The sequence below is a fragment of the Muscardinus avellanarius genome (assembly GCF_963383645.1).
Source record: "Muscardinus avellanarius genome assembly, chromosome: 3".
In the NCBI taxonomy this organism is placed as follows: domain Eukaryota; kingdom Metazoa; phylum Chordata; class Mammalia; order Rodentia; family Gliridae; genus Muscardinus; species Muscardinus avellanarius.
The window spans coordinates 36,401,012-36,542,171 of record NC_137788.1 but is presented as its reverse complement, the minus strand read 5'-3'; the positions used below and the strand labels follow the sequence as shown (position 1 = coordinate 36,542,171).

General features: G+C 48.1%; 6 protein-coding genes across 8 annotated transcripts; 3 read left to right on the top strand and 3 right to left on the bottom strand.

Annotated features, from left to right (window-relative positions):
• Positions 1-29,344: 29,344 nt before the first annotated feature.
• HYI (hydroxypyruvate isomerase (putative)) lies at positions 29,345-31,985 on the top strand (the record flags this gene model as incomplete). 2 transcript variants are annotated; one of them, XM_080692111.1, is made up of 8 exons in its annotated part: positions 29,345-29,543; positions 29,743-29,854; positions 30,897-31,011; positions 31,166-31,244; positions 31,331-31,380; positions 31,481-31,550; positions 31,670-31,804; positions 31,912-31,985. In XM_080692111.1, the coding sequence occupies 8 exons, from the start codon at positions 29,345-29,347 to the stop codon at positions 31,983-31,985; spliced, it is 834 nt and encodes a 277-aa protein (XP_080548237.1). The 2 variants fall into 2 exon arrangements, with proteins under 2 accessions (XP_080548237.1, XP_080548236.1); XM_080692110.1 differs by having other exon boundaries at positions 29,743-29,898; positions 30,872-31,011.
• Positions 31,986-32,748: 763 nt separating this feature from the next.
• On the bottom strand, positions 32,749-84,149 carry SZT2 (SZT2 subunit of KICSTOR complex; the record flags this gene model as incomplete). The annotated part of the gene is made up of 72 exons (XM_080690929.1): positions 84,120-84,149; positions 75,402-75,527; positions 74,565-74,738; positions 74,096-74,266; positions 68,176-68,307; positions 66,972-67,113; positions 65,942-66,048; positions 62,240-62,450; positions 61,869-62,039; positions 60,972-61,206; positions 60,677-60,806; positions 59,824-59,966; positions 59,487-59,639; positions 59,227-59,341; positions 58,795-59,012; positions 58,496-58,711; positions 58,063-58,141; positions 57,726-57,820; positions 57,274-57,442; positions 56,986-57,100; positions 56,762-56,875; positions 56,382-56,552; positions 56,146-56,240; positions 55,564-55,687; positions 55,292-55,456; positions 54,777-54,981; positions 54,455-54,570; positions 54,101-54,347; positions 53,111-53,252; positions 52,874-52,966; positions 52,642-52,720; positions 52,245-52,538; positions 51,943-52,084; positions 51,672-51,779; positions 51,521-51,584; positions 51,109-51,294; positions 50,591-50,758; positions 50,432-50,510; positions 50,225-50,296; positions 49,633-49,834; positions 48,917-49,016; positions 48,089-48,218; positions 45,811-45,963; positions 45,634-45,736; positions 45,439-45,544; positions 45,239-45,350; positions 44,657-44,775; positions 44,380-44,544; positions 44,086-44,170; positions 43,760-43,924; positions 43,483-43,650; positions 42,977-43,110; positions 42,395-42,561; positions 42,175-42,272; positions 41,958-42,090; positions 41,639-41,769; positions 41,424-41,524; positions 41,167-41,343; positions 40,232-40,499; positions 40,051-40,130; positions 39,839-39,964; positions 39,535-39,734; positions 39,114-39,204; positions 38,815-38,895; positions 38,662-38,736; positions 35,721-35,934; positions 35,293-35,446; positions 35,054-35,176; positions 34,560-34,965; positions 34,314-34,430; positions 33,039-33,107; positions 32,749-32,892 (listed from the first exon to the last, which is right to left on the bottom strand). Exons 1-72 carry the CDS (start codon positions 84,144-84,146, stop codon positions 32,749-32,751), a joined length of 10,290 nt encoding a protein of 3,429 aa, XP_080547055.1. The 5' UTR covers positions 84,147-84,149.
• Positions 84,150-85,274: 1,125 nt separating this feature from the next.
• On the top strand, positions 85,275-90,253 carry MED8 (mediator complex subunit 8; the record flags this gene model as incomplete). Its single annotated transcript, XM_080691398.1, has 7 exons — positions 85,275-85,278; positions 85,864-86,008; positions 86,667-86,811; positions 87,561-87,701; positions 87,892-87,973; positions 88,905-89,153; positions 90,189-90,253. The coding sequence occupies 7 exons, from the start codon at positions 85,275-85,277 to the stop codon at positions 90,251-90,253; spliced, it is 831 nt and encodes a 276-aa protein (XP_080547524.1).
• A 14,968-nt stretch (positions 90,254-105,221) lies between these two features.
• ELOVL1 (ELOVL fatty acid elongase 1) lies at positions 105,222-109,380 on the top strand (the record flags this gene model as incomplete). 2 transcript variants are annotated; one of them, XM_080693120.1, is made up of 8 exons in its annotated part: positions 105,222-105,312; positions 107,739-107,798; positions 107,977-108,167; positions 108,338-108,418; positions 108,532-108,588; positions 108,665-108,770; positions 108,857-108,993; positions 109,159-109,380. In XM_080693120.1, the coding sequence occupies 8 exons, from the start codon at positions 105,222-105,224 to the stop codon at positions 109,378-109,380; spliced, it is 945 nt and encodes a 314-aa protein (XP_080549246.1). The 2 variants fall into 2 exon arrangements, with proteins under 2 accessions (XP_080549246.1, XP_080549247.1); XM_080693121.1 differs by lacking the exons at positions 105,222-105,312; positions 108,338-108,418 and having other exon boundaries at positions 107,753-107,798.
• A 702-nt stretch (positions 109,381-110,082) lies between these two features.
• On the bottom strand, positions 110,083-114,045 carry CDC20 (cell division cycle 20; the record flags this gene model as incomplete). The annotated part of the gene is made up of 10 exons (XM_080691171.1): positions 113,862-114,045; positions 113,607-113,755; positions 113,428-113,524; positions 113,148-113,276; positions 112,851-113,047; positions 112,660-112,754; positions 112,292-112,520; positions 112,028-112,153; positions 110,587-110,704; positions 110,083-110,261 (listed from the first exon to the last, which is right to left on the bottom strand). Exons 1-10 carry the CDS (start codon positions 114,040-114,042, stop codon positions 110,083-110,085), a joined length of 1,500 nt encoding a protein of 499 aa, XP_080547297.1. The 5' UTR covers positions 114,043-114,045.
• A 5,651-nt stretch (positions 114,046-119,696) lies between these two features.
• Positions 119,697-136,845, bottom strand: MPL (MPL proto-oncogene, thrombopoietin receptor; the record flags this gene model as incomplete). Its single annotated transcript, XM_080693346.1, is given in 13 exon segments — positions 119,697-119,951; positions 120,110-120,197; positions 122,397-122,493; positions 122,571-122,730; positions 125,078-125,220; positions 125,619-125,803; positions 132,648-132,774; positions 134,365-134,527; positions 134,895-134,911; positions 134,914-135,192; positions 136,019-136,197; positions 136,493-136,625; positions 136,767-136,845. Coding segments are annotated over 13 exon segments (1,905 nt in total).
• Positions 136,846-141,160: the final 4,315 nt, after the last annotated feature.

The window sequence follows — 141,160 nt, the reverse complement described above, 5'->3', positions numbered from 1 at the left end:
GGAGTGTAGCTGGAGGTAGAATGTCCCTGGGTTCAAGCCCCAGTAGCAAAATAAAGAAATAAATAAATGTAAGAAATAATCATTCATGAGTAAGCAATAGTAATCCTTTTGTGATGGCTATCATCTGTGGTTCCTGCGGTTGATTGCATCAATGTCGTTTGTCTGGTGGAATACTACATAACAGTGTGCTATCGCTTGTCTCTTCCAAACTTCGTGTTCAGTGATGTCACACAGGTAGCTTGAAATGAGCCACAGTGAGAGTCGTTACGGCAGAAGTCAGCAAATGCTACCAATCAGGAGCCGACTTACTGTTTGGTTGTTTGTGTAGGCCCCCAAGAAAATGATGGGGGAAAGAAGCGTTGCTAAGGAAGATTAAACTTAAAAGTGTGCTGCGTCTATAAGCCATTATTCTGTGAATAGCACAAAAATATTCTCTCGGTATTTGAAAACTGTTATCTAGTTCAGTAAAGATGTCCGTTTTAAGGTAAACGGTAATATTAACCAACGTTCATGGCAGACCTCCGCTTGGGGAGCTGGTGGTAAACTCTTACTAAGACACCACTGTGAAAAAGTGTGTGTGTGTGTGTGTGTGTGTGTGTGTGTGTGTGTGTATAGTAGGACAAAATGAAAACATAAATAAAGCCACACTTAGGTACAACAGAGTCAAACTGATAAAAACTAAAGACAGAAAATCTCTTTTAAATGACCAGAAAGGGAAGAAATATGTTGCTTTTACAGAGGCAACATTAAGACTTACAACCACCTCTCCAACAAAGAACTATGGATCCCGCTAGACAATCAAATACCTGCCAATCTAGACAAGTTTAAACATGCCTCTAAAATTAAATTAGAGCTGGTGTGGTGGCACACACGTGTAATCCCAGAACTTGGGAGGCTAAGACAGGAGGATAGCAGGTTCAAAGCCAGCCTTGACAACTTAGTGAGGCCTTCTGCAACTTAGTGAGACCCTGTTTCCAAAAAAGAAACAAAATCAGGCTGAGGGTTTAGCTCAGAGGTAGAATACCTCTGGGTTTAATCCTTAGGGCCACAAAAAAATTAATTAAAGTGAAATAAAGGGAAAGTTTTGTGTGTGTGCTTGAGATTGAACCTAGGAATGTTCTACCTCTGAACTATACTACCCCCAGTCTTAAGCCTCCCAAGTACTGGGATTACAGGTGTGCACCATCAGGCCCATCTTAAAGAATGATTTTTAACAATAACAACAACAACCCAACATCCCAACATCATCAGCCAGGTGTGGTGGCACACGCTTGTGATTATAATCAAGCAATTATATTTTTATTGTTTTTACTGGGGATTGAACCCAGGGGACATTCTACCTCTGAGCTATACCCATAGCCCCATTTGTTTTTTATTTTGAAACAAAGTCTTACTTGAATAGAGTCTCACTAAGTTCCCAAGATTGCCCTTGAACCTGCCATCTTCCTCTCTCAGCCTCCCAAGTACTGAAATTACAGGGATACTCCATCACACCTGGCTTGTAATTTTAAAATATAATTTAACTTGGAATAATTTTTTTTGTGTGTTGTACTGAGGCTTGAACTCAGGGGCATTCTATCTCTGAGCTACATCCCCATTTAATTTAATTTTTTTTTAAATTTTGAAACAAGGCCCTGCCAAATTGCTGAGGCTGGTCTTGAACCTGTGATCCTCCTGTCTTAGCATTCCAAGTACTGGGATTACAGGCTTGTGCCACCATTCCTGGCTCAACTTGGAATAATTTTAGATTTATAGAAAAGTTGAGAAGAAGGCCAGGTGTGCATTTGTAATCCCAGTACTTGAGAGGCTGAGACAGAAGGATCATGGTTCTTGGCCAGCCTCAGCTACTTAGTAAGGCCTTCCACAACCCAGTGAGACCCTGATTCAAAATAAAGAATAAAAAATAGGGCTGGGAGTGTAGCGTGGAGGTAGAATGCCCCTGGGTTTCATCCCCAGTACCACAATAAAATAAAACAAAGAATAAAGAATAGGGCTGGGGGTGTAGCGTGGAGGTAGAATGCCCTGGGTTCCATTCCTAGTACTGCAAAAAAAAATAAAAGAAGGAAAGAAAAGTGGAGAAGATACTAATAGAGTGTTCCCATGTGCCCTACATTTAGTTTTTTTTTTAAATCATTATCTTAAGTTTTATGACATCTCTGTTACAATTTAATGAGCCAATATTGACACAACATTATTAACTAAAGTCCATATCTTGTGTTTCTTTGATTTTCATCTAATATACTTTCTGTCCAGGATTCTAAGACACCATTTTACATTTACCTGCCATGTCTGCTTACACTGCTATTAGCTGTGACAGTTTCTTAAACTTGCCTTGATTTTTGTCCTTGACAGTTCTTGGGAAGACTGGTTGCATAGAACGCCCCTCACTGGGATTTGTCTGATATTTCCGCTCATGATTAGGCTGAGGTTATCTGTTTTCGAGGGGAAGATCATAATGGTAAAGTGCCACTTTTATCCCAGTGTATAAAGCGGTGCACGCGGGCAGCGCGACCTCTCGCCGTTGGTGTTAACCTTGGTCTGCCGAGTTGGATTTTGTCAGGATTCTCCACTGTAAAATTATTCTTGCTGGCTGCGGTGGCACACACCTGCAAGCCAAATACTTAAGGGACTGAGACAGGAGGATTTTAGTTTTAAAGACAGTCTCAGCAACTCAGTGAGACACTGTTTTGAAATTAAAAAAAAAAAAAGTAGATACTGGTTCAATCTCCAGTTCCCCCCAAATTTTATTTTTCTTCCCCATACTGTACTCTTTGGAAGGAAGTTACTATGTCTAGTAAGGAAGAGAGAATTATGCTTCACCTCTTTGAGGGCAGAGTAGCTACATAAATTATTTGGAGTTGGTGTGCAAAGCACATTTTTCCTTTCCTAGTTATTAATATTTTTTAGTCTTTTTATTTTTTGATTAATTAATTAATTTGTGGTACTGGGGGTGGAACCCAGGGGCTTTTCTACCTCTGGGCTATACTTCCAGACCTATTTTATATTTTATTTGGAAACAGGGTCTCACTGAGTTGCTGAGAGCCTCACTAAGTAGCTGAGGCTGGCTTCGAACCCGTGCGATCCTCCTGTCTCAGCCTCCCAAGCGCGGGGATTACAAGCATGTGCCACCACGCCCGGCTGTCTTATTAATATTTTTAGTCATTCACTTCTATCTGTATGGACTTCTGCATATTTATTTTATACTTTGGGTTATAATCTAGTATTGTTTCACTTTTTTTTTATTTTTGCAGTACTGGGGATTGAACCCAAGGGTATTCTACCTCCAAGCTAAATCCCAGCCCTATTTTTTAAAATTATTTATTTATTTTTTTGGTGTGTGTGGTACTGGGAATGGAATCCAGGGGCATTCTACCTCCAAGCTGCATTCCCAGCCCTATTTTTTATTTTTTATTTTGAAACAAATCTCACTAAGTTGCAGGAGACCTCACTAAGTAGTAGCTGAGGCTGTCCGAATACCGTGATCCTCCTGTCTCAGCCTCCCAAATGCTGGGATTACAAGTGTGTGCCACCATGCCCAGCTATTCTTTATCTTTGAAACAGGGTCTAAGTAAGTGGCTAAGGCCAGCCTCGAACTTGCGATCCTCCTGTCTCAGCCTCCCAAGTACAGGGATCACAAGTGTGTGCTACCACGCCTGCTTTTACTTACTCTTTTGCTCAAGTTTTTCCAACCTTGGCCACTGGGAGCTCTTTCACTTGACTTCTGTATCCTTTTGACATACCCTATCATTTTTTAAACACATCCTAAGCTTATAGAACTACAGGATAATTCAGGACTCATCTTGTGTATTTTCTGTCCCAATTTACTCATCAATTTCTCCATGGATGCTTGTGTGTGAGTGTGTGTGTGTGTGAGTGTGTGCGTGTGTGTGTGTGTGATACTGGGGATTGAACCCAAGGGCATTCTACCTCTGAGCTACACCTCCAGCACTATTTTTAATTCTTTATTTTGAAACAGGGTCTAAGCTGCTGAGAGCCTCACTAAGTAGCTGAGGCTGTCCTGGAATTTGTGATCCTCCTGTCTCAGCCTCCCAAATACTAGGATTAGAAGTCTGTGCTATAGCCATCTTTTTTTTTTTTTTTTTTTGTGGTACTGGGGGTGGAACCCAGAAGCTTTCTACCTCTGGGCTATACTCCCAGACCTATTTTTATATTTTATTTGGAAATGGGGTCTCGCCAAGTTGCTGAGAGCCTCACTAAGTAGCTGAGGCTGATTTTCGAGACGGTGCGATCCTCCTGTTTCAGCCTCCCAAGTGCAGGGATTACAAGCGTGCACCACCACGCCTGCCTAACTCAGCCATCTTTTTTGAGAATGGCATTGGGTCTGGGTGCTGACTGTGCCCTTTGCTAGTAGAGTGTCATGTCTTCTAGACTCTCCCACCTGACAGAGTAAGGAAGCCTGAGTACACTAGCATAGGTACACACACATCTATGTGCGTGTGTATAATATCACATATATGTATGTATGGTATATCTTTGTGTGTAACCATCTGTGTTTATAACAGCCATCAAGTTAATAGAAAAGGATGCAAAACTAGAAGATTATGGAGGAAAAAATGGAATAGTAAATCATAATTAGTTTCAACAAGCAAGTACAGAGAAATAAAAAAAAATGTAGGTGAGACAAGCAGGAAAAGAAACAAAGACCATGAGCAAGATGTTATACGTGAACGCAAAGAAAAATAAGCAGCCATGTGCGGGAACACACGGTTGTAAGCCCAGTGCTTGGGAAGTGGAGACTTGGAGACTCCTCTGTAGCTTAGAGACCCTGTTTCCAAATAAAAAAATAAAGTAGGGCTGAGGATGTAGCTTGGGGGTAACACGCTCCTGGGTTCCATCCCAGTACCAAAAGAAAAAAAAAAAAAAAAAAAAAAAAAAAAAATATATATATATATATATATATATATATATATATATATATAGGACTGGGGTTGGAGTTGGAAGATAGAATGCCCCTAGTTTCAAGCCCTGGTAACACACACACACACACACACAAAGAAATTAGTAAGAAAAAAAAAAAAAAGCAGTGTGTTAGAAAAAACGAGGGGGACAGTGAACACTCCAGATCCTCTCTTGCTCTCCTCCATCTCTCCCCTTCCCCAGGTGAGGCACCCACGTGCATGGGACTGAGGCTTTGATTCAGCAGCAAGTCCCGAGAGAGAGAGAGAGAGAGAGAGAGAGAGAGAGAGAGAGAGAGGAGAGAGCCGCCTTCCAGGCCCACATGGGCTGACTGTGTCATCTGACCGGAAGTCATTGCTACTTTCCAATGGTTCCACCGTACAGAAGTTTCTTTCTGCGCTCTAGAAAATCATTCCCTTTCTTCCTCCCTTCAGGCACGGGGGCATTACTAATTTTGTGGTTATTAGTTCTGGATCACTACATTATCCCTTGTGGGTCCCCTCTACCCTATCCAATTTTTCATAAATAGTGCCTGCATAAAGCCTTCCTTGAGCTGTCTGAATTTTAGTGTACCATCTGTTCCCTATTTGAACTTGGACTGATAGCGTGGTTGTGGAATCAGAAAATAATCCCTCAAAATGGGATTCTGGAATTCAGTAGTTCATTCATGTTTTTGAGGAACACAGCGATAGAATTAGGAAACGGGCCGTCGCGGGCGTGGAGCGACCCACTCCTCACCCAGGCCACGGATGTGGGAGTGTGAAGAGCGCGGGGAAGGGCCGGGCCTCAAGACGTCGCATGGCTCTGGCCCGAACCTGCTACAGCAACAACAGCGCGTCTAGAACAACAGAACCAACTGGATTCTCTTTACCCCCCTAAAAAGTTTACATAGGAGAAAAAAGAGGAAACAAAAGCTATGGACTACAATCAGAAAGACAAATGGAAAACTAGGCGCCATCCCGGTGCCGCCTTTTTCCAGTAATTGCGGGTAAGTATGGCCAGGAACCGTGCCCAGGGGCTGAGGTGAGGGCTGTGGATTTGCAGCACCAACTAAGTGCTTAACCACTCTAAGGACTTAACCACTGGAGGACTGGGACACTAAGCTCTAAGGCATTGGAAGGAGGTAAATGATGCCCCAGAAGCCGGGTGTGGCGGTGCACACTTGTAATCCCAGCATTCGGGAGGCTGAGACAGGAGGATCGCGGTTCGCCGACAGCCTCAGCTACTTAGTGAGGCCCGTGCAACTCAGTGAGAACCAGTTTCAAAATAAAAAATAAAAAATAGGGCAGGGGCTGTAGCTCGGAGGTCAAATGCCCCTGGGTTCCATCCCCAGACCCGCAAAAAAAAAAAAAAAAAAAAAAAAAAAAAGATGCCCCAGAAACGACATGATGGGGCTCAGAGCTTTGAGCCTCCATATTCCTCTCAATTCCTGACTCTGGCAGGTGCTCCCTCCTCTGCATATATAACAGCCTTATAGTAATTGTGCCCAGGGCAGTTGCCTCACCAGCTGAGGCTAAGTCGCCCTCAGGTTAGGTCTTCTCCCCTTTTTATCATCACTCTCAGGCCCATAACAAGGACCTGAAGAAGCAGAAAGACTGCTCCAGAGGACATGAACATTGGGCTTAAAAAGTTCCAAAACCACTGGGTATGGCGGAGCACACCTATCATCCCAGTTTGAGGCCTTAGCGATATAGTGAGACTCCCAGCAACCTAGTGAGACCCTGTTCAAAACAAAAAAATAACAAAAGGGCTGGGGTATAGCTCAGTGGTACAATGTTCCTGGGTCCATTCCTAATAGCACCAAAAGAAAAAGAAAAAAGAAAAAAAAATTTCAAAACCTTTCCAAGATGCATAGTGAAGAACTAGGGAGCTGGGTGTGGTGGTGCACACTGGTAATCACAGTACTTGGGAGGCTGAGACAGGAGGATTGCAAGTTCACGGCCAGCCTCAGCTGCTTAGTGGGGCCCTCTACAACTAAGTGAGAAATAAAGAATAAAATAAGGACTGGGGATGGAACTTGTAGATAGAAGGTCCCTGGGTTCAATCCCCAGAACTGCAAAAAAAAAAAAAAAAAAAAAAAAATTGAAGGAAGATGGTGGGTATGGTGGTCCACACTTGTAATCTTAGTACTTGGTTTTTTGTGTTTTTTTTGTTTTTTTTTTGGTGGTACTGGGGGTGGAACCCAGGGACTTTTCTACCTCTGGGCTAACTTCCAGACCTATTTTATACTTTATTTGGAAACAGGGTCTCACTAAGTAGCTGAGGCTGGCTTTGAACCTGCGTGATCTTTCTGTCTCAGCCTCCCAAGTGCGGGGATTACAAGCGTGCGCCACCACGCCCAGCCTAATCAGTATTTGGGAGGCTGAGAAAGGAGGATTGTAGGTTTGAGGTTGTTTTCAGCAACTTAGGCTATCAGCAACTCTCAAAATAAAATAGGGCTAGGAGCCGGACATGGTGGCACACGCTTGTAATCCCAGTATTTGGGGGGGCTGAGACAGGAGGATGCCAACCTCAGAAACTTAGTGAGACCCTGTTTTCAAATAAAATATAAAAGAGGTCTGGGAGTATATCCCAGAGGTAGAAAGTCCCTTGGCTCCACCCCCAGTACCAAAAAAAAGAAAAAACAAAGGATAGAGGTGCATCTCAGCAATAAGGTGTACCTGGTTTCAATCACAGAAAAAGAAAAAGAAAAAATCCAGGGAAAGTGTGTGGGATGAATGATAGGATGTTACACAGGTGGTTTTCTACATGTGATCCCTGGACCAGTAGCGTTAGCATCACCTGGGCCTTGTTGGAAGTATCAGTTCTTGGGCCTCACCTCAGATGTATAAAATCTTAAACTCAGGGAATGGGGTCCAGAGGTCTGTATTTTTTTTTTTTTTTTTTTTTTTTGTGGTACTGGGGGTGGAGCCCAGAGGCTTTCTACCTCCAGGCTATACTCCAGACCTTTTTTATTTTTATTTGGAAACAGTGTCTCACTGAGTTGCTGAGAGCCTCACTAAGTAGCTGAGGCTGGCTTCGAACCGTGCGATCCTCCTGTCTCAGCCTCCCAAGCGCGGGGATTACAAGTATGTGCCACCACACCCAGCCAGAAGTCTGTATTTTAATAGGCTCTTTAGGTGTTCCTGATTACTACTAAAGTTTGAGAACCACAGACAAAACATTGTTTTCTCCTTTCCCTAAATCTTCAGAAGCCTCCTATAGCACTGCGACTGAAAGCCGCCAGCTCAGACCAAAAACAGTGGCATCACCTAGAAAATGTCGAATCTTGGGCCTTGGGCCCCACCCCCAGACTTACTGAAACAGGTTCTGCATTTTCATAAATTTGGGGTTGAGCCAGGCATGGTGGTGCATGCCTGTAATCCCAGTGCTTGGGAGGCTGAAACAGGAGGAGCCTAGGTTCAAGGACAGCCTCAGCAGTGTGGTTAGACTCTCAGCTATTTAAAAGGTTTGTTTTTTTTTTTTTTTTTTTTTTTTTCTTTTTGGACTGGGGATTGAACCCAGGGCAGTGCACTTGCCAGGCAAGTGCTTTGCCACTGAGCTACATCCCAGCCCGACTCTCAGCTATTTAGTGAGACTCTGTTTCAAAACAAAAAATAAAAAGGACTGGGATTTAACTCAGAGGCAGAACATCCCTGGGATCAATTCGTAGTACCAACACCAAACAAAAAAACAAGCCAGGCATGGTGGTACACTCTTGCAATCTCAGTACTTGGGAAGCTGACACAGGAAGATGGCAGGTGTGAGGCCCTCTGCAACATGGTGAGAACATGTTTCCAAATAAATAAATAAATAAATTAAATGGGGCTGGGAGTGTAGCTTGGAGGTAGAAGGCCCCAGGAGTTCAATCCCCAGTACCGCAAAACAACGATGGCAACAAAATAAAAATAAAAAAACTGTCAGGTGATGTGCATGACCATTGAAGTTGGAGACGTCCTGTTCTACTGGGTGTTTCTCAAGCCTCACCTTGTATGAGTATTACCACCCTCTGACGCCCCTGCACAGCGCAGACTTGACCACCTCTCCCTAACCACAGCCCTCACCAGGCTCGGAGGCCCCCTCACTCTTAGTGAGATTCTTGAAGAGCTCTAGGGAGATTCCTCCATAGGCTGGAGATCGTGCAAAGGAACTGTGTTCTTTTATCTCAAAGGGAGTCCTGGGAAAGAGGCGAGGCAGGTTTGCTTGACTGGCAGAGATGAGGTAGGCCCTGGGACCATTAGCCACAGTCACAAGCAGTGTTTTGATGTTCAGGGAATCGTGGCAAGGATTTCTAAAAATGGAATATGAGGACACCCTGTGAATGTGCTGCTTGGCAAAGGCGGATGAAGAATTCTTGGTTTCTGGGTAGGAACTGGAGGGAGATTTCATGGCATTTTATCCAATTTTCAGACCTAAGTCAGTTCATAGACTCAAAGGCCCTGCACCAGGAATGCCCCCCCCCACGAGGCCACAGAGCTACACTGTGCCTTCCCAGAATGCCCTGCACCATGTACCAGAGTGAACTGCATCATGGGAGGGAGACAATAGACCTCCTCCAGGGGAACAGACAGGGGAGCTGGGAACTCACTCTTCTCCCAGAAGAAAAGATCACGGTTCCAATGAACAGACATATAAGAAGCTCTTTTTCCTGTCTGGGGCGATGAGGCCTGATTGCCAGGGAAAATTGTGTTGCTGCTGCGTAACGGAGGCACGGCAGACTATATTGAAGACACCCCTCAGTCCTCTCTTGCTATAATATCCTGGTCAGTGGAAAACGGACAGGCCAGTAACGTAAAGACCACTGAAGACGCGGGCACTGTGGCGCATCCTTGTAATCCCAGTACTTGGGAGGCTGACAGGAGGATCATGGATTTGAGGACAGTCTCAGCAAGTAGTGAGACTTGCAGCAACCTACTGAGATGCTGTTTCAAAACAAAAAAATTAAAAAGGCTGAGGGGTGTAGTTTGGAGTAGAATACCCCTGGGTTCAATCCCCGGGAGCATGAAGGCTCAGATCCTATGAGAATAAAAGTTCAGATCATGCCATCAGGTAAAGAAAACCACCCCGCTGACGTGCTGGGTGAGGACAAACGGAAGCTGAGTGGGCGATGGAAGAGGCTGCGGTAATTGCTAATTTAGGCCCCATTGTCAGCTACCAAAATGGGAACTGGGAAACTGTGTTTTATGCTACCTTACTGTGTAGTCCCTGCACACAGTACCATCGTCTAGAAGTGTAAAGCAACACCCGTTTATGAGCTCACGGTTTTGTAGGTCAGAAGTCCAGGCATGGCTCAGAAGCATCAGGGGTTGGACAGGTTACGTTCCCATCCGGAGCCAGAGTCCTCTTCCACGTCACACGATTGAGCTTGAATTCAGTTCCTGGTGGCTAGAACACAGGGCTTCCCATTTCTTTGCTGGTTATAAGCCAGGGACTGTTTTCAGTTCCTGGAAGCCACCCACATTCTTCACTACATGAGCCTCGCCCAACTGACTTGGGTCCTTAATTACCTGGGTAAAATCCTTTCATAGAAGCCTCATGACTAGGGTCTGATGGAGAAGGTATAGGTCCTCCAGGGGGTAGAAATTTTAAGAGTCAGCCAGCAAGTTCTACCCACCACACCTCTTCTCACTGTTACCCAATTTCTTATTCAAAGAACTAGTAGTTCTGTTTTGTTTTGCGGTACTGGGGACTGAACCCAGGGGCATACTACCTCCGAGCCCCAGCCCCAGCCCCTTATCTTAAAACAGACTCTCACTGAGTTGCAAGGGTCTCACTAAGTAGCTGAGGCTGGCGGAGAACTCCGATCCACCTGCGTCAGCCTCCCAGATGCTGGGATTACAAGCGTGCGCCACCACGCCTGGCAGTAGTTCTAAGTTTCAGGAGAGGTTGTGTCAGGTTGAGATGCCTAAAGGAACTGTAGGCCGTGGGTCTTGTGCATCCCCTTTGATGAAGATACCAACTTTCCACCCAGAGGAAGGGCAAACGTGTAAGGAGGGCAGAAGTAAGTCAGATCTGTTCTGTTTGTGACTCCAGATCTCTTTTCCTCTTCTCTTTCTGCCTAAGTAGCTGGGTCTGTGTTGACTACATCAGTGGTTCTCTTGACCTTTAGCTCTACTTGTTTTATCTAAAAGGGAGCCTAGTAGGAGATTGCAGGAGGTCAGAGTATTTATTTATTTATTTATTTTGATGGTACTGGGGATGGAACCCAGGGCCCTTCTACCTCTGGGCTACACTCCCAGACCTATTGTATATGTTTTATTTGGAAACAGGGTCTCTTAAGCCAGCAGAGGCCGGCAGAGTATTTATTTTTTATCTTTACTTTTTTGTGGTACTGGGAATTGAACTCAGAGACATTCTGCCTCTGAGCTGTAACTGCAGCCCGTTTTATTTTTTATTTTGAAACAAGGTCTCACTAGATCGATGAGAGTCTCACTACTTGTTGAGGCTGTCCTCGAACCCTCAATCCTCCTATCTCAGCCTCCCAAGTACTGGGATTACAAGGCGTACATCACCACTCCTAGCTCAGGGGACTTATTCTAAAGCTTCTTCCTTGTAGGATTGCCTCCAGCTGTCTGTCCTCCACCTGAAGGCTTCTGCTCCTCCTCCTCCACAGCTGTCCCTTCGAGGCTCTCTCCTTCTGGATTTCAAGTCCTTTCACCCTTCTAAGTCTCAGAGGCCCAGGTTGCTGCAGCATCCCACATCGCTCCCTTCCCCTGCTCGCATCTTCACAAATAGTCCCTTATTAAATCTCCTGAATTATCCTAATTTGAATGTGCCATCTGTTTTCTGTTTGGATTCTGACTGATACAAGAACCTATTAAGAGACAGACACAGGAGTGTGGCAGATGGAGATACAAATATTACTTTTATTACCATCAAAACTGATACTGGACAATATGGTGTAGGTCTGCCTGGCAAGCAAGTTTGCTAATCTGTGATCCCAGAGGTCAGCCCTGTGAGGGTGTGCCCCTGAGAAACCTGCAGGCAGGAGGAGCCCAGCAGGGTGTGTGCTTTTTCAGGAAGAAAGAAGAGGGAGCACGGAAGCAAAGCATATGTGAGGTCCTCCAAAACCTAGCCAGACCCTGTTTCAAAATAAAGTATAAAAGCTGGGCGTGGTGGCGCACGCTTGTCATCCCAGCATTCGGGAGGCTGAGACGGAAAGATCGCAGTTCGTGGACAGCCTCAGCTACTTAGTGAGGCCCTCTGCAACTCAGTGAGACCCGGTTTCAAAATAAAGAATAAAAAATAGGGCAGGGGGTGTAGCTCGGAGGTCAAATGCCCCTGGGTTCCATCCCCAGACCCGCAAAAAAAAAAAAAAAAAAAAAAAATAGTATAAAATAGGAGCCAGGCGTGGTGCCGCATGCTTGTAATCTCAGCATTTGGGAGGCTGAGACTAGAGGATTGCGGTTGGCAGCCAGCCTCAGCTACTTAGTGAGGCCCTCTGCAACTCAGTGAGACCCTGTTTCAAAAAAATAAAGAATAAAAAAATAGGGCAGGGGGTGTAGCTTGGAGGTCAAATGCCCCTGGGTTCCATCCCCAGACCCGCAAAATAAAATAAAATAAAATAAAATAAAATAAAATAAAATAAAATAAAATAGGGCTGGGGCTGTTGGGGTAAATGAGGCAAAGAAAACACGGCCCAACAGCAGGGAACAGGATTTATTTAGGAGTAAAACCTGGAAGGAGGCATCTGACCAAAGAGCCCATGAGAGTCAGAAAGCCTGCCTCCTTGCAGGCTAGGGGATTTTTCTGGAGCAAGGAAGGGTGTTTAGGGGAGTAGTCATGTCAGCTGCTGGTTTGTGTACTAGTGGCCAGGTCACCTCGGGGCAGGGCAATGGTCTGATGCTTTTCTTTTTCTGTTGCTTTGTTTTCAGTCCTCCTCTGGCATGACCTTATGGCCAGATCTCATAGTCAGACCTTACAGTGCCCACAGGGGCTGTAGCTCAAAGATAGAATGAATGCCCCTGGCTTCAATCTCCAATACCCCCCCCCGCCAATGAAAGCCAAGCATTTCAGTTCACTTTCTTCCTTTCCTTTCCATGCTGGGGATTGAACCTAGGTATATTCTACCTCCAAGATGCACTCATAGCCCTTTTTATTTTGAAATAGGATCTCGCCACGTTGCCAAAGGTCTTACTAAGTTGCTGGCCTCGAATTTATGACCCTCTTGTCTCAGCCTCCCAAGTACTAGGGTTACAGATGTGTGCCACACATAGCACAGCCCATTTCTGAAGTCCCCAGGCAAATGAATCAGCCCCTAGTCCCAGGGTAAGACCTAGAAGCTGGGGCGAGAGGCCCATTCATTAGTCCACTACTGATTGTGTTTCTTTGCTCAAGTTTTTAAACTCAGTCTGACCCAGTTTTTTAATCTATAACATAAAGATAGGAGCCGGGCATGGTGGCATATACTTGTAACCCCAGTACTTGGGGGGCTGAGGCAGGAGCATCCGGGTTTGTAGCCAGCCTCAGCTACTTAGTGAGGCCCTCTGCAACTTAGTGAGACCCTGTTTCAAAATAAAGAGTAAAAGAATCAGACTGGTGATGTAGGTCAGAGGTAGAATGCCTCTGGGTTCAATCCCCAGCACCACACACACACAAAAGGACTGGGTATGTAGTTAGTGGTCAAGCACCCCCGAGTTTGATCCCCAACACTGGGGGGAACATTGATGGCCAATAAACGCTTGGAAAAATGAAGAGGTCAACTTCAGTAATAATCAAGAACTGGATTTTTTTTTTTTTTTTGGTGGTACTGGGGATGGAACCCAGGGGCCTTCTACTTCTGGGCTATACTCCCAGACCTATTTTATATTTTATTTGGAAACAGGGTCTCTTAAGCCTGCTGAGGCTGGCTTTGAACCTGAGTGATCCTCCGGTCTCAGCCTCCCAAGTGCAGGGATTACAAGCGTGCGCCACCACGCCCTTCTAAGAACTGGATTTAATTTTTTTTTTTTTTAGATTGTAAAAAGTTTTAAAGACTGATGTTATCTGCTGCTGAAGATGTAAAGAAACAGGCACTCTAAGCTGTTGGCAGGGAAGCAAATTGGTAAAGCCGAAGGGCAATTTAGCAGTGGATTAGAACTTCAAATTGTGTATATGCTTTGATCCAGCAAGTCCACTTTGGGAATCCTTACTAGAGAATATTAATATTTGTGCACAAAAGGTTATATACAAGTATGTTTATTGTTTTTTTATTTTCTATTTTTTTGGTGGTACTGGGGTTCCTGGAAGCCCTTCTACCTCAGGGCTACACTCCCAGACCTATTTTATATTTTATTTGGAGACAGGGTCTCTTAAGCCAGCTGAGGCTGGCTTCGAACCTGCGCGATCCTCCTGTCTCAGCCTCCCAAGTGCGGGGATTACAAGCGTGCGCCACCACGCCCGGCTTGTTTATTGTTTTTTTTTAATAGTAAAGATTTGAAAGCAATCTTGTCCATCCATAGGCTAGTAATAAAATCTTCATAATTTAGAAAAGTACATCTAAAGAACAGTCAAAGGGAGAGTGAATTTTATAGATTTCTTTTTTACAGGAATACTTCATACACACACACACACACACACACACACACATATATATATATATATATAATCACTAAGTGGAAAAATAAATTGCAAAAATATATACACAACACCATGAATAGTATCCATGGGTATAAAAATTAAACCTGAGATGGATAGAATTCTGTAATCAGAGTTACTGAAATTTTTCAAAATTACCAACATAAGCTGGAGCACACCTGTTAACCCAGTACTTAGGAGGCTGAGATAGGAGGGTTGTAGGTTTGAGGACAGCCTCAGCAAGTCATTAGACTCTCATTAACCTAGTGAGACCCTGTTTCAAAATTTCAAAATAACACACACACACACACACACACACACACACACACACACACACACACACACACACAGGTTTGCAGCCAGCCTCAGCTACTTAGTGAGGCCCTCCTAGTGAGATACTGTTTCAAAATAAAGAATAAAAACTAGGGTTGCAGGTGTAGCTTGGAGGTAGAATGCCCCTGGGTTCAATCTCCAGTACCACACACACACACACACACAAAAGAATCTAAAGTTGCCAGGCATGGTAATGCATGCCTACAACACCAGTACTTGGGAGGCTGAGGCAAGGAGGATCATGGGTTCCAGGCCAGCCTCAGCAAATTAGCAAGGCCTTCAGCAATTTAGTGACACCCTGTTTTTAAATAAAAAATAAATGATGAGGCTGGAGGTGTATCTCAGAGGTAGTGTGGCCCTGGGTTCAATCCCCAGCACCACAAAACCAAACAAACAAGCAAAAAAAAAAAAAAAAAAAAACCTTCAAGTTTGCATGTGAATCAGTGTGCAATTAGTTAACATTCCATTAGACCCCAGGAGCCTTTGTTACTAGGCATGCATGTGTAAGAGAGGAGCGTGAGAAGGGCTTCAGGATGTGTTCCAACCACTCAGCAATAGAACAGAGTCTAACGATTAAGGGCCAGTTGTAGGAATCTTCTCTTAAGGATGAAAGTGTATAACATGGAATAGCAAATCTTGTTATATTCTCCCAAAAATATGAATGCCAGCTCATGCAAGCATAAATTTTGTAAAGTGATTCAAAGCTGTTTTGTGTAATGATGTTATAAGTCAACGTACTGTGTATGAGAGAGATTATTCTGATTAAATGTGCTGACATTTTAGAGTCCTAAGGTACATGTACCACGGATATTCCTGTATGAGTCCTTGATATGATAGAAATCCATGAAAGAAAAATTTTATTCGAGACCTCATTTCCTTTTTGACACTATTTCAAGCTGTCATGAATCCATGTAATGTAGACTATGACTGGCAAAATGGGGGAAGGTAGGAAAGCTAAGTTCCAAAGAATTAGAAATGCAGGATCAGTGGCTCAAAAATAATAGAGTGACACTTGAATGTTGATGTTCTTAGATCTAGGCAGCTGTAACTAAACACATGGTTGGGTGTGAAAATATATAGCAAGATGTATGGAATCATATTTGAGCACACTTCTAAAAAGTGATAAAAGACTAGTAGCGCAAATACGAAAATGAAAGAGAAATGAAGATCTTGTCTAGAGGAAGATGGGAACTAGCTTGGTGAAGAGGGGGTGAACTAAAAACATTAGGGCGATCTCTTGACTCTGAAAGAGTAAGTTTACTTCTTGGAGACTGAAATCCCTAAATTGCTGTCAAATAACTCAGCTTATCCCTACAAGTTATATGAAATTACAGAAACCCATGAAATAATATAAGTATCTAACCCTAGTGCTCCAAGATGTAGGGTTTTGTTTGTTTTGTACTGGGGATTGAATCCAGGGGCATTCTACGTCTGGCTTCATCACCCTCAGCCCTTTTCATTTTTTGTTTTGCAACAGGGTCTCACTAGGTTGCTGAGAGTCTCACTAAGTTACTGAGGCTGGCCTCAAACCTGTGACCTTCCTGTCTTAGCCTTCCAAGTATTGGAATTACAGGCATATGCCTCCATGCCTAGTTGATTCAAATCTTTAAACTACTTTTTACCAAGAGAACCAAGTATTTACTGAAATGTATTCAATATTGGATCTTGGGATGAGAAAAATAAATTAGCACATCTTGATTTTGGAAAGAGTTGAGATGAAGCAGGAAGCCAGCCTGGTGATTAGCTCCTAGAGGCTTTAGTGCTGAACAGAATGCCTCTCAGCTTTTCTTTGCCACTTCTCTCTGTAGTAGCTTTACTTTCCCAGACCGACAGGTGCCCTGAGTATAGGCCTATCAGGAAGGAGAAAAGAGGAAACAAATGTTGGATAGGCAGCCTGCAATGTCTGCAACAGGCATTATGGTTGGTCCAGCTTGGGTCAGGTGGCCAATCATTGACCAATCACTGTGGTTGGACACCAGAATCCTGTAAGATGGCAGCACCCATTCATACCTTAAGATATCAAGTGATAAGCCGGGCGTGGTGGCCCACGCTTGTAATCCCAGCATTGGGAAGACTGAGACCAGAGGATCGTGGTACACGGACAGCCTCAGCTACTTAGTGAGTCACGCCGTGACTTAGTGAGAACCTGTTTCAAAATAAAGAATAAGAAAATAGGGCAGCAGGTATAGCTTGGAGATTGAATGCTCCTGGGTTCCATCCCCAGACCAGCAAAAAAAAAAAAAAAAAAAAAAAAAAGAAGAGTGATGAATGTGATATATAGTAGTTTCCCCAAACAAGGGAACTGTTCCCAGAAAAAGAAAGAGATCCTCTATTAGTTATCTACTGCTACTAACAAATTGCCTCAAACCCAGTGGGTTAAAATAGCAAATATTTACTACCAGAGAGTTTCTGTGGATCAGGAAGCCAGGTGTAGTTTACCTGGGTGTCTGACTCAAGGTCTCTCACAAGGCTGTTGGCCGGGGTGCAGTCATTCTGGGCTCAGCTGAGGGAGGGTCTGCTTCTCTTCTAAGGATATGCATGTGGCCGCTGGCAGGCCTTGGGTCCTTGCTAGCTCTTGGCCAGTGTGTCAGTCATCTTGGGTTGTGCTGTAGTTTGTGTGTGTTGGGGGGGTGGGGTTGCTGGGTTTATTGAACCAGGACCATTCTATCTCTAAGCTTCATCCCCATCCCTATTTTTTATTCTTAATTTTGAAATAGGGTTTCACTAAGTTTTGGAGTGCCTCACTAAGTAGCAGCTGAGGCTGGCCACGAACCTGGATCCTCTGCCAGGCTCTGTGGTTTGGATCTTCAGTATCTCCCCCACCCCGAGGTCTTTGAGATAAAGGCATTTCCTCCTATAGGACCAGCCTGGTCCTATTAGGAGGAAAGAGAAAGAGGGAGGGAGGGAGAGGGAAGAGGAGGGATAATGCATGCCTGTGAGTGTGCATGCCCTGATCTTTCTTTCTTTCTTTCTTTTTTATTTATTTATTTATTATTATTATTTTATTTTATTTTATTTTATTTTATTTTATTTTATTTTTTTTTGCGGTACTGGGGATGGAACCCAGGGGCATTCCACCTCCAAGTTACATCCCCAGTACTATTTTCTTTTCTTTCTTTCTTTCTTTCTTTCTTTCTTTCTTTCTTTCTTTCTTTCTTTCTTTGTCTCTTTCTCTCTCTCTTCTTTCTTTCTATTTTTTTGGTGGTACTGGGGTTTCTGGAAACCCTTCTACCTCCGGGCTACACTCCCAGACCTATTTTTTATATTTTTATTTGGAAACAGGGTCTCTTAAGCCAGCAAGGCTGGCTTCAAACCTGCGCGATCCTCCTGTCTCCACCTCCCAAGGCAGGGATTACAAGTGTGCGCCACCACACCCAGCTATTCTTTATTTTTTAAAGTTTTTTTTTTTTTTTTTTTTAAACTAGGGATTGAACCCAGAGCTCCACACTTACAAAGCAGGCACTTTGCTACTGAGCTACATCTCGGCCTCTTATTCTTTATTTTGAAACAGGGTCTCACTGAGTTGCAAAGGGCCTCACTAAGTAACTAAGGCTACCTGCAAATTGCGATCCTCCTGTCTCAGTCTCAGCCTCCTGAATGCTGGGATAACAAGCGTGCACCACCACACCTGGCTCTCTTCCTTTTTTAAAAGGATGCTAATATCAATTATGGAGTCCTACCCTCATAGTTTTGAAACCGCTGTGTCTCCTCTTTATAGTTCTTGTACAGTGGATTTTTTTTTTCATTTAACAAATATTTATGGGGCACAGGGAGACAAAGTCCCTGGCCTCACAGAATTTACATTCCAGTGGGACACTCAGACAAAAAGCAAATCAGTAAGTAGAACCACGTAACATAACAGAACGATGAATACAACAGTGTGAGGTGGGTGTGTGGTGCACACCTGTAATCCCAGGGCGTGGGAGGCTCAGACAGGAGGATCCAAGGTTCAAGGGCAGCCTCGGCTATGTAGCTGAGACCCTATTTCAAAACAAAAACATAAGCCGGATGTGGTGTGGCATGCTTATAATCTTAGTACTTGGGAGATTGAGACAGAAGGATCATAGTTTCGAGGACAGCCTTAGCAAGTAGTGAAACTCTCATCAACCTAGAGACAGACTCCCTCTCTCTCTCTCTCTCTCTCTCTCTCTCTCTCTCTCTCTCTCTCTCTCTTTTTTTTTTGGTGGTACTGGGGTCCCTGGAAGCCCTTCTACCTCCGGGCTACACTCCCAGATCTATTTTTTTTACATTTTTTTAAACATCAAGGCATGTAAAGCATAGTTTATTAAATCTTTTTTTATTCTAGTTTTTTTATTTTTTTTATTGGTGTACTGTATTCATACATCACAATGGGATAAAAAAAAAAAAACTTTTGTAGACATACATGCACACATCGCCCAGTTAGCCCCTACCCGATCCCCACCCCGTTCCCTCCCCATCCCTCCTTCCCATGCTTGGCTTAGTGGTTGACATCTAGTATTATAGCAATTTATCCAAAATTAAAAATGATAATCTCACATAACAGTTTCATTTGTCTGATACCAAGCTTTTGATGACTTAACAATAACATTTCAATATTTCTTTTTGCTTTCTTTCTTACCAGAGAATATTTTTTTCTTTTTTTTTTAGGTGAAACTATCATACATTTATTTATTTATTTTTCAGAAAAAATCTATCCTAATATGGAATATGGACTCTAGATACCCAAAACGATTTCGAAAAAGAACAAAGCTAGAAGATGTATATTTTCTGATTTCAAACCATATAAAGCTACAATAATTGAAACAGTGTAGTACTGTTATAAAGGCAGATATATAAACCATTGGAGTTAAATAAAAGCCTAGAGATAAATTCCTCCATATATTGTCAAGTTATTTTTGACAAGGTTTACATGAACATTTGGTGGAGGAAATAATAATCCTTTAACTAAATATTGTTGAAAAATAATAATTACATGAAAAAGAATAAAATTGGACCCTTACCTAACACCATATACAAACATTAACTCAAAATAGATAAAAGACCTAAATATAAATCTTAAGACTATAAACTTTCAGAAGAAAATCTGGGTCATAAAACCTCAAAGCATTGAAATTGGCAGTAATTTCTTAGATATGATTTCAATGGCACAGACAACAGAAGGGTAAACAAACTCCCTAAAAAATAAAAAATATTGTATATCCAAAGACAATGTAAACAGAATTAAAATTTACTGATAGAATGGGATAAAATATTTCCAAATGCTATATCTGAAGGTATATTAATATTCCAACTAGAAATCCTAAAAATTAGCAACAATAAAAGCAAACAATACAATTTAGAGATAGGTAAAAGACTAACATAAATAATGAATCTCCACAGATTACCAATCTTGGTTGTCTGTTGGATGGAAAATCTTGTTTCTCTGGTTCTGGTGTATGTTACCTAATTCTTCTTTGTAGTTAATCTCTTTGAGTATTTTCTCTAGCGCTGGTTTTGAAGACATAAATTCCTTCAGTTTCTGTTTGTCATGGAAGCTTCTAATTTCCCCATCTAATTTGATAGAAAGTTTTGCTGGGTAGGAAATTTTTGGCTGGAAGTTGTTTTCTTTCAGAGTTTGGAATATGTTACTCCAAGCCCTTCTGGCTCTCATGACTTGGTTTGGGAAGTCTGGAGTGATTCTAGTTGGTTTGCCTCTGAATGTCACTTGGCCCTTTATTTTTGTTGCCTTTAAGATTCTCTGCTTGGCTTCCACATTGGTCATTTTGACAATTATGTGGCGTGGGAATCCTCTTCTCCGATCCTGTCTAAAGGGAGTTCTATAAGTTTCCTGGACCTGTATATCGACCTCTTGCTCTATGTTTGGAAAATTTTCTGCTATTACTTCCTTGAAGATATTGTTGATCCCTTTGGTTTCATCTTCTTTTCCCTCCTCTATTCCAATTATTCTTAGGTTAGCTCTCTCTCTCTTTTTTTTTTTTTTTTTTTTTTTTTGGTGGTACTGGGGGTGGAACCCAGAGGCTTTCTACCTCCGGGCTATACTCCCAGACCTTTTTTATATTTTATTTGGAAATAGGGTCTCACTAAGTTGCTGAGAGCCTCACTAAGTAGCTGAGGCTGGCTTCGAACCTGTGCGATCCTCCTGTCTCAGCCTCCCAAGCGCAGGGATTACAAGCGTGCGCCACCACGCCCGGCAGGTTAGCGCTCTTAAAATGGGCCCATATTTCTTCAATGTCAGATTCCTGCTGTCGGATTTTTTTTTTCTAAATTAGAAACTATGCATTCATTTTTTGAATGATCATCTTCTAGGAGCGAGATTCTATTCTCCATGTGGTCTAATCGGTTGTTTGTACTTTGAATTGAGGCCTTTACTTCATTAATTGCATCCTTTATCTCTCTTTGGCTTTCTCTGAATTCTTTTCGAAACACTTCTATTATTTCTACAGTTATTTTCTTGATTTGATCTTCTAGAAATCTCTGAATTTCTATTTTATCAGGTTCTGATGTTGTGGGGTTGTGGGCATTCATTGCTCCATTGTTATTCCTCTTTCCCATGATTTCGGAAGTTTGTGCCTTCTCTGGGTTCTTCCCTGGGTCACAACGACTTCACTTAAGGTGCTCTGGATCTCGAGTCTGTGGTATCTCAGTCACCATTACTCCTTTACTGGGTTGTATCGCAGAGTCTCAGACCCTGGGAGTCAATCGAGGCTGCTTTAGACCATAGGGGGTGCCAGGTTGGGCGTTCTCCTATGGTGTGATATCTCTGCCACCGCCACTCCCCCACTGGGTCAAGTCCCTGGGAGTGCAGTACTGGGATTTCTCCTCTAGGGGCCACAATTTTACTCACTGTTGTTGAGTGTGCTGATGGAGCTGTAGTGGACTTGGTGAATTCGCTGCTGCTGCTGCTGCCAGTGGCAATATGGCGCCACTGCCATGCCCTCAGCCGTGAGGCTGGCGTATTTCTTCTCTGGTTTTGAGCTCCGCTCTGAGTCCCTGAAGCATGTGCTGAGCCCAGCCCCTGGGAGCTTTAGATGCTTCCTGTGCTGAAAAATCTGCCGAATCCCGCCCGGCTGTTCCACAGCGGCTCACCTTGATTCGCTGTCCGCCGCTCCTCTCTGGAGCCTGGTGGGCTGTTGGGTGTGTTGGTCTAGTGTCGTCCGGTGAACTTGCTGCTGCCGCTGGCAGTAAGGCGCTGCTGCCACGTGCTCGGGCGTGAGGCGGGCGTATCTCCTCTGTGGCTCTGAGCTCCGTTCTGAGTCCCCCTCCTCTCTGGAGCCTGGTGCTGCAAGGGAAGATGGTGCCCGCCGCTCTGCACCGCGGCTCCAGCCACAGCACTGCGGTCTGGTTTCTTTCTGGTGTCTCGTTTTTCCAGCCCTCTTTTTCTCTGTCCCTTGTAATTACATTTTTTGTTTCTCTGCTGATGGTGTTTTCTGGCTATGAAAGGTGCTGATTTTGTGGTAATAGAGATTGGTTGTTAGCGGGGCTCGTAAGTCCCGCTTTTCTCCATCGCCATCTTCCCGGAAGTCACCTGAACAGTGGATTTCAATGAATGAAGCCTAAGGATTAGCAAAAGGTATAGAAACATAAAAGTTTATTATAATTCAGGGAAAGACAGAAAACAAAGCAGCTCTCTGTTTCTGTGGGCTGATGGAGCCCTGATTCCCTGGAGCCCCCAGTACCTCACCCTCCTGTTTGCCCCCCAGCCTCACAGAAGGCTGAAGATGGCCTCTTTCTTCCCTCTTCCCAGGTCCCCTGCCCTGGCTCAGTCTCACCTAAACCCAATCGCCTCTCAAAGGTCCCACTTAGGAATATCACCACATTGAAGATTAGGACTCCAATATATAAATTTTGTGTTTGGGGGCACTTAGCCCATAATAACTAGAGACATCAGGTCCTTAACACATAGGTTTTTTTCATAGGGCATCGCAACAGGGCAGCTGTTTTCTGTAGAGCAGGTGAGTGAAAGAAGAGAAGGTACCGCAGACAGGAGCCACAGCCTTTTTATAGGCTATGATGTCATCTCTGAGGTGACATCATAACACTTTTGCCCTATCCTCGTTGTTGGAAATGCGTCACATATTCAAGGAAAGAAGCCTATCCAGGGACCTGAATGCCAGGAGGCAGGGATCACTGGGGACAGCTTAGTAGGCTGCCTCCTACAGGCCTGAGCAATAACGCAATAAAACATCACGAGATTGAGCAGTAACAATCTAAAAAGCAGTATAGTCCAAATTATGCATACAAATAATATAAACAAGCTGAGACTGTAGAAAAACTTTGAGATTATCATGTACCATAGTGAGAATGATAGCATAGAGTGTTAACAGGTGGTCATGGAATGCATATGGAAGGCTTTACGTGTGTATATGTGTGTGTGTGTGTGTGTGTGTGTGTGTGTGTATGTGTGTGTGTGAATGTGTGTGTTACTCAGGATTGAACCTAGGGGTGTCTACCTTTGAGCTATACCCTCGGTCAACCTGTCTGCTGCCTGCCTCCCTTCCTTTCTTTTTCTTTCTTTCTTTGCATTTAATCCAGGGGTGTTCTACCTCTGAGGTACATTCCTAGCCCTTTATTTATTTTTTGGTAGTAGTGGGGGTTTAATCCAGGGACATTCTACCTTTGAGCTACACCCCTAGCTCTATTTTTTTATTCTTTGTTTTGAAACAAGATCTTACTAAGTTGCAGAGAGTCTCACTAAGTAGCCGAGGCTGGCTGCAAACTTGCAATCCTCCTGTCTTAGCCTCCCAAGTACTGGGATTACAAGCATGCACCACCATGCCCAGCTTATTTTTATTTTGAAATAAGATCTTGCTAAATTGTGGAGGACCTCACCAAATTGTTGAGGCTGGCTGTGAACCTGTGATCCTTCCGCCTCAGCCTTCCAAGTACTGGGATTGCAAGTGTGTACCACCACACCTGGCCCATATTATTTTTCAATTTTTTGGTGGTACTGGGGTTCCTGGAAACCCTTCTACCTCTGGGCTATACTCCCAGACCTATTTTATACTTGTTTAAAATTTGGAAACAGGGTCTCTTAAGCCAGCGTAGCTGGCTTCCAACCTGAGCGATCCTCCTGTCCCAGCCTCCCAAGTGCGGGGATTACAAGCGTGCGCCACCACGCTCGGCATTTTTCAAGTTTGAAACAGGATCTCACTAAGTTGCAGACGGTCTTGCTAAGTTGCTAGGGATGATTATGAATCTACAATCCTCCTGTTTTAGCCCCTCAAGTACTGGGATTACAGGCTTGTGCCACCATACCCAGATCATTTTATCTTTATTAAATATGAAACCGATAGATAAAATGATATCTATGAAACATATGTAAGCTATAAGAAAGAGTGATAAAATTAACATACACGGCTATACCACCCTGTATGAGAGAAGGGATGACAATGGCTTTTAAGGTCTTCAATGCCACCGTACCCCCCCCCCCAGACATCACCATTATACTGAATTTTGTAATCATTACTCAAAGTTCTTCATTGTTTTAACACAGATGTTTCTATCCCTATACAGGATATCATTTGGCTTTTCCTGTCTTGACTTTATATAAATGGAATCAGACTGTACGTGTTTCTTTCAAGATTATGTTTCTGAGATTTATCCATTGCTGCCTCACCCTGATGTTTTCAAATTAAACCAAACGTCACTAAACTCTTCATATATTGCTCACGTAACCACAGAAAACTCAAACTGATCACTTGAGCTACCAGCTTTCTCTTCACGTTTCTAAACAGAACTGTTTGACTACACGACAACATATCTATGTGTCTCGATGGACACTGGGGTTAGTTCTGGCCTTTTGCTACACAAACAGTACTGCTGTGAACATCAGTGACCTTGTTTCTGGCACACTCCGCCAGGGTTTCTTCAGGGAATACACCTGGAAAGGGAATTGTTGGCTTAAAGGCATATGAACTGTTGGATCAAAGACATATCCGCCGTGAGAGATCATGCCAAATTGTTTTCCAGACTGGTTTCAGTGATTTACATCCCTTCAACAGTGAGTAAATGTTCCAGTTGTCCCAGATCCCATCCAATATTTGATACTGTCTGACTTTTTTATTTTTGCCAATCTGGAAGGTATCAAATGGAATTTCATGGAGGTTTCGATTTGCATTTCTCGCATGAATTGTAATATGTTTTTCCACATTGGAAAGTGCTATGAGATTCTGAATGCCATACTCAAGTTGAGCTATTATCCATGTAACTATTTACAGATTGTTGCTACCTTAACTAAACATCGCACTGGTTTAAATTCTTTGGTTAAAAATTAAATGCAGGCCGGGCGTGGTGGCGCACGCTTGTAATCCCCGCACTTGGGAGGCCGAGACTGGAGGATCGTGCAGGTTCAAAGCCAGCCTCAGCTACTTAGTGAGGCTCTCAGCAACTTAGACCCTGTTTCCAAATAAAATATAAAATAGGTCTGGGAGTGTAGCCCGGAGGTAGAAAGCCTATGGGTTCCACCCCTAGTACCACCAAAAAAAAAAAAAAAAAAAAAAAAATGCAGCCGGGCATGGTGGGACATGCCTGTAATCCCAGGATTTGGGAGGCTGAGACAGAAAGATTGCAGGTTTGAGGATAACCTAAGCAAGGTGGCAAGACTCTCAGTAATCTAGTGAGACTCTATTTCAAAACAAAACAAAACAAAAGGGCTTTTGTGAGCCGGGCCTGGTAGCGCACTTTTGTAATCCCAGTACTTGAGAGAGGCTCTTGAGATAGGAAGATCTCAGGTTTGAAGCCAGCCTCAGCAACTTATTGAGGCTCTCTGGGACTTAGTGAGACTATGTTTCAAAATAAAAAATAAAATAGGGGGTGTAGCTCAGAGCTAGAATGCTCCTAGGTTCCACCCCTAAATCTCTACTACCAAAACAAAAACAAAGACAAAAAGCTGGGGTGTAGCTTGGAGGTAGAATGCTCCTGGGTTCAATTCCCAGTAAACCTCCCCTCCACCACCACATATTAAATGCAAAGAAATGAGGCTTGTATGTGTGCTGCAAAATGGTGTAAGGTATAAATAATCAAATGGTGAATAAAGAAAATAATTTTCAGGCTGGGGTGGGGGTGTGTAGATAATTGGTAGAGCACACAGTGTGTACAATGCCTTGGGTACAATTCGGAGCACCAATAAAATAAAATAAAAAGAAGTGAAAAAGAAAATAATTTTCATGGATGTTGTATTCTTTCTTTTTTGTGGTACCGGGGATAGAATCCCACAGACATTCTACCTCCTAACTACATTTCCAGTCTGATTTTATTATTGTTATTTTGCAACGGGGTCTCATACTAAGTTGCAGAGGACCTTACTATGTCACAGAGGCTGGCTGCGAACCTGGGATCCTCCTGTCTCAGCCTCCCAAGTACTGGGATTACTAGCATGCACCACCATACCCAGCTAGATGTTGTATTTATTCATATATATATACATATATATGCATATTATGTTATATATGTATATTATGTGAAGATGTTTTAAGAGAGTTAAGAGGAAAAGGAGTCATGTATGTCCAAGCACTAGTTTATATACCATCTCTGCTGCCCTAATGATGGAGGACATGGAAGGAGCCTGAGGAACGAAAGGTTCCGAAAGAGTTAAGGCAGTTTGACGAAAGGTCAAGCTTTCCGAGACGCTGGGTGACTTCTGGTCTTTCCGGAATTTCTCACCCCCAACCCACCAGTGAGAGCGGTGAGAGCGGGAACTAGCTGCATTCATGTTCTTAATAATCTTTAACCAGGCCTCTTTGTTTCTTCTTGTTTTTAATTTTCCCTCGATGATTGTATTCTGCAAGCATATGATGTATGTTCTTTATTAATCATTCTGTATTGTGTTTAAGATTGTACTTTGATGTTTTTCTTTCTTTTAAAGTTGTGGTTTTGGTGTAGGGAAAAAAAGGTATAAAAACTTAGTTCTAGAGAATAAAGTTGTCAGTTGCCCATCAGGCAATTGTCCGTGTTTTCATTTCAGGGCAGCTGCTCATCAGGCAGCTGTTCGTGTGCCTGCATTTCAGGTCTCTCCCTCCCAAGTCCCGGAGAAGAATCTCCATACCCTAAGGGGTACATAAGGAAAAGAAGTGTGGACCATTGTGGGTTGACCACATTTTTCCTGACTCAGAGCCCAGGAGATGGTGGTCTTATTAAGGTCTTAAGCAGAATGTGTGTCCTCGGGGATTTACAGTGGAGTGTTGATAAAAGAGCCACTCCCCTTAGATGTCACTCTGGGTTGTCAGCTTTGGATTGTGAACTTGTTTGAGTGGGACTGATTCAAATGCTAAACTTAATGAGGTCACATCTGGATTGGACTCTCCCCAAGAAACACATTCCAGGACAACCCAAAGGTCCAGGTATAAAGACAGGTGCCAATGGACAAGGAATCAAGTGATCAGCATCAGCTGGTGGCAGTCTGTCCTTGAAGAGAGCGGCCGTGCCAAGTGCTTAGAGTCACTGTGGGGTGACCCTGGGCCCCAGGTGTCTGAGTGGCCTGGCTTGGGGTGGGGCAGAGCAGTGACAGAACAACCCGTGGCTGCCGGGTGATGGTGTGTTTTCAGCTTCTGCCCACGTTAGCACAGAAAATAGAGCAGGATGACTTCCCATGAGTTACTGGAGTATAAGTGTGTGCGTGTGTGTGTGTGTGTGTGTGTGTGTGTGTGTGTGTGTGTATGTGTTATTGGGGACTGAACCCAAGTACACTCTACCTCCAAGCTACATCCTCAGTCCCATTTTATTTTTTATTTTGAGACAGGGTCTCACTTAAATTGCTGAAGCTGCCTTTGAACTTGTGATCCTCCTGTCTCAGCCTCCCAAGTACTAGGATTATAGGAGTGCACCACCACACCTGACTTAAATTTAGTGTGTGTGTGTGTGTGTGTGTGTGTGTGTGTGTGTGTGTGTTACTGGGGATGGAGCCTAGGGGCCTTCTACCTCCAGGCTATACTCCCAGACCTATTTTATATTTGGAAACAGGGTCTAAGTTGCTGAGAGCCTCATTAAGTAGCTGAGGCTGGCTTTAAACCTGCGTGATCCTCCTGTCTCAGCCTCCCAAGTACTGAGATTACAAGCCTGCGCTACCATGCCTGGCTAAATTTACATTTTTGAAAAGCAATTTAGCTGGGCTAGAGATGTAACTCAGTAACAAAGCACTTGCCTAACATGCATAAGGATCTGGGTTCAAGCCTCAGCACTATATAGAAATAAATGCGTAAGAAAAAAAAAAAAACAACCCCATAAAACTGTGAAAAGCAATTTAGCACAACCATTGAGGACATATTCCAATTTTTTGGCCATGTGATCCTGTAAAGGTCTGTCCAATCAATTGGGTTATTGAACATGAAAGTAAATTCACTTAAATTATCTCTAGAAACATTAGGAAGTTATACAGGGCTGGCCATGGTGACATACACCTGGCATACACCTTTAATCCCGGTTCTTGGGAGGCTGAGGCAGGAGGATCACAGAGTTGAAGCCAGCTTTAGCAATTTAGCAAGGCTCTCAGCAACCTTGTGAGACCCTGTTTCCAAATAAAAAAATAAAATAGGGCTGGGGGTGTAGTTTGGAGGTAGAATGCCCCTGAGTTCAATCCTCTAGCAAAACACAGAAACACACACACACACACACACACACACACACACACACACACACACACACACACGATGATGGGGGAACTGAGGAGAGTGGAAACAGTCCAGCTTAGGAAGTTGCAGGCCTCGGAATGGTTTTGGGTCTGGGCTGCCTGGGACAGCGGGGCTGGGGTCTTCTCCTCACAAGACAGTTACCCTGCTCTCTGCTCTAGCTTCTCTTTGCCATCAACTCTTGTTTATTTAGTTTCTACAGCCCCTGTCATCTTGCAAGATCACCTAACTTGACTCAGTACTTCTGTTTGTACTTTTGATGGGAGAATCTGACTAGCCATATTATCTTTCTGAACCATTTAAGCATGAGGCCTTTGGTCAGTGTCTGGATTGGCGGCCCTTAAATTGTCAGCTGAGGGCGCAGACAGCCAATAGCTGCTCAGCGCAGTGACCAGCGGCGGGGCAGTTCTCTTATAAAGAACGTACAGTAGGATAGACGAACACTGTGATGGACATCTCTAAAAAGGTATCCAAGAAATAGGTGCAGAGATGGGGACCGAGGGGTTTGTTAAAGCTCTCACTGCGCGAGCAGCGGCTATCAGCCCGGCGGGTAATTCCGGGCCACCCGAGCAGCTGCTGCAGGGACTGAAGAGCCCGGGAATGTCACAAAATAGTACGTGAAAGAGGTTATAAAACTATATGATCAGAGCTTTCTAAGAAAAAAAATCGCACATTTATTTCTTAATCTGTAAGGGAAAGTTAACAGGGTAGGGGTGATAACCAGTGGTACGAAAGTTCTTATTTGGTCCTAGCTTTCAAACGTTCCTGAAAGAACAGATCTCCTCTGCCCCACCCGGCCCGCTGGCTCCACCCTGCCCTCCCCTCTTCCTGGAATAAAGGTCCTTTTCTGCACTGTCGCAAGTTTTACAACACTTTTCCAATCGCAAGTGGAGGCGGAGCCTGGCGCCGCCCCGCGTGGCCTTGCGGTAGCTCGGACTCCGGCCGGGCCCGGCAGCATGGCTCCGCTGCGCTTCTCCGCCAATCTGTCCTGGCTGTTCCCCGAGCTCCCCGGCCTCCCCGCGCGGCTGCGCGCGGCGGGCAGCGCGGGCTTCGAGGCGGCCGAGGTGGCCTGGCCGTACGCGGAGCCGCCCGAGGCGCTGGCGCTGGCGGCGCGGGACGCGGGGCTGCGGCTGGTGCTGATCAACATGCCCCCCGGTGCGCCCGGGCTGGCCATGGCGGGGCTGGGCGGCTGGTGCGGATCAACAGCCCCCCACCCTCACTGTGCGCCCGGGCTGGCCATGTCGGGGCGGGGCGGCAGGCGCTGATCAACACGCCCCCTCACCCCCGTGCGCGCAGGGGTGGGCAGGGCCGTCCTGGGGGGTGTCCCGCCCAAGTAACACCGCTCTCTCCACAGGAGACCAGGAGAAGGGGGAAATGGGGCTGGGGGCCGTCCCCGGGAGACAGGCGGCCTTCCGAGAAGGGCTGGAGCAGGCTGTGCGGTACGCCAAGGCCCTGGGCTGTCCCAGGTATCCCACCCTGGCCGCTGTGATCGCAGGGTCTAGGGCAAGGGGTAGAGGACGCAGGCTCTGGCCCTTCACCTCCGCAGCACTGGTCCTTTGTATTTTCTCTGTGTGATTTAGTTTGCAATGCTTTCATGCACTTCCCCTGCCCCGGGGCATGCTGGGAGCTCAGTTTGACCAGTGAGGTAGCAATTTAAATCCAGCCTGTGGTCCACTGGAAGACAAGGATAATGTGTAGTTATAGAGTAATCTAACCCTGCCTGGAATCAGTGATGCCCTGGTCCCCTCCATTCCTACAGCGTGGACCGCCTGTGAAGGGCAAGGGTCAACATTTTCAAAAGGTGAGAGGTGTTCTGCCACACATTTGTAATACCAGTACTTGGGAGACTGAGACAGGAGGATCACCGGTTTGAAGACAAACTCAGCAACCGAGGCCCTCTGCAATTTAGTGAGACCCTTTTTCAAAATGAAAAATAAACTGGGCATGGTGGTGCACGCCTGTAATCCCAGTACTTGGGAGCCTGAGAAGAGTATTGCAGGCTTGAGGGCAGCCTCAGTAAGTTGTGAGACTCTCATCAACCTAGTGAGATCCTGTGTCAAAATTAAAATAGGATTGCAGGTGTAGTTCAGAGGTAGAATGCCCCTGGGCTTAATCCTAGTATCACTGCTAAAAATAACAACAAAAAAAAATGGCTGGAAGTGTAGCTAGAAGTAGAATGAATATCCCTAGATTCAATCCCTAGTACCACCACCAAAACCAGAAACACAACAAAGTGAGAAGCAAGCATGCTTACAGGCTGAGGAAAAGCCCTAAAGCAAGCCCAGGAGGGGTTCAGGATGGCTTGGGGTCCCTGGGGCAGGAGGATGCTTCGGCCCTATGGCATCTGGGAAGGGACACGGCCTTGGGCTGACTCAAGTGTCTGAGGTGCTGACTCCTTGGCCCAGGCCATGTGGACCTGGAGAGAGGGTGAGGGCCACGTGGCAGAAGGCATCTGGGAAGAGGTGCACAGGGAGCCAGGGCAGAGGCTTCCCGCCCCTCTCCCCACAGGATCCACCTGATGGCTGGCAGAGTACCTCCGGGGGCTGATCGTGCAGCAGCCAGGGGTGAGATGGAGATGGTTTTCCTGGAGAACCTGCGGCATGCAGCTGGGGTTTTGGCTCAGGTGAGGGGCCCATATCCTCACCTGCCTGTGTGTGTGGGGCTCAGCAGGGAGAGCGCAGGAGGCACTGACCCAGAGAGAGGGACAGCTGAGTGTGTTGGCGGTGACTGATGGAGCCTGGGAAGCAGCCCTATTCACAGCACCCGCATGGCACTAGGAGAACCTCGTGGGACTGCTGGAGCCCATCAATACCCGTGTTACTGACCCCCAGTACTTCTTGGACACGCCCCAGCAGGGTAGGACCCTAGCCCTGTTCCTCCTCCCGACCTCCAACTCCTGTGCTCTCCTTGAGCCTCACGGCCCTCCCTGGCTTCTCTTCCAGCGGCAGCCATCTTAGAGAAGGTTGGAAGACCCAACCTCCAGTTACAAATGGTGAGAGGGACAAAGGGGTGCTTCTCATAGTGCCCGTGTTCTCCACATCTGGGAAGTATGACGGGGACATCTGGGAGCTGACTGTAGCATCCCTTCCCAGGATATATTCCACTGGCAGATCATGGACGGGAACCTGACAGCAAACATCCGGAAGTTCCTGCCCATCGTTGGTGAGGGTTCCCTTGCTCCTTCCTGGTCTGCTGCTCTGGTCTTCCAGGCTGCTCCGATGCCCCCACCCTTTCAACCCCACAGTGCCCCTGGGCACAAGTCTCCCCACATCTGTCCCCAGGGCATGTGCAGGTGGCACAAGTCCCAGGTCGAGGGGAGCCGGACAGTCCTGGAGAGCTGCACTTCCCCTACCTGTTCCAGCTGCTGGAGGATGAAGGCTACCAAGGCTTTGTGGGCTGCGAGTATCGGCCTCAAGGCGAGGCCCCAGGCGTGGCGTGGGGAAAGGGCTCTGGAGTGCCAGATGTCGGATGGGGCTGTTTTCTCTCTGTGGGATGAGATGTCATTGCCTTCCTCTCCCCACAGGAGACACAGCAGAGGGTCTGCGTTGGCTCCGTTCATACTGGGATAGGCGGGGCCGCCCACAGGCCAGCCAGTGAGGCCCTGCACACTACCAGCGCGCTTCTATGGAACAGCGAGTGAGACCCTCTTTGGAATTAAAGACAACCAATTGAATGTGTTCATATGTGCATGTTACAGGGGAGGGGGGACACACAGTGTCTAACGCTTCAGTGTCTCTGGGTCGCTTCCCTCCTGTTGAGAAGGGACACACGGCTCACGCTCAAATCCTCCAGTCAGTGCCAGGGTTGCTGTGGAGACCGGAGAGCGGTTGAGCCTCCTCCTCATTCACAGATGAGGAGCCGGGGGTCTAAGAGTAAAGGAGTTGGACACAGTCACAGGTGTTTCAAAGGCAGAGCTGGAACTGGAATCAAGATGTCTTATGTCAGTGGTAATGTCCAGCAGTGAGGTCCAAGTGGAACTGAAGACCAGAGGGTTGGGGGGCAGGTGGTGACAGTGACTGAGGACCAGGGGGTGGGATTCAAGCAGAGCTCTGAGGAGAGTGCTTATCACCTGGTGTACAGAATTCTCAGGGCTCCACCAGGTTTGTGGGAAAGAGCTGTGCCTTTAAGGAAGGGTGGAGGCGCCTGAGGAGAGATGGGTGCCTGAGGGAGGTGACCTGGCCCTCTGGGGTCCTGGACTGCTCAGTGGCTTTGGGAAGGGCAGTCCCTGCAGCAGTCCTCAGGCAGTCACAAAGCCTTTGGTGTCACTCGAGTGGGGCCGAGGAGGCCTGGTCAGTCCTGCTCAGGTACGCAGTCGTGCAGATCCACAGCTTAACAAACGGTGGCACTCTGTGGTCCTTCCTCAGAGGAGGCGGGTCCAGAGAGTAAAACAGGCGGTGTTGATGACGGACTCTAAGTGGTGGTAGGTGGAGACCAGCTGGGCAGGGGGGCTCTCGCTGTCCTGGGGCTGCACTGGGAAGGGCTCCCGGAAAACCACTGTCAGAGACTGTGGGGAACGCGGTGCGGGGTGCAGTAGTGAGAGGAGGCCATGGGTTGGGGAGGGAGAAGGGCTCTGCAAGAGGGGCACCCCAACCCCAGTGGGCTCTGAGGTGGATCATCTGGGGGCACACAGAGCCCCCTGCCCATTCTCACCGTCTTTCCCAAGTGGGAGTCCAGAAACACGAGCACAAAACAGTCAGTGAACTTCTGATTCAGCACAACCTGTGAGAGACGACAGGATGGGGGTGAAGCCTGTCTCTGCTGAGCAGCGTGTCCCGCCCACAGGGCGTCCTGTGGAGTGGCCCGAGGGTGGTTCAGGACTAGATTCCACTGAGCCTCAGCTTGCAAGCCTGCTGCCCATCAGTTGGCCTGCCAAGCCCCCTCAGAATGACTTGAGAGGCCCTGCAGAGCCAGGCAGTATGGACAAGCAGGGCCCCTCCTGCCCTGGACCTGGCTTGGTGTCCAGGTGCCCCCAGTGCTGGGCTTTGGGATCCACCCCTGGACCATTCTTTCTCCTCCAAAGGCTTCAGAACCACCTGTTCAGATGGCTGCCTAGGTCTCCCTCTGAGCGCCAGTCTGCACCATCCACACACCTTCTAAACAGTGAAGGTCCTCATGGACCTGACTCAACTTGGTCCAGGCTGAACTCATCACCCTTCTGCAAACCCACTCTTGTATCCATGTTCCCACCACTGCCGAAGGACCCTGGCTGCCCACTCCCACCCACACCACTGCAGCCTTGTCCTCAACCAGGCTTCAACTAGGAATGGATTTTCCCCACAAGGACTGTGTTGTGCAGCCACTAGGCTCCGACTTTTTTTTCACTTGTAGTCAGTCTCCTCTTGAATGCCTCCTCCAATGCACAAAAGAGCTCATGGGGCCTCTTTAGTCTTCTTATTTCGCCACATGTGTGCTAGCCACTGTAGTTCTTCTCTCCACCTGTCCTTTATAGCTGTGCTTTCGACCTTTAAGGTGCACAGAGATCACCTGGGATATTGCTGAGTTGCAAAACCCAGCCTTTGGGTGGGGCTGGGATGTCTGCATTTCAGCAAACTCCCAGGTAATGCTAATGCTGCTGGTCTTTGAGTCACAAGGTGTTAAGGCCCCAGAGCTCCCTTCTGGGACTCCAGCCCCTCAGACCAACCCCTGATGAAGTTCCGAGAGCTCCATGGGTTGCCAGTTCCTGAGCTCAGCTTTCAGGATTTCAAGCTAAGGTGTGTGTGCTTGGTGAGCCTTTGGCGACCAAGCTCTTGGTTACTCCTCAGCAAACCACATGCTAGGACTCGGTGCTTGAAGGTTTTACATGTAGCTCTGTAGTCCATTCTTAGGCCACGCTCTAGGGCAGAGCTTGTTTGGTCAGGCTGGGGCTCCTGGAGGGGGACATCTGTCATCGTTGTCAGGGATTTCTTCTGAGTTAAGGGAACTTACCAGGTACTGGGTTCCCAAGTCTGGGCTCTGGAAATGACGGCAGCTCTGGGGAAAGCGGCTCAGGAGAACCTTGATCAGGCTCTGATACCAGGAGACCGTCATGGACAGGAAGCAGTCCTGGGAGAGGGTCCACAGGCCTGAATCTGCTGTCTTATAGAGTCACCCAAGTCTCTACCTCCCCAACCCTGGCCGCCTGTAGCATTCTTAGCACCCACCTAAGCCCTTCTGGAGCCCAGAGTCCCTTACCAGCTGGGGGTCGATGTCCCCGATGGACTTGGCATGGACTGCCTCGAGGAGCTCCTCCAGCTCGGCCAGGGCCAGGCGTCCCCCCAGTCTTAGTCGGTCAGGCCCCGGTGGCTCCAGCAAGAAGAGGCGTTTCCAGAGGGTGTCTCGGCGGCAGTGCCCTCCAGCCAGCCGGACCAGCTGAGCCAGCCGTGCCCGTGCCATGCCCACCTCTGCAGCCAGTGGCGGGAACAGAGGAGTCGGCCCAGGGGCTAGGACAAACCCGGAGGCCTCCCTAGGGCTGCCAGCTGAGCTCCCGGGAGCCTCTGGCTCAGGGGGCAGTCTAGTTGGCTTCCGGAAGCGGCGCAGGTCAGCAGTGAGTCTGGGGAAGAGCTCTCGCTGGCTGGTGAGCACCACGAAGAACTGCAGCCTGGGTGGGGAGGGCGGGAGAGTGGCATCGTAGCAAGAGCTGGGGGTGGCAGGAAATCGGCATGTTCAAGGGGGGAGGGTCTGCTCACCGCAGAACATGCCGCTCAGCTTCTCCCTGCTCCTCGAAGGGTGCAGCAGAGTGACAGACAAGCAGAGACACGTCAAAGTCATCCTGGTGGCGAAGTCCCTCAGAGTCCAGGTAGGAGCCGGAGCTGTGCAGTGGAGGAGGGACGATTTCCGCTCTGAGGTTCCAATGAAACCAACCCCAGCCCTTCTGCCCACACCACAGGCCTTCCTTCTCCAGCTCGCCGCCCTCCTCCAGCCTTACCTGTGCCATGCTGACACCAGGGCATACTCATTATGTTCTGGGCCCCCGGGTCGGGCCATTCGCAGGGGCTTCATGTGATAAGAGCTGGCATGGTCAGCCACATAGTTGTAGAGCTGGTGAGCGGCAATGAGTGGTGTGGGGAGCTCCAATGTCCCTAAGGGGCAGGTTATAGGAAACAGCAGATGCTAAGTCCGGCACAGGCCCCTGGCGACAGGCAGGGTGGGGAAGGGAGCTCCTGAGTCTCCATGTTGAGAGAGTGGCTCAGAATAGAGAGCAGGGTGCACAGGACATAGGGCTCAGCTCTGATATGAAACTGACTGAAAGCCTTGGGACGGATACACAACAGAAACATGGGCACCTGCCCCGGGAAGCCAAGCCACCCGCCCTGTTAGGCCTGGACGGCTCCTGGCTTGCTCTGGGCTACCCACCTTGGTAAATGTGATTGCGGCCGAAGTGGGGACCATCAGGGTGGTGGGCCAGAAAGTGCCGCAGGAAGGTGGTGAGGTGGTAGCCGTGCCGCAGTACCAGGTGGGCGCCCAGCACGTGCTGGTGCACCAGGCGCAGGTGGAAGTCATAGCTGAAGGAGTGCACGTGCATCAGGTCGCGCACCTTGTCACACTCCTCTGTGAACAGCATGGACAGCTGGGAGTGACAGCGAGGACAGGGTTAGTGTAGCACAGCACAGGCTGCCCAATCCCTTTCCCTCTTGGGAGGAGAGGAGGCTTCACTTGACAGTCTCCCTGTCGCTGCGGCCTAGCAGAACTTCCTCTGTACTGGGGCCTGAACCCAGGGGTGTTCACCTACTGGGCTGCATGCAGCCCTTTCTGATTTTTTGAGATAGAGTCTTGCTAAGTTGCTCAGGCTGCCCCCAACCTGTGGTCCTCCTGTCCCAGCCTCCCACGCCCTTGGATTTGTACCAGCATGTGCTGCCACGCTTGGGTCTACAACAGCTCCTAAGATCTTCCTTACTCTTTTTTCCCTTTTCTTTTTTTTGAAACAGGATCTCATTTAATTGTCCAGGCTGGTCTTGAACTCCTGGGCTCAAATGGTCCTTCTGCCTTAGTCTCCTGAGTATGGGGGATATACAGGCACACGCCACCACTCCTGGCTTCGTCTCACTTTTTATTTTTCGGTACTGGGGATGGAACCCAGGGGCATTCTACCTCTGAGCGACACTCCCAGCCCTATTTTTTTTTTTTTTTTATTCTTTATTTGGAAACAGGGTCTCACTGAGTTGCAAAGACCTCACAAAGTAGCTGAGGCTGGCTTTGAACCTACATGATCCTCCTGTCTCAGCCTCCCAAATGCTGAGATTACAAGTGTGCGCCACCATGCCTGGCTTATTATTCTCACTTTTTAAGACTGTGTTATAACTCTTTGTTTACATGAAATTAGGGCAATTTTGAGAGGCTAGGCCTTTCTATTCTATCCCAGATTCCATCAGAGTCTGGCACAGATTTATTGAAGCAACAGATGTCTGCCAAGTGTCTCTGGGGGACACCATGGGGCATGGATACAAACTCCTGTCCTTCAGGAGATCACAAACCCGTGGGGGATAGGATAATAAACAGGCAAAAAAATAATAATAATAATTACAGAGTACATGAGATGACAGCGTCATAGGAAACCAGGCAGTGGTCAGGGGAAGCCAAGTGTGCATTTACTTTCAGAAAGCTTTTCCTGCCCTTCCCATCTCTCCAGCTTTTTCTTCCCCACAACTGCTCTTCCCGAGGATATCCCATACTCCCTCCTCTACACTTGGTAGGTGTGTACCTGTTCTCCCTGAACCCAAGCGTGGCTAGCTGCTACTCATTCTTAAAGCCGCCCCTGGAACTCCAGAGGGCTAGGCTGGGTGGGCCTCCTCCGACTGAGTGTGCCTGCCTACTTGCCTGTCTGAATGAACCTTGGACAGAAGGAGGGCGGGCAGGCAGACATGAAGCAGGCCCTTCTCTTCGAGTAAGCCACTATTACTGCCAGCGTTAAGCAGACCTGTGGTGCTGGAATGGCCGGATGTACCTAGGCACTCTTGGGACCACTGGGCTTCCGAGTTAATAGGGCAGGAGTGAGAAGAGTGCTGTGACCTGGAAGCTACCATCTCTGCGTCAGTTCCCTCACCTATCGTGAAGCTAACATGCAGTTTCATGAGTTATAGGAAGTGTGATGAAATAAACAAGCTGAGCCCCAGTATCACAGGGACCTAGATCTTAACCCCAAACACTGCCAGGGATGAGCGGTGTGTCCAGGAACAAATTACTTAACCTCTGTGAGTCTCATTTCCTCATCTGTACAGGAGCAAATCATTCCTCTTCACCTAGTACATACACCAGGCACTTAATGAAAGGTGACAATACAAAGCAACTTAGAAATCTGAGCAAGGCTAGAGATTAGATAAGGAAGTTCAGAGAGTACCCAGCTGGATGGGGTCAATGGGGCAGAGAAGATGGAAGCTCAGAGAGTAGCGGGGTGGGCCCTCCAACCCCACAGCAAAGTGTGAAGGAACACTTGCCCATCCACAGCTCCCTTCTGAGCACTTGGGCCCAGGTAGGTTCCTGCATAAAAAGGCACTCTGCTTTTTTGGGTCACATTATCCTGTGATCTTCCATGACCAGGTATCCACACTAGAGTCAAAAGCAGCCATTTAGGACTGGATATGAGCTGTCCAGATATGGGAGCACCACGTAATGGAGAGGAGTTACACTACAGTATTGAATCCAGTTGGATTCTGATCACTTTGAAAGTCCACGTGAAGTCAAGATCAGCCTGGCTCCTAGTGTGCCTTTCCTGGCAACCTGAGGAACTGAACTCAGTACAGCAAAGACTTCAGGTCCCTGATCTCACTTACGTGTTTGACTTCCTGGGGTACAGATGCCTGACTTGGAGGCAGACTGGCAGGGGCACAAATAACAACTAAGTTCCCGGGGTACACTGCGTGGGTCAAACTCTGGTCCTCATTCTAAGTGTTGACGACTACACTGACAATGGCAGGCAGTCTCCATCTCTAGATTAGGCCAGGACTGCACATGACACTGACCTAAACATGTGTCACATTACCCACTATGCCCAAATGTCCTCAGTGTCTAGCTACCCACAGTTATGGATGACCACTGTGCCAGAATAACCACAGGGCTGGACGAGCTACCATGCTGGTGGCCTCCTGCCTTGTCCCACGGCTGAATGTAGCTTTGGGAAGCCGGCCACAGCACTAGAATGCAGAATGCCCACTGACTTGGCCAGGCCACAGCATCTGATCAATCACTGGGCCAGGATGCCCACTTTATGGGACATGAGGCATGCTGTCCAGCACATTGGAGCTGCACTGATGGTGCCAGAGCCCTGCCTACCCCACATTCCTCTGTCCCTGTCACATACCTGCGAGTTGACAGCCTGCCCCATTGGGATTCGGGAACATTCCAGGGCAAACTGTTTGACACAGAAGTAACAGCCCTGAAGAGAGGGTGAGATGAGGTCAGGAGGGTGAGACGGGTGGGTCTGTCTCCTCCCACTCACTGCTTCCCTGCTCACCTGGAAAGCTAACTCCATGAGGATGATGCCCCCAGGCAGGGCCCGCTGCAGGTGGTAGGTGGTGACTGGAGAGCCAGTGCTCTGAAGAAAGGAGAAAGGGGCAAGAATTGGGGCTTGCTGGCCTCCAACCAGCACTGCAGAAGTCTCTTGGGTCCTGACTTTAATGGCATCAGTCTGGGATCAGCAACCTCAGTATATCACTTAGGGTCACTGACCTCAGGCCTTGGAGAAATAATTCGGGTCAGTGACATTGGTGTCTAGGGCATTGCTGGCTTCATCAATAAAGGATACTCAGTTACCTTGGGGCTCCCGTCAGTCTTGATTTTAGGGCAGGAGAAGGAGCCTCGACCCTCTGTTCCAAGGACAGCCATGGCCCGTAGCCGGCTGGTGCTACAGAAAAGACAGAGACAGACAAGAGGATGAGGTGGCGAGGGATTATGGTTATGAGAACACTTATGCAGAATTGTCCTGAAAAGAAACAGGCCCACAGAGGGCAGGAATGTGTGCCCAGTCTGTCCTGGAATGCTCTCGAATCCCAATGGGGCAGGCTGTCAACTCTTAGGTATGTGACTTGCCCAGTGTCCCACAGTAGGTAAGTGGTAATGCTGGGCTGAGTCTGGGACTAGACTGCAGGGTTGGGCTCTCCACAGAAGCCATGCTCCTTGGGGAGATGGTGTCTGAGCCTCTATCTCCGTTAGTGGGGTGCGGGAGGGGGCTCACCTGCGGGCAGGTGAGGGGGGCCGCAGCGGTACCAGCACAAAGCCTATGCTCTGCAGATACTGCACATATTGCTGCAGGAAGGACAAGCTCAGCTCCTTCAGCCAAGGTTCCTCACGGGCTCCCGGCAAAGGCACATCCAAGGATTCACAGCTGGCAGGGGCTTCTCGGCTCCCAGACCCTGATTCAGGGCGATGGCGCCGCTGTGGGAATTGAAATTAAGGCTCTACCTCCCTTGGGGTGCAGGGATGGAGGCCACTGTGGGTAAACAGATCGCAGGGGAGAGGTCTGGAGGGTTTCCCCTCACCTGTCCCTCGGGGGGCCCAGAGGTCTCTGGGGGTCCGTGTAGCCAGGCAGCGGGGTCGAAAAGCAGGGCTGTTGCACAGTAATGCACCAGGCGGGATGACTGCTTCAGGGTCTCCAGTTCCCCAGCCTGGGGACACAGGGCAGTGAGCACTGGAGCAGTGACCAGGAAGGGTCATAGGATCGCCATGGAAGATGCAGGCTGGGCTCACTCACACTGATGGGCATGCTGGCTGGGGCAGAACGCTGCTGCCAGGTCACAAACAGGTTCTCCATCTTCATCTGGCGTTCCAGCTCTGGGGATGGGAGGCACTAGTAGTAGTTCTCCCTGCAGTAGTAGCTCTCCCTCCCCGACTACAGATGTCCCCTCTCTACAGCCTGGCCCCAGTTCCTTCACCTCTACGCTCTGCCATCTTGATTTCCAGGAACTGCTGTCCGTGGTAGGTGACAGGATCAGGAGGTCTGGGTACAGGACCAAGTGTGGAGCTAGGGCGAGCAGCTGTGATATCTCTCAGGGCCTCATCAAAGGGAAATGTGTCCAGAGGAAGGGGCCCCCCACCACGAGAGGACCCACTTAATCGGCCCTGCTCACGGCTCAGTGGGGGACTTGCACTCCGGATGAGGGTCTCCACTTCCATGGCCGGCAGCAGGAACGGGTTTGGCTCCTGAGAGATGGAGCATCACAATGTACTCGTGGTCTTTGCCCTACACCTTCTCTCCCACCCCAGGGCTTCCTCTTAACTCTCCTTCCCCAGTACCCCTGTCCTCAGTCAGCCCTTCCCTGCTACTTCCAGTGTGTGTGTGTGTGTGTGTGTGTGTGTGTGTGTGTGTGTGTGTGTGTGACAACAGGGATGGATGGAACCCAGAGGCAGTCTTCCTCTGAGCTACTCTCCCAGCCCTATTTTATTTTTATTTTGAAGCAGGGTCTTGCTAGGTTGCTGAGAGTCTCACTACTTGGTGAGGCTGTTCTTGAACTTGGGATCCTATCCTCTGGTCTCCGCCTCCCAAGTACTGGGGTTACAAGTACGCACTACCATGCACGCTTCTGCTGTTTCCTTTAACTGGCTCCTCTGTGGTCAGAACTGAAGGAGGATGCAAGGCAACAGGCACTTTTTCTTCCTTTTTTTGCAGTACTGGGGACTGAACCCAAGAGTATTCTCCAAGCTCCACCCCCATCCCTTTGTTTTATTCTTTACTTTGAAACAGGGTCTCAGTAAGTTGCAGAGAGCCTCACTAAATAGCGAGGCTGGCTGCAAACCTGCGCTCTCCTGTCTCAGCCTCTCAGGTACTGGAATTACAAGCGCGCGCCACCATGCCCTGCTTTGCAGGCACCTTTTCATCTCTCACAGGGTAGTCCAACTGGCCATAATGATGGAACAGCCCAAGCTTCTGGCTGAGCAGGCAGAAGATGAGATGGGCCCGCGCATTCTGCCACTGCACGAGACGAACCAGGGCTCGGCCCAAAGCTGCCCCCAGGTCTGGAGCCCAGTTGTAGGTCAGCAGCTGTAGCTGGAGGTCAGGATCAGGGATCAGGGTCGGTGAGATCACAGAACCTTCCTTTCCCACCCAGTTCCTGGCCCTGCACTTACCTTCTTGTCCACAGCCTCCAGCAGCAGAAGCCTCTGCCGGGGGGCATTTCGCCCTGAGCTCCCATCACCTCCTGGCTCAAAGCGTTGCACAGCTTTGGCAGCTAAGGGGATGACAGGGGAGAGCACAATGGGGGGTCTTGATCACACCCTCCCCTGCAGGGTCAGAGGCCTCCATCAGCCGCCCGAGCCCACTCTCCTCTTGGCTGCACCCTCACCCTGCTGGGTCGGTCTCTTCCACTGCACAAAGTTCCTTCCCAGTAGCAGTAGATGCCGCTCAGCTGCTGGGCGGGGAGCAGGGCCCAGCTGCCCTGGAGAACAAGGCCTGAAGAGCTCTGGCTCTGAACCCCTATTGGTGAGGAGGGGTGGGAGAAACGGGGCTGTCCATGAGACCATCCATTCCTGGCCCGGCCTTCACCTCCCCAGCCTAGCTCCCACCTTTCCTAGCTCAGCCTCCATGGGTTTAGCTTCCTAGAGGCTCAGCTTTTTGGACATCTGAGGAAGTTCCCTCTAATTGCCATGAGATCCCCAACTCACAAATGCTGCTCAAAGATACGGACACTGGTGTCTCCAGCCATTGAGGTGACCAGAGTGGTGAACTCAGACAGGATAGATGGAAGGAGGAACCGTGACACCATGTGGGTGGAGCTTCTGGATACCGAGGCGCAGCCTAGAAGGCAGAGAGCTCACTGTGGAGTTACAGGATGTGAGACCAGGCCAGAGGTTGTGGCTGGGAGAAAGACTGGAGCCTCACCGATCTGAACCATAAACTCCATCCAGCGCTGAAGGACATGAGCAAACACAGGGTGCAGGGTCCCCACCTCACCTTCCTCTAGCTGTGTGGTCCGGCGTCTAAGAGAGCAGGAGTTAAAATTTCACTCCCAAATGTGATGTGTGTGTTTATAAAAACCAATCACCCATCCGTGACTTCACACCTATACCTCCCATGACACAACACCAAAGCACACACGCACCGTTGTCTCTGAGCTCCAGAATCAGGGCCTGGTGCCCGCTCAGTTCCACCAGGTGTTCGAACACTCTCAGTTTTATGACGCCTCCGACCCCGAGTGTCTTCTGGCCGATCCAGGACAATGTCATCAGTTGTCTTGGGGGAGCCCAAATCCCCACCTTCTGTTTTACTCTGGGGGCAATAAAATGAATGAGGAAGGGCTACTGGGAAGAGGAAAGGGATGGAGGATGGAGGCACTGTGGAACTGGTAATGTGCTTGGGGGATCTGGAGGCCTGGGCTCAGGCCCTGATTTCCCTGGATGCCGACTAAGCAGCCCTAGGCAGTTACTTAACTTTTTTGAGCTTCATCTTTCTCATGGGGGGGAAAGGTCTATTTTTCTTACAGGCTATTGTGAAGATCCAACAGGGAAAATGTAAATGAAGGAGTTAATAAGTTGGGGCTCTCTGCCATGTTTTGCAAACTCCCATCTGAAGGACAGAGTCATTTTATCTCAAAGGAGATCTATGGCAAGGCCTGAAGGGCTGTATGTGTAGCTAAGGGGCAGGGAAAAAGGCAGAGGCCAACTTCACCACTTCTTCCCATTACCAGCATATCCCAGAAGCTACGCCGGCCAGTTTTGCTGGGTGGAGTCACAGGCTCCCCAGGGACAGGGGCAGGGGGAAAGGTGCTAGATCGGCTTGCAGGGCTCTTGGTTTCCAACGACCCGCTCCTGAGACTTCCTGTGGACACCAGACATTACATACTCGCAACACTGATCATCAATCCCCTCTCGAGTCAAGCCAGCCCCAAGCCTGGCAATGGGAACACCTTCCCACCTGCTGGTGAGTGAGCGTAGGCAGCTGAGAGTGCGTAGCTCTAAGTGTTTATGGTGTGTGCTCCGGGGATCTATCCCTCCCCAGGTGGGTGACCAGCTGCACACACACATCTCTGCCAGTGTTTCACCTTGCTGTCAGACAACTGTGAATGCCTATTTCTGATAAAGCCTGTAAGATGTTTTCTCTGGACCCTACTTTTGCAGTCTCATTTGCCACATTGCCCTGCCTGGATTTTCAACATTCTCTGGACCCCCAAGGGGCCTCCTGGCCTCGTACCTGGGGATGTATCCTCCGTGCACAGTGGAGCTGGCAGCAGCTGCAGCTCCATGATGGCATCAGCCAGGGCCTGGCGAGCTGCTCCCCGGAGCTTCTCCTCCAGCTGCACAATGCTAATGTTCCCCTTCTCCCAAACATCCAGTCGAAGCCTTGGGGCCCCATTCTGAGCTGGAGGGAAGACGGGAGGTCAGTGGATGGTGCCCTAGATCCACCTACTCACCGCCCTGCCTCCCATGGCACTGACCCATCACTCCATCCTTTGGCCATGCCTCCCCACCTGAAGAACTGTCCAGCATGAGTGGGCAGCGAGTGACCTGAGTCAGCTGTTCAAATTCTTCCTCTTGTAGTAGATCTGGCAACCCCGGGGAAGAGGGAGTCCACAATGCCAGTGATATGGGGGCCCCTCCTTCATCCACAAAGGCTAGAGTGATACAGGCAACCCCTAGGTAGAAATCCACAGAGAGGCACAAATCAGGTACTTGCAGGCCCTGCCTCCCAAGATCCCCCTCAGCTTTAAGGCTGGGAAAGGTACTCTCAGCCATAAGATGAGATAAAGCTTTCTCCCACACCTAGTAGTGCCCCAGGCCGGTGCCCTCACTGTACCTTTGCCCCCAGTGCCCTGTCCACCAGGCTTGTTGTACAAGTAGATGTCCATGTCAGAGAGGCCACCCTGTGGTGGGAGTGGATGCTGGGGGGAAGAACGGCCAGAGTACTAAGACAGGCGTCCATAGTGGGGAAGGGGAGCACAGGAAGAACAGGCAGGAAATGAACGTGTATGGGGGCTGGGTGTACATGGCCTATGAGCAAGGCACAGGAAGGCATCTGTAGATACTGTTACAGTAAGGGCGTGCATGGGCAGGGGTGCACATGAGCGTACAGATGTGAGCACCATCTTACCTGGAAGTGGTTCCGGCTGTTGCTATCTGTGTACTTGGGAGAGTGCAGGAAGATGAGTAGGTTCTGCCGTAGGTACCAGGCCAGGGCGGGAAGCCAGGGCCTGCAGGAGGGTGGTAGGGCCAGATGCAGCACCTCTGAGGGCAGACTTCCAGGGGGCTGGATGAACTGCAGGGTGGGAAGATGGGGTCAGAGCTGAAGACCGAGGTTCTAGCCTAGACTACCCTGGCACCTGCAGCTGAGGCACGGAAGGACGTTGGGAGTCTGGGAGGGAGCTGACCTCCACGTCAGCCGGTGTCAGCTTGCAGTTTCGGACCAACATGACCGTGATAACATCCAGTGTGGCCTCATCCAGGCGCCGACGCAGAACCCGCACCAGTTCATCTGTGATCTCAGGACCTTGATATAGCCATGGTGGGAAGGTGGGACACCAGCAGAGGAGCCAACTACCCCATGGCAGCCCTTGAGCCCCAGACTCCAACAATCCCCTCTAGACTGGAGAAGTTAGGGCCTGGAACCAGCACCGTGTTCTAGTTCTGCCAAGCTACTCACTGTGACTGGCACATGAGTTTTATCTCAAAACCTCAGTGCCCTCATCCATAGGATGGAAATTACAATGGCACCAACCTCACAGGTGTGTTGCAAGAATTAAGAGAGAAGACACGTAGTAGGCCCATGGAAAATCCTGTTATCCTGCAGTTATCAGGTTCCTCCTACCAAGATGCATCTCTTTTAGCTAAGAGTCCAACTCCTGAAATGTCCCTTGAGTCTGCCCTCTTCCACCTAGCTTCTGCTCGAGCAAAGCGCAGAGCACAGAAGGCACTAGAGGAACTTGAGGAGCTCCACCCTTCATGGTCCTTACCTGCCTGCCCTACACCGTGCACCAGCAGCTGGATATGCCTGTCCACTTGGCCCACAGGGCGCGTAGCATCTGAACTGCGGCTAGAAGCCACATCCATGGGAGAACGAGGGCCCTACAGAAACAATTACGGTCAGGGCTCAGTTCCAAAGAGCAAAATACCAGGGGAGAAGTGGAGCATTAGGGAGTGGAATGATACGTGCTGAGGTTTCCTCCGAGTAGATGGGCTCCTGGCTTCGGGACAGAGCTAGAGAGGGAGGCAGAGCATCCCCTTCCCATGGCCGGTCACTGCATGATGTCTCCAGCAGCCTGGGAAAGAATGTCAAGGTCTTTAGACATATCTCTTCCCATGCCAACCCTGCCTGAAGCTTTACTCCAGCTTCCCAGTTCCCACATACCGAAGATAGTACACAGCCTTCGTGGCTCGCTCCTGATAAACAAACATATTCTTCCGGTTCACCACAGAGAAGGCGTTGAGCACTGAGCGCAGGGCCTGGATGGCTGGGGAAGCACCATGGGCTCAGGGAACCCTCTTCCCCAGACCCTCCCCCCTCCTTTTCATGCCAATCACATACCCCGAGAGACTCCCATGCTGGGCCCCATTTTGAGGCGTGAGTGGACTCGGATCACAGTTCCCCATACAACATCACAGGAGAAATGGCCGGGGACAAACTGCATTGTGGCTGCTAGGTACCCTCGAGGCGCACAGTTCTCATCAGCAGCATAATCTGGAGGGAAAGCTGGATCTGAAACAAGACACTAGCCCTTGGCCCTGCAGACTGCTCATCTGGAACCTGGCTGACTTGTCCTCCCTCGCCCAGATTCCTCATGCCTGTCTATTCCCCTGCCAGGGAAAGATGAATATTTTGGGTCACAAGGCAGCAGCAGGCAGAGGGATGCCCCCAGGAACACGGATCATAGCAGAGGCTTTCAGAACTATCACAGGGAGTCTCAGAAGGAGCTAAGGATAAGTACTGAGAAAAGCAAAGCAAGAGGCAATCCTGAAGACAATGTCCAGGGATTCTGGCCTGTCATAACATGTCAGTGACACTATGAGCCACTGTCCTCAAAGGAGGTTGCAAAGGTAACCTCATTAAAATGAAAAGGCTATGGCTGCCTCTGCACCCCAGCTGCAGAGTTGGGAAAAATTACATCCTGTGCTTTGGAGGACGGATATCCCCAAGGGTGGTATGGCAGAACCCAAGAGCCCACAGCCACAGTCCAACATCTTGTTTGATTCTTTTCGGGTATCTAGGTTGCCAAGGAACCTGCTAGTAGGTCAAAGCAGCAGTCTGGCTTCCCTGAGACACTGCTGTCAGGTGTCAGCAGCATATAGGATACCCAGGAGGCTGCAGAGTTACTGCGTGGAAACTCTGGCATAGAATACTGGTTGCTAAGGGTTTCAGGGAATAAATATGAAGACTAAAAATGAACAAGGGCTGTGTCTGGGTTCTGACTGGTCTTACATCCTAGTCTGCTGGGAGTAAAAGTGCTTGGTTGTCCTGGCTCATCCTCAATTTGCAGAAATTGCCTTCAAAACCACAGGAGTCTGCTAATTATGGGGATTCTGCTTCAATCTGCGCTGTATTTCAGGATGTGCTAAGAGACACATTCTACTGGTGATGTTAGAAGGGTTTGTCTATAGGGCTGGGGACATAACTCAGTGGCAGAGCGCTTGCCTAGCATGTGTGAAGCCCGGGGTTCAATCCACAGTGTTTTTTTTTTTTTACTCTGTCTCTCTCTGTCTGTTGTCTGTCTGGTCCCCCCACCCCACACACATACGGTTTGTCTACAGACTGGCTGAAAGTATTAAAAATAAGAAATGGTCTGATTTTACTTTTAAACCAGAGGGAGAATTGCAAAAGGAGGACATGATTTGATTTTTCTTCTGGGCTGGAATGAGAGGTTATCAGAAATATGAGAAGGGAGCTGGGCGTGGTGGCACACGCTTGTAATCCTAGCATTCAGGAGGCTGAGGTGGGTAGAGGACAGCCTCAGCTACTTAGTGAGTCCCTGTTTCAAAATAAAGAATAAAAACTAGGGCAGGAGAGTGTAGCTCAGAGGTCGAATGCCCTGGGTTCCATCCCCAGACGCCCCCCCTGTCAAAAAAAAAAAAAATATATATATATGTGAAGGGAAGAGACATGTGTTACAACTTCAATTATCACGAGTAGATTACTGTGTTTCAGGACCATGTTCAGGAATCCCATAAGAACCCTGTGCCTGCCTGTCTGGAGGCCAATCCTTCTGTAGGACCTCAGGCTCCTCCCCTCTGGTCCTCTCACCTGAGGACTGGCCAACTGCTTCTCACTTCCTCAGACTCCTCATTTCTGTCTACGCTCTTGCTGGGGAAGGATGAACATTCTGGGTAACAAGATAAGGCCAGGTGGAAGCGTGCCACCAGGAAAACAGGTCAAGGCCTGGTGCCTCATCTCTTCTCCCGTATTCTTCAACCTCTCTTCCCTTTATTGGCTCTTTTTCTTTGGAATAGTAACATACTTGAGTCTCTGCCTTAAAGTTCCTTCCCCTTCATCTTCCTTCAGTTACTGTCATGCCTTCTCTTTCCCCTCACTGCCAAGTTGCTTGGCAGAGCATTCGCGGCTCCATGGGCTATCTTCATTGTTCCATTTTATCTGGTTTTTATTTCATCTCTCCACTAAAACCACTTCCATAAAAGTCACTGATGAACTAGCAGCAGCCAATTCTAGGGATTCTTTTCTGTCCTATTTTTGCTCTATTAATTGGTACCAGGGACAAGGTAGTGGGGACTCTGCCTTCAGCTTCTCACCAAAGTACTGGATAAATAAAAGGGTAGGTGGCAGCGACTCCTTGAGAGGGAGGCCAGGCTCATACCGTCACTGGGCAGCGGCACCCGCTGCCGGGAGTGGAAGGGAGTCTCACTGCGCCACAGGTCTTCTTCACTCTCGGCCACCAGAAGAGAGTTACACACGTGACTGTCGTGAAGGTCTTGAAGAAGCAGTCGCTGGGAGAAGGAGCAAGGTGTCAGGAAAGGGAGCTACCTCCTCATAAGTGGGTGGTGGTCAGGGTGATCAAGGCCAGAGAGAATGACCACTATCACTGGGGGCCAGAGGTCAAAAAGAACACCAGGAATCAGAACTGGTGTCCCATGGAGTCTCTAAGTTCAGGGCTCTCAGAGTGAACCCAGTGAGGAGCACTTGTTCCTTCTCTTTGCCAGAATCTGGTCACCACCCTTCATGTCTCAACTTAAAAATGATGCACTTTAAGAAGCCTTTCCTTATATGTCAGGTGGATATACCCCGGTTATGTGTTCTAGCAGTCTCTGCTTTTCCTTTGTAGAATTCTTCACGGTTGCCACTGAAATAATTCATGTGATTGAGTTGTTCGGTGTTTATTTTCCCTGCTGTATATAAGCTCCCCAGAGTCAGGGGTTGGCTCATATTAAATTCTAATGATAGCACAATGTAAAGAGAGGGAATGTCTTGAAATTAGTGGGAGTGAGAAAGTAACCCACTGCTATAAGGGGTGGTCTGGAGAGCACCCCAGTTTTCAGGAAATTGGGGTAGTAATAGTATGCTAGTAGCTGGGGGTGTGTGAAAGAAAACATCCTATGAGTCTGGGCCAACAGCCTCTGAAGGTCAAGGTCTAGAAACTCCCCCCATTTGGTCTGTGCTCAGAGAGCCCACACCTGGACACCCTTACCTGGTTGACCTCCCTGCAGATCTCCCCAACTCGCCTCACCAGAAGTTGCTGCAGATGGCGACACTCAGTGCCGGGCCCCCCATCCTCCCGAGTCAGGCTCCTGGGAAAGAAGGGTGGAGCCAACATGGAGCTTGCAGTGAGGAAGAAGTGAACTGTCATGAGTGGGAGGGGAGATCATAGACATGGGTCAAGGGAAGCCAAAAAAGGGAAAAGGACTGGACAAAGGGAAGTACACCTGAAATGGGAAAAGTGGGATTCTCCTGAGCAGTTCTGGAAGGCTAAGTGCCATGTTTGCCAGCTCCTGCAAGGCACCACATTGAGGTTCCCATCATGCAGTGCAGCTCTTCTTCATTCTTACATTCTAATCAGAATGGTGGTCTTCCCTTCTCTCAACCCCTCCCCCAAAGAAGAGCAGTACTCAAGCAGATGCCTGGCTATGAATCCTGGCTCTGCCACTTACTGCAACCTAGGGAAAGTACTTAACTTCTCTGTGCTTGAATTTCTTCATCTATACCATCAGAGTAATATTATGAAGGGTAGTTATACAGATTAAATGAGCTGCAATCTTCCTGTCTCAGCCTCCCAAGTACTGGGATTATAAGCATGTACCACCACACTCGGCTCCAAGTCTTACTTTTAATAACGCTGGAGAGAGGTATGGAATAGGGAAAAGAGATTAGCATCAGTGTCAGGTGGAGGCCTTGGCTTCTACTTACCTTGCATGTGCATACACTTCAACACGATCCTGCAGTACTCGGACGATGAGCCAGAAGTCAGGAAGGCAGGGCCCAGGGAAGCCTGAGAGTGAAGGCTGCGGAGGTGCTGGCCCAGGTGGAGTCCGCAGTGTGAAGGGGGTCTTTTCACTGAGGGTCTCAGTGGGACCCTCACTGTCCGAGCCACTGCTACCACCGTCATAACCTGTGTCAAATGCGCCAAAGTTCAACCCTACCCTTAGATAAGCCTGACTTGTCTGAGCCTCCCAGTGCATCGGGCTTGACTGTCTCCTTCAGATGAATCCCCTTTTTGTGTGTGGTACTGGGGATTGAACCCAGGGGCATTCTACCTCTGAGACACACCCCTTACCTTATTTTATTTTTATTCTGAAACAGGGTTTCACTAGGTTGATGAGAGTCACTACATGCTGAGGCTGTCCTTGAACTTGTGATCCTCCTGTCTCAGCCTCCCAAGTACTGGGATTACAAGTGTGTGTCACCATAGTTGGCTAGATGAACCCCTTTTGACAGCCCCTGCCTAGACCTAAGTCCCCCTCCACCATCCTAGAGTCTTCTAGCTCTGCCCCCAGCTCACCAAGGTGGTCTGAGTCCACACTGCCTTGGCTGGACATGAGGCTTAATCCTTGGCTGGGCCCAGGCTGACTTCCTGGATAGAGAAGGGAAATGTCTGAAGCTTCTCTCAGTCCTGCCTAGGGCCCCTCCAAAAATGTAAGCAGGACCAGAGAGCAGCTATAGGTCCCTGATCTGGCCCCTAGACTTTGCTGCCCCAGTCTTCTCTTACCTCCCTGTGGCAGGCTGACGAGGGGCGTGCCCTCAGAATCCTCTGGGGAGTAAGGGGCTTGGGGGCTGGCTGTCAAGGTCTGAAGGGAGGAAAGCAGGTCTGAGATACAGCCCCACCCCACCCCATCCCCTGGACCCTCGATCCCCAGGTTAGACTTACCTCCCTTGCAATTCCTTCAGCCTGGTCCTTATGGCTGTGCCAAGCCCAGGCTGTTGAAGGGGGCTCCCCACGGGACCCACCTGGCTGTTGGCCAGCTGCCACAAAGAAGAAGCCACTGTCAGGGTCCTCAAGGAGAACATAACCAGGAAGGTGGAGGCGGCGGAACTCCTGGAAATAGGGACCAAGGTTGTAGGTTAGCCCCTGGTACATGGGGTCTATACTTCCTCATTCGACACTCCTGAGTGCCCAGTGAAGGTGAAGCCTGCATCCTGCTGAAGTCAGAAAAGGTTTGGTGCTCTGCCCAAGTCCAACAGGTCTGGCAACAAGGCTGGATGCTGGGTTTCTTTCCACTGAGTTAGGCTTTCAGGCACAAGACTAAGGGGCAGATGTCACTGAGGAGGTAGGCAGGAGGGGTAATTCTATGGACTCAAACTTGAGAGGGCTTTCTAGTCCTGTGTCTGGGGTTCAGGGAAGGATGGGCCCCGAGGGGGCCAGGGAATGCTCTCTGGGCAGCTTACCTCCTTGAACTGCGTGAGGGAGCGTTCTGGCCCAAACACAAAGCTCAGTGGCAGAGTCTGGCGCAGGCAGGTGGAGCGTCCAGAGGAACTATGGATGTGGGCAGCCGCTCGGTGCAGGGCAGGACTCTGGGGGATGCCCCCTCTTCGGAGTGCCCCCACCATCTCATCTTCTAACAACCAGCGGATCTACGGTCAGAAATCACCTCGGGAAGTGACAAAGGGCACCTCTCTAGCTAATCGTAGTACTACTCAATTCCAGACAAAAGGATACAGGAAGATACTCTACGTCACAGCCTGAAAGAAGCCTTGGTTCAATCTCAGAATAAAGGGGACCCTCATCTCACACACTTAACAGAAAGAGCACTGGCTACAGCACTGGAGCTGAGGCTTACAGTGGGGAAGAGGGTCTTACCTCACTCATGGTGGTCTCAATAGCCAGTCTGTGGGGCATGGCCAAATTGGACAGTCCTGGGTGCCTAAGTGGAAGAAAGGTTTAGGTAGTGGTTTCCAGGAAATGAAACTGATGGGGAGTGAGGAACTCTGAGAAGGAGATAAGGACATACCTCTCCTCTTCTGGAGGTGGCAGTGGGGGCCCCAGGCCATCATCTGACCTTAAAGACGACGGCTGCCCTGGGGACCGTGGGAATGAAGCACTGCTCTCAGATGTTGACCTGAATGGGGTAGAAGCAAAAGTCAAGGCCAGGAGACACTCCCCTCCCATGCCTCCTCAAGTTCTCCTTAGTCCCCAGGTCCCTTAGCTTCCTTTAATGGTCCCTCTGGTCCCACAAAGGCCCCAGAGCACTGCGCTCCCCCTCACTGAGCTGGCAGCCACACCGGTGGTGCTGAGGATCCGAGGACAGGGGGAGCTCCACTTCCAGGGGCAAGGTCAGCACGAAGACATCCAGAGTGACACTCAGGTCCCTCACAGGAACTCGGCCTCCAACTGGGGGGCCCTCCAGATTGGAAAGCACCTGGCCTGGGAGAGGGGGAAAGTTGGGGTGGCTGGGACCCTGAGAAGAGCACAGATTCCAAGTTCTGAAGGCTAATGAATTATATTCCCAGGCCTTTCTCCACCCCAGAAAGGCAGGCATGCTGTTCTGGGACCCCTGGCCTTCTCCCGAGCTCCCCAAACTCACCCAGGCAGGTGGGAAGGCTGCATACAGGTACTGAGCTGTGCTGCCCACACAGCCGCACGGAGCACGTGAGGTGCAGGAAGAGGGGTGGCAGGTCATGCACGAGGCTGTCCGGCCCGGTGGGCGAGTCACCCCCCAAGATACTGAAAGAGTCTTCATCAGGGTTCACAGTCTCTGCATCTGACAGTGAGGTGGAGTCTAGGCCAGCAGGCCCCAGGTCTGGTTCTCGGCTCTCACGGTACTCTACCTCCAGTTCTGGGTCACTTTCTGTGACCACACAGCCAGCAGATGTATCTCCTAGTGGTGTATATCATGTGGTCAAGAGGTGAAGCCAGCCGTGGAGGCCTCTAAGTCCTGGCTTCAAGCAGCCTGCCCCAACTTGATCTGCTTGCCCACACACCTTCTTCTCCCATGAGCTCGGCCTCTGAAAACTCCAAGTCACTGACTTTTCTGTCTACAATGTCATGGGGACCTTCATCCTGGGCAAAGAAGAAAAACAAAAAGAAGATAGCTTGATCCAAGGAGGACAAGAGCTACATCAGGCCAAGGTTCAAGATGACCACACAGGCTAAGCAGAATCTCTAGGGCTCTGAGCTGGGGGCATGGAGGAGGGAAGGAAGAAAGCCACTCACCTCTCGCCGGCTGGATGGAGGGCAATAAAAGAAGTAGTGGGGATTGGAAGGCACCGTGCGGAAATGGAGACGACTGATCTCCAGGAATTTCTCCTATCGTGGGGTTCAGAAGGTTATGAGGTCAGCTACCCTCTGAAGACACTACCCCCTCCACTATAACAGGACACATGCACACCCTCAACCCAGCGAGATCCTGCCCCCTGTACACGCAGGACTCTCCCCTTCTTCTGTTCTCACCTGGATGAGGCCATGAAGGGCATTATGTGCCTCTCCTCTAAGTTGACAGACATCTGCCAGAGAGATTTCTGGGCCAGGGTCTGGATTGCCAGGGGCACGAATGCTCTGAAACTCAGGTTCACTTAGGTCCTCCGTCTCTATGCTGAGTGGTGGGGTGGGGAGGGTGGATATATATCAGTGTTAAGAACCACCTAGTACTAAAGGCGACTGCTTCCCAAACGAGCAACACACATCTCTACAGGTATCAACATGATAGCCTAGGAAATGACAGAGGCAAGGAGAACCAACCCACCCATTTGGCCTCTAACCTCCACACTTCTTAAGGGCCAGACATTTCTGTAAAACAGAGTAAGAGTGATACCAGTTTTCTGACTTGCTTCACTGGGAGGGTGGTATCCTTCATTGTGAATGAAAGACTAACAGAGAAGCAAGGTTTGATGGGAAGGAAGTGTGCTCACTTGGGAGCGTGAAAATGGTGGGCTCCAGAGCTCTGGAGAGGCCCTGGGCTGGAGTTCCAACCTAGGAGTCCTCGGCATCCCCACCACTCCTGTTCTCCCTTCCCTAGAGGCAACACACTCCATGGGCTAACACAGAGCTGTCTGCCTCCTGGCTCTTTTCCTCCCCCAGTTCCCTTTAGCAGGGACCTGTCAAGGGCTAAGGCAAGCTGGGGATTCAGCAGTGAGCAAAATACAGTTTTTGGCCCTATGACACACAGATTAGTTGGGAAGATTATTATATGGCGGTCCTCAGAACAAGTCTCTACTTTCACTTTGGCAACTGACCTAGCTCCTCAGACCACACCAAAACAGGAGAGATGGGGAGTGTCTAGAAGGGAGACTTCTGCCAGAGCCCAGTGGGAGAAAGCAGCCTGCAGGGAAACAGGAAGCTAGCAACAAAGTACTGCTGCTTCTCTGGTGCATATCCCTGGATGGGAAGTCCTTGGTCTGTGTGTCCCTCCCCCACCACACATCATTCAAGAACAATCCTAACCTGGACTCAGAAGCCAGGATAGCCCGTTCCCGAGGCTCTGGGCCCTCCTCGATGCTGCTGCTGAAGGGTCCTGGGCTGAGAGGACCAGGGCTTGGGGGTGCATGAGGCAAACCCCAAGTGTGGCCACACAGAGCAAGCAAAAAAGGAGTGATGTCTACTTCTTGCAGAAGCTCCTCACAAGCATCAACTGCTATTAGCAGATCCTGGCAGCTTACGTTCTGCGCTTGCTGCAGGCTCCGGAACAGCCCTAATGGAAGTAGACAGGCCATGAGGTCTGATCTGGAATGGTCTCTCTAGACCCCACCCCTATAATCCCACAGTCCCACTCTTCCCTTGCTTGGCCTTCCTGCTCACCACGGACATAGCACCGCTGTGCGTGCTCCTGCAGCAAGGCACAGTGGGTGGCTGCTTCTTTGTGCCTTGGCTCCATCCAGGCTGAGGATGTGGAGGGGTGGTCGAGGAACTGAGTCCTAGGAATAGAGGGAGGGACAACTGAGCTTGGCCAACTCCCCTAAGTGATACTTGGACTCATCGGCCACCCACACTCCAATCGAACGTCCAAAGACTTATGAAGCTGAGTTCCTACCTCTGACCATCATCCTGTCTGTTCATACCTTGGAGTGTGTACTAGGCCCTTGGCTGGGGGAAGACACAGCCCAACACTGAGAGAACTTACCGGAAGATGAGGTCTCGGGGTGCCTGAGGGGGCTGCATGCCAACCATTTGCTCCCTCAGTGCTTCCAGAGAACAGTTATAGATGTAGACAGGACACCGGGTCCGAGGCCCGTCAGTACTCTCAGTCTGGGACGCCTGACGCCCAGCGTAAGCCTGTATGTCCCGGCGGAAAGGAGGGCTCAGCTCACCTTGATCTTGGGCACTGTCTGTGGGAAAAGGTGTCCCATGGTCTTCAAACAACCTATTTGCTGCCCATCCCACTATTTTTTTTTTTTTTTTTTAGTGGTACTAGAGATGGAACTCAGGGGCATTCTACCTCTGAGCTACATCCCCAGACCTTTTTTTTTTTTAATTCTTTATTTTGAAACAGAGTCTCACTGAGTTGCAAAGGGCCTCACTAAGTAGCTGAGGCTGTCTGCGAACAGTGATCCTCCTGTCTCAGCCTCCCAAATGCTGGGATTATAAGTGTGCCCAGCTTTCCATCCCACTCTTGACTTCAAGAGTCAACAGCCTTACCATCAGCTAGGGTTACACTGAGGACAGGGACTTGGGACTTTGAAGCCCTGACACCAGTTCCTCCCAGATCTCTCAGGCTGGGGGCCCCGCTCCAATCTCCAAACTTAGGCTTTGTTTCTTCTTGAGAGGAACCCTCCAGGCCATAAGCAGCCAGATGCTGGACATCTAAAGAGGAAAAGAGAGACAGAAATCAGAGCCGTCTGGCAGGCAGCAAGGGCGTGCCAGGGTTTGTGTGGGGGTGGGGGTTGGTAAGGGAAATCAGCAGTTGGTACCTGAGAAGGTAGCTGGAAGAAAAGTCAGAAACACGTGCTGGGGGGTCACAAGCCTTGCATAGCAGCGCCAGTGAAGGGGCTGGGCAGAGATGAGAGATCCAAGACTTTCAGAAAGACTTACACTCTGTAAGAGAGGAAATAGACAATTAGAGCAATCTCCAAGGGGACCTCTAGGCCCTATTCTGTTTTTCCACCCTGAGCTGGCTCAGGTATAGTGTGAAAGATCCAGAACAAAGGGAAATGACAGCATTCTGTCATTTGTAGAGGACATTCGGTAGCCAGGGTGATAGAAAGCTGGGCATGGGAGCCAGGCGTGGTGGTGCACGCTTGTAATCCCCGTGCTTGGGAGGCGGAGACAGGAGGATCGCGTTGGTTCGAAGCCAGCGTCGCTGGCTTAAGAGACCCTGTTTCCAAATAAAAAAAATACAAAATAGGTCTGGGAGTGTAGCTCCGAGGTAGAAGGGCTTCCAGGAACCCCAGTGCCACAAAAAAAAAAAAAAAAAAGAGAAAGCTGGGCATGGATGTGTAGTGACCGGAGGAGGTCAGTATGTCAAGGGCTCAGGGAGAAGAACTGGTGCTGACCAGGGCAGGAAAAGCTGAGTCTTCAGCGGCCTGGGTGTTGCCGACTGCTTGATCCTTGAGGGTCCTACAGCTTCCCACAGGCAGCTCCTCGGCACCTACAATAGGAGTAGAGATGGTGGGAGAGGGCAGGGCCATCAGAGAAGCTGGGCTCTGAGTTAAGAGGAAGAGGAGGGAGGAGACCAAAAACAGAAACCACCCTGAGGGGGTGAGGGCACTGGGAAAGGGTGGGGGCTCACCTGGGTCGAGGCAGCTTCGGCGCAGCACCTCACTCAGGAAGGCAGCCTGGTCAGCGGGTGTCAGCGGGATCTCCCGATCACTCAGCTCCTGCCCCAGGCAGCTGTGCAGCAGGCACAGCACCATGTCGTTGGCGGGACAGGGCCCCTCGGCGAGAGGGACACCCTCTGGCTCTGCCCGACACACACTCTGCTCAGCACTGATGCCTCTTGCTGCCCAGTGCCCCCGGCTCCACCCTGACCAGCGAAGCCCTTGCTTTAGCCGCACAGCCTCCTCCTGCCCCATCGCTCCCTTGCTCTTTGCTGACTCATCTGCTCTCTACTCTTCAACACTCCCAGGCTTGCTGGCCCCTTAGGTGAAGCAGGAGTACCAGTTCACCCACCTCTGGAAAGCAGAAGAAAAAACATCTGCAGCTGCTGGCACTGTGGCAGCAATCCCATGAGGTCAAAACGGAAAGGGATCTCGTGGACACAGGTATCCCTTCCCTGGTCCAGTCCTAAGAGGGAGGGAAGGACGACAGACACACTTGAGACCCAGGTTACCTTGCTGTGGCTCACTTCCCTACCCATTCCGCTATTCCACCCAGTGGGCCACCTTCCCACTGACCATCAGAGACCCGTGGCTCTGGGGGCAGAGGGCCCCACTCCTTGCTCTGGCACAGCTGTATCAGATATTCAAAGCTCAACATGGAGCCTATGCAGGCCGCATCCCGTGGGTGGAGCTGGCGGAGAAATAATCAGAGAACAGAAGTCAGCCCTTCCTAACCCAGCCTCTGGTTCTCAAGGAAGCCCAAACTACAGACATTTAACACAGGAATTCCGAGGCCCAGAGAGTGTGGTCTCCAAAGGAGCTACAGCCTGGAAAGTGGTGGGCTATGGTTCTGAGGCCACTCACAGCTTGCGGGATCTCAGAGTATGTCAAGCCCTGCAGGTGCTTCCAGCTCTCAGGGCCAGCTCCCACTCGCCCATACTGGGGCTCCACCCACACTTCGGTGACCAGATTGAGCTCCGAGTCCCCCTCCAGGGCCTCCACTTCCACATCGTTGTCATCATCTGTTGAGAAGCTAAAGGAGGAAACGCTCTGAGGAAGGGGGTGAGGGATCCAGCACACAGCCTGTGGCTGGAGCAAGCCTCCATGGAGGCTCATGGAGGATGGGAAGGAGGCAGGTACAGAGGACAGCCACAAGTCATACATGGCCTTTGCAGAACATGTCTGCCTGCTGGAGCATCTAAAAGTAACATCTCTGCCCCAACTTAAGATGGAGATCATCTCAGGGTATAGAAGCCAGACATCTAGGGGCAGTGGGGAGAGGGTGTGCTCTGCAGAGAGGTGGCTTCAAGCCTCACCTGTCTTTGGTGGAGGTAGAGTGTGGGGGAAAGAGGATGTACTGGATAACACATGTGTGCTTCTCTTCAGCTGCAGCCTTGCCCGGAGGCTCGTTCTGTGGGGAAATGGGAGATCCTGGGCAAAACGCTGCCAGTGCAAAGCCCTGGGTCGGCCTTGCTCTGGCCCTCAGAACTTAAGTCCCCTCCCCACTTCTCACGCTCCTATGACTCTGGCCTTGGTCCTCTGGCCACATGGTTCCCTGAGAGGTAAAGTTTACAGTAGGCCCTGACCAGCTCAGAGGTGAGTTTCCCCAGAATTACCATGGACTTTGGGGAGAGGTGTCACGACAGCACATACCTGAATTGGAAGCTCCAGGACCATGTTGATGATCCCTTCCCCACTGCAGGCAAAGTGGAACCCTTCAGAGAGTCGGACTCTGAAGCCCAATAAAGGTGGGTCAAAGTCAGAGTAAAAGGAGGGAAGAAGAGGTACTTAGTATAGTACTCCCTGACACATGCTCCTCCAGGAGCCATTGTGGCAGCCCAGTCCACTGGGGGTCCTGCTCAGAACAGTGGTCCCTAAGTGTACGACAGATCCAATTGGGATGAGAGGCCAAGTCGGGGATGAGCCAAAGGGCATGTGGTAGCACTAACTGCTCTGTACTTGGGACTGGGCATGGAGAGGGAAGGGCCTGGCTGGGGCCTCGTGCCAGGGTATAACCCTAAAGTGGAACAAGTGTCAACTCTTGTTCTCCTCCTGCCCCGTGGCCAGGCAGGCTCGAGTGACGTACTCAGTGAGGATGGAGAGGAGCTGGGCGATGGCGCTGAGTGGCAGTGCAGGGGCCAGGCCTGACGGGACAGTCCAGAGCCAGCGCTGATGGTAGAGGTAGCGTGACAGCGAGGCGAGGCTGGAAGAGGCTGAGCGGCCCGACACCAGGGGCAGTGGCCCTGGTGGCTCCAGGGTCAGCAGGAAGGGCGCTCGGTAGTCCAGGGGTAGCTTCTCATACCTGGAAAGTAAACGACTCGCCAGCTGATCTCTACCCAGCCCCTCCCTCATGTTCTTGGCACCCTCCCCACCCTCTGAACCAACCTGATGAGGAGCTTGTCCAGTGGCTTATGGAGGACCACAAGGCAGGGCCGGTCGGACAGGGTTTGCTGTGGTCCCAGCACAGGGGGAGACTTGGAGGGAGAGTTGCCCCCACCAACTCCCCCCAGCCCTTTTCGTTTCACCTTAGGTGTTGGCTCCTTGCTTTGCACACGGTGGGGGAAACGAAGGCGCAGGATCTCTTCCCGCAAGCCTGACACAATCTGAGAGGGAAAAATATGGTCAGATTTCTCCTTCCACCTCCTACAAGTCTGGGAAAAGGGGCCCAAAGACAAGGTGAGAGAACCCTCTACGCCAAGCCTTTCTTGGTCTGGAGGCACATATCTCCACTAGACTTATCCCTTGTGAGGCCGGGGAGATGAAACCACCTACAATCCAAGGCTTCAAGGTCTGGGAGTCAGCCAGGGCCCAGCTTACCTTGTGCCGGGCCTGTGCTGGTGTGCCAATGGGAAAACCCAGGCGAAGAACCATGCATGGGGCCTTGGAAATGATGCGGACCATATAGAAGGAGGAGGGGGGCTGGTCTGGGGTGCTGGGGAGAAATGGGAGGGAGTGAGCAGCCCCACCTATGTTGGGAGCACATGGGTTTAGAAGGAAGCAGGGTTGAGGGCTAGGGTTAGAGGAGGAGACGTGGGATGAGGTGATGGGGAAGAGTGAGGAGCCATGACTTTGCCCACCTGGAGAGCAGCTTGACATAGGAGTAGCCCTCAACCAGCACAAAGCTGCTCCAGTCCCGAAGCAGAGAGGTTAATGAGGAGTGTGAGATTCGGCACTGGATGGTGCTGTAGCGTCCATTGCTGCCTGGGGTGTGCAAGTGCTTGGGGATTGGTCTAGGAAGAGAGGTGTGGAATGAGATCAGACCTCCCAGCCCTAGCCTTGGGGGAAAGAATACACAGCATGAGGTCATGGGGGCTGGTAAGCAGAAAGAGGTAGCCACAGTCAAATCTCCTTCCCATCATTTCCTATCCCCTGTTCCTCCACCCCAACTATGCCCCTAGCCCTGAGGGTACCCACGTGTCATGCTCCAGGATCAGCACCAGGCGATGCATGTGCAGCCAGCGCTGCCATGAATTAGCATCCATGGATAGCACTGGCTTCCAGTAGGCAGCAAACTGGGCATGGGAGGAGTCAGAACCACTGTGCTGAAGGGAGAGCACCTGGGGACAGAAAGGACTGCTCTGTAGGAGCACTTGTGTAGAAACAGGGCACAGCCTCCAAACGGCAAACAGCCACAGCAGACAGCTCAGGGGGTCAGACACAGCAGTGGGGTAAGGCCAAGGTAGAACCCAGCCTGGGACAGAGGAAAACGGCTTCCAGAATGAAGGTGGCTTGGGATAACTGAGCCAGGGACAAGCTGAATCCGGTGGGAAGATGGAACCTGCCCAGCTATGTCACTGACAGGACACAATGAGGCCACTGCACATTCTGGTGCGCTTCAGGCCATCAGTGCTAGCCTGTCAGCCACGGACTGAGTACAGAGAGTATAGGACACAGGAAGCAACAGTGTTCGGGAAGCACTCAGTTCAGAGTGGCTGGTGGGGGTCAGTCAGGTGAAGGTGGTTGGGGGAGGTCAGAGAGGCCACATGGCAATGGGGTGAGGGAGGCTGCAGTTGGTGGGGATCCCACCGCTTAGACATTCTGCAAGAGTGGGATGCTGGTTTGTTAAGGACTTTTTAGATCCCCTTCCTCCCCTGTCCAGGGCCTGGACAGGGGAAGCAGAGACCCTTTCAAGGTCAAAGCTGAGGCTTCTCGCTTGGGTCTCTTTAACTTGAGAGAGAAGGCATACAGTGGCTCTGGGCTCCAGATGCTGTGCTGATTCCTGTCCAGGTGGGCAGGCGAGGGGCCGCGGAGCCCCAGAGCCACTCACCGGCGTGGTGGAGCCAGGAGGGATGTAGAAGAGTGGCACTCCACTCTTGGTGCTGTCCGGAAGTGTGAAATGCTCGGGCACTGAGGAGAAGGACTGAAGGTGGGCGAGCATCTGGTCGGTCTGGTTAATGCTGTTAAATAAGGGCCGAGCCTGAGCCACAGCTCACTCTGCTGGGTGCAGTCACGGCCATGCCAGGGGCCAAGGGACCAAGGACGCAAATCTCTTCCCAGCTCTACCAATCTGTCCCTCCACAAGACCAACGGGCCGTCACCTACCAAGTGATGACTTCATTTACCTCTGCAGCGTGTTCCAGAAACGGCGGATAACATGAGTGCGATAGAGTGAGCGGATGGGCTGCCTGAGCGCGCAGGACACGTCATGCAGAATGTCATAGCCACCTTCCATCGTCACTTCCACACGAGTCCCGCGCGGGCCCTCAGGCTCCAGAGGCCAGGGCGCCACGGCCACGTACTCGATGCGCATGTTGTGTTTCCACAGCAGCACCAGCTTCACCTCCAGCTGGGAGCCTCCTTCCGTGGGAGTAGAGCCAGCAGGTGAAAAAGGCACAGGACAACAGGCCTGAGGCTGAGTCCTGTCTGAGACCTCATCTGCCTCATGGAGCTCTTGCCTGGCCAAAGGTTCCAAGCACGGTTCCCTAGGTTTCAGGCCCAGGGCCTGCTAACTGATACAAAAGAAGTCTGCAATAGAGCCGGGCGTGGTGGTGCACGCTTGTAACCCCAGCATTCGGGAGGCTGAGACTGCAGGATCACGGTTCACGGACAGCCTCAGCTGCTTAGTGAGGCCCTCTGCAACTAAGTGAGACCCTGTCTCAAAATAAAGAATAAAAAATAGGGCAGGGGGTGGTAGCTCGGAGCTCAAATGCCCCTGGGTTCCATCCCCAGACCCGCAAAAAAAAAAAAAAAGAAAAAAAAGAAGTTTGCAATAGTATTCTGCAAACAAAGCCATGTTCAAGACACCATACCCCTGTCAGCTGGTTACCCTGGGCAACAGGAGATGGAGCTAGGAAGCTGCATGCTAAAACTAAAACCCACTTGTCTCAACTGACAAGCAGTTTCTCAGTCACACTCTTTCATGCATGATACGTGGATGTCCTCCATTTTGTTCAGCAGCTCTGTCCGCACATACATTCTTAGAGATCTGTGAAATTACAGTGGGACCTGGTGACCCATACCTTTGGCCAATGTGACCTCTCGGACACTGTAGCCCTCTCGAAGCCGAACAGACACGGTGCTGACCAAGTCAGCTGGCACCTCCTTCTCAGTGTGCTTCTTCCGGCGCAAGGCCAAGGCAGGGTTGCTGCTTGCAGAGACCAGGTGCTCATTAAAGAGCCGGTGCTGAGAGCCTGGGAGACCAAGGATGGGGGAGGAGCCAGTGGTGATCCATCAGCAGACGGGTATGCGGGGAAGGGGCGATGCTAAATCTCTGTAACAGAACTGTGCCAGGGCAGCCAGCCCCTGTGATTTTCAGTCCTCCAAAGGCTAGCCTGTAATCTCCTGGGTCGTTCTACATTCCCCCTCCCCAGCCCACACCCCTACATCTCACCGCAGTAGTATTCAGGGTTCAGTGCTTCCCCGCTGCGCAAGAAGGAGTAGAGCAAGAACGCCCGGTGGTAGACAGTCAGACCCAGGTTGCCTGGCTCAGGCTCAGGACAGGTGGACAGGTAGGAGCCAAATGTTGCCATTGCTATAAACTTCATCAACTCCACGTTGGGCACGTGGCCAAAACTGCAGTCATAAGAATAAACTCCTCCCACCTGGAGAAAGTGAGCAAGTAGAGACCCCGCTCCACCAGAGAAACGAGAAGAACAGTAAGAGAGTGAGATGGGGCTGGGCGGATGCTCCCGATCGTGGGCCACAGAGGGAAGCGGGTCACTCTGCCCACACAGACAGCTCTGCACCTGCCCTTCCTGAGCCTTTCTGTCTGCGCACATGCCATCTGACCACACCATCCTCTATCCTTTTCCCTCAACGTCAAATGCCCTCCTCTCCCCTCATTAAAGACTTTGGCAACTAGTTCACTGCCTTTCTGTCTTCACTCTGAGAGACTCCAATGTCTCTAACAAAGTGCTTCTCAGGGCTGGGGATGCAGCTCAGCGACAGAGTACTTGCCTAACAAGTATGAGGTCCTGGGTTCAATCCCCAGTACCACTCAAAACAAACAAATGAACAAAAACCCAAGTGCTCCTCAAACTTTAGGGTGAATACAAATACACCTGGGGATTTGTTAAAATGCAGGCTGATAGTGTGCATTACAAACAAGCATTCTGGTGATGCCTATGCCAAGACTAGCAAACTACATATAACCACAGACCATATCTAGCCGGGCACCTATTTTTGTCAGTAAAGTTTTATTGTAACGTACCTACATCCATTCATTTTGTACTGTCTGTGGCTGCTTTCACACTACCGCTGTAGCTGTGTCATAGCAAGCGGCCCACAAGGCTGAAATATTTACTGGCTGGCCTCTGTAGAACACGTCTGCAGACCTGCTCTGGATGACGCATTCAATTCCCTGGCTGCTCAGTTCCTTCACCTTCATTTCCACTCCACTCCTCTGCGTACGGGCTACATGCTGGGCCTTGGCTTCACTTGGAATAAGTTCACTGTCAAATTCCTCATCCCACAGCACAGTATTACCCCTTCAGCTTCCTTCTGCCTATTTTCTGCTACTCTTTGACCTCACTGGGTCTGGCAGGGCTTCAGCCTGCTCTCTCCAAGTCTATCAGCACCATCCTGAGCCTCCTTTCTCAACCCAACCTAGAACCTACATTCAAGCAACTTAGAAGTATCGTTCTCAAATCCCTGGCCCTCTTTACATTTTTCTGCTCCTACCTCAAAACCCCCAACTACAATCAAAACCTGTCTACTCACTCAGCCTATGGTGGTCAAATGGAGAAAACTGTATGGTCAAGAAGACTGACACCATATCAGAACATGACACCCTGCCCAGCTCCTCCTTCAGGGCTATCCTCAAGACTATGCTGCCAGCACTGGCCTCCCTCCTTAGGCTACCCATCATCACCTTTTACTTCAGAGAGGAATCAGAAGTCCTTGGTGGAATTTATCCACATCTTCACTTCTGTCTTCTTGTCTCTTCTTGTTTCAACGAAAAGAAATAACATTTGTCTGCTCTGAAAGAATCCCTCAATCTGTTTCTAGAGTCAATGCCCTCCTGTCAAAGAGGCTTTATTCCAGAGTTTCCCTTTTCTTTACCATATTTTCAAACCCTCCTTCACTATGGCCCCTTAGAACCATGCTTAGGCTTCTATCTTAAAAAGCCAAACCAAACCAAACAGACCAAACACTCCTCCTTCCACCCTGTACTTTCCTTTGGCTACCATTCTCTCTCATTGCCCACTTGATATGAACAGCCAAATTTCCTGTGTCAACACTCTTCTCTACTTCTTTCCCTTCTATTCACTCTTCAACCCACAGCAATATTTTCTCTCACTACCTCTTCACTGAAATGAATGAAGAAAAAGATCCCTGTGACTTCCTAATTGCCAAATCCCAAGGGTCCTTTTCATTCTTCATCCTACTTGGTCTTTCTGCTGCGTTTCGCAGGCTAAGTACCCCTTCCCTCCCAAACCTCTGAGTTGTTTGGCACGAGCATTCCCTGTGTCCTTGTCAGGTTAATTTGCTTCATTCCTTGCTGGACCCGCTTCCTATGAAAGACCTTTAAATAATGGTGGACTCCACAGGCTCTTCTAGGACCCTTCTCTCTTCTCAATCACCATCTGTAGCCTTACGAATCTTAAATCTCTATTTCTCAACTACTGTTGTCTCCTGAGTATCAGGATCTGCATATCCACTGCTAACTGCTACAAAGAGCAGCCATTTATTAAATAATTACGCACTGTGCCCTGTACTTTTAAGTACATTCGCTGACCACCAAGGCAGGTACTCTTACGATCTCCTTTTGCAAGACTCCAACCTAGAGGTGAAGTGATGTGCCCAGCGTCACAGAGCTAGGATCCAGACCAGGCATGTCTACTTTAAAGACAATGTTCCTAACTATTGTATTATGCTGAACCAGAGGTACCTTAAACACAACATGAATCTGAATTTATCATGTTCTCTTTATACCACCCCAAATGCTTCTCCTCCAGTTTGCTGTGCCTGCCACCCAATCATCACTGAAATCAGAAACCTGGAGACCTCTTAACTCCCCTTTTTTCCTCACTTGCCCCCCAACCCAACCTGTAAATCTTAAAAAAAAAAAAGTGTGTGTGTGTGTGTGTGTGTGTGTGTGTGTGTGTGTGTGTGTAACTGGGGATTGAACCCAGAGGCATTCTATCTCTGAGTTATACCTCCAACCATTTTTTTGTTTTGAAATAAGGTCTTGTTAAGTTGCTGAGAGTATCACTAAGTTGCTGAGGCTAGTCTTGAACCTGCAAACCTCTTGTCTCAGCCTCCCAAGTACTAGGATTACAGGAGTGGGCCACCATGCCTGACATAGCTTGTAAACTGTCATACTGATACTGCCTCTTTATTTTCTTAATCCTTTTCCCCCTAATTTAAGCTCCGGTCTTCTCACCTGGACCACTGCAATTAACAGCCTTTACTCCTGTACTTCACCCAGCAGTAAGAGTGCCATTTAGAAAACATAAACTCAACTCGTGATTTTCCTTCGATATCTCTGCATCAACCACGAAATTATGTTTAAACTCCTTAATATGGCAAAACCAGCTTTTCATCTTGGCTATGCTTACAGCTCCAGCCTTGCTTCCCGTAGCTCCCGCCTCCTGCTCTAAAGTCCACTAATCCAAATTAGGTGTAGTTTTCTTTGCTTAAGCTAGTTTGAGCTGGGTTTCCTGACCTTCTCTGCCCTCAAACTCTAATGCAGGTTAGTAAAAGGAATAACTAAATAACTAAACAATAAATAATAACACCCAATTATTATATTAATAATAATTATAATATTATTTATATATTATAATATATAATAATTATAATATTATAAACTGATTATAATATTAATAATAATAACTAAAACAATAATAACTAATCTAATGGGGTAGATGGGACTGGAACTGACTCAGAGTTCAAATTTTCCATTCTTTTTGCTGTAACATGCTATTTCCTAAATCCTACCTCTACCATGCCTACTCTAGATATGACTCCCCTCCACCGCAGTAACTATGTCATTATCTTCACTTGAAAAATCTCACCTATAAGAAGGTAATCAGTAAGACCTGACTTTGACTCTCAGAATTCCCTCTCCTCCTTCCTAGAAAGCCCTCACCTGCACAAAGGAACAAGCCACAGTACCACTTCGAAGCTGGTTCAGTAGAGTCTCACAGACAGCAACATCAGGGACACTGGTCACCCCATCTGTGATCACGATGATACCTGAGGCAAGAAACAAAGACTGGGACTTGCAGATGCTGGCCGCACCAAAGTTACAGGGAGGTGCACTGCTGCCAGGGTCTGAAGTGCCCGCCCACCCGCACCTTTCTTTCTTTTTTTTTTTTTTTTTTTTTTGTGGCACTGGGGGTGGAACCCAGAGGCTTTCTACCTCCGGGCTACACTCCCAGACCTATTTTATATTTTATTAGAAACAGGGTCTCACTAAGTAGCTGAGGCTGGCTTCGAACCTGTGCGATCCTCCTGTCTCAGCCTCCCAAGTGCGGGGATTACAAGCGTGCGCCACCACACCTGGCTAGCACCTTTCTTTTTTTAATTTTAACTTTTTCATTTCTTTCAAGTCCTTTACTGGTTATGTGTCTATTCAGATTTTGTTTCTTTTTTGAGTCAATTTTGAGTTTGTGTTTCCAGGAATTTCTTCATTTCACTTGCTATGCAATTTGCAGGCTAAGTATTTGCCTTGGGTCTTTTCCTTTTTGTTTCTGATGATGGAAACTAGGGCCTTGCTTATGCTAGGCAAGTGCTCACCAGTGAGGTACATCACGAGTTCTATGATGGTGAACTTTACATTTGAATTTGATTAGGGTAAGGGGTACCCTATAAAACATTCTGGTGTGTCTCCACCAATGCATTTTATAAACCTCAAACACCTTTCCTTCTCCCTTGCTTCTTCTTCTTGATGCTAGATTACAATCTTCCCTAGGTAATGTCCTTGGAGTTCTACTTCCTGGTGTCCCTAATGGTTGTCAGAGCTGAGAGTACTCAAGATATGCACTAGTACAAATTTGCATTTCACAAACAAGGAAACAGATCCTCTTCCTCGGGGCCTACAGATTCCCAGGAACCTCTGCCCTAACCCCCTTTCTTGAATCCATTTCCCCATTTCCACCAACATTCCGTCTACTAACCTGCACTAGAGTTTGAGGGTAGTAACTGCAGTGCCAGGATGCCCTGACGAATCATACTGACAAGCCCAAGATCAGCTGTCACCATGGAGACGCCCACCTTCCGGCCCAGGGGCTCCCCTGGATCTGGAGATTGGTCTTCTGCCTGGCTCCAAGATACAGAGAAGATAGAGTGGGACAGATGGCATTGATGCTTTATCTCCCCCCAAAAATCCAGATTTCTTTTTGTGTGTGTAATACTGGGGGTTGAATCCTTGCATATTCTAAGCATGCGCTCTACCAATGAGCTACACTTCCAGCCCCCAAACCAGGATTTAATAGTCCATAACTGCCCAGGCCAGGCAGGCTAAGGCTATGGGGACCCCGTGCCCCCACCCTGCAGCCCGGTACTGCTGTGCTCCCTTCCCCTGCCTGTGCTCCCAAGCTAGACCTCAGACATAAGGAAGTTCAGCACAGATGAAGTGTTACATTGTACTGAGGCAGAGCTTCACAACCTTTTGCCAAGATAAGCCCCTTTCCATATTTTCCTATCACTATTGTGAATGTGTGTGTGTGTGTGTGTGTGTGTGTGTGTGTGTGTAGCAATGGGGATTGAACTCAGGGTAGTTCTACCTCTGAGATATACCTGCAACCTATTTTATTTTAAAACAGGGTCTCTCTAAGTTGCAGAGGACCTTGCTAAGTTGCTGAGGCTGTGAACCTGTGACCCTCCTGTCTCAGCCTAAGTACTGGGTTACAGGTGTGAGCCACTGCACCCAGCAACTGTGAAAGATTTTATAACCAGACTAATCCCATGCCAGTCATCAAGCACACAGTGGCCTCTTCTGAGGATATCCAAAATAACTAAAGAGTGCAAGCAGCGCTTTTTTTGATTATACAAAATACTAACTAGAGATTAAAGCCACTCATGACCACCTGCTCAGATCTACACAGGCAGAAGATCCAGGACTACAAAAACATGAGCATGTGGCCTTCCCATTTTGTCCCAGAAAGAATCTGTGTTTTTGGGAGGTATATGAGTTACTGCCTTCCAGTGGGAAGCCTGTTGGACCTGTCGCTAGCACATCTACCTTGGCTCGCTCTGCCCTTGGCTCTTAGCTCTTTTCTGCCTTCTTTCCCCTTCCTAGTTGGCTTGCTCCTCCTCTTTGCCCTCCATCCTTAGCTGCTCTCTTTTGAAGTGGCCTCTGCCCACTTCTCTCCCACATACCTGGCTCTGGGGATCATACTGCTGTTGCAGCATGGCAGCTACCTTATCCTCAAAGAGGCAGAGCTGCTCATACACCTGCTGCAGAAATGTCTCCCGCTGGGAGGGGTCCAAAAGGCAGCCCTGTACCAGCACCTGAAAAGCACAAGGGAAAAACTGAGACAGGACGGTCGAGGGACACTGAACACTGCAAGCTGCTCTCGCCTGACTTGCCGCTCGCTGGGATGGAAGGTGTGACTGCACAGCCGGTTCTTCCTCCTTAGATCTTCTAAACCAGCAGTGTCAGTGCTCAGCAATCCTGCTCACAGCTCCAGGTCACTGGGCACCTTAATGTTAGGTCATAACTTACCTCTGCCTCGGGTCCTCTATCCTGGGTTCCCCAATTTCCCATATGTGGGTCCCATAAGGTCTCTTAGCTCCTTCCATGTTGGGCTCCAGGATGTTGTCTGAAATCTGCCCCACCTCAGCCTGGCAAACCTTATTGATTTCTAAGAAAATTGCACATTGAAGCTACCCTGGAGCTTTTCGGTTAAGTTCAACATGCTCTTCTTATCCCCCACCCCCACATGAATGTTCCTTCCTTCCCTTACCCTCAGCAGATAACTCCCATCCTCTATTAGTAAAGAAAGGGAGCCAGTCAATAGGAACTCCTGCTAACGCTAACTGGGAAGATGTACTTCTCTCCATACTCTGAAAACCACCGTGGAGGCCTGTTACTTGTCCACATCTGCCCATGTTCTATACTTCCTTTGAGACGCTCAAGAAAGGGTTCTTCTTCCTCCTCTTTTCCCCTAGGGCTAATCTCTCCATCTCTCCTTGAACCTTTGGTCTCTCTAGTATCTTCGCTGTCTCTCCATGGCTCCTTTCCTTCTACTTCGAACCTAAGTGCCCCCTGCATACAGGCTGGGCAGCCCCTGCAGTGGCCCTCAGGATCGCCTGTTTCCCTACCACTCTCCTATCATCTGTCCTGCATGCTTCTCCTTCTCCCTGATCTCTGCCCTCCTGCAGAACAACCACTGCCTCATTCCCTACTCCCTACGGGGGAAGGGGTGGGAACAGCCCCCTTCAGAGAGGGAAAGTAGGACACTATCCCACTCTATAAGCTGTGAGAAACAGAGAAGTACCAGGAACCAAAGCTGCAGAAAGGTGAGAAAAATGTTCATAACCATATTGTTCAGAAGAGGGAAATTGGGGCAACCCAACTGGCCAACAATAAAGGAAGGATTGGCTAAATATTTCAAGATAAAATAGGATAAAACGGTAAGTTAAGTAGTATTAAGTGTCATGTTTTTAAATAATATATATGACATGAGACAATGGCTGTATTATAAAAGAACAGGCCATGAGACCAGGCAGGGTGGTGCATGTGAGAGGCTGAGACAGAAGAATCACAGGTTCAAGGACAGCCTCAACAACTAGTAAGACTCATCAATCTAGTGAGACCCTATTTCAAAATAAAAATAAATAAAGGACTGGGAGTGTAGCTCAGAGATAGAAGGCCCCTGGGCTCAACCCCTAGTAACACACACACACACACACACACACACACACACACACACACACACACGATTTATGTCTGCAATGTGTCTGATCATTCTCCTCCTCTCTTTGAATGAAGGGATGGTGGTGAGGATCAACATACACTAATTAGACTAGAAGGAAAGCCCATAAAATGTTAATAATATTTACTTTAGAGCATTATATCATGGTGGTTTATAAATTTTTTAACTATTTACTTACTTACTGTGGTACTGGGGATTGAACCTAGGTGCATTCTAATACTGAGCTATGCCGCCCCAGGCTTATTTTATTTTGAAAAAGGGGTTTGCTAAATTGCTGAGGCTGGCCTCAAACTGGGATTACCGGTGTACACCACCATGTCCAGATAACTTTTTCTGTGTGTGTGTGGTATTGGGGATAGAACCCAGGGGCCCTCTATCTCTGGGTTATACTCCCAGACCTATTTTATCTGGAAACAGGGTCTCACTAAGTGGCTGAGAGCCTCACTAAGTAGCTGAGGCTGACTTCGAATCTATGTGATCCTCCTTCTCAGCCTCCCAAGTACTAGGATTACAAGTGTGCATCACCATGCCTGGCTAAGATAACTTTTTAAATTATTATTTTTGTGGCACTGGTGACTAAACTCAGGGCCTTGCACATGTTAGGCAAGCACTCTACCACTGAACTATATCCCCAGTCCTTTCTTTCTTTTTTTTTTTTTTAATTTCAAGACAGGGTCTCGCTAAATTGCCAAGGGTAGCCATAAACTTGGGATTCTCCTCCTCCTGAGTAGCTGAGATTACAGGCCTATGCCACCATGCCCAGATATATATATGTGTGTGTGTGTATATATATATATATATATATATATATATATATATATATATATATATTTTTTTTTTTTTTTTTTTTTTTTTGGTGGTACTGGGGTTCCTGGAAGCCCTTCTACCTCCGTTATACACTCCCACGGGCTACACTCCCAAACCTATTTTTTTAACATTTTTATGTGGAAAAAGAGTATCTTAAACCAGTGAGGCTGGCTCCGAACCAGCGCGATCCTCCTGTCTCCGCCTCCCAAGCGCGGGGATTACAAGCGTGCACCACCACGCCCGGCGGGATCTTTATATTTTAATGTTTCTTTGATGGCCATGTTATAAATGCAATTTAACACTTTTTAAAATTCTATCCTTTTAAAGAGTAGCACTATACAAAACAAACATGGAGGCTGGCTCAGGGCTGACAAGTGGCCCGGGGGCTTAACTAAGGAAATCTTGTCCCCACAGCTGCTGTCCTTGTAAAGGTTGCAGCCCCCCTTCCATGCTGCAACAACCTCTGCCTGTTCACCCCACATCCAGACCTTGTCTCCAGTTACCGGCCACACTGGCCACCGGCACATGTGATCTCACCTGTGTATAGATCTGACCTTGCTGCTGTCCATCCAGCACTGGCACTGGTTCCCTGCTGCCTATGGCTGTTTCAATAGTTAGCATATGCATGTTTTCTATGTGACAAGCACTGTTCTAAGAGCTTGATATGCATTAATTCAATCAGTATATAATATATATAGGTGCTGTTAGTATTTCCACCTTGGAAGAAAGACAGATGACAGAGCAGTTAAGTAACTTGCTTACTTACTTCCAGCCACTAAGTGGTACTGCCAGGAAGCAAACACAGGAAATGATCCAGTTGCCTTAAGTACCATGCTGGACTCTCCTATCAAGGACAAAGGCCTTAGCATGATATTCAGTCTTATAACTGGCCTCCACTTACATCTCCAGTCTCTTCTTTACTACTGCCTTCTCATAGTCAATTTACTGTCAAAAATAAACAATATGAGCCAGGTATGGGGGCCCACAAATGTAACACCAGTAGTTGGGAGGCTGAGACAGGAGGATCACAGGTTCAGGGCAAGTTTCAGCAACTTAGTGAAACCCTGCTTCAAAATAAAAATAAAGAGCCAGGTGTGGTGGCACACACTTGTAATCCCAGCATTTGGGAGGCTGAGACTGGAGGATTGCAGTTCGTAGACAGCCTCAGCTACTTAGTGAGGCCCTCTGCAACTCAGTGAGACCCTGTTTCAAAATAAAGAATAAAAATAGGGCTGGGGGTATAGCTCGAAGTTAGAATGCCCCTGGGTTCCATCCCTAGTACTGCAAAAAATAAAAAATAAATAAAAAGAGATGGGGGTGTGGCTCAGAGATAGAATGCCCTGGGACTAACCCCCAGAACCAAAAACAAATGAACCCCCCATATAACAAATAAAAAGTACCTTCCTAAAACACCTGTGATCGATTCGATAGTGCAGGTTCACAGCTCCATGCCTTTGTTGGCCCGCGTTTGGGAAGTGCGTGCGCAAGTGCGTGCGTGCGTGCGTGTGTGTTTATGATGGGGATTAAACCCTGGGGCATTCTACCTCTGAGCTACACCTCCAGCCCTTTTTTGTTTGTTTGTTTTGAACAGGGTCTTGCTAGGTTGCTCAGAGTCTTGCTACACTGTTGATGCTGCTCTTGAACCTCAGATCCTTCTGTCTCAGCCGCCCAAGTACTGGGCTTATAGGCATGTATCACCATGCCCCAGCCTCCCAAGTACTGGGATTACAGGCATGCATTACTACATCCAGCTTCCCCTTCTTTGAACCATTAACCTCAATTTATTCTTCAAGACTGAAGAAAGACAAATGTTGCTTTGTCAAAAACACTTCCCTGCCACTGGCCCAGGCTTGGCTGGATGCTCCCTCTTGGTGTTCCAAATCCTAAGCACCCGAGTCATAATTTATCAGTGCCCTTATCACATTCAACTGAAATTACTTCCCTTCAATATCTGTCTTGTGCTGAATGCTCAACTCCTTCCCTCAGGACAGGGCTCTGAGTCATCTGTGTCTCCAGGGTCTTGCCTGGGCCTGGCATTGGTTAGGCTTTGGTGTCTGCCAAGTGGAACCAAGTGTTAAGTGATTACCTAATACCCAGGTACTCCCTGCCTTGGTTATCAGTGCCTGCAGAGCCTGGCATCTGTCTGGAGATACAGCCCACAACCGCCAGGCTAAAAGAAGAGAACACTAAACTAAGGTAAAGGGCTGGCTGTCCCTGCCCTGGGATCTGATGTGCACCAGTGGTGCTGCCGTACATTTCAGACCCTCAGACACTGTTCCTGGCATCCATCTCTCAAAGAAAATCTGACCACCCGGCTGGGTGTGGTGGCACATGCTTATAATCCCAGCATTTGGGAGGCTGAGACAGGAGGATCCGGGTTCGTGGACAGCCTCAGTTACTTAGTGAGGCCCTTTGAAACTCAGTGAGACCTTATTTCAAAATAAAGAATAAAAAAATTAGCTGGGCGTGGTGGCGCACGCTTGTAATCCCAGCATCCGGGAGGCTGAAACAGGAGGATCACGGTTCGCGGACAGCCTCAGTTACTTAGTGAGGCTCTTTACAACTCAGTGAGACCCTGTTTCAAAATAAAAAATAAAAAAAATAGGGCTGGAGGTATAGTTTGGAGGTAGAATGCCCCTGAGTTCCACATCCCTACTACCGAAAAAAAAAAAAAAAGAGGAAGAAGAAGAGGAAGAAGAGGAAGAGGAGGAAGAGGAAGAGGAGGAGGAGGAGGAGGAAGAAGAAGAAGAAGAAGAAGAAAGAAGAAGAAGAAGAAGAAGAAGAAGAAGAAGAAGAAGAAGAAGAAGAAGAAGCAGCAGCAGCAGCAGCAGCAGCAGCAGCAGCAGCAGCATCTGCCGGCTAAGGTGCAGTATTGCCAGGAGACATAATCAGGCAAAGCCTCTACCAAGAAGTTGAGGGCGGTTAAGTACAGATGAGGGGAAAAGGGGCCATTGTTTATCTAAACCCCAAACATACATTTCAGTAACAGACTTGGCCATTCTCCAAAAGGAGTATCCTGTGATAGGCTGCTCAGGTGACAGATAAGCCCTATAATTTTATGTGTGGTCATCATTACACCCCACAATATATAGGGCCCTCAGAGAAAATGGCCTTCCTTTATCCTTATAATAGTTCAAAATCACAAAACTATTCCAAAAGATCATCAACTGGGAGTAGAGGATGTGACAAAGATGAAGTGACCTTCCACAAGAGTTAGCACACCAGAAAACATGAGAGAACCAAAGGGGGAGGGGAAAGAAACAGGAAAAATAGATACCCAGGGGCCAGAACAACAGAGATTTACAGGACGGGTGAGAGAGGCATTTGTCCAGTCAATGCCAACTGACCTAAAGTCCATGGAAAGGCTCTTTAGAACCAAAGGAACTGGTTCTTTTCACAGGGGGAGAGAGACTCAGGGGAATGACTAGGAAACAGACTCAAAAGACCAGCAGAGCTGGGGACGTGGGTACAAACAGCAGAGACAAGGAGGACTTGGTCAATAGGCTATGAGAAATTTGGGGTGAGGATACAAATTTGGTGACAGGATACTCTACCTGGTGGGACTGCAGGCCGATGATTGAGGAGTAGGCCTGAATAGTAACGTAGATCTCAGGCTGGAAGTCAATGCAAGATCCGGGGACTCGGAAGGGCCGAAGCAGCCCACTGAGGCAGCGGGACAGGGCATGGAAAACTTCATCAAACAAGATCTCCCCTGTGGAATCATCCTGAAAGCAGTGCAGAGAAAGAGCCCTTCAGGGTGCCCAAAGGCAGCCCCAAGCAGAGGGCAGAAGCCAGCAGCCTCTGTGGGTCAGCAGGACTCTTATTTTATGGTCGATTACACCTCTAAATACAGTACTCAGGTGGAATGGGATCTTTTTACACTCACCATTCCTTTATAAGTCTGTCTCCTTCCCACAATGGTAGGTTGGGACCATTTTTTTTAACCCTTTTTGCCCCCCTCTCCCCCAGGCCTTTACTTCTCACCCCATCCTTGCTTCCCACTGTCTTCTTCCAACTACTTACCACAATGCCAGTAGATGGGCTGAGGTCCAACTCAATGACAAATCGATACTGCCAAGCCAGAAAGGTGACCCGGGTGGAAGGTACGAGAAGGAATGGCCTTGGGACCACTGGTTCATCTGGCTGCCACCCAGGGGGCAGGACACTGAGGACTTCCAACTCCTGCTCGGACTGAAGCTGACAATTAAGATGGAGGAAACAGAAAGGGGTCAGAAAAGAGCCATTGCTTTCTTCCTTGAATCCCAATTTGGCCACTGACTAGCTGTAAGACTGTAGAAAAGGCACTTAACCTCTTTAAGTTTCAGTGTCCTTATTTGTAAAATGGAAATAATCCTAATACCAATCTCAGGTGGTCTTGTGTGGATTAAATATTATGAAGTGCTCCCTGGACCTGCCTTCTTTTTTTTTTTTTTGGTGGTACTGGGGGTGGAACCCAGAGGCTTCCTACCTCTGGGCTATACTCCCAGACCTTTTTTATATTTTATTTGGAAACAGGGTCTCACTAAGTTGCTGAAAGCCTCACTAAGTAGCTGAGGCTGGCTTCGAACCCATGCGATCCTCCTGTCTCAGCCTCCCAAGCGCGGACCTGCCTTCTATATCCAAAGTGGCCTACCACTGGCTCCACTTCCTGTGAACCAATCACCAACTCCTTCCCCCCATTACCTGAAAAAATTATTAAACACATTTCCCTCTGAGAATGCTCTTGTGGGCAAAGTCTCTTGCCTCTTCCAGACTTAAAACTCTCAGATTTAGTCTCTCCTCCTATCTTTTCCAGCCCCCTCCTAAAAAACAGAGCTTTCTGGGCCAGCTCCTCCAATCCCGCCTGTCTCTAGGCCTCACCAGCAACTCCTGGGGTGTGGCCTGCACAGTCTGATATAGATGGCTGAGGAACCAAGCCAGGCGAACATTTCTGGAGATTCGATAGTCCTTCTTCATTAACAGGAATACCTGCCCAGCTTCTTCAACCTAGGGACAGAGACAGGAACAATCTAAGAAAAAGGCATTGAGTTTCAGTATGTACAGATCCTGTGTATGTGCTCACAATCTGTAAGCTGGAGGCAAGGCAGCAGAGGTGAAGTCCACCCACCACCATGCAGGGGTTCCCATGACTTCATTCTCAATGCCCTGTTCCATCCCCCGCACTGGCTGCACAAAGATGAAGTGGCCTCCCACATATGTTTAGTGAGAGTTTCTCCTATAAACTATATGCCCTTTAGGCAAAGACTGTGGCTTGTTCTATCTTTTGTGTCCTTGTACCTGGCAAATTGATTCAAACATGACACCCAGTAAGTCCCTGACATGTCACCCGAAGCCATACATTGTTTTCTGTGTGTGTTACTAGGGATTGAACACAGGAGCATTCTACCAATAAACTACACCCCTGGCCCTATTTTGCCTTATTTGTGGTACCGGGGATGGAACCTAGGGGCATTCTACCTCTGAGCTACATCCCCAGACATACTTTATTCTTTTTTTTTTTTTTTTTTTTAAAAAAAAACAAGGTCTCAGTAAGTTGTGGAGGGCCTCACAACTTTGCTGAGCCTTGTCGAAAACCTGTGATTCTCCTGTCTCAGTCTCCCAAGTACTAGAGTTATAAGTGTGTGCTACCATACCCAGCTTTATTTTTTATTTTGAAACAGGGTTTTACTAAGTAGCTGAGGTTGGCCAGGAACCTGTGATCCTCCCATCTCAGCCTCCCAAGTACTGGGATTACAAGTATGCCTCACCACACCTGTCTCCTCCTAGGTCTTGAATGAAGATAGCAGGCACTAAAAAAAATAGTCACTGAAGAACGGCCAGCCTCCCCCGAGGAGAGCTCAAAACCACACCTCTGTGGTCACAGCCTCCACTCACCCACCTCTCAGTTCCTTTCCTCTACGGCCTCAGAGGTGGTTACTTCAACAATTTGTTACTAAGCATCAGTTCCCTGGCCCATACCCATGCCCTTGCACTACACACGCCTGCAAAGCTTCGCTTGGGATGGATGTGACAGTCTTTTCTGTTCACATGTATACTATGACACTGTCACCTTGCTTGCTAGCATGCATTTACCAGTCCCTTGACTTCTCCCTGGTAAGCAGCCTTCCACTTTTGCACACAAAGATTTCTAATCTCCCGACTCCCGCACTCCCAGCAGATAAAACACATTTACTCTTCACAGAGGAAATAAGAGTTAACTCATCTGAGCCCCTGCAATGTGTTACTCCCTTGCTCTTGCATATTCTAGACATCACATTTCTCCTCCTGCGTTCCTGACTGGTGAGAGACAGGACACCAGCTGCCAGGACTGGAAGAGAGTGGTGGACGAAACAAGAAGCCAGCGACGCCAGCTTAAAAATGTGATGCTTCCAAAGGAAGTAAACAGTCAGGTGTGGGGCGCAAGCCTGCAATCCCACTACTTGGGAGGCTGAAACAGGAGGATTGCAGGTTTGCGGTCAGCCTCGCCAAGTAGCGAGACTCTCAGTAATCTAGTGAGACCCTGTTTCAAAATTTAAAAAATAAAAAAGGGCTGGAGGTGTAGCTCTGAGGCAAAATGCTCCTGGGTTCAATTTTCTGTGCCGTACACACAAAAAATTAGGTAAACAAATAAATAACAGAAAGTGAATAATCACCCCCCCACATCCCAACAGGGAAATATGCACAGAGATGAAGAAGCCCTGGAGAAGCACTGAGGAAATGTGCCTGGTGTCAGAGAAGAGCGGACAGCACTTCCTTAGATATAGGGAGTCTATGTTCTCTTCTAAAACAGAAAGAATAAAAGAGTCAGAAGCACATACTGGGAAATGACCAAGACGACACAAGGCAAGGAAGAACTCACACCTACTGAACACCTGGGCTCTATCTGACAGTACTCTACAGAGGTTTAGTTCAAGAATAGCAGGTTTAAAGCTGGGTGTAATGGCCCACGCTTGTAATCCCAGTATTTGGGAGGCTGGGACAGGAGGATCGCAGGTTCGTGGCCAGCCTCAGCAACTTGTGAGGCTCTGCAACTTAGTGAGACCCTATTTCAAAATAAGAATAAATAAAAAATAGGGCTGGGAGTGTAGCTCTGAGGTAGAATGCCCCTGGGTTCAATCCCCAGTACCCCCCCACACACTACACACACACAACACACACACACACACACACACACACACACACACACACACACACAAAAGATTAGTAAATTCAGATGGCATGGGCCTCGATCCCAATTGAGCTACTTACTAGCTGTGAGACTGTAGAAAAAGGTATTTAATCTCTATGCTTCAGTGTCCACATTTGTAAAGCTATTAAAGGTTTTTAGTAAGGCAATAATAACATATCTGCATTTAAAAAAATTATCTCTGGCTACCATGTGATTCAGATAGACACCCCCCCTTCAACAACCAGATGAGACAACAGTGCCTAGACTAGAGCTACTCAAAGTAGACATTCTAGCCGGGCGTGGTGGCGCACGCTTGTAATCCCCGCGCTTGGGAGGCTGAGACAGGAGGATCGCACAGGTTTGAAGCCAGCCTCAGCTACTTAGTGAGGCTCTCAGCAACTTAGTGAGACTCTGTTTCCAAATAAAATAGAAAATAGGTCTGGGAGTATAGCCTGGAGGTAGAAAGCCTCTGGGTTCCACCCCTAGTACCACCAAAAAAAAAAAAAAAAAAAAAAAAAAGTAGACATTCTATGAACTGTCTGAGACTGGCTCTCAGTGAGAGGAGGAGCTGTGCTAAGATGCCAAGCTACCACTGCCCTTCACTGAGAAAGTCTTCTACAGAGATAAAAGTCTTCTATGAAAGTAGGTGTGAGTTCCTCCGTGCCTTGCACTATCATCTTGGCCATTTCCCAGTACATGTTTCTATTTCTTTTTGAATTAAACAATGAGGCTCCTTGAATTTTAAGGGGCCTTTAAGATAAGACAGAAAAAAAACTAGGATAGGTCCCAAGGATAAAATGGAAAACAAAAATATTAATTCCCTGCTCATAAAATTTACATTATAATAGAGGACAAAAATACTAACCAAATAATCACTAATGATTGTACTATTATAATTTAAATAAGTGCTCCACAAGGTAAGCATGTGATTCTATGACAGAAAGTAAAAAGTAACCTGACCCAGGTTAGGGTTTTAGGAAAAACAAATGCTGAAGGTTAAGCAGAATTGCTGTGTGTGTGTGTGGGGGGGTTTACTGGGGATTAATTAAACCCAGAGGCAGTCTACTTTTGAGCTATATCTCCAGCCCAATTTTATTTCTTATTTTGAAATAGGATCTTGCTAGGTTAATTAGTCTCACTACTTGCTGAGGCTGTCCTCAAACCTGCAATTTAGTGAGACCCTGTTTCCAAATAAAGTATAAAATAGGTCTGGGGATGTAGCCCAGAGGTAGAAAAGCCCCTGGGTTCCACCTCCAGTACCACAATAAATAAATAAATAAATAAATAAATAAATAAATAAATAAATAAAGTCAATAACTACATATCCAAACCTCCTACGTTCTTTTCGGATTCAAGATATATTTCACCAGATCCAGAAAACTTAATAATTTAAGCAGCTAGATTTCAAAGATTCCCAAAGTAAGATACTATCCCCCTGGGGGTGGGAGGATGCTGGAAGAAAATAAAGATATATAAAAGAATGCAAATTTGTCACCACATCTTTCATGTTTATTCACTTTAAAAAGGCAGATTTCTATTGGGGTGCTAAAGAATTTTTTTTTCCTGAAATGGAAGTGGTAAACTGGGCACAGTGGTACATGCCTGTAATCCCAGTACTTGGGAGGCTGAGACAGGAGGGTCACAGGTTTGAAGCCAACCTCAGCAACTTAGTGAGACTGTTCCAAATAAAAAATAAAATAGGGTTGACAGTGTAGCTCGGAGATAGAATGCCTTTTGGCTCAATCCCCAGAATTAAAAAAAAAAAAAAAGTGGAGTGGGTGGTAAGCCAAACAAACTTGGTAACCTCTGAACTAGAATGTTTTGTAGGGGGATACTAGGGATTGAATCCAGGGGCATACTATCTCTGAGCTACACCCCCAGGCTTACTTTATTTTCCCCTGCGGTATTGGGGATGGAATCTAGGGGCATTTTACCTCTGACCTAAACCCTATTTTTTATTCTTTATTTTGAAACAGGGCCTCACTGAGTTGCAAAGGGCCTCACTAAGTAGCTGAGGCTGTCTATGAACTGTGATCCTCCTATCTCAGACCCCAAATGCTGGGACTATAAGTGTATGCCATCACGCCTGGCTACTTATTTATTTTTGTGGCACTGGGGATTGAACTCAGGTGCATTCTACCTCTAAGCTATAACCCCCAGCCTTATTTTATTTTTATTTGGGAACAGGGTCTTGCTATGTTGAGAGTCTCACTACTTGCTGAAGCTGTCCTTGAACCTGTGATCCTCCTGTCTCAGCCTCCCAAGTACTGGGATTACAAGCACAAGCCACCACACCAACTTATTTTTTGAAACAAGAGCTTACCAAGTAGCTGAGGCTAGCCTCGAACCTGCGATCATCCTGTCTCAGCCTCCCAAGTGCTGGGATTACAAGTATACAAGTATGTGCCACCACACCCAGCAGAATGATGTTTGTCAAGGTTGGATGAAGAACCAGCTGCATCAGAATCACCTGAGGTGTTTATTAAAATGCACATTTGATTCCTGGGCACCACCAGAGACCAAATGAATCGAATTGACCAATTTGGGCATGGTGGTACACACCTATAATACCAACGACTGGGGAGGCTGAGACAGGAAGATCACAAGTGTGAGGCAAGCCTTAGCAAATTAGTGAGACCTTATCTCAAATTAAAAAAAAAAAAAACCCAGGAGGTGGGGATTTGGCTCAATGGTAGAGTGCCCCTGGGCTCAATCTCCAGTAGTGCCAATAGTAATAATAAAGAGTTGAAAGAGCTCAGGAATCTACTTTTTATCAAGCTCCCCAAGTGACTTCCACATTCTTGTTAAGAAGACTTGAATCAGTTGTGTTTTCACAGCATCCACATTCATCTGGAGCTTCTCAAGTCCCCGGTATTAATCTCCCTCGAATCTGGCGTGCATCATTACTCCTTAAGTTGTCTTGCAGGAAGACAACGCAGGCTTCTAGAATCAGAGACCTGGATTCAAATCTGGTTCTATTATATGCAATCTAGGTGATCATGGACAGGTTACTTAATTTTTCCAGACCTCAATTTCTTCACTGATAACATGCACATAAGAATATCTCCATGGGGATGCTGTTGCAATTAATCAAGAGAGTCAGAACAATGGTAGAGGAGGCTATCATTCTTTGGAATATTTATTGAGGCCTACATACCACATATACCTAGATGAATTAAACATTACCAGGCACTGTGCCGCATACCGTGTATACCAGGAAGACTGAAACGCGGTCCATCTCATTAACTTGTTTTCTGGTTTTCCCATCTGTCCCTTTGAGATTAAGGTCTGAATTATTTTTGAGCCTCTTCTAACTCATGTTACTGTCTTCTTCTGTTAACACATAAAATAATGCAAACTTCTCCTCTGCCCTCACTATCTGAAGCCTCTGTACCCCTCTACTTATGCCAAAGTCTTAATCTGCAGCATGGGCTCAAGTGGAATCATCTCCAGCCTCCTCTCTTGCCAGTCCTCCCCACCATTCAAGTAAGAGCATGCATTCTAGAGCACCGAATGCCGGCTCTGCTGCCTATGAACTACATGGCTCTGGCATAGACTTTATCTTCTTGTGCCTGTTTCTTCACCTGTGAATAGGGATAATAACAGTACCTATTTTATGAAGATATTATAAGTATCAGATACTTACCAAACTTAAATGTCATTCCTCTGAGAAGGCTTCCTGATCCACCCCCTTTACCTTCTCAATGAAGTAGGTTAAATACCCCAGTTAAACACTATTAAGCATCCTCATTCACTCCCTTACTCCATATAGATAGGAAGCACACTGCTCTATATCCACCTTCATACTTAGCACAATTCTGAGTCCATAGCAACACTTGTAAAAAATCTTAAGTATCGGATGAATGAATGTTTCCCTAAATCTTGTTATGCCCATTTTTTCCACTTAGATCCTAACATCCTCTAAAAATCAGTCACTTTTTTGGGGGAGGGGGCAATGGAGATGGAACCCAGGGACATTCTACCTCTGAGCTCCACCCCCAGACCTATTTTTATTCTTTATTTTGAAGCAGGGTCTCACTGGGTTGCAAAAGGCCTCAATAAGTAGCTGAGGCTGTCCTTGAACCATGATCTTCTAGTCTCAGCCCCCCAAATGCTGAGATTACAAGCGTGTGACACCGTGCCAGGCTAAAGTCAGTCACTTTTTATGCCCAGGGCAGAACTCTTTGTTTCCTTTACCTTCAGAGATAAAATTTCCAGAAAGACAAATCAAACACTTAACAGCTGCTGGCTAAGGGTATAGTTTAGGTGTAAAATCCTTGCCTGCTATGTGAGAAATCCTGGGTTGAATTCCCAACACCACAAGCACAAAAAGCAATGTAACAAAATGCTTAAATTCTGGTTATCATTTATTTCTTTTTTACTTTTTCATATGGCTATTAGAAAAATTAAGATTACATATGTAGATTATTTTAGATTTTTATAGGACAGTATTGTTTTAGACCATGCCTAAAGGGTATGTCTATTTCCCTACAATGTACCTCAATGTCCTAGATTATTTTATTTATTTATTTATTTAATGGTACTGAGGGTGGAACCCAGGGGCTTTCCTACCTCCAGGCTATACCTATTTTATATTTTAACCCAGACCTATTTTATATTTTATTTGGAAACGGGGTCTCACTAAGTTGCTGAGAGCCTCACTAAGTAGCTGAGGCTGGCTTCGAACCTGTGCAATCCTCCTGTCAACCTCCTAAGTGTGGGAATTACAAGCGTGTGCCACCACACCTGGCAATGTCCTCATTTTAATCCATATGAAAACATACTCCAAAATTTTCTTAATATTTCTGATGCATTGGCTATTTGATCACCCCTGTGAACATGACTAATTTTTTTTTTTTTTTGCAGTACTGGGGATGGAACCTAATTTTTAAATTTTTTTTTGTACTGGGATTGAACCCAGAGGCATTCTACCTTCAAGCGATACTCCCAGCCCAGAAACAGGGTCTCAATGGGTTGCTGAGAGCCTCCCTAAGTTGCCGAGGCTGTCTTTGAACATGCCATCCTCCTCTCTCAGTCTCCCAAATACTGGGATTATAAACATGTGCCACCACACTTGGCTAATTCTTTAAAATAAGGCAGTTTCCAATAACCAATCATATTCAGTGTTGGGTAACAAAACATCAAATTCCAATGAAGTAGAGACTTACCATCCTTTGGCTACTTCATTATTTATACTATAAACATTATGATTAAGAACACAGATCTGGCTGGCACATGACACATTGTCAGTAATCCCAGCTATTCAGGAGGTTGAGGTAGGAGGATTACAAACTCAAAGACAATCTGGGCAATTTACCGAGCTCTATCTCAAAATAAAAATAAAAATAAAAATGGCTAGGGATGTAGCTCAGTTGAAGGGTACCCCAGATTCAATCTCTGGTACCACAACACAACACAACAGAACAAAATACCTATGGTCTTTGAGTCAGACCACCTGTTTTGGAGTTGTGTTACCCTGAAGAGCTCTGTCCCTCAAGTTTCCTCAGTGGAAAACAGAGATGATAATGGTATTTACTTTATAAGGTTGAGAGGACTGGTATCAGTAAAATACTTAGAATGGTGCCTGGCATACAGTAAGTATCCAACAAGTATTGACCACTATTTATATCATTATACACATCTTTTCCCACTTACTATAGTCTCTTGTAGTACTGGGCATGTCTATCCCAATCTGAGATTTTTGCTCAGATTTCTAACTCCAAAGCTATTCCTCGGCTGAGCAGTCCTTAGGTAATGTACTTAATAACCTCTCTGGCTTTTCTTTTTTCTTCTCTGTAAATGAGCATAAATATCGTTACCTTCCTTGCACAGGTCTGAACGACACAATGTATATAAAGTTCTTGCAAGGTCCTTAGCATCTACGAACTACTTCATATGCTTTTCTAGCTTGATACATGGGATCCTCCCAACAGACTTCAGGGCAGGTATTTTACAAAGAAGGAAACAGGATCTGGGAAAAACTTCCTACAGATAGGTAAACGGCAGCCTCTCGCTTCGAATTAAAAAAAAAATTTAAATGAAACCAACGCTGCTTTTTTAAATGCATAAATGCTAGAAATAATTTTGGAGTGCTGCTTATTGCATTCCAAATATTTGAAGAAATGCGGGAACTGGAAAAGTCAAGTCGAGTGCTATGCTGCTCACAGAAAATGCAACAAATCATCAAAACATAGGTCTTGTTAACGCCACCATCCGCGCCCGGGATGAAATCTCAGTAAACAAAACGTATGACGAACTTCTCCAGTCTCCCAGGGAAAATGCGGACCGTGGGAAGATGGTTTGATGGTCCAGCCTTCCGGGCTGGGCCGGTCCCGGACGAGGCTACGCCGGAAGAGGCCGAAGCCACACCAGCCCTCCGGACCCTCCCCCTCGGGTCTTGGGGCCCAGCACTGCGCCCGCCCGCCCCTCACCTCCGGCTCCGGGCGCTCCGAGGCCATCACACAGCCCTCCCGCACCTGCCCGGGCCAGGGAGGCAGCGCCACTCTTGACCCCTGACCTGGCTTGCGTCACCAGGCCGGAACCGGAAGTCGATAGGAAGGCCGAGTTCGAGTTTCCTGATTGGTGAACGAAGCGGCAGCCACTTGAGAAACCGGAAGAGGACGTCGTTGCTGTAGTCACGGCCGCCGCTATGCAGGTGAGGGGCCGGTTGGGCCTACGCGCGGCTAGCTAGCTTCGGGTAACCGAGCCGAGAGTGGGCAGGCTGAAGAGAGGGGGAACTGGGGCTGAGAGTCGTGGGCAGAGCCATGGCCCTGAAGGGAAAGCGGGATGGGAGGGAGGAGGCGAGACCACTGGAGAGGGAGCCCAGGGGAGAGACGGAGGTTGAACCAGGCTGACAGGAAGGAGCAATCGCAGCCAAGGCGAGAGGGAGGAGGCAGCGCTGACTTGCTTGAGTGTGGAACAGGGATCAACTTGGTCATTTAGGAAAGCTGAGACGCAATCCAAGGAAAAGACGCCTCAAGAAAGTTGGCTGGGTCAGGGCCCGACCTAGGCTGTTGGATGCAGAAGTAATGTGGATCTGTAATTGGAGAGAAGCCCAAGGGCTGAAGGAATCGTGGGCCATGGAGGCCAAAGTAAACTGTTTATTACCTGAGGCTGTGGGCAGAACTCACGATCAAATCCTTATCAGGCACATTGTCGGTTGCAAGACCGTTTTGCATCATTCTTCCCAGTTTGCACCTAATAGTTGTTAATGGTGAAGACATAGAGTTAAAAAACAACAACAACAAAACCCTACAGATGATGAGCAGGAAATGCTTTGCATATTTTCAGCATTAGAAATTTATGTCTAGAAACAGGCACTAGAGAAAACGGTGGCACACACTTGTAATCCCAGTACTTGGGAGGCTGAGACAGGAGGATCACAGGCTGGAAGTCAGCCTCAGCAACTTAATGAAGCTGTCATTAACTTAGTGGGACCCTGTTTATAAATAAAAATGAAATAAATTAGGACTGGTGGTGTAGCTTAGAGGTAGAATTGTCCTGGGTTCAGTCATCAACACACACACACACACACACACACACACACACACACACACACACACATTCTTTGTCTAGTGCTTAGAAACATGCGTAGGTTTTCTTGGTCTTGTTTTTCATTTGCCAGTTAGTTTCATCCACCTGGTAGTCTCTCAGTAAATGTTTATTGATCAGCCAAGCTTGTAAAAGAGGTATGAGAATATTGACAAAGAGATAAATGAGTCCATATTAACTCAGCAAGGAGAAGGTTGAAACATGAAATGCTAAAGATAAGTGAAGAGCTGAGGGCTGGGGCAGGGAGAGTGCAGAGCTGGTATTCAGAGACAGCTTTATTTATAAACAGATTTTACAGAGATTGCCAGCGAGATTAGCTAGGCTTACAAGACAGATTCTAAGACAGAGGAAGATGGTGTTCATGTGTATAGAGATGCCCATGAATTTCAGGCATTAGATTTAGTGAAAATGTCTCAACAAAGGAGTACAGGATGTACTTAAAAATCATGAAAAGACCATGCATGGATTTGGAAGTGATAAGAGAATAAATTAGTTGGTAAGACAACTTGAGGTCAGGTGAACATGTTTAAAGGTTGATGCTATCAGTGACACAGATACCAAAGATAGAAAACAACTTGGCTTTTTAGCTTTTTTCTGTATGTGTCACCCTTACATCTATCTGAGTAATCAGCCTGTTCTTATTGGTGCAGAGAGAGGAGAAGCAGCTTGAGGCTTCATTAGATGCACTGCTGAGTCAAGTGGCTGATCTGAAGAACTCACTGGGGAGTTTCATTTACAAGTTGGAGAACGAGTATGACCGGCTGACTTGGTAAGGGTTGCTAGGACAGGCTGGGAGGGTTTAATGGGCAGGAGAAAGGGGGAGAGGCAGGCTTCCTGACGGATAGAACATCTGTAATGATGTAATCACTTATCAATTTGCAAACATCTTTTGATTTGGAAAGAGCTGGGGTTGCCCAACATTTAACAAGTGAAGTTTAGCTTAGGGCCTCCGTGGCAAGGAAGTAGAGAAATGCCCAGTTTCCCAAGCCAGGTTGTTTTTACTTTTTGGTGCTTATCCTTTGACTTCTCTGGTGAGGGGGTTCTCACCTGCTGGGATCTCTTTCCATAGAGGTGGCTGAGTCTTTTAGATCTAACCTTCTCTGGAATTTTGGATCCAACTTCTAAGCTAAAATGGAGGCTTTTCTGAATTTTTAGTTTACAGAGTAGTGATGGCTCCTATTTTCCACAGTTTCTCACCCCCTTCAAACAATGCACTGCTTTTTTTCTACAACTGTGTCAGAAACTGAAAGTACATCCCTCTTTCCTAACTTTATTATCCCTGTTAGCCAATGTGGTTCTTGCCTAGGCTAGTCATAGAGCTCTGAGTCTTTTGAGGGTGTATCTGAGCATTTCTAATCTGACAGGACTCTTAGAGATAGATTATAGGGAAGGGGTGAAACATTCTGACACCTTGTTACCACCACCAGGCCTTCTGTCCTGGACAGCTTTGCATTGCTCTCTGGACAGTTGAACACTCTCAACAAGGTCTTGAAGCATGAGAAGACACCACTGTTCCGTAACCAGGTCATTATCCCTCTGGTGTTGTCCCCAGACCGAGATGAAGAGCTCATGGTAAGAAGAGAAAAAAGGGTACCACTTGGGAAATTAAGTTCCTAGATGAAGGTCTAAAGCACAGTTATTGACTGGATATTCTAGGAGTTCTGAATATGGGGTAGTGTGTGGCAGTAAGAAGCAATGGCTGTGTTTTAGAGGCTTTGCTTTTTATCCTTCTGGAGGTGGATAAATAGTGCTATAGAAACATCAAGGTCTAGATCATTGAGGCAGACTGTCCTCTTTAAGTATTTATCTCTGGCAAAAAAACAAAGTATGTCCTGCCAGGCGTGGTGGCGCATGCTTGTAATCCCAGCACTTGGGAGGCTGAGACAGGAGGATTGCACAGGTTCAAAGCCAGCTTCAGCTACTTAGTGAGGCTCTCAGCAACTTAGTGAGACCCTGTTTCCAAATAAAGTATACAATAGGTCTGGGACTATAGCCCGGAGGTAGAAAAGCCCATGGTTCTACCCTCAGTACCACACACACACACACACACACACAAAAAAGTCTGTCCTTTTATGACTTTGTCTATTTTAGTCTTTGATTAAAATATGTGTGTGGGGGGATTAGCCCCTAGATGTGGTAGAGATAAGTACGTGAAAAGACAGAAGTTACAGATGAGTAAAGTAGACAGTGTTCTAGAAATGTAGATATTTTGTCTCAGGTTGTATTTTTCCTGAAAATACACTGTTTGCCTATGGAAGGGAAACAGGCCTGATTGAATCTTCTTGGAGTGCATTGTAGGATCTATAAAATATGTGTTACAGCGGCAGACTGAAGGACGGGTGCCTGTTTTCAGTCATGAGGTTGTCCCTGACCATCTGAGAACTAAGCCTGACCCCGAGGTCGAAGAGCAGGAGAAGCAACTGACAACGGATGCTGCCCGTATTGGTGCTGATACAGCTCAGGTTGGACGGAGTCACTTCCCAGCTACCCCTATCCCTGTCCCATGTTGAGAAGCAAGGTAATACCGCTCCTGTGTGATAGGGATGCACAGGTGTTGCACCTAAACTGCCTCTGGAAGAGCACAGGGGAGAAGCTTCTCCATAATCACTTCCTACATACCCTAATTGCTGCACCGATTTGTGTGTGTTACAGAAGCAGATCCAGAGCTTGAATAAAATGTGCTCAAATCTTCTGGAGAAAATCAGCAAAGAGGAGAGAGAATCAGAAAGTGGAGGTAAGGAGTGATTGGTAGCAAGGCAGTGGGAAAAGTCAGGCATGGCGGCACAGGCCTCTAATCCCAGCACTTGGGAGGCTGAGCCAAAGATTGCAGGTATAAGGCAGCCTCAGCAACTTAGTGAGATTCTGTTACAAAATAAAAAATTAAAGCCAGGCGTGGTGGCACATGCCTGTGATCCCAGTACGTGGAAGGCTGAGACAGGAGGATTGCAGGTTTGAGGACAGTCTCAGCAGTAGTGAGACTCTCATCAACCTAACCAGACCCTGTTTCCAAATAAAAATAAAATAAGCCTGCAGGTGTAGCTCAGAAGTAGAATGCTCTTGGGCTCAATCCTAGTGCCCCCCCCCCCAAATTTGTAAGATAAAATAAAAAATTAAAAGGACTGGGGCATATCTCAGAGGGAGAATGCTCCTGTGTCAATCCCCAGTACCAAAGTGGGGGATGAAGGAAGTATATAATATAACCACTACTAGAATAGAAACTGGTTTGGGTAGTAGTCAAGGGGTTTGCATCCATACTGTTAGCCTTTTGTATTTCAGGAAATAGGAAAAAGTGAGAAGGGAGTTTTTAGAGATAGTTTTGGTTTTTCCTCTGAGCCATGAGGGAGTCTCAGTGCTGCTGAAGTCAGAACTTCAAACCCTGAGCCAGGCATAATGGCACATATCTGTAATCCCTGTGCTTGGGAGGCTGACACAGGAGTATCACAGTTTTGATGCCAGCATCAGCGACTTAGTGAGACCCTGTTTCAAATAAAAAAATTAGGAAAAAAAGGGGTGTGGGGGTGTTGCTCAGAGACAGAGTGCCCTTGGGTTCCATTATTCCCAGTACCAAAAAAAATTTAAAAACTCCAAACCCTGGCACCCATTGTTAGTCTTCAGTTTGGTCCAGGGCTGGACAAATCCTTCAGGGTTCTCATTTTTTTCTTCAGGTCTCCGGCCAAACAAGCAGACTTTTAACCCTGCAGACACCAATGCCTTAGTGGCAGCTGTTGCCTTTGGGAAAGGGCTGTCTAATTGGAGACCTTCGGGCAGCAGTGGTCCTGGCCAGCCAGGCCAGCCAGGAGCTGGGACAATCCTTGCAGGAGCCTCAGGACTACAGCAGGTGCAGATGGCAGGAGCACCAAGCCAACAGCAGCCAATGCTCAGTGGAGTGCAAATGGCCCAAGCAGGTCAGCCAGGTAAGGTGGCAGGGGAACTGTAGCAGACCTTGAGCAGCAGAGTAGGAATGAGCTCTGTTATCTGAGTCCCCAGCATCTCTGGACCTAGAGATTTTCTCCTTTTCTTCCTTGCAAGGTGACTCAGAAGACAATTTTTAGCAATAGAAAATTTCATCTAAGCCAGGTGTGGTGGTACACACTTGTAATCCCAGCTTTTGGGAGGCTGAGACGGAAGGATCACGGTTCACAGACAGGCTCAGCTTCTACTTAGTGAGGCCCTTTGCAACTCAGTGAGACCTCAGTACAAGAAAGAAAGGAAGGAAGGAAGGAAGGAAGGAAGGGGAAGGAAAAGAGAGAGAGAGAAAGAAAGAAAGAAAGAAAGAAAGAAAGAAAGAAAGAAAGAAAGAAAGAAAGAAAGAAAATTTCATCTAAGACTCTGCAACAGGCACCAGAGAGTGAAGAACTTTGAATAGCAGAACTGCTCGTACCTCCCACCCTATCTCATACTGCTGTCTCAGCTGTCTTTTTTTATCATATACTCTGGATGTTAGATTGTTAGGTGTGTGGTCTGTGTCTCTTAGGTTGAGAAATCAATGGTTAGACCTTAATCCTAGTCCTTAGGAGGTTGAGATAGAAGGATCACAGGTTTAAGGCCAATATACAGTAACTTAGACCCTACTTCAGAATGAGAAATAAAATGAGGTTGGGTGTTAGAATGCCCGTGTGTTTAATCCCTAGCACCACAAAAACAAAAACAAAGACAAAACAGGGCTCGCGAGGTTTTGCTCTCTTTTCTAAGAGTAGACAGGAGACTGTGCTGGAGGTTTATTCTGGCCTCTCCCAATATGCTCCCAAATCACCCCATTTCCTCCTGAACTCTTTCTGGGAGGGAGCTGGGGAAGAACCACACCTCTGATCTATGCCAGCCAGGGGCAAATGTCACAGAGTCTCTGAGATGATAAAGGAGGTGGCAGGAGGGAGCCTGAAAAACCACGTTTCTGATTTATTGTGAAAGTCTCACCTTGCTTCAGATGTCCTTCTTGGTGTTCCTTTTAGGGAAAATGCCAAGTGGAATAAAAACCAACATCAAGTCAGCTTCAATGCATCCCTACCAGCGGTGAGTGTGGCTGGCAGCCTCCGCTCCCAGGTGGCCTTTGCAGAGTTGGGCAGTGAACTTACCTTTTGCTCAAGGCTCGCCTAGATGGGTACAATAGAAAGAACACGAGCTTTCAGCAGAAGACAAATCCCAGTCCCGCTGGTGACCTTGGGCACATGACCTAATTTTTCTGAGCCTGTTTTCTCATTTGTAAATGGTGAAACACCTACCTCATAGGGTTGTTGTGAGGAACAAAATGAGAAAATGAATGTAAAACACCTAGCACAGTATATGGAATAATGGGTATTCAATAAATGATAGTTTGTATAGCCATTTCTTTGCCGTGCCCTCCTCAGCCCCCCATCAGAACTCCCCTGATCTGCTACCGCTGCATGTCAATGGTGAGCCAGTGGACTCAGGCTCAAATAAGCCTGCGCGTGTTGAGTGCTGCCAGAAACTCGCAGCCTGAATGTCCTTAGCGGCATGCCGTCTCTGCAGGCCCTCCCGCTCAGGTTGCGTCCTGCTGCCCTCTACACTGCAGGTGGAAAGGCTTCTGGGCTGGTCACAATGTCCACCTGCAGCTCTGGTGACACTGGGCCTGTACTGCTCTCCATTCTCCAGAGACCCATTCAGCTCTTGCCTGGGAAATAGGTAAAAGTTTCTCTCCTTTATCCACCCTGTGTACATGAAGGAAGATGTCACAGAGCTGGTAGGTAGGAAATTTCTCAGGAAGTGGGTCTGCCAGGCAAGACTGCAAGGAAGGTTTTTCCATAGCACATGTAAAAGCTCCTTTCTTCCTTTGGGTGTATTATTCTTATTTTGGAAAAAGAAGGGAATTGCACTTCACACTATCTTCAGGGTTTAGTTATCTGCATAGTAATGCCAAGTGTCTGCACTCTGGCCAGGCTGGCTTTCTTCCATTTCACCAAGCCTGTGGCGTATATAGAGCCAGAGTATGCCAGAGTGGCCAGCCCAGTCACATTATCTGCTTATGTAGAGTTGAGTATGGAATAGAGCGCATTTGGACAGTCAGCCAGCACTCCCTTCCTCAGTGCTCCTTTGTAGGCAAGGACAGGGTTGGGTCAGTAGAAGTGGACAAAAGGATTTCTCTGTTAAATAAAGTTATTTAAACTGATGTTCACTGGCTCAAGGTTAGAGCAATTTATAAAAGATCTGATGTAGGAATCAGACAACTTTTGACAGTGCTACAAGTAACAAGTTCATAAAACTTATTTTTAATTAGCTTCAATCTAGAAATCCTGAGACTCCCTTGCCACTCAGCCACTCATATGTTCCAGCTGCCTTTTTTCTCTTCTCTCCTATTACACACTGGTACTTTGGCTTTTGTTCAGTGCCTGACAGCATTCTTCCAGGCTTTGGCAGCAAAGGCCTAGGAAAGTGGTCCCAGAGGTCATCTGTGTTCTAGTTTGAGCAAGACAAGGAGTGGTGTCCACAAAGCTCAGTGACCACAGTACACTGTCATCAGCTCTGAAGCAACAGCAGACCTCCCACCTGTACAGTCTGACCCATGAGCCACTCAGGTGTTTATCTTCTCACCCCTTCCCTTGCCAGATGTCAGAGCTAACTGGGATACTGACTAGAACTCAAACTATATTTCTCTCCAACCCTTGGGGCAGCTTTTGGTGACGGATGTGCTCTACTCCACCAATGGTACCAATCCCAGGTTTCTTTGTTGTCCCAGCCTGACTTTATTCCCACCATACTATTGAAGAGGATTCCTTGTCCTCCAAGAACAGAAATGTCCTGCCTCCACAGGAACGAGGGCAGGACCACACCTGCCTCTGGTGTCCTTAAGTGAACCCTCGTCGTTGTGGAGGTGCTCATCTGTCAGTCACTCTAGGAGCACTTGCTCTCTTTCCACCTCCAAATAAAACAAAAACACCTTTGGATACACAAACCTCTGTGGCATCTCCCACTTTTAGGCCCAAACAACTCACTGGACACGTGAGTGGAGAGAATGTATCTGACACCCAGTTCCCTCAGGAGAGACTGTATATGGCGTCTCCTTTGAAGGAGAGGACGTGGCTTGCTTACCTGCTCAGATTTAGAATTTGCAAAAGGTGACTGTCGCCCTACTCTGGTAGTTTTCCTCGGTTTCTGACTGCCCTGTTTTGGCAGTATGAACCCTTGTGGCTGAGCACAAAAGGGATCACAGCTCCTGGCCAATGGGGTTGTGCTTTCTCCTACCAATGAGGCCCCTGTCGAAAGGGATTAGGCCCCGTCTCTTGGGTTTGTTTCTGGAATGGAGAAAGAAGCAACAGCTGTGACACTTGAAGCACTTGCCCCAGCACAGTTCATCCCACTGAAGGTGGAAGCTTATGGAATTAATGTCAGCCTAGCATTCATCGCCTAGGACCTCTCCCTCTCCAGCTCTGCCCTGAGGCTGGGATTTGGTCATTGCTGCATCTCCCTGTGCTCATTGCTCTGGTCACCTTGTTTTCTTCCCCTTCCTGTGTGTGTTGCTGCCCTACTTAGCCAGCTCACCTCATTCAGCCATATGGTTTTTGGGGAAACAACTAAGATAGACAGTTTATAGTCAAATGATCCTGGCTCCATAATGGGTCTCAGCATTAGTCCTGAGATAGGAGATGTGATGGCCCACCTCTTGTCCTCCTGCTGGAGGGAAGCTGAACTTTGCAGGAATGTCTCAGTGCAAGGCTGGGCCCTTTTCCCACCCCCTTCCCACCTCCCCCAGGCATCTGGAAACAACCTCTCCCTTTGTCTGAGTTTCTTGCGCAGAATAATCCTTCTTATAGACAATGTATTCTCTGTGTCCCATGGACACAGGCGCCGTGTGAGCTGATCCCAGCACCAGGCAGGACGGAGGCAGAATCCTTCCAAATGTCCACCCTGGGTCAGCTCCTGACTACTGAGAGGAGCTACCAAGGGGTGGACAGTTTCTTCCATATGCCCCAGATTTGGGGGGCCAGCCTATTGTAGTTTAACATTGGCCGGCAGCTGTGGCCCCTTTTCTGTTTAGTCTTGAGGGTTCAAAGTGCCAACTTAGGGAAGCTTGATGTGGCTCTTGCCTGAAAGTCCCTTGGACTTGGACTAGCACTTGGAAAGAGTTGCTACTCTTCACATGATCTTTTTGGTTGGAATGGAAGGCAAACTCTGTTTATGACAGGACCACCGTGCCTCACCACTTTGGTTTGGGTTTTGTCCCAGAGGACAAATTTCCTCTCTCCTTTAACAACTCTGTTTTGTTCTTGAGCTCCCATGTGTCATTGAGGTAGATCCTGGGTTCCATGCTCTCAGGATGTATAATTTGGACATGACAGCTTCCTTGGGCACAGCATGGACAAAGCTCCTACCTCGGCCTCAGTTTTCTCACCTGATCTGTGTGCAGATCTGAACACATTACTCCCTTGATTAAAACCCTTCTGATAGTTTGGTTCCAATGTTTCTCAAAACTAGGGTGCACATACCTGGAAGGTTGGTGTGCAGATCTGAACTCATTACTCCCTTGATTAAAACTCTTCTAATAGTTTCTCAAACTCAAACCATCTTTCTCAAACTGGGGAGATTGGTAGAGGCAACGGGCCAGGCGTACTGAAAGTCACAGCGGTCTTTCTAGCTAGTAAGTCACTGGAGATGAATCTCAAGCCCACTTGTCCCCGAGGCATTTTTGCTGTTGTGTTCTCACTGTGGAACAGTGTTAGATAGGCCAGTATTTTCCTAGATCAGCTCTTAAATCCCTCAGACTCCTACAGACTGTTCTTACAGTTCCATTTCTGTCACCCACAACTTTACATACAACCTCCCGCCAGCCCCCTTTCCTTGTGCTGCTTTCTAGTTTCTACCACATCATTCTGTGGTGAAGACTCATCAAAGAGGTGGTAAGGTACCACAGAGGCACATGTGTGCAGTTACCACCTTCCTGCACTCAGGTGTCTCTCTCTACCCCCTGGGCAAGATGTATGTACAGAGAGACTCCCGTGTAGGCAAGAGATTACTTTCTCCATGTAATAGCAGGCTTCCCTGCTAATCCCTAGTTTGTGATCCTTTTGATCCCTTATTGTGTTTGCCCACACTCTGCATGTAGGCCATACTTTGTTCTTTTTGCTCATTTCTCTGAGCTGCACATACCTATTTTCATGGTACTATATTGTTAATGTTGTTTTAGTGTCTCCATGTTAAAATCCTTGACCCTATATGCCCTCTCTGACTCACTTACAAGCATGATCTTGAAATAAAGAGGCTACAACAATATATATATATATATATATATATATATATGTATATATATATATATTTTTTTTTTTTTAACCTCCCATTCACTTTTGAGTGGTTTGGCTTCCATTCCTCTGAAACTGTATCAGAGATCATTGTTAAGCTAATGGCTAAATCCTGAGTTTTTCCCCCCGATCCTTACATGAGTCTCTTGTAAAGATTTAACATTTAACCTGGCCAACCATTTCCTGCAAGTCTCCTTCCCTCCCTTGGCTTCTGTGGCATACATTCTCTGTGTCCTCTCACCTCTCTGTATATTCCTCCTCTGCAGCTTTTGGACTTTTGTATTTCTGCCTGCTTCCTGAACTTTTCTGTGGCATACATTCTCTGTGTCCTCTCACCTCTCTGTATATTCCTCCTCTGCAGCTTTTGGACTTTTGTATTTCTGCCTGCTTCCTGAACTTTGCTGTTTTCTAGGATTTGTTCTTAACTCTGTGTGTGTGTGTGTGTGTGTGTGTGTGTGTGTGTGTGTGTGTGTGTGTGTGGTGCTGGGAATGTAACCCAGGGACATTCTACTTCCAAGCTACGCCCCCAGCCTGATTTTTTATTTTTTATTTTGAAACAGGGTCTCACTAAGTTGTGGAAGGCCTCACTAAGTAGCTGAGGCTGGCTTTGAACCTCACAATCCCCCTGTCTTAGCCTCCCAAGTACTGGGATTATAAGCGTGTGCGACTCTTAACTATTTTCTTCTTATGTCCCTTGCTATCTCTGTGGCCACCCCTTTTTTGTGCATAGCTCAAATGTGTTTTATTTTTAGCCCAGACCTGTTTACTAAGCTACAGATTCTTGTTGGGCATTTCTGCCTATATGATCCATAGATACCTCAGATATCCAAATCCAGGCATCTTCCTCTCCATTATGTTTCTATTCTAAGTTTCCTGAGCATTACCTAATTTAGGAATATTGGAACCATCTTAAACTCTTCCCCTTCTTTGCTCCCACTAATCTTCCATGACCTCATAATATACCAGATACCAAATCCTGTCCCTTTGATAGTTTGGGCTCCATGTCTCTCAAACTTGGGTGCACATTGGTACACCTGGCAGGTTGGTAGGGGTAATGTGCCAGGCATACTGAAAATCACAGGATAGAGTTGTCCTTGAGTGTTCATTTTACCTGAGGAAAAGTAATTTAAAGTGGAGTGAAGATTTAGCAGGCATACTTTATTAAGAGAAAAGAGATTTCAAGGAATTCCTGCTAGTCTAAAGGGCTTCAGACTAAGGTCCACCAGATTCCTCGAGGATATTTATTTATTCTTTTTTTTTTTTTTGGCCATCACATTCACTTCATTGAAAAAGTTTTAAAAGTAGCTCACATTTCCTGGAAAGCATTTAAGATCTGTGATTTAGCTCCTTGCCTCTTTCTGATTTATCTATATTGTCTTGGCATCCACTTAAATCAAAAGCTGTTTATAGTTTGCTCCAAGTAGCACGCTCTCTCAGACCTCCACTCCTCTATGTGGATTGTTCCTCTGCTTTGCTCTGTAATTCTGTCTGGTGAATACTCAATTATCTTTCAAAATCCAGCTCACAAGGTTGCGCCACTATGAAGCTTTCCATCATCCCAGTCTGTCTACAACTCAACACCATTCCCACTGGGAAAAGTCAGTTTCCTCATCTGTTATGCTCCACTTCTGGACCTCGTGAAACTTATTCTAGCTCCTGCTGCACTTTGTAGTCTTCAAGCACCCTGGACCGTCAGGGTTTGAATCACAGTTCTTCCACCTGACAGCTGTGTGAGCTTTGGTAAGATGATGTGTATTTGCCATACCACAGCATCTGGCCCATCATAAACACAACCAAGAAGAGTGCCGGTATTATCATTTCTATTATGATTTGGCTTTGGAGAGCTGGTGTAAAATAGAATTTTGGTTGAAAGAGCAAGTTTTAGTGCCAGACTGCCTGGTCCAAATTCTTCCTCAGAAGTTAAGTTCGTTTATTCCTCTAGGTCTCCCTTTTCTTATTCCCGTGGATGGTAATAATAGTGGCTATTTCATAGGGTTGTTATGAGGTTTAAATGGGTTCATCTGTATAAAGTGTTTAATGGTACCTGACAATAGGAGAAGCTCAGTACACATTAGCTGTCCCCGGAACACATCTGGAAATCTGCTTACAGTAATTGTCTGAAGAAATGATTGACCAATCCCTTTAAGAGGTCATAACCTTTCCCTCCCTCCGCAGCTTCTCTGTTCTGATGCCTCAGGAACTGTCCTCAGGAAAACCCTTTGTATGAATGTCATTCCCTGAGTTACCTCCCTAGCAACTAGTGCATAGCAGGCACTGGGGTGTTTTCACACTGGGTTGCCTGATTGAGCCAAGTGGCATTCTAACCTTGAGCTACATCTGATGGATCAATTTTTAATCCAGTTTTGTGACTTCTATTTCTCCCACTTAGTTGTTGCCTATGTTCTCTTATGACCCAGTTTGGCCTTAAATATTATCATTTCTTGTGCCTGGTGGTGCACACCTCTAATCCTAGTACTTGGGAAGCTGAAATAAGAGAAGCACAGGTTCGAGGATAGTCTCAGCAAGTAGTGAGGACACTCGTCAACCTAGCAAGACCTTGTTTCCAAATTTAAAAAATAAAATAAAGTAGGACCGGGGGTGTAGCTTGGAGGTAGAATGCCTCTGGGTTGAATCCCCAGTGCCACCAAAAAAAAAAAATTCTCATTCCTATGTGAGCCCGAATAACAAAGCTCCCTCACCTTACCTGAAATTTTCTTTTTCATCACTTCTAAATAGTATCTCCTCTCTGTCCAAACCAGCTAAAGACTCAGTTCCACAGCCTTCCTGTACTCTGGCCACTCAGCTCCCTCTGCAGTTGTGAGGAGTCCTTGCCTCGCTCACCTGTGTCTGCTGGGTCAGGCTCAGGTCTTCACGAGCGGCTGTGCATTACTTCTTTGGGCATCAGAACCAGAGCTCTTTGGCCCCCGCTTGCATCTCCTCCCCTCACACTCACCACCGGCCCTTCACACCTTGCTTTTTGGCCCCCTCCACCATTCTCCCCACTTTTCCATAAGTGGCCCTTAGGAAATAGATAACCATGGGTCAGGTGCTGCCAAACCCCTCCATGGCTTAACATGACTCAGAATATTTGTCCTCCCTTTCCTGCTCCCACTTCATCCCTCCAGTTCAAGCATCACCTACTCCTGTGAAGTCTTTACCACCTCCTTCCCAGATACGTGTTGCCTATTTTTTTATTTTATATTTTTTGTGTTTTATATTTTGTTTTTTTATATTTTATTTTATTTATTTGTTTGTTGTGTGTGTGTGTGTGTGTGTGTGTGTGTGTGTTACTGGGGGTGGAACCCAGGGGCTTTTCTACCTTCGGGCTATACTCCCAGACCTATTTTTTTTTTTTTTTACTTTATTTGGAAACAGGGTCTCACTAAGTTGCTGAGAGCCTCACTAAGTAGCTGAGGCTGGCTTCGAACCTGTGCGATCCTCTTGTCTCAGCCTCCCAAGCGCGGGGATTACAAGCGTGCGCCACCATGCCTGGCTCATATTGTTTGTTTTGAAATAGGGTCTCGCTAGGTTACTGAGAGTCTTTCTGTGTTACTAAGACTGGTCTTAAACCTCCAGTCTCAGCCTCCAAAGTACTGAGTTTATAGGCATGCACCACCATCTCTGATGCCTATCCTCTCTCTCTCTCTCTCTCTCTCTCTCTCTCGTGTGTGTGTGTGTGTGTGTGTCTGTCTGTCTGTCTGTCTATCTGTCTGTCTCAATCTATCTCTTCCCTTCCTTCCTTACTCCATACAGGGGATTGAACCAAGGGTCATTCTAACCTTGAGCTACATCCTCAGCCTTTTTTATTTTATTTTTTTTTATTTTGAAACAGTGTCTCACTAAGTTGATGAGTCTGGCCTCAAACCTGTGTTCCTCCTGTCTCAGCCTCTCAAGTACTGGGATTACAGATGTGTGACTCTTTTTTTCTTTTTCACCTTACCATTCTTTTTTTTTCTTTTTTCTTTTTTTGTGGGTCTGGGGATGAAACCCAGGGCCATTCTACATCTGAGCTACACCCCTTGCCCTATTTTTTATTCTTTATTTTGAAACGGGGTCTTACTAAGTCACAGTGGGCCTCACTAAGTAGCTGAGGCTGGCCTTGAACCTGCGATCCTCCTGTCTCAGCCTCCTGAATGCTGAGATTACAAGTGTGCGCCACCATGCCTGGTTGACTTTACCATTCTTAAACTACTTTTCCTGTTTCTCTACAGACTTCTATGATAGTACTCATGGTTCTGTTGCAGTTTTATAAGTCCAAATCTCAGCCTGAATGCTTACCCATTATGTTACATTAGGCAAATTACTTGCTTCTAAGAATTTTAGTTGCTACCTCTGCAAAACGAGATTATATTACTGACCTCAAAGGGTGCCTTCAACTGAGTTATTTAAAATTAAATTTAAACTTTTAAGTAGCTCTTAATTTTCTATAGGATAAAGTCCAAGCTTCTTAGAAGGGCATACAAGGTCCTTCAGGCAAAATGTCAACACTCAGATGCTATTATTTTCTCTCCTGATAAATCACTTTTATCTGATGGCATATTAGACTGCTTTGACTGTAATATAGTACAGTTAAACTAGCTTATCCAAAACAAACCAAAAAAGACCCAGTTGTAGTTGGGTTATGTGGATGGTTTTAGATGGGCTCAGGACTTAAATGCCTGTGCTCTCTGCCTGCATTTCTTCACTCTAAATCATTATAACTCATGGAAGGACTGTGGGTTTGCTTGGATTAAATGCCATAGAAGCTTGGATTGGGGGAAGAAAGGGAAGACATCAGGATTAATAAGCCAGTGGAATTGGAGGATTATTAATTAATTAATTAATGTAGCACCAGAGATTGAATCCAGAGTCATTTTACCTCTAAGCTACATTTCCAGACCTATTTTATTTTTATTTGGAAACAGGGTCTCACTAGGTTGACGAGAGTCTCTCTACTTGCTAAGGCTGTCCTCGAACCTGCCATCCTTCCTGTCTCCGTTTCTCAAATACTGAGATTACAGGTGTGCAGTACCACACCTGGCTGGGTTTGTCTTTTAAAACATAACGGGGATCATATTAACCTCCTACTCAAAAATATTCAGGGCCCTCTATCTACAAACCTAACTTTTTCATTTTTTATCTAAAATACCTCTTGAAAGCCAGGTGTGGTGGCACACTTGTAATCCCAGCATTTGGGAGGTTGAAACAGGAGGATGGCGGTTCGTGGACAGCCTCAGCCACTTAGTGAGGCCCTTTGCCACTCAGTAAGACCCTGTTTCAAAATAAAGAATAAAAAAAATAGGGCTGGGGGTGTGTAGCTCAGAGGTAGAATGCCTCTGGGTTCTATTCCCAGTACTGCAAAAAACAAACAAACAAAATACCTTCATGACTTCGGGCCAGCCTACTTTGCCTTGATGAATATGCGACCTCCAGTAAACTTCAACCTTTCTGATTTCATTTTTTTTTTCTCCATCTGCTAAGAGGTGATGCTCGTGCTGACCTTACAGCATTCAGCCACAAGAGCATGTGGCACACAGCTGGCATCATGCTTGCCGGAGAGTGAGAGTGAGTTTTTCTTTTCCCCTCTTGGCCCTTCTCACATGTCTTCTGGATCTTGTTAACTCTCTCCTCCATCCTGATGGCCTGCCCGGTTTGTTTCCTAACAAAAAGCCTCCTCTTTTCTCTCTAGAGCCCTTCATGCAGGTTCTATCACACCCCTCACCCATTCTAAATTTCTTCAGTTCAGTGAACACTAATACCGTAGGATGTAGCACTACCTACTGACCAATGGATTGGCCCTTTTCCCTGACCTTTCAGGGGTCTAGGTGCACATTCAAATCCCACATGATAGATGTGTGTTTGTGCAGTCTCTCCCTCTGCCACTCTGCCAGCCAGATGTCTTCCCAACTGCAGTCCCTCCGGCCAAGGTCTCAGCCTCCTCTGGAAGAGGGCACCAGCTAGCTGGCTGAGGCCCAGGGATGTGCAGAATGATGAACTGGCAGGCTCATCTTTGCTCCCCTGTCCTCACGAGCTCAACCCTCCCCTCAGCTCCTCTATGTGGGACTGTATAGGAAGTGTCCTTGTCTTTTACAAGATGGAGAAGGGAAAAGCTTGGTCCAGTCTTCAGGAAGACTCTTCCATCTCCACCCTTACCCAAGCCCTCAGTTCCTGTTGCTCATAGCTAGTTGCCCCATGAGTCCCATTCTCAGTTCCCTCCACTGTTCCACTCATGTATAAACATGCAGGCATGTTTTCCCACTTCATCTCTACTGCCATTCACACTTCTCTGATCTCACTTCCATTTAATTTTTGTGCTGAAACACAGAGCCTCAAACACTTATGGGAACAGAAATGGTAGAGTTCATACAGGAGGTGGTTTTCAGGCTGGACCCTTAGAGAAACAGCATCACTGGTTTTTCTTCTGGGGAGAGGACAGAAAACAGCCCCTTCAAAAGAGTGAGTGAGGTGAGGAGTGAGTCAGACAGGGTGGGACCAGAGGAAGTTGTCACCTCACTTCCCATGAGTCAGGAAGACTCTATGAAGGAGGTGGCATTTCAGTGTTGGACTGGATATTCTTTCCCCACACCACCGGGCCTTCATCCTTATCCAGCCTGTGGATTCAGTTTCTCTAGTTTATCTGCCTAACCAGAAGAAGGCAAGGCCTTGCTCCTAGCTCCCCTGCAGATCCCAAACAGTCCCATTTCTGCTGTTCTTCCTCCCACTTCCTAAGCTGTGCTGGGGAACATCACTCCTCAATGCCCCCCCACTGGAGCCAGCATCTTGGCTCACCAAGCCTGCCCAGCAAGTGCTGTCAGCTGCACCAGACTCTTAGCACTTCCCTAAAACTCCATTCTCCCAGCTTTCCTGCTCAGTGAATGCCTTACCAGACTAGAGGGAGAACGGAGCCTTTAGAAAATTCCTCCGATCCTTCCATTCCCTCTCAAACCCACTATCAGCAGTTCTCTCCTCCTCCTCCTCTCTCTCTCGCCCCTTCACGCACACACAAGCGCTCTCCCCCCCTCCCTCTGAGCAATACCCCCAGCTCAGAGCTCAGCTCAATTCAGTCATATCCCCAGCCCTATTCTTATTTTGAAACAGGGTCTCACTAAGTGTGGAGGGCCTCACTACACTGCTGGGGCTGACCTCCAATCTGTGAGCCTCCTTTCTAAGCCTCCCAAATACTGGGATTCCAGGCATCTGCGCACCACTCCCAGCTCAGATGTATTCTTTTTTTTTTTCTTCTTCTTTTTTTTCTTTCTTTTTGGTGGTACTGGGGATTGAACCCAGGACATTTTGCCTCTGAGTTATAACCCCAACCCTATTTTTTTTATTCTTTATTCTGAAACAGTCTCACTAAGTTGTGGAGGGTCTAAGCTGAGGCTGGCTGTGAACCTGTGATTCTCCTGTCTCAGCCTCCCAAGTACTGGGATTACAGCTGTGCACCAGCTTCAGTTGTATTCTTAATTTCCATACATTTCAGTCTGTGAAGGTGATCTCCTTAGCCAGAGGCCAGTCTCTCCGTGTGTGTGTGTGTGTGTGTGTGTGTGTGTGTGAGCTGGAGTTCATTGTCTTGCTCCACACAGCATGTAAACATGCTCCAGCCTCTTCCCATTAAAAACAACCATTAGGATCGATCTGGAGTTGAGAGCCAGGCACTGATATTTTAAAAGGTCCCCAGGTGATTCTAGTGTGCTGCCAGGGCTGAAAATATAAACAGGATACAAACCAAACTTCTCACCATGGCTACAGGGCTCTTCACAAACTGGCCCTTGCCTACCTTCTCTACCCTTCCCTCTATGCCCTTGAGTTGGAGCCATACCCACACCTGCCACCTCTCTCGTATGCCTTCACCTGGAAAGCCTTTCCCTGCTTTCTAGAAAATGCCTTTTAGTGCTCAATTTAGGAGTCATTTCTGAGAAGTCTCCCAGCGCTAATCTCCACCTTGGGTGAAGGTGCTCCTCATCCCCGTTTCATAACCATCTGGGTTCGTTTCTATGGAGCTACTCAGCACAGCTACTACAGTTGTTCATTTGTATGTCGTCTTCGCCACCAGACCATGTGTGTCTTGCAGGGACCTCAGAGCCATGAAGATGCCATTTGGCAGGACTTGAGTTTCTCAGATATTGGAAGATGCTTTCTCTTAGGACTAGGATAAGAACTGAACGAAGTGTCTTTGAGCATGTTCATTCGTGTAGTCCAGTCAACATTTGCTGAGAGTTTGGCATGGTCATTTACCAATTGTATCCAGGTGAATAAATGTATAGTTGAAGTTCCCTGTGACTACTATGTTTGGCTTCTGAGACAGTCCTATCATCTGTAATAGTGTACTGGGTTTGTCTCCAGTGGACTCTCCGATGATGGGCACATAAATCCAAACTTCTCAGGAGGGCTCTCAGAATAGTGCTTTGCAAACAACAAGTGTTAAGAAAATGTTTGCTAAAGGAATGTCATGAATCCACATACAAATATATACCTTCTTGATATAATAGGCTGCTTCCATACCTTGTCAGTTAAATGTTGAGATGAGGCAATGCTTTGTAAATACTTAACATTTTACATGGGTTATTTCTTTTAATCTTCACAATAATTCTATGAAATAGGTACTATTGTTCCAGTTTTACAGAGTTTCCACAATTTGCATTAGTCACACAGGTACTAATTGGGCCATTAAAACTCAGGACTTTGGAGTTAAGCATGGCCTCAAAACTATTAAGAGAGCCAGGTGTAGTGGTGCACACTTGTAATCCCAGCATTTGGTGGCTGAAACAGGAGGATTGCAGTTCAACGACATCTTCAGCTACTTAGTGAGGCCCTTTGCAACGCAGTGAGACCCTGTTTCAAAGAATAAAAAATAGGGTTGGGGGTATAGCTTGTAGGTAGAATACCCCCGGGTTCCATCCCCAGTAACACACACACACACACACACACACACACACACACACACACCACCAAGAGTATACCTAGAAGATATTAGGCCTTCAATAAGTATTGATTGGATCAATGAATATGTGCTTCCAAGGGAAATGGGAATGAATTTTTACTGTACTCCCTACCTGATTCTGGGTCCTGGGATCTCTTTCCTGTCTTACATTGTTCTATTCACTCCAGCATTTACTCAGCAGACATTATGGATGGTCAACAGAGTGCCAGACAATCGACCAGATAATAGAGATACAGTGATAACTGAAGTATGGCCCCTCCTGAGAGGAGCTTATAGTTGAGGAATGCAGACAAGTATATAACAGTAAAATTGTGGGAGCAAGAGAAGGCAGTGACGTATTACCTGGGAAATCTAACTGTACTTTTGTGCCAAGCTGGGGAGAAAGGCTTGAAGGTTAGGGGAGTATGAAAGATGCTAGCATCTTGGGGGATGATTAAAGCACACTGCGGTCCAGGAGAGTGACACCGGTAGAATGAGAGGACCAGGTGGGGACTCCATCAGTAGGGTGTTCATGTACAGTGCTAAGGAATTCAAGCTTTTTGACTAGTGGGTCTCTTCCTTTCAAGGGGTTAGAGCTGTACTTTGGCTCTGGATAAAACTTCCATGTAGCTACATCTCACCATTGAACATATTCCTTCCAGCCACCACCTCTTCTGAATTCCCCAGTTCCATCCACATTACGCCATCCAGGTCTACAGGCAGTTATTGAAACACTAATGCAAAGCACTGTTCCAGGAGCTGCTGGAGACTGAGGTTTCTTTTCACTTAAACCTGCCCCACATAAACTTTTCACTTAAACTTGCCCTATGTGGTGAGTATGGAGGTGGGGGCCAAAGGGTGTAGAATTGACAATTAAATATATACAGATACTACACCAGGAGGAAATACATACTGTCTGCTTCCTTCGGTCCCATCAGGTTCTTCCTCAGGTCTCTTGTCTCTCATTCGGTCTCTCTCGTACCCAGGTCACCTAGACTTTAAGCCCTATGAGTGCAGGGATGGTGTCACTACAGCTGAATAGTTTTGCACATTGTAGGTGGTCAATAAATGTTTGAGGAATAAATAATACAAGCCTGGTTATCGCCTCCTCAAAAAATCCTCAGTTGCTCCCCTGCTTCTAGAATAAAAGTCAGACCCCCAGCTGACCCCATCTGGCCTTCAAGACGCTCTAGATGGAGCCACAGCCAACCTTGCTTCCCTCTTACAACTTTCACAACCTTGAAGGCCAGTTAGCCAGTGATTCACTGTTCTTGCCTGGGGCCACTTGTATTCTCCCACCTCCGTTCCAGGAAATCCTCTCGGCGACTCTTCCAAGTTTATAGGCTCGGAGAGGAGAAATCAGTGGCCAGCTCCTCTCCGCTACGCTCTCCCTGCCATTCCCAGTAAGCCCTCAGCACCCCCAGCTGGCCCGCCACGCTGGAGAGGGAGCTCTCTGAGGAGAGGGATCCTGAAACTTTCCCCAGAGTCCTAAGCTGGGCCAGCTGCAGACAGCAGATGTGTGGGTCCTGCTGGTGGACTGGCCAGAGGGCCGAGGGTGCAGCCATCGGGGGCTGGACGTCAGGAAGAACCAGGGTGTTCCCAGGCTGACCAGGCCGCAGCCACCGGCCCAAGCAGGCAGAGGATGCGAGGGAAGGGGTGGGGAGCCGGGCTGGGTGTGCTTCCTGCCCCGGGATCTCTGGCCCGCCCCTGCCCCCGCCCCTGAGGCCCAGCAGCGGCTGGACGGCCCCTCCTGCCTCGGCCGGCCGCCCAATCAGCAGGCGCCCCCCGCCCGGCCCGCCCCCTCCCCCTCTGGTGACAGAAAGTCGGCCCAGCAGATGAGGAAGTGGCAGGCAGGACAGCCCTGGGGACTTCTCTCTGGCCCTGCTCCCCCCGAGCCCTCCACCGCTGCCCGCCTGGCCCCCGCTGGTGAGTCTGGACCTTCCACGGCTCCCCACGTGCCGGTCCCGGCACCCCCTGCCAGGCTGGCCCGGCCTGCCCAGCCCTGCCGCCTTGCCCTGCCCTGCCCTGCCCAGGCTGTGGGCGAGGCTGCTCCTGGGGCGAGTGGGTGGGAGGTCCCAGCTCCTGGGGCCGGGCCTCGCCAGCACCCTCCCTTCCCCGGCACCCCCTCCGCCCCCATTTGCTAACTAACACCCAAGCCTTCCTTCACACCTCCCGCTGGCCCCTTTCCTTCCCTCCCCTTCCCTTTCCTTTGGCCAGACTCTCCCATCCATCTTAAAGGAAGGAAGAACCGGCCGAGGCTCCCTACGGGAGACACGCCCAGATTGCCCTCCAGTTTGTGGAGAGTTCCTTCCCAGCAGCCTTGAGTCTCTCCTGACCTCCAGGGCGCCCGTGCGTCCGCGTGGGGGGTGAACTTGAGGGTGGTGGTTGAGGGAGATAAGGAGGTAGCAAGCTCCCATGTGGCGGAGAGGAGCTGTGTGCCAGAGCACACTCCTAGGCGCTAGGGGCAGAGGCCACCCACAAGTCTGACTGTGCTGGGCCTGAAGAAATGAAGGGTGTCGCCCGCTGAAAGAGATCTGAGTGTGACTGAGGGAGGCGCAAGTCTGAGTGTGACTGAGGGAGGCGCAAGTCTGTGGTGTGAGTGGTCAGTGTTCCCTCACTTCCCCGTAGCTCACCCATGTGTGAGTAAACCTATGTGTAACCTGGGCGGGCATGGGCCCAAGCTCAGGAGCACAGGCTTTGTACCCAGTGCGGGGGGCCTGTGCAGGGAGGCGTGTGAGCTCTGTACCACTGCAGTCTGGAGTGAGGCCTAGGAACCGTGCCTGTCAGAGTCCACCCAGGCTGTGCTGAGGCCGTGGTCGGGGCCAGCAGGCCGTGTGGAGACAGTGCTGAGCCTTGGTGTGGTGCACACGTCACCGGGGTGGCCCACTGCTGTGTGAGAGGCAGGGGTGAGGGCATTTATGTGGATGGCAGGGTCTGGGTCCGACCAAGATGGGTGTGAAGAAGGGTGGGATAATACGGAGGCCTGGGGGAGTCCCCGAGAGGTGTGTGCCCGGTGCTCACAGCCTCCCTGGATGTGTCAGACAGTGCATTTCTTCACAGAGCACACAGGTTCTCTGGATGGAGGGAACTGGGAGCACCTGCCAAGTCCCTGGCTCTCCAGGATGGAGGCTGAGGCTTCCAGTCCCTGTGAACCCTCCCCCAACATTCCTTGGGCTGGGAGGGGGGGGGGCTAGCCCATCAGGACCCCTCCCAGAGGGAGGGGAAGATTCCTGAGACCTCCTCCACCCCCCCACCTCTTCACATGCCACTGGCTTCCTTGCCCCTCCCTGGAAAGGAAGGGTTCTGAGCCCATCCTGAAGTAGGACAAACTGACTATTCAAGGCTGGCCTGGGAGAGGATGCTGGGTGTGAATTTTTAACAATTCCTTGGTCCAAGGCTGGGGCCAGGGCTGGAAGAAGTTTCTGGAGAACCTAGGACCTTAGCTCATCTGGCTGGTGCAGGGTGGTGGGTGGTGAGTCTGGGGCTTTATTTGGCTTTCCCAATCCTGGTAGTTCCTGCTCCCCTAGGCACTGACCTGTGGCCTGGACCCACCCTCCACCCCAAGCCCAAAGCAGCGGGGGCGGGCAGAGGGCGGGGCTGCTGCCAGATCTAGTCAGACAGGTGGAGCCACTGGGGCCGGAGTCTCAAAGAGCCGGGCTCCCAGAGAGAAAGGGCTCTGCAAGAAGAGAGGCCAGCGGAGTCGGTGAGAAGAGGGGAGGACAGGAGAGGCTGGAGGTGAGCACCGAGCACCGGGGAAAGCAGGGCAAGGCGGAACCCCAGGCCGGTGAGGTCCTGGAAGGGACTGAAGGGACTGGGGAGGTGGGAGTCCCTACAGGGGGCTGGGGAGAGCAGAGTGTCTGGAAGGGACCCAGCGACCCTGGAGAGGAGGGGCCCAGAGGACAGCTTGAAAGGGAGACTCCCTGGAGAGAATGATGGCCTCTTAGAGCTGGCTAGGTGAGAGGCTTTGGCAAGAAAAGAGGGGTGAGGAGGTTCATTCTCAAGATGAGCTCCTGTCAATGAGAAGAGGAGGCTCCAGAAAGAGACCAGGAATTGAGAGGAGGAAGAGAGGAGGTTAAAGAGGCCCAGAAGTCAGTCTCTGGGAGGGAGCAGAGAAAAGGAAGGTGTGGAAAGGAAGGGTGGGACAGCCCTCCTCAGGCTGGCAGGATGCTCTTGGAGCTGGTACCCCACCACTGCCTCCCCCAGACCCCAACAATCCCTTCCTTTTGCTGTGCTCTGTCCTTTCCCAATGAGGCATCAGAGTTGTGCCTGGTTCTGTCTTGTTTCTATGGGTGAGGTGTGGGATAGAGGTATGCGATGGACCCTGTCTGATGTCCACTTCCATCCCTTCCCAGAATCCTTAGTCAAGATGGAGACTGTTGTGAACATGTACCAGGAGATGATGAAGCATGCAGGTAGTATGCTGTCCACCACCCTTCCCTCACCTCTCCCCTGGTCCTGGGGTCCAGGGCTGTGTCCTAATGGAAAGTCCTTGTAATCTCTGGATTCTTTATGACCTGCCCTCATGTCTGTAGACCTGGTGAGACCTTTGAACCCTGTGACCCTTCCTGACTCCTGGATACTTATTCACAGATCCCCGGCTCCAGGGATACCCTCTGATGGGGTCCCCTCTGCTAATGACCTCCATCCTCTTGACCTACGTGTATTTTGTCCTCTCGCTTGGGCCTCGCATCATGGCCAACCGGAAGCCCTTCCAGCTCCGCGGCTTCATGATCGTCTACAACTTCTCACTGGTGGCACTCTCCATCTATATCGTCTATGAGGTGGGCCGGGATGCCGCGGCTCGAATCCCTGCCAGCAGGACAAGGAGTGGGCTGTGGGACCGGAGGGTGGCATCTTCCCAGAGAGGTTCAGATCCATTTCTTCAGGTAGAGAAGGGGAGGGTTTGCTGGGAAAGGTGAATGCTGGTGGCCTAATTCACATCCCTCCCTAGTTCCTGATGTCTGGCTGGCTGAGTACCTACACCTGGCGCTGTGACCCCGTGGACTTTTCCAATAGCCCTGAGGCGCTTAGGGTGAGCGGGGGCTGGGCCGGGTCCTAAGCAATCTGGATGGGAGCAGCTTGAGACTTGTGCAGGGCTCTCCGGGGAGGCTCTTGAAACCCTAAAGCTGCTCTGGTTTCTTGCAGATGGTTCGAGTGGCTTGGCTCTTCCTCTTCTCCAAGTATATTGAACTGATAGACACGGTAAGTATAGATGTCTGTGTTGAGGGGAGAGAAAGGAAAAGGTCCTAGCTCTGAACACCTCTCCACCCCTCCTCAGGTGATCTTTATTCTCCGGAAAAAAGATGGGCAGGTGACCTTCCTACATGTTTTCCATCACTCGGTGCTGCCCTGGAGTTGGTGGTGGGGGGTGAAGCTTGCCCCAGGTGAGTGCTGAAGGCCACTGGGGAGGAAGGCTCTGCATCGGGGACTAGAAATCCAACTCTCTTGACCGTTTTTTTCCCTCTCACAGGAGGAATGGGCTCCTTCCATGCCATGGTAAACTCCTCTGTACACGTTATCATGTACCTATACTACGGATTGTCTGCCCTTGGCCCTGTGGCTCAGCCCTACCTTTGGTGGAAAAAGCACATGACAGCCATTCAGCTGGTGAGGGGCCAGCTGGCCTGTAACTGTAACCATCCCAGCTTTCCTGATCTGACTCCTGCCTTCATCTAACCTATCTCACCTTTGACCCTACCATCCCTGCTCAGTGTTTCCACGCCTTCCTTCCTTGCCCTCACTGCGCCTGACCCTTCCTTGCCTTTGTTCCAGGCCCAGTTTGTCCTGGTCTCACTGCACATCACCCAGTACTACTTCATGCCCAGCTGTAACTACCAGTACCCGGTCATCATCCACCTCATCTGGATTTATGGCACTGTCTTCTTTGTGCTGTTCTCCAATTTTTGGTATCACTCTTACACCAAAGGCAAGCGGCTGCCCAAGGCACTTCAGCAAAATGGAGCTCCCAGTACTGCTAAGGCCAAGGCCAATTGAGAAGCATGGCCTCGCTAGGCGCCCACCTAAGTGCCTCAGGACTGCACCTCGGGCAGCATCCTTCAGTGTCCTCCCCACCTAAACCTGTGACCAGGGGCTCTGGTGGTCAGGACTGGACAGGGGACTGGCCCTCCCCTCCCCAAAGATGGCCTACAGGGACCACGGCGTCCACTCCTCACCCACTTCTGCTGACCAGCTCCAGGAATGTGGCCTCACTGCCCTCTGCCACTTCAGAGCTGGGGCTGAAAGGGCTGGACATTTACCCTTCTCTGCCTTAACTTGGGAGAAGAGCACTCAGGGCTGGCCCCCACCAGGGTCTTGTGGCCTTTTTCCTCACATTGGAGGTCAGCAATAATCTGTCACTTGGACCCAGGTTCTCTCCACCCTCCACTGAAGCAGGAGCTTGAAGGCCAAAGGTCAGGGTGGGAGGGAGGGGGCACTGGGAATGCAGCCTGAGGCTGTCTACTACCTGTCTTAATTAAAGTGACAGAGGAAACCAAGGATGTGTGTGCCTGTGTGAATGGAGGTGGGGCATGCAGCCTGCTTTAGCCCTGTTTACAAACAGAAATGTTAAGGGCTCCCACAGGATCTTTTCTAGCTCTGATCACAAGGAAGGGGAACCCATGGAAAGGCTGCTGGGACATGCAAGAAAGGAGATGTGACTTTATTAGAAAAATAAAAAACTGAGGTAAGGGTTTGTCTTCAACGAATGCCTTGGTGTATGAGGCTGCTCTTAGCTGCACTGGCCTTCTCCCGCTCCCGCCGCCTTGCAGGGTCCAACTCAAAGCAGCGCCATAGCCGCAAGGTCTCATCTGCTGCTGCAGAGGCCACTGTGGCCCCATCTGGGCTCATGGTCAGACTCAGGACCCGTGCTGTATGACCTGGGACAAGTGAGAGTAATGTAAGAGTGCTGGCACACCCATAGCTCCAATTTTGATCCCACCTTGAAATATAATTGATGTACCATAAAATTCACCCTTTTAAAATTGTATAATAATCAGAGAGTTTCTGTGTATTCTCAAAGTTGTGCAAATATTAAACATTCTAATTCCCAGATATTCTCATTATTCCCACGGCCCCCGGCCCCCCAGCCACTGGCAACTGCTCATCTGTTTTGTCCCTCCGCATTTATCTCTTGAGGATGTTCATACATGTGGAGTCAACACATGGTCTTTTGTCACTGGCTTCTTTCACTTAGCCACCTACCTTTGAGCTCAGCCACCTTGGCCATAGTTGGGTACTTCCAAATAACCAGCTGGTTCTGGGCAAAGCCATGGCCTGAGATGAGCTCCTTGTAGTGGGGTGACCAGAGGATGGAGCACACCTGTGGAGAGAGGCTAGTGTGGGCATGACATACAGCCAGGGGTACTCAATTCAAAGCGAAGCCCATTCTAGTGTTGGGCACCCTGCCAGGCACCATTCAAGGTGGCACTTGAATGGTTGAAGTCTTTTAAAAAGCCTTTTGAAGCCGGGCATGGTGGCACACACTTGTAATCCCCCTTGTAATTCCCGTGCTTGGGAGGCGGAGACAGGATTGCGCAGGTTCGAAGCCAGATGATCTGGCTTAAGAGACCCTGATTCCAAATAAGTATAAAATAGGTCTGGGAGTGTAGCCCGGAGGTGAAAGGGCTTCCAGGAACCCCAGTACCACCAAAAAAACAAACAAAAAACAACAACAACAAAAAAGCCTTTTGAGAGACAATCATCTATCTTACAGATGTCAGAGGAAGTTCAATAAATTGCCTAAAATTACAAGTTGGTAGGTGACAGAACTGGAATTTGAAAGCTGCATGTGGGGAGAATGGAAGGAGAGGAAGCTGGGGTGGTCCTGCAAGAGCTTCAAATGTCCTCCCAATGGGTTTGGATTATATGCTACAGTTGATGGGGAGCCACCACAGGTTTAAGGAGGACAGAGTGTAGAGGACAGATTAGAAGAAATGATTAGAGGTGGGCATGGTAGTTCGTGCCTGTATCCCAGCTACTTGGGAGGCTGAGGCAGGAGCATTTCCAGGAGGATTTCAAGTTCAAGGCAAGCCTGGGAAACTTAGCAAGACCTTGTCTCAAAATTAAAAGGGCTGGGGCCGGGAGTAGTGACGCACACTTGTAATCCCTGCGCTTGCAAGGCTGAGACAGGAGGATTGCTGAGGTTCGAAGTCAGCCTCTGCTTAGTGAGGCTCTCAGCAACTTGGCGAGACCCCGTTTCCAAATAAAATATAAAAATAGGTCTGGGAGTATAGCCTGGAGGTAGAGAGCCTCTGGGTTCCACTCCCAGTACCACCAAAAAAATAAAAAAAATAAAAAAAATAAAAATAAAAGGATGGAAACATGTCTTTCCTGGGAAGGATAAAGCAAAGAAAGGGGAGGGAACGTGTGTTAATGATATTCTGAGATAAAACTGATATAGATCCTGGTGAAGATGAAAGCCCCTAAGAGGCTATTCAGATTCCTGACAAGATTAATTTGGGACATGATGGAGATGGCACTGCTTAGAGGATAAAGATGGAGATAATCCAGAATGTTGGAAAGGGAGCCTGTAAGAGATTCTTTAGGGTAGAGTTGGTAAAGACACTGCAGTAGACACAGCTGCTCAGCTGACCACATAGCAAGAATACATTTGGAGTGAGAAGATAGAAAGGTCAAAGAGTACCTGGGAATGGGCATCCACAGCACTCAGACAGGCCCCAGAACAGACATTCCAGATGCGTATGTGTCGGTCACTGGTGCCCCCTCCCGTTGCCAGTATATTGGATTGCCAGGGACACCATGCCACAGCCTAGGTAAGATAAAGGCAAGGTCAGCAGATGCTAGGGGTCACAGATGAACTCAGCCCAATTTCACCATCCGTCTGTCCTTAGTATCCCCCAGGTTATACCTCAGGGTATGAAGAGGCCCAGCCCAACTCCTCTCTCACCTTAACAGCCCCTTGATGCTGGGTAAATGTTTGCAGGGGAACCCAGCCACCCTCTCCAGGAGCACTAGGCCATACATTGACCACGTTGTCATTGCCACCACTAGCCAAATGTCGTCCATCTGGGGCCCAGCGCAGCCCACACACTTCCTGGCTGTGGCCACTCAGCGTGGCCACATGGTGCTCTGCTACCCGAACATCATGATGGTGGATGTGACCGGAGCGTGAGCCACTGGGGGAGAGAAGAGACTTAGGTTCTGCGGTAGCACTAAGACAAGCTAACCAAGGCTTCAGTTCAGGAGTGTTCAGTCAGCAGCATGGGTGGGCAGATATTAGAATGATTTCACCATAGTTCAGTAAAAACTACTGACCTTGACAGGATATAGCTGTTCCAACTTAAGGAACTCACTCGGGCAGAGTGACTGGTCATGTTTCGAAGCCGTTTCTGCTGCTGCACATCCCATAGCTGGAGAAGATTAAGGCTTGGCATTAACATCCTCTAGCTAGGCATGTCCCTTGGGTCTGGATGTCAAAAGAGCTGCAGTTAAGGGTCCAGTCTTACCTGCACCTCAGCACTGCTGGTACCCACGGCTAGGTAGTTGCCTTCTTTGATCCAGGCCACAGAGGATATGTAGTCCCCAGGCTGCTCCATTTGCAACAACTGTAGGATGTCACCGGAGCTTGCATTCCACAAGTACACACTGTTGTCCAGTGCCACAGCCAGCACATTCCCAGAGCTCCAATCCACGAGGTTAAGGTCTGCCAGAGGCCGACAGGGAAGAGCATGAGATTCCCCATTTGCCTGGTCCCCAGGACCTCTTTCTCCATCCACGGGCAAGAATAATATAGTTGCACTTACAGTAGTCATTTCGGATTTCAGGGGCGTCCAGAATCCGGTCTGGCAGAGAAGGAATGTAACGGCAGGTCTTCCGGCTAGAGCCAGGCGTGGCCTTCTGGCTATACAGTACTTTCAGTCTGTTTTGGTAGCCTGTGGCAAGAAAACAGATATAGACCTTGGGAAAACCCACACCGCCTTTGCCCTCAGCCTTAAGTGGGAATAGCAGACAGGCATCTCCCTCAGTCCCTTAGTGGGGGACTAACATTAGCCTCCAAGAACCAAGAACTTCATTCTGTCTTACCTTCTGGGGCATTCTGTGGTTTTCCACTGAGTCTAAGGATCTTGGCTTCCTCCACATCGAAACCGTTCAGGTTCAAAGCCCAGGCCTTCTGATGCTCCTGGCAGGTAAGAGCGGTGGTGAGACAGGAGGGGATCCGGAGGACACAGGTCCCATGCCTTGCACCCCTCTGGGAAACATACCTTCTTGGTGGGTGTCTGGCTATTTTCAGGCTGGTTCTCTTTGCTCAGGAGGAAGCTGGCCACCTCCATCTGGGAAGCACTGCGATGGGGGATATAGCGGTCACCGCCAGGCTTGCTAGGGGTGGTCTGAACCTTGGAATTGGATTTGCCTGGGGCGGGAGAGAGAAGCCAGTGTGACCGGGCTCGCGGAGGTGGAAGCACGGAGGCTGCGCTGGGCCCTCCCGCTCCCCACGCGTCCCGCGGCAGCCCACTCACCCGGAGTTCGGCCCGGGGTCCTGCCCGCGCTGTGGGATCGGTTGGCCGCCTGCATGGGCGAGGGCGCCGGCCCCGCCGCCTCCTTGGCTTTGCGCTGCCAGCGCGCAAGGGGCGCATTGGGGATGGGCGCGTCCAGCTGGAGCAGGGAGTGCAGGTCACTCTCGAACACGAACTGCGCCATGGGCGCGCCTGCCGGGGAAGGGGTGCCCGCCGGACTCTGGAGGAGAGACGCGACCGCGCTCGGGTCAGAGCGGGGCTCCTGCGCTCCCGGCCGGCCTCACAAGCAGGACCCCCGGCTGCAGCGGCCCCCGCGGCCCGCCCGACCTCACCCTGCAGCTCCTCTCCGCGCGTCCCCGAGCCCACGCCACTCCCGCACCGGCTTTAGCACTTTTCACTTGTACGTCTTAAACTCTCCGCTCCGAGCGCTCATTGGCTCCTTCAAACCCCAACCGTCGCAACCGACGCCCTCGCCCATTGGTCCTCACGGCGCGGGGGGCGGGCCTTCCGGGGCAAGTCTCGGGTCTCTCGAGAGCGCAGCGGAGGAGCTCAGTTTGAAGGGTGGGACCTGGGCGTTGGAGGCGCAAAGCGCCGGAGCCGGCGCGGCGCGTGCGGGCGGGGCCGGCGCTGCCGCCCCGTTTCGGTGTGGCTTCCATTCATTCCTCAGCTTCCCCTCACCCCTCTCGGAGCTCTCAGAGTCGGGCCTGGGCGCTTGAAGGTCTCGGAGCCTGTCTCTGGATCGAATTTATGATCCACACGCGCAGAACTCGATGGTGTGGCCCCAAAGCTCTTGAGCCATTCAAAGGGGGGAAGGCCAACCGGCAGGACGGTGGGAACAGGACTTCGGGGGTCTCTAGAAGCTGGAAGGGGGTTAGTGCAGGTCAAGCTGCTCCCATTACCCAAGAGCTCTGCTCGGAAGGAAGTAGCACGTGTGTTTGTTTTGCTTCTTTTACAAACAGGAAAAATGAGGCTAAAAGAGGGGAAGTGAATTCCTGAAGGTCAGGAAAAAGGATCAGTATTAAAGCAGGGCGTGGTGCATGCCTGTAATCCCAGTATTTGGGAGGTTGAGACAGGAGGATCACAGGTTAGAAATTCTCATCAGTAGCAAAATTCTGCAACCTAGCAACACCCTGCTTTAACACAAAGCTGGGCGAGGTGGTGTACACCCAGAACTTGGGAGGCTGATGCAAGAGGATCGCAGGTTCGAGGACAGCCTTAGCAACTTAGACCCTCTGCAACCTAGTGAGACTGTTTGAAAAAAAAAAAAAAAAAAGGCTAGATAGGTGTGGCTCAGAGGTAGGTAAGTTCAGTCCCCAGTACCAAGCACACACATCAGTATTGAAACTTGCCAATCTAGACTGTCCTATGGGAGACATAGGGTCTTCAGAGGTGTCAAAAACTTTAGAGAAGCGGGGCGTGGTGGCGCATGCTTGTAATCCCAGCATTCGGGAGGCTGAGACCGGAGAATCACAGTTCGTGGACAGCCTTAGCTACTTAGTGAGGCCCTCTGCAACTCAGTGAGACCCTATTTCTAAATAAAGAATAAAAAATTGGGCAAGGGGTGTAGCTCAGAAGTCAAATGCCTCTGGGTTTCATCCCCAGACCCGCAAAACAAAGCAAAACAAAAAAAACTTTAGAGATCTTGTTTGAACTGTGTGCATGGTGCACCCTCCCTATGGGCAACATACTTGTATTTTACAGATGGAGTAAACAAGGCCCAGGGAAGGAATTTGCTCAAGATTATACAAAGACGGCAGAAATTCAGGTCTGACTTTCATTCATTCTGGTGCTCTAATAGTGACTTGAATGAATTATGTGCTATGCTCAGAGGTCAAGCAGCAATAGTAAAAATAATAGGTACCATTTACTGACCATCTCTTAACTACTGTGTTAAAACAGTTTACATTTTTTGGCGGTTGTGGTGGTATTGGAGATTGAACTCAGGGGCGTTCGACCACGAGATACACGCCTGGTCCTTTTTTTTTTTTTTTTTCTGTTTTGAAACAGGCTTCACTAGGTTAGTAAGTCTCACTATTTACTGAAGTTGTCCTTGAACCTGTGATTCTCCTGTCTCAGTACAAACATTTTTTTTAGTTCAATTTTTTTTTAATTTTATTTTTTTTGGTACTGAGGTTCCTGGAAGCCCTTCTACCTCCGGGCTACACTCCCAGACCTATTTTAGACTTCTTTATATTTGGAAACAGGGTCTCTTAAACCAGCATGGCTGGCTTCGAACCTGCGTGATCCTCCTGTCTCTGCCTCCCAAGCGCAGGGATTACAAGTGTGTGTCAGTACTATCTTCATTTTCTTTCCTTCCTTCCTTCCTTTCTTTCTTTCTTTTTTTTTTGCAGTACTGGTATTGGGGATGGAACCCAGGGGCATTATACCTCTGAGCTACACCCCCAGCCTTCTATTTTATTCTTTTTATTTTGAAACAAGGTCTCACTGAGTTGTAGAGGGCCTCACTAAGTAAGTAGATGAGGCTGGCCACGAACTGTGATCCTCCTGTCTCAGCCTCAGATCTCCTGAATGCTGGGATGACAAGCATGTACCACTATACCCGGCTACCTTCATTTTCTTTCTTTCTTTTTTTTTTTTTTTTTTTGTGTGTGTGTGTGTTGGGGGGAGGTTGAACCCAGGGGCATTCTACCTCTGCCCTATACTCCGAGCCCTATTTTTTATTCTTTATTTGTAAACAGGGTCTCACTGTGTTGCAGAGGGCATCACTGAGTAGCTGAGGCTGGCCACGAACCATGATCCTCCTGTCTCAGCCTCCCAAGTACTGGGATTACAAGTGTGCACCACCATGCTCGACTTCCATCTTCATTTTATAGACTAAAAAAACTGGGTCAGACTGAGGCAGGATTCAAATTATCTAACTAACTTCTGGAGTCCTAACAATATGCTATACTGTTTAGGACAGAGACTGGAAAAATTAGGTTTTTAATCATTATCATGAGATTGCTCCTGATGGTGACCGAGAAAAGGCTGTGACTGTTAGCCCAGATTTAATATTGTTATTATCTTTGAAGTATTCATATTTTCTGTTTCCAATTACCTTGATAAAGAATTTCAATGTCCTAAGTTTAGAAAAGGTAGTCTAATGTTGGGCTTAAATGTTAAGCTAAGGAATTTGGATTTTATCTGCCAGGCACTGTGGAACCAGTGGGGTTTTCTGTAGGGAAGAGCCAGACAACATATCCGATGTAGAAATATGGCGAGCAATTTAGAATTTCTGGACTAAGGATAACTGCAGAGAAGAAGGGTAAGCAAACAACCTTAGAGACGCTGTACATTTGAACTTAAAGGATTAGGGCGCAGTGGTGCATATCTATAACCCCATTACCTGGGAGGCTGAAACGGGAGGACTGCAGGTTTGAGGATAGTCTCAGCAACTTAGACCATCAGCAACCTAGGGAGGCCCTGTTTCCTTCCTCTCTCTCTTTCCCTCTCTCCCTTTCTTTCCTTCTTTCTTTTATGTGTGTGTGTGGGGGGGATACTGGGGATTGAACCCAGGTGTATTCTGCCTCCAAGCTTTATTTCATCCCTATTTTAATTTTTTTTATGATACGCGGGATGGAACTCATGGGCATTCTAACTTTGCGCTACAACCCAGCCCTATTTTTTATTCTTTATTTTGAAACAGGGTCTCACTGAGCTGTAAAGGGCCTCACTAAGTAGCTGAGGCTGTCCGCAAACCTGCTGTCTCAGCCTTCCAAATGCTAGGATTACAAGTGTGTGTCACCACACCCGGCTCCCTGTTTTAATTTTTATTTTTGAAACAGGGTCTCACTAAGTTGCAGAGGGTCTCGCTAAATTGCTGAAGCTGGCCTTGAACTTACTATCCTTCTGCCTCGGCTTCCCAAGTACTGGGATCACAGCCCTGGGTCACCATGCCCTGCTGACTCTCCTCTTAAGGACCCAAGGCTAGGGTTCGGGGAGCATGAGCTTGAGCTGTTTATTCTCCTGGCCCCCTCCCTGCCACCTCCCCAGAGGTTGTCTACAGTCCCCTTCCAGAAGCCCAGCTCCTGCCAGGCAGCCCTCTCTTGCAATTACTCTCTCCAGGTCTCCTTCTCCTTCCCCTTGATGTCTAGGGTTGGTGTCAATGCTCTGTATTTGTTAGCCCTGAGGTACTGCACTGATTCTTGATAGTTTTCCCAAATCTTGCCCATGCCTTTGTTAAATATGCCCTTTATTAAACTCTCATCAAATTACCCTATTTGAATGTGCCATCTATTTCTGCCAAAACCCCACCTAATGCAGTGAGTATATTTGGAGCTAACAAACAAATGAACAAACAAACATTTGAGAATTTGGATAGGTTTGGGGAATCTATAACCCAAGTAGTTTAATTACATTTATTTCTGCATATAAATGACTTAAGAGGATTAGGGAAGTTGGAATGGGGTTAAAGTAACATTGTCAAGATGGATTTTATTCACTTAGAAAACATTTATTGAAGACCTATTATCATACACAAAATGATATTCTAGGTACATGGGGAAAAGGAAAGATAAATCATGCCCCTGGACCTCAAGAAACTCACAATCTAGTAGCCAGAGACAAACTTGTACACAGTTATTTGCATAAAGCATCAATTTTTTTTTTTTTTTTTTTTTTTGCGGATCTGGGGATGGAACCCAGGGGCGTTTGACCTCTGAGCTACACCCCTGCCCTATTTTTTTATTCTTTATAAATAAAAGAATTTTTATTTATATCACTGAGTTGCCGAGGTCTCACTAAGTAGCTGAGGCTGTCCGTGAACCGCGATCCTCTGGTCTCAGCCTCCCGAATGCTGGGATTACAAGCATGCACCACCACGCCCAGCCTGAATAAAGCATCAAAAGGACCGTAGAAGTCTGGGCTGGAACTAAGGACTTTGGAATGGTCAACATATAGTCCAGGCAATGAGAACAGGTGGGACTGAAGATTGTATTAAGACTGGAGTCTTGGAGTGAGGGATGTAGCTCTTGGTCAGGAGTGTGCCTAGCAAGGTCCTGGGTTTGATCCCCAGCACTGCCGGGGTAGGGGGAGGAATCTTGAGGGACTTCAATAATAAGGAATAGAAGGAATGTCAGAATAAGAGATTAAGAAGGAATAATTTCAACAGTAGTTCATATATATTAAGCATTTACAATGTCCTAAGCACACTGCTTTACTTAGATTATCTCACCTAATTCTTTTCCCAACTTTATGGGGGTACTGTTATTATCTGTGTTTGATGGGTGAGAAAACTAAGGCTCAAAGTTATTTGCCTACGGTTGCACAGATAGCAAGCGTGAAAGACATGCCTCCAAACCCAGCTCCTACTGGAGTTCATCCTCCTCACTGCTAATCTACTCAGGGGCAGGATCAGGAGCGAAGGTGATGCTGTGGAGGCCAACGTAGGAGAGTAGTTAAAGGCAAATTGGGTGCTCAACTGCAACAAATGCCACAGAGAGATCAAATAAATAGACGGTTAACAAGATCCTGTCGGATCTAGTAATTAGAAGACTAGAAGTAAATTTGGGGCACTTTCAAAACAGTGGTTGTACAGGAACTAATTGAAGTCCTCTGAAGGGTCAGTGGAAAGTGGGCAAGTACAGGCTCTTTTCAAGGAGTTTGGCATTCAAGAGGAGAGAGAAAGAAGGTAAAAGTCAGAGGAACTTAGTCAAATGAGCCTACTGTGGAGAAAGGCCCTAGATTTGGCAGCAGCAGTATTGGAAAGACCAGTGCTGAGAAGCCCAACTGGTGAGCAGGCAGACGGGGTGGTTGAGGTCCGAGCTGTTGGTGGCAGAGTTAGGGAGGTTCACAGGGAGATCTAGATCTGTCCAGGGTTCCCAGAGTAAGGAGCCAGCTTCAGGGCTGCTGCCAGCAGCTTAGCGGTAGGTAGGAATGGTTGGCGATGTGAGTAGTGCAGCAGGACCCTGCCTCAGCCATGGGTGGGCACACAGACAGGGGCAGGGTTCCCAGGCAAGAAGGTTGCAGTCCTCGGTAGTCCATCTGGGCTTGGGAGGAGCTACTCGGCAAGGCAGGCCTCTCTGAGGAGGTAGGTAGGATTTCAAGGAGGCTGGGCTCCACTTCTTCATAGGGATCTGAGACTGTAGCCTTGGGCTGGGAGAGATGAGAAAGGAACTGGATTAGAGAAGATTGGGGGATTGTGCGGGAAGGAGAACTGGGCTAGTAGTACACTGCTGGGCAAGGACCTCCAACAAGCTGCACTGTGGGGCCAAGGGTCATTGGTGGTGGGGAGGGGAGAGGGGGGCACTTACCAGACTCAGGGCTGCAGTATCCCTAAGGTACTGGCCTAGGACCCGGTGCAGATCTGGAAGTGAGGGCCAAAGGGCATGCCTCAATCTCCTAGAAGACAAGGAAGAGGAGGAGACTGAGTCGTAGGAACGAGCAGAGAGAGAGGGGTGGGAACTGGAGTGGGGCAGGCAGTGAGGCGGGGGAGTGGGGCTCAGGGAGACAGGGGCAGAGTCCAGCTGCACAGTAAGGTGGAGGCGGAGTGGTGGGAGAACATGAGACAGGAGAGGGAAGCCAGCCCGGGAGTGCACAGTAGAGCCCAGCTTCCTCACACTTCCTGCTTCCTGGTTTGGGCATAAGGGCTCTTGGCTCTACTGGGACATGCAATTCATTTATTCCTCCTCTTCATTTAGCTCTCTGCTCAAATACCCTCCTGGAGACACCTTCCTTAACTACCCTGTCTAAAAACATCTCCCTTCTCCATCACTCGATTTCCTGCTCCAATTTTCTTTATAGCACTTGACTCTTCACTTATTGTATATTATTGTATTTTACATGTCTAAAATTATAATCTCTCCCTTCCTTCTCACTCTCTATTTCCTCTATTTTTTTTTTAAACTGGGGATTGAACTCAGGGGCATCCTACCTTTGAACTACACTCCCAACTCGCTCGTTGTCTGTCTCTCTGTCTCTCTCTCTGTCTCCCTGTCTCTCTGTCTCTCTCTGTCTCTCTGTCTCTCTCTCTCTCTCTTTCTCTCTCTTTCCCTCCCTCCCTCCCTCCCCCCCTCGCTCTGGGGATTGAACCCAGGGTTTCGCACACACTAGGCAACTGCTATACCAATGAACTACATCCCGAGCCCAAGAGCCTCATATTTCCATGTGGAAGGACATTTCTGGCCTCTTCCATGTCCTCACTCCTATCTGCTCAAGGGCAGAAAAGTGACTTACCTGGTCTGGGGTGGGGGATTGAGTATCCCTGGTCTAGCAGCACCACCTCCCTCTTCTCCAACTTTTTTGCTGGACCTGTCTACCTTCATAGAGACTACATTCAAAGTCTGCTCTTACACAAGGGAGATGAAAAGTTCAGAGAGAGGCATGTTCAAAGAGAAATACAAATTAGTTCCTAAGAAGGGCTCCTGGCCCACCTGAACACCATCCAAACTGCCTGGAGCAACTGACTTCCCGGTGAAGTCTTCAAGAATCAGCAGGTATTTTCACTAACTGAGGACTGGGGTACTATGGGTTCTATCCTTCATGTTTATAATTTCCAGTCACATTTTCCTCAGCTTCCACATACATGAGTCATTCATTACTAACATTTATTTAAAGGCCTGATGCTTGGCAGACACTGTGCTAAGGACTTAAAAATGACCAAGTAGGGTATAATGGTGGAGACATATAAAGAAATGCAGGGCTGGGGGGGTATAGCTCTATGGTAGAGTGTGTGCTTAGTATGCACAAGGGTCTGGGTTCAAACCTCAGCTCCACCACCCCACAAAAATAAATAAATGTAGTTAAATGCTCTTGGGACTAAATTGGAACACAAGAGAACAGCCAAAGAGGGAGGACTCGGGCAAGGTTTCTTAAGAGCTGAAGAAGGTTATCTAAAGATGAATGGGTATGAGTCAGCCAGGGAGGATATTCCAGGCAGAGGGGACACTATGTGCAAAGGCACTGAGTAAAACAGCCTGCCTTGTGGAGGAGACCAGCAGTGTGGCAGGCTGGTGCACAGCGTAAACGAGGGTGGAGGTGTTGGCAGGGAACAGATTTTGCAGAGCCTTGCTTGTCATTCTGCAGTCTGACTCTATCCTGGGGAGTTACTGAAGGGATTTAAGGAGGGGAATGATAGGCTCTTGTGGGATGTTTTAGAAAGACTATACCGGTGCCTGTGGAGGCTAGACGGGAGGGAGAAGAGGCTCTGTTTCAGTGGGTGGTATCTGTAAAGCTAGAAAAAGAGAGTCATTGTTGTAGTAGGTTTAATAGGTGGAATGACCAGACCTGCTGACTGCTTGGATGGGGTCCGGGTGGGGAGGGAGATGCTCCCAAGTGCCCAGGGTTGGGCCAGAGGTGAACAGTGGCTCTATCACTTAGGCAGCAGCCTGGAGGTGGGCTGCTGGAGTGCGCTATAGTGGACATGCTAGATGTAAGGGGAGTGCCGCGCTCAGGGGAGACGTGCAGGAAGAGGCTGAAGCCGTAGGTGTGCACGGGCGGTGGTCCAGAGAACAAGGGTATCGAGTGACCCCAGGAGGCTCATTTGGAGGCCTCTGGCCCCGCAGGGCTCATATCCCGTCTCCTTCCTGGCGGAGGCAGTACCTGTAGTGCGCGGGAAACTGCCACCTCAGCAGCAGCAAACCCAGGAGGGCGCTGAGACCCAACAGCAGGAGCAGAGCGGTCACCAAGGAGATCCAGGCTGGGGGACAGAAACCGTCAGACCTCGCCGGGCCCTGCCCCGCTCCGCCCCTCGCTTCCAGGTCCCGCCCGCCTCACCCGTCTCGGAGGCGGTCTCCACGCGGGCCGGGCGGGACCAGGCGCTCCAGGGGCCTCGGTAGGTGGGGCCGTCGAGCCTGGCGCGCAGCTGTAGGCGGTAGCGAGATCGTGGCCGCAGCTCCAAGGTCCCTCCCCGGGCCCCGAGAGGCGGCTCCAGCACCTGCGCGAAGAAGCACGCGGGTCTTTCTGACCGAAACCCCACCGCGCTGAATCTCCACCAAGAGCCTCCCAGCAGAAAATGCGCGTCCCCGCGGACACATGGAGGATGGAGCTCGGGACAGAGAGCTGTGGTCCCTGCCTGGTCTCGCCTTGCCAGTGAACCGCGCCAGGGTCCGCGCTCTGGCGCCCAACCCTGCCTTCCCAGAGCTGCGGTCCTGACGCTAGCACAGAGATTTAGTGCTGACTGAGCTGCCTGGTTAGGGTTACAGCCTAGTTCAGTGGGCCCAAAGCAAGGCTGGGAAGCAGGCTGGCCAAGAGAAGGCAAAGGCAGTGCTCGCACGGTGCTCGCAGGGATTTGAGGAGTGTTAGCACATTTTTCACCTTGTTAATAAGGGGAGGAAAGGGATAAGGGTAAAGGATGAGTGCCATCGTCAGAGGGAGGGAAGAGAGAAGTAAGCTTGAAGAAGAAATTCTGGATGGTCCTATTTTATGAAGGTTACCTACAGTCAAATGAACCCGTGGTAATAACAAGGATGGGGCTTACCTTTAGTGGGAAGGTTCTGGGGTGCTGGAGATAATTTGCATCTTGATCTTGGTAACAGTTGCATGGGTTTATACACATGTAAAATTAGTTGTATACTTAAGGTTTGTGCACTTTATTGTGTGTAAGCGATACCTCGGTGAAATCAAACTACACTCATGGAGGAAGATGATTCAGTTTTGGATACAGAGTCTGAACTGTTTAGGGTTGAGGTTTAGGAAGAGGTGTCTGGTAAGAAGTTGATGTACATGTGTTAAATGAGGATACAAGTTGACAAATGAACTAATATTTAACTAATGTATATTGCCAGACACTCTGCTAGGTATTTATATATTTAAATTTCACTCTGCCGGGCGTGGTGACGCACGCTTGTAATCCCCACTCTTGGGAGGCAGAGACAGGAGGATCGCGCAGGTTCGAAGCCAGCCACGCACGCTGGCTTAAGAGACCCTGTTTCCAAATAAAAATGTAAAAATAGGTCTGGGAGTGTAGCCCGGAGGTAGAAGGGCTTCCAGGAACCCAAGTACCACCAAAATAAATAAATAAATAAATAAATAAATAAATAAATAAATAAATAAAAATAAATAAGGGGGAGTGGTGAGTTGGCCCGGGCTACCCTCCCCCCTCATGCCATTTTGGCATCGGGCTGTAACTATTTTCTGTATTTCTATCTTTTTAATAAACTTCTTTAAATCTTCAAAAAAATAAATTTCAAAATGTACAAGGTAGTTGGTGTATCCCATTTCACTAATGAAGAAACAGAGACCTCAAAAGTAGACTTCAAAAATTTAGAAGTTTAGATAATTTGCTTATGGTCCCTTTTTAACTGGTTTTTTTTTTTTTTTTTTGTATTGAGGATTGAACCCAGGGGTGTTCTACCTTTGAACCCAGGGGTGTTCTACCTTTGAGCTACACCCCAGCCTTAGTTTATTTTTTCATTTTGAAACAGGGTCTTGCTAGTTTTCTGAGAGCCTTGCTACATTGCCGAGGCTGCCCTCGAACCTGGGATCCTCTGTCTTAGTCTCCCAAGTACTGGGATTACAGTCATTATACCTCTGAGCTACATCTGTTTTGAAACAGAGCGGAAGCTCTTGCTATGTTGCTGAGGATGCTCTTGAATCTGGGATCCTCCTTGTCTCAGTCTCCCAAGTACTGGGATTACAGCCATCTACCACCATGCCCATCTGCCTGTGGTTCTTAAGTTCCTTTCCATATGGGGTTTGGAATGTTAAAACTGGGGGATTTATGTAGTCATTAAAACCACGGGGTTGAAGCACTGACCTAGGGAGAATATCTATACAAAGAGAGAAAAGGAGAGGAGAGGCGAGGAGAGAGCCAAGAGCCTAGGATGAGACTCAGGAAACACAGCCTGTTGTGGAAGAGTGGGAAGGCGGATCCAGGAAAGGAGAGAGAGAATTCAGTAAGAGAGGTAAGAAGAGAGACAGGGAGACTGGTATCCCAAAGGCAAAGGGAAGAGAAATTTTTTTAAGTGGGAGTAGCCAGTAGCGTCAAATACCCAAGAAAGTGTAAGATATCAGTTAGAGGACTGCAGGTTCTCGGCCAGCCTCAGCAACTTGTGAGGCCTTGTTTCAAAATGAAGAATAAAATAGGGTTAGGGGTATAGCTCTGACGTAGAATGCCCCTGGGTTCAATCCCCAGTACTACAAAAAATAGCATACTAGTTAAATCAGATAAAAGTAGTCAAGCCCAGAGTGGATACATGGTCACAGACCCTCTGATAAGAAACATGGTACCCCTCAGGAATACCCTATGTAGTGGCCCACAGGTATTTGTTGTGTGACTATACCTTCCAGTCCTGATGGCCTTCTCCTGTGTATCGAAGCTGGTAGCAGGTCTCTTGGGCTGCCCAGATTGATGGGTGCTGCCACTCCAATTTCAGCTGCCCGCTAGAGATCTCCTTCCAGTGCAGGTTTGGGGTGGGGATGAGCACTGCAAGGATTTGAGCAGGACGGTTTTTTTTTTTTTTTTTTTTGGTGGTGGTGGTACTGGGGTTCCTGGAAGCCCTTCTACCTCCGGGCTATACTCCCACGGGCTACAGACCTATTTTTTTTTTTTTTTAACTTTATGTGGAAACAGGGTCTCTTAAGCCAGTGAGGCTGGCTCTGAACCAGCACGATCCTCCTGTCTCAGCCTCCCAAGCGCGGGGATTACAAGCGTGCACTACCACGCCCGGCTCGAGCAGGACTGTTTAAGCCCTTCTGGGCATGATGCATCATGCCACCATGGACATGAGTTAAAGATGTCAATTGTGAATAGGGTCCTGGGCATAGGGTCAGCTTCAGGGAGCATGGGAGCTGTACAGGAGGACTGGGGAAGAAAGTTCTTACCAGCCTGGTGGATCCAGAAAGGAGAACCCAGGTAGCTGTGAATGGCACCCTGGACTGTGGTCGCCTCTACAAGGATGTGAATAACACTGTCATTTCGTGACTTGAAGCGGCAGCGGGAGAACTGAGGGGGCTGTAATCCTGGATTTGTTTCCTTCTCCTCTTCACACTTCTCCCAGAGGGGGTCCCTAAGAGCCAGTCCATAGAGCCACTGAATTAGGTCTAAGTTCTCATCTTAGAATCTGATCCTCCCTTGGATGGGCCTCCAGAGCTTTCCCTCTGTCAGCCACTTTCCTAGAGGAAAGATAGCATGATGTGTGAAAACAGAATAGTTGTCAGACATGGTAGCACATGCCTGTAATCCCAGTCCTTGGGAGGCTGAGACAGGATTGCAGGTTCAAGGACAGCCTCAGCAAGTAGCGAGACATGCATCAACCTAGCAAGACCCTGTTTCAAAAAGGAAAAAAAAAAGGGGGGGGGGCTGGGGGTATATCTCAGAGGTAGACTGTCCCTGGGTTCAATCCCTGTCAAAACACACACACACACACACAACACACACACACACACACACACACACACACACACACAGAGTAAATGAATGAATAAATAAATAAACAAAACAAAATAAAAATAAAAAGATCTCAGAGATAAAATGCCCTTGGGTCCAGTTCCTAATACCAAGAAAGAAAGAAAGAAAGAAAGAAAGAAAGAAAGAAAGAAAGAAAGAACGAACGAGCTGGGTGTGGTGGTAGACATTTGGGAGGCTGAGACTGGAAGAGGGATCGTGGTTCATGGCCAGCCTCAGCTACTTAGTGAGGCCCTTTGCAACTCAGTGAGACCCTGTTTCAAAATAAAGAATAAAAAATAGGGCTGAGGGTGACGCTCAGAGGTAGTATGCCCCTGAGTTCCATCCCCAGTACCACAAAAATAGAAAAGAAAAAAGAAATGAAAAGAGAAAGAGAGAGAGAGAGAGAGAGAGAGAGAGAGAGAGAGAGAAAGAAAGAAAGAAAGAAAGAAAGAAGGAAGGAAAAAAAGAAAGAAAGGCCTATAGATTTTAGGTCTTATCTGCCAAACTATAGCTTAGGGCAAATTATTTCTCTCTTCCCTGATTTTCTTCCACTTATCAAATGAGTTGATGCCCACCTCCCAGGATTCTTTCAAAGATCAAAGAGCCTTCATCTTTCTGGAGAGCAACATCTTTTTATTTTATTTATTTATTTATTTTGGTGGTACTGGGTATGGAACCCAGAGGCTTTCTACCTCTGGGCTATACTCCTAGCCCTATTTTATATTTTATTTGAAAGCAGGGTCTCACTAAGTTGCTTAGAGCCTCACTAAGTAGCTGAGGCTGGCTTTGAACCAGTGTGATCCTCCTGTCTCAGCCTCCCATGTCTGAGGATTACAGATGTGCGCCACCATGTCCGACTTATTTTTATTTTTATTTGTTCTCATACAACAGCTTCTTATTTATCCCTACAGGTTATTTTACTAGTATATTATTATGACCACCTCCTAATTGTCTTTTCTGCCTCCATTTTCTCTGTTACCTCCAATTTATTCTCCCTATAGTTACCAGAATTTTCTTTTAAAAATATGGATCAGATGTCCAGAATGTATCACAGTCTATTTTCATCGTTAGCGCTGCTGCATAAAGTGAACCCACCATTATCTCTTGCATGGACTAAGGCAAATTTCTAACTGGTGATCTTGCTTCCACTCTTATGATTTTACAGAGAAACATACATTTATTATTTATTTTGGTACATGGGATTGAAATCCAGGGGCATTCTACTCTGAGTGACAACTCCAGCCTTCTTAAAATCCTTCAGTGGCTCCTCATCCTACTTGGCACAAAATCCAGGCTCCACACCGGAGCCTGCAGGACTCTGATCAGTTCCTCCTTGCCAGACCATTCTCATCTCCTGTGATTCTCATGCAGCTTCTCCCCCTTCATTGACATGGCCTTCCCTCTGCCACCCACATGCCAACTGCGCTGTCTGCGTTTGCCTCTGCCCTGGAGAGCTCTGACTCTGTCCTCACATGACTCATTCCTTTTTGTGAGCTATGTAGATCCCAGCTTACCTGTTACCTTCCTGCGGGAGGTGAGGGTGCTTTTACCTCCCTAGCAGCTCTCCCCATCCCTCTGCAAGCATCCTGCCACTGAGCTACTTCTCCAGCCTTTGTGCCTTTCCCATTTTATCTGTCATTCTACTTCCAGAATCTGACACATAGTTACTGCAACAATAATTGTTTATTGAGCAAATGAATCATGTCTCCTTCCTGACTATAATCCCCCAGTGACTCTCCATCACTAAAATTATAACTTAGTGCATTTATATGTTTACTCATTTATTGATTGATTGATTGGTACTGAGGATGGAACTCAGGGGCATTCTACCTCTTTACACGCCCAGCCCTATTTTTATCCTTTATTTTATCTATCTATCTATCTATCTATCTATCTATCTATTTATTTATTTATTGGTGGTACTGGGATTCCTGGAAACCCTTCTACCTCCGGGCTACACTCCCAGACCTATTTTTAAACTTTTTTATTTGGAAACAGGGTCTCTTAAGTCAGCACACCTGGCTTTGAACCTGCGCGATCCTCCTGTCTTCGCCTCCCAAGCACGGGGATCACAAGCATGCGCCACCACGACCAGCCTCATCCTTTATTTTGAAACAGGATTTCACTAAGTTGCAGAGGGCCTCACTAAGTAGCTGAGGCTGGCTATGAAACTGTGATCCTTCTGTTTCAGCCTCCCAAATACTGGGATTACAAGTATTCACCACCATGCCTGGCTTACTTATTTATTTAACAATTTAACAAACAATTGACCCCTATGTGCAAGGCATCATGCTAGGTCCTATGAGCCCCTGGAGGAATAATCTTCAGGGAGCGCTCTCTCTCTCTCTCTCTCTCTCTCTCTCTCTCTCTCTCTCTCTCTCTCTCTCTCTTTTTCTTTTCTTTTCTTTTCTTTTCTTTTCTTTTCTTTTCTTTTCTGGGTCTGGGGATGGAACCCAGGGGCATTTGACCTCTGAACTACATCTCCTGCCCTATTTGGTATTTTTATTTTGAAATAGGATCTCTCTAAGTTGCAGAGGGCCTCACTAAGTAGCTGAGGCTGTCCACAAACCGCGATCCTCCTGTCTCAGCCTCCCGAATGCTGGGGTTACAAGTGCGCACCACCACTCCTGACCAGGGAGCTCTGGTTTCAGTGGGAGAGACAGAAAAGCAAAGTGCTGTTTTTCTGTGATGTGCACAGGCTGCCTTGAGAGCACTCAGGAGGAGCACCTAGTCCAGAGCAGAGGGTTGGGTAATGCTTCCTGGCTAAGCAAGTATTTAGCCAAGTCTTGGACTATAAATAAGCTAAGGAAAAGGGACAGCTGGGAATCCCATTTGTGCACTGTGCACTGATAAGAGAGTAGGGTGCTTAGGGGGAAATCCTACAAGGTGTGGACCAATCTTAGGTAGAGAGTCTGGGTGGTATATGGTAAATGTAAGCCTGCAGACCGTGCCATGGATGATCATGTGACCTTTCTAAGAAGCTTGAATTTAATCTTTTGCTGACTATTGGAGACATTTAAGGATTTTTAACAGGAAAGTAGGGAAGTGTCATTACCATTGTACTTCTGAAGATCACTCTAACTGCAGTTTATAGAAAGGACTTGTGAGGGGAATAGAAGCAGAGAAATCCATTAGGACACTGTTGTGGTTTTTCATGTGCAAAGTGATAAAGGTCTGAAAATAGGGTGGTGGCGGGGGGGATGGAGAGAGAAAGAGATATTGAAGAATTAGGAGTGATAAGCCAGGCGTAGTGGTGCACAATTGTAATCCCAGCATTCGGGAGGCTGAAACTGGAGGATCGCGGTTCGCGGACAGCCTCGGCTACTTAGTGAGGCCCTCCGCAACTTAGTAAGACCCTGTTTCAAAATAAAGAATAAAAAAATAGGGCAGGGGATGTGGCTCGGAGGTCAAATGCCCCTGGGTTCCATCCTTAGACCCGCAAAAAAAAAAAAAAAAAAAAAAGAATTAGGAGTGATAAAACTATTTCTTATTGGACCTGGAGGGTGCAGGAAGAGGGGAAGTCCAGAGCAATTTCTTGGTTTCATGCCTGGAAAATCAAGTTCAAGGAAAGAGGACAATCATGAGAAAAGACAACATTTTTTGTGTGTGTGTGGTACTGGGTATTGAACTCAGGGGCACTCTACCTCTGAACTATACCTCCATCCTTTTTATATTTTATTTGAGACAAGGTCTTGCTGAGTTACCTAGGCTGGACTTGAAGCTTGTGATATTCCTGCTTCATCCTCCCAAATCATTGGGATTACTGGCAGGCACTGCTGTGCCTGGCCTAAGTCAGGTTTTGGTAGAGGAAATGATGACTTCAGTTTTGTCGCCTTTTAATCCATGCATGACATTTCTATACTATAGGAATCTGTGCAGCTCGTAAAATGAATGAGTAACTTCTTTTTGTTTGAGTTTTTTGCTGTCTGTTTGTTTTTGCAGTAATGGGTGTTGAACACAGAGGCATTCTACCTCCGAGCAACACCCCCAGCCCTATTTTTTATTCTTTAATTTTTGAAACAGGGTCTCACTGAGTTGCAAAGGGACTAAGTAGCTGAAGCTGTACACAAATTGTGATCCTCCCGTCTCAGCCTCCCGAATGCTGGGATTACAAGCGTGCACCACCATGCCTGGCTTTCATTCTTTATTTTGAAAAGGATCTCACTAAGTTGAGTAACCTCTTTTTGTAATGAGCTCCAAAATGCATACTGAAGAAAAAGTGAATTAACAAAAGAGCATTTGCCTAGCATGTTTAAGGCTCTGGGTTTGAATCCCCGGATCTCAAAAATAAAAATCAAACCATACAGAAAATGCAATTCAGCCAGGCATGGTGGCGCATGCTTGTAATCCCCCCGCGTTTGGGAGGCAGAGACAGGAGGATCGCGCAGGTTCAAAGCTCTGGCTTAAGAGACCCTGTTTCCAAATTTAAAAAGTATAAAAAAAAAATAGGTCTGGGAGCTGGGAGTGTAGCCCGTAGGTAGAAGGGTTCCCAGGAACCCCAGTACCATAAAAAAAGAGCAATTCAATTTATGTTTTAAAATTAAATGTATATAGACAGACATAATTGCATAGAAAAAATTAAAGAATATATTGAAACTGTCAATAGTGGCTTTTATTATTTATTCGTTGATTTTTTTTTTTGTGGTAATGGATATTGCATTCTACCTCCAAGCTCCACCCCCAGTCCTATTTCTTATTCTTTATTTTGAAATAGGGTCTCATTAAGTGGCAGAGGGCCTCATTAAGTAGCTGAGGTCAGCTGTGAACTTGTAAACCTGTGAGCTTCCTGTCTTAGCCTCCCAAGTACTGGCATCACGAGTGTGCACCACCAAGACCAGCACTGATTTTTTTTTTAATGAGCATCTACTGTGTTCTAGGTATAAGGGTAGGTGAGAATATATTGGTGAGTAAAAATGGATGTTGACTTTGTACTCATGGGTCATATAGAGTCACAATCAACCTTTCTCAACTGGAGTTTTGAGAGAGAATTATTTTAATCAACCAAATAATCCTATCAAGTGTAAATGTTAAAATTGTAACCATGATAAGTATAAGAAGGAGAGTTACATGGCACAACAAGAATGTGCAATTGTGCTGTTGAATCTAATAAGGAAGGGGGGTTCCCTGAGGGCTGAGGATAAGCAGAAGCTAAGTAATGATGGAAGAACTGATAAACACCAAATGCACAGACCCAGAGCAGAGGATGGGAGGGAACTGCAAAAGGCCCGTGTGGACAGAGAGCAAAGGGCAGCATGGGATTAGAGGGAGCTGGAAGCACAGGTAGGACCTGAGTCTTTTAGAACTTTATGAGGCCATGATAGACTTTTCTTTGTGATATTTTAATAGACTGTGTGTGTGTGTGTGTGTGTGTGTGTGTGTGTGTGTGTGTGTGTGATACTGGGAATGGAGCCCAGGGCCTCATGCATGCTGATTAGTACCCCACTGCAGAGCTATATTCCTAGCCTGCTGTCAAAGTTTTTTTTTTTTTTTTTTTTTTTTTTTTTTTTTGGTACTAGGGATTGAAAATAGGGACCTTCTACCTCTGAGCTAGACCCTTGGCCCTATTTTATTATTTTTATTTTGAAACAGTGTCTCACTAAGTTGCTGAGGCTGGCCTTGAACCTGTGTTCCTCCTGTCTTACTCTCCAAAGTTCTAGAATTATAAGTGTGCATCACCACTCCTGGCTCTGGTATCAAAGATCTGAAAATAGGAAATGTTGTGTCCTGCCTTCCTTTCCTCCTCCCTTCCTTCCTCTCTGCTAGAGTTCAACCCTGAGCTCCCTTGTAAATACTAGACAAGCTCTCCACCACTGAGCTGCATCTGAGGCCTTCATTTTCACACTTTTAAAAGATGACTCCAGCTCCTATGCAGAGAATGATCTGGAGATGGCCAGTTGATAGGTCTTTCCAGTAGCCCTGGTTGTCCCAGGGTAATGGCAAAAAATTCTAGGGATGTTTAATAGAAAAAAACCAATAAAACTTGGCCTATTGATTATATTCAGAGAGGATGGAGGATTATTGAGATGTGTGGTGGAAGTCCTGGAAAGCCAACCTAAGTTTTGTATGGATTTAATAGATCACAGATCATGGGAAATTGCAATATATACCTGAGTAAGGGGAGGCCAAGCAAGTTAGAGCTTTACAAAGACCATGCAATGAATGAGCGTAACCAAGGTCCCTCAGTCCATAGCATGGGGAATAAGTTGGAGGTTGCTGAGACCCTAGGCTGCTGCAATGGCCAGGTGACACGGGGAAGGCTGACCTAAATCAAGGCATTCCAAGGGGGAATGGAGAGAGGTTGGGAAGACAAAACACTCACTGGAGGATGGGAGAATGGAGAATAGGAGATGGACACTGGTGTGGGAGGGGAGAGTGACACGGGCTAAGGGAAATCTTTTCCTCTTGTCTAACAGTCTGTGCCTCTCTTACATGGCATTCAACTCAATCAACAGTATAACTCTTACCTGTCTCTGGGGCAGCACCATGTCCTGCTGTGGTAGAAAAAGCCTTGAGAGCTTGTATGCCCTTTTTGCTGCCACTGACAGGTAACATTCTTCAGATCCAAGGTAAAGCATTGCAGTCCAATTGCCACTGAGGTTAAAAAAAAAAAAAAGCTGTGCATGGTGGCGTACCCTGTAGTGAAAACTGTCATCAACCTAGTGAGACCCTGTTGAAAAATAAAAAGAATAAAAATAGGGCTAGAGGTGTAGCTCAGAAGTAGGATGCCCCTAAATTCAATCCCTAGTTAAAAAAAAAAGTCCCATCAGGGCCATGTGCCCCTTTTCTTTTTTTCTTTTTTCTTTTTTGTGGTATTGGGGATGGAACCCAGGGGCATTCTACCTTCCAGCCCTATTTTTTACTCTTTATTTTGAAACAGGTCTCACCGAGTTGCAAAGGGCCTCACTAAGTAGCTGAGGCTGTCTGTAAACTGCAATCCTCCTGTTTTAGTCTCCCAAATGCTGAGATTGCAAGCATGTGCCACCACATCTGGCTTATGTGCTCCTTTTATACAGAGTATCCAGATATGATTTTTTTTTGGGTGGCACTGGGGATTGAACCTGGGGTGTTCTGCCTCCAGGTTCTGAAACAGGGTCTTGCTAAGTTGCTGAAGCTTGCCTTAAACCTATAATCCTACTGTATCAGCCTCCCTAGTACTGGGATTGCAGGCATGAGCCGCCCCACCTGGCTTATCCATATAATTTTTATACACAGAGCATCTACCCTATGCTCTCTTCTCTCCCTGAATGCATTTTGTCCTATGCAATGGCAAATTTGAGGTCATCAGGAAGAACCATGGTTCCCAGAGTCTCCATATTCAGCCCAAGCCTCCCTAGAGATCTAATTTTTTTTTTGGGGGGGGGCGGGGTCTGGGGATGGAACCCAGGGGCATTCGATCTCCAAGCTACACCCCCTGCCCTATTTTTTACTCTTTATTTTGAAACAGGTCTCACCGAGTTGCAAAGGGCCTCACTAAGTAGCTGAGGCTGTCTGTAAACTGCAATCCTCCTGTTTTAGTCTCCCAAATGCTGAGATTGCAAGCATGTGCCACCACATCTGGCTTATGTGCTCCTTTTATACAGAGTATCCAGATATGATTTTTTTTTGGGTGGCACTGGGGATTGAACCTGGGGTGTTCTGCCTCCAGGTTCTGAAACAGGGTCTTGCTAAGTTGCTGAAGCTTGCCTTAAACCTATAATCCTACTGTATCAGCCTCCCTAGTACTGGGATTGCAGGCATGAGCCGCCCCACCTGGCTTATCCATATAATTTTTATACACAGAGCATCTACCCTATGCTCTCTTCTCTCCCTGAATGCATTTTGTCCTATGCAATGGCAAATTTGAGGTCATCAGGAAGAACCATGGTTCCCAGAGTCTCCATATTCAGCCCAAGCCTCCCTAGAGATCTAATTTTTTTTGGGGGGGGGCGGGGTCTGGGGATGGAACCCAGGGGCATTCGATCTCCAAGCTACACCCCCTGCCCCATTTTTTATTCTTTATTTTGAAACAGGGTCTCACTAAGTTGCAGAGAGCCTCACTAAGTAGCTGAGGCTGTCTGTGAACTGCGATCCTCCGGTCTCAACCTCCCAAATACTTGGGATCACGAGTGTGTGCTACCATACCTGGCTTAATTTTTTTTTAAGTCTCCCCCCCCCCATCTTCTCCTTCCTTTGTTGACCCACCTGCATCCCCGGGCAAGTCCACGGTCACAGGGAAGGACCAGGATCCCCAGGATCCCCGAAGGGAGACCCCATCAGGTTGGCTGCGCAACTGGAGCCAGTAGGAGTTGCCAGGCTGGAGGCCGGAAATGAGGCAGCTTCCATCCTTCACTGCCAGAGCTGGAGCCTTGGGAGGAGAATCCCAGTATCAGAGCCTAGGCTGCCTCTCAGCCTGGGCAGTCTGTCCTTTACATGTGAAGCCTTACAGTACCTCTGTGCAGAGCCCAACTCCTCACTGGATAGTAAGCACACAGACCGGGGCCAGGTCACTGGGTTTTAGGCATTTTTAGGGAAATCTCCTGGCTTGAACTTTGTCAGTGTGAATGAGCCAAAGTGGGAGGCCCCTAAACAGATAGGGCTCCTGAGGGCTAACTGAAGTCTAACTAACTCCCAAAGGACCAACCCCATCTAGAATTCCCAAGTATGGCCTGTCATTTCCTGAAACAAAATCGAGGGTAGGGGATAGGAGGAGGAGCAGAAGAAGGTTAGAATACTTTTCCTGTTGGGGAGGCTGCGTTGGTCCAACCTGTTGGAGTACTGTAGGCTGAGCACATGGAGGTTGGTCCAGAGAGGAGGCTGGGATCAGCCTCTGCAGTGCGGGACAGCAGGTTTCTGTGGAGAGCAGCTGTATCACCGTGGAGACAGTGGAGTTTCTGGAATCCGTGGGACCATAGCGGAGTTCGTGCCTCAGAAAATTACTGAATTCTGGAACTGGGGCCTCCCAATGGATCTGAAGTTCCCCTGGCTGGCTCCCACCCACAGCCTTGATGATATTGGGGGGAGTCGGCAGGCCTGTGGGCGAGACAAGGAGCACTCGAAGTCTGTGTGCCACATTCTGTGGTTCAACCCGTGGGCTATAGAGAGGGGTTCTGGGGGCCAACCTAGGGGTAGCCTCTGGGTTCAGAAGGATCACAGGCTGTTCCTCTCCTGGAGGGCAGGGCAGGCAGGAAGGCGCTTTATACTGTCCTTCCCTCATGACAATAGTGACCTCGTGTAGTGTGATGGTTTGCTGGACGCTGTGCTCCTTGAAAACAGGGGTCTCTGTCTCTCTCTGTCTGTCTGTCTCTGTCTCTGTCTGTCTGTCTGTTTCTCTCTCTCTCTCTCTCTCTCTCTCTCTCTCTCTCTCGTTCTCGCTCTCTGTCATACTCGGAGACAAAAAAACAAAACAAAACAAAAACAAAACCCAGGGACTTCTACCTCTGAGCTATACCTCCAACCTTTATTATTGTTATTATTGCTACTAATTTTGAGACAAGGTCTTATTAAGCTGCTAAGGCTGGTCTTGAACCTGGGATCCTTCTGTCTCAGCCTCCCAAACTCTGGTTTTACAGGTGTGGCACAGTGCCTGGCACATGGCAGGTATTCCGTAACTGTTGAGTGGGTAAGAGAATACATTAAGGATGGGGGTGGACCAGGGTGTCTGGTGCAAAATTATTTGTGGGATAGCCTGGCTTTGGATGCCAAGACTGGCAGGAATGATTACAGGTCTTGAGTTGCCTCTGGGGGTCTGGTGGTGAGGGGCACACATGTTGTCCTGGAAGATGACAAACAAGTCTGACTCTAGGAGCTGGGATGCAGGTAGCGAATGGAGGGGGCAGGGTGACAGAGACACCCTTACCTACACTGTCCACAAAGAGTATCCGCTGGGTCACATTCTGGTCTAGGAACACATTCTTCACCCAGAGGTGCAGTGGAAAGAAGAGGCGTACTTCATCCTGGGCTGGAAACTGGCACACGTATCGGGTCCCAAAGGGTGGCACACTCTGCGAGCTCAGAGGGCAGGCGCGGGGCTTCTCTCTGTTGGCATAGGAGAGGTCCCACCTACACAGCCACTACGCTCAGCCCTGAGGACCCGGCCTGGGCCCATGCCCAATGTCTGATCCCATTACTGCCATTCTTCTCACTGCTAGAGATAGATGGCCCTGGGGGTTATATAGGGACTTGAGCTGGGCTTTCCATAAAGTGGATACTTGGGACATATATTTGAAGTGATCCTCTGATAGGACCAAAGATAGGGAAGCTATGAGAGTGGCCTTGGCCGAGCTAAGGATAAGGACAAATATCCAGGGAGTGGGCCCAGCCCAGTACCTACTTTGGGTAGGCGTACAGCAGCTGATATGTCCCACTGGGTGCACTTTCTTCCTCTTCCCAGAAGCAAGTGAGGTCCTCAAATGTTCGAGAGAAACAGTTGAGGGGCTCTGAGTCCAAGGCCAGTGAGGAGACATCTGAGGAACAGCTGGTGAGTTGGGCTTGGGGTCCTTCCAGGCACTGGAGAGTCAGGGACCAGTGGGGGCCTTCCGCCCACATGCCCTCCCAGGGCTTCCTCCTCCTGGGCATAGCTGACCTCCCCCTGCTATACTCCTCACCTTGGCTGGTGACTTGTGCCAGATTTGGGAGGGCCAGGAGGAGGCAGGAGGTGATCACCAAGAGGGCCCAGGAGGGCATCTTCTCCGGCACTGTGTGCCTGCCCTAGCCCATCCTCCCTTCAGGAAACCGGGCCCCAATCCCCTCCCGGGCCAGCCCCTCAGGTTCCTGTCAGATACAGCCCCACGTCCTGTCCCTGTCCCTGCCCCTGCCCTGCTGGGGCCCATCCAGACCACACGGGGGCCATGGGTCTGGGGAGGGGGAGTGGGCAGGAGGGTAGGAGGAATTTGAAAGATAGGACATAGGCCTCTTGGTGGGAGGGAAATGGGGGGTATGTATTTGAGTACAAAAAGGAGAATAAACCCTAGTGCATGCCTGTGTTAACTGTTATAGAAGGGCATACTGTCACCTAGAAGCCAGCACCTACCAAGCAACATGGGTTAAGCACTTTGTATCTATTGACTCAGCCGGACTTCATAATAGTCTTATTTCCATTATGAAGATGTGGTGGAGCACACCTGTAATCCAGTACTTTTGATACTGAGATAGGAGGGTCACAGGTTTGAGGTCAGTCTCAGCAATTTAGTGAGACCCTGTTTCCAAATAAAGAACAAAAAGGGCTGGAGGTGTCGCTCAGAAATAGAACCACCCTGGGTTCAATCTCCAGTACCAAAAACAAAATAAAACACAAACAACTCCTCTTGATTCTGGTTCCCACGCCTAAACTTTTGTTTTCCTAGTCTTGCCCACCTTTGTAAGTGGCACCTTCATCTACCCAGTTGATCAAACCCCCAAAAATCAGCACTCTGATTGCACGCTTTCTCTCGTGTGTGTGTGTGTGTGTGTGTGTGTGTGTTGCTAGGGATGGAACCCAAGGGCATTCTACCTCCCGGCTATACCCCTAATCCTATTTTATTTTTTATTTGGAAACAGGGTCTCATTAAGTTGCTAAAAGCCTCACTAAGTTGCTGAGGCTGGCTTTGAACTTGTGATCCTCCTGTCTTAGGCCCCAAGTACTTACTGGGATTATAAGTGTTTACCACCATGTTCAGCTTCCAATAGCTTTCTAACTGGTGTCCCTGACTCTGCTCTTACTCCTTTTATCTTCCACATAACAGACTATATAGATACATATACATATATACATATATACATATACATACATATATATACATATATATATATATATATATATATAGTGTGTGTGTGTGTGTGTGTGTGTGTGTGTGTGTGTGTGTGTGTGTGGTACTGGGGATGGAACCCAGGGGCATTCTACCTCCAAGCTACACTCAGCCCTATTTTTTATTCTTTATTTGGAAACAGGGTCTCACTGAGTTGCAAAGGGCCTCATAAGTAGTTGAGGCTGCCCGCAAACCATTATCCTCCTGTCTCAGTTTCCCAGATGCTGAGATTACAAATGTGCATCACCATAGCCGGCTTCAGGCTGATATGTTTAACATGCACATAGATGGCTCTGCTCCCTTCTTAAAATCCCCCAAAGACTTCCCATTGTACTTAGAATGCAATTTACATAACCTTCTATGTCACACAAGGCCCTGCCTGGCCTGGGCCTGCCTACTTGTGCCTCATCCCCTCTTTGCTTTGTTCTCTACCAGCCTCAATAACCTCATTTTGACTCTTGTCTCAATCTTCATCAAACTCAAACTTTCTGCAACATACAGTATTCTTTTTCCTTGGGTTCTACAATGTCACTTTCTCCTGGCTTCCTCCTACCTTCTGTATCATTCCTCTTAGTTTCTTTCTGTGGTTTCTTTTTCTCTCAAATCTTGCTGTTCCTAGGTGTCCTTGCTTAGTCCTTTATAGAGAATCTGGATTTCTCAACATCTGTCATTTTTATCCGAAAGACTAGATAAAAATGGCAGGATAAAAATGGCAGAATCCTGAGTAGGATTCTCTATCTGACTCTTTTCAAATATTTCCCAACAGAACTCTCACATGGCTTCCGGAGTTCCCCTTTCTTATGTTCTGAATCTCCTCCCATAGGCCTACTGGGCATCTAGTGAAGGTGTCCTCAGATCTTCATTCCCCGTTTACTCTTGTATCCAAGTCCACACCAGGTCCTGTGGCTTCTACAGGAAAGCAGTGTAAGAATGGTCAAGGGTGCAGAGCCCATAGGGGTCTTGTCTGTGACTGTCAGAGTTAAGATGAGGGCTTTCTTGTCCTCCATGGGAGGGCGTCCAGCTACCTGTCCCTGTCATTTTCATCTACTCCCACACAGCTAGAACAAGCTGCCATTCCCAGTCCTTTACATCTTTAGAAAATCAAGCAGAATCTGAGATAGGACTAGGGGAAAAGAGGCCATGTAGGTCTTCTCACTTTGGTTAAAGAGTTGATGGCTCTTTATGGTCCAGCCCAGCTCACTGGGCCTCAGTTTTTCTATTGGATTGTGAGACCAAAGTTCCTGGCTTATAAACACTGGTATTTGACCTCCAGGTAGCCATTGCTTAGAGAACATATGGGGTTTCTGGATGATGATTGGCTCAGGTAGTGTGCTATTAACGTAGTTCTTGGAGGGCAGGGAATCCTGTTTTGTATTTTCTGCTGCTTTTTTTAGTTCCACCACAGCCAGTTTCAAGCTGTTAAAGTAATGTTGTTGAAACAGTGAGTTGGGAAGAGAATTGGCTCTTGAGGGTCCAAACCTGCATTCTTGACCTTCATCATTCCAAATTTCTCAACACCTGCCGTGTGTGTGTGTGTGTGTGTGTGTGTGTGTGTGTGTGTGTGTGTGTGTGTATGTATATGTCTGGGAGTGTAGCCCGGAGGTAGAAGGGTTTCCAGGAACCCCAGTACCACCAAAAATAAATAAATAATAAAAAATAAGGCTGGGGATGTAGCTCTGAGGTAGAATGCCCCTGGGTTCAATTTCTAGTACTCAAAAAAAAAAAAAAAAGTGATCTCTATAGCCAGGCACCATGGTACACACCTGAAATCACAGCTACTTGGAGGCTGAGGCAGGAGGATTGCAAGTTCAAGGCCAGCCTGGGCAATTAGCAAGACTCTGTCTCAAAATAAAAAATAAAAAATTCTGGGATATATCTCAATGGTAGAGCAGTCTTGGCTTCAATACTGCAAATAAATACATTAATTTTTTTTTTTAATTTTGGGGGGTGGAACCCCGGGGCTTTTCTATCTCCAGGCTATACTCCCAGACCTATTTTTTAATATTTTATTTGGAAACAGGGTCTCACTAAATTGCTGAGAGCCTCACTAAGTAGCTGAGGCTGGCTTTGAACTTGTTCGATCCTCTTGTCTCATCCTTCCAAGCGCTGGGATTATAAGCATGCATCACCACACTCGGTTTATTTTTATATTTTAAAATGTATTTATTTGGCTGGGCGTTTTCAAATAAAGTATAAAATAAGTCTGGGAGTATAGCTTGGAGGTAGAAAAAGCCCCTGGGTTCTACCCCCAGTACCACCCCCCCAAAATTAATTAATTTCTAGCTGGGCATGGTGGCACATGCCTGTAATCCCTGAGACAGAAGGATCCCAGATTCGAGACCAGCCTTAGCAATTTAGTGAGACTCTTAGCAACCTAGTGAGACCCTATTTCAAAACAAAAGATAAAAAGGGCTGGAGATATAGCTTGGAGATAGAATGCCCCAGGATTTAAACCACAGTGACTAGCTGGGCGTGGTGGCGCACACTTGTAATCCCCATGCTTGGGAGGCTGAGACAGGAGGATCGCACAGGTTCAAAGCCAGCCTCAGCTACTTAGTGAGGCTCTCAGCAACTTAGTGAGGCCCTGTTTCCAAATAAAGTATAAAAAATGGGTCTGGGCGTGTAGCCTGGAGGTAGAAAGCCCCTGGGTTCCACCCCTAGTACCACCAAAAAAAAAAAGAAAAAAAAGAAAAAAGCACAGTGACCAAACAAAGTCCCTATTCTGTGACTGTTTAGCTCCCCTACTGCACCCCCAAACATTGAGTGAAAGTGTCCTGTCCATAGGACCTCAGGCTCTCGTTGCTTTAGGGACGAAGGGAAAGAGGGAACCACACCGTGGAGTGGGAGAAGGATGGCAGCCATGGGAAGTGAGCAGCCCCGCAAGAATTGAACAAGGATAAGAACTCAGATTAGGGGCAACCATGAGGTCCTAAGCCCTGGGAGAGTCCTGGTAACAGCAGAAGATGTGACGCCACAAGCTTTGCAGGGGATGTGGACTGAGGACTGAGCCACCTAATGAGATTTCCATGGAAAATGTGACCCCGAAGGCCTGCAAGCTTTGAGGACATTCGCACTGCACATGCACGGATCTTTCCTTTTGCAGAGTCCACACAGACTGTGGGCCTCTGTTGGGGTGTTTCCTTCCTTCCTTCCTTCCTTCCTTCCTTCCTTCCTTCCTTCCTTCCTTCCTTCCTTCCTTCCTTCCTTCCTTCGGT